The 115428-nt window shown below is 49.5% G+C and overlaps 4 protein-coding genes across 7 annotated transcripts; all 4 read left to right on the top strand.

Moving 5' to 3' along the window:
- Window positions 1-3232: 3232 nt before the first annotated feature.
- On the top strand, window positions 3233-36876 carry LOC144723309 (zinc finger protein ZFPM1-like). Its single transcript, XM_078601948.1, has 2 exons — window positions 3233-3485; window positions 31399-36876. The coding sequence occupies exons 1-2, from the start codon at window positions 3446-3448 to the stop codon at window positions 33516-33518; spliced, it is 2160 nt and encodes a 719-aa protein (XP_078458074.1). The 5' UTR covers window positions 3233-3445; the 3' UTR covers window positions 33519-36876.
- A 4489-nt stretch (window positions 36877-41365) lies between these two features.
- Window positions 41366-63645, top strand: LOC144723310 (low-density lipoprotein receptor-related protein 3-like). Its single transcript, XM_078601949.1, has 10 exons — window positions 41366-42160; window positions 50385-50465; window positions 50935-51070; window positions 53822-54027; window positions 56792-56934; window positions 58247-58688; window positions 59492-59629; window positions 60210-60528; window positions 61408-61540; window positions 63277-63645. Exons 1-10 carry the CDS (start codon window positions 42097-42099, stop codon window positions 63547-63549), a joined length of 1935 nt encoding a protein of 644 aa, XP_078458075.1. The 5' UTR covers window positions 41366-42096; the 3' UTR covers window positions 63550-63645.
- A 673-nt stretch (window positions 63646-64318) lies between these two features.
- LOC144723311 (mitochondrial calcium uniporter regulator 1-like) lies at window positions 64319-80946 on the top strand. 3 transcript variants are annotated; one of them, XR_013586144.1, is made up of 9 exons: window positions 64319-70230; window positions 72692-72795; window positions 73314-73415; window positions 73697-73738; window positions 74810-74881; window positions 75055-75108; window positions 75868-75982; window positions 77139-77245; window positions 80468-80946. XR_013586144.1 is itself a non-coding variant. In XM_078601951.1 (9 exons), the coding sequence occupies exons 1-8, from the start codon at window positions 69834-69836 to the stop codon at window positions 77192-77194; spliced, it is 942 nt and encodes a 313-aa protein (XP_078458077.1). In that variant the 5' UTR covers window positions 64319-69833; the 3' UTR covers window positions 77195-77237; window positions 80468-80946. The 3 variants fall into 3 exon arrangements, 2 of the variants coding, with proteins under 2 accessions (XP_078458077.1, XP_078458076.1); XM_078601951.1 differs by having other exon boundaries at window positions 77139-77237; XM_078601950.1 differs by having other exon boundaries at window positions 77139-80946.
- A 3775-nt stretch (window positions 80947-84721) lies between these two features.
- Window positions 84722-115078, top strand: LOC144723305 (ran-binding protein 9-like). 2 transcript variants are annotated; one of them, XM_078601940.1, is made up of 14 exons: window positions 84722-85187; window positions 88728-88839; window positions 89008-89060; window positions 93687-93854; window positions 100638-100660; window positions 102342-102526; window positions 103716-103828; window positions 104344-104452; window positions 105447-105619; window positions 106094-106223; window positions 106703-106893; window positions 108378-108547; window positions 108957-109068; window positions 110058-115078. In XM_078601940.1, the coding sequence occupies exons 1-14, from the start codon at window positions 84737-84739 to the stop codon at window positions 110186-110188; spliced, it is 2121 nt and encodes a 706-aa protein (XP_078458066.1). In that variant the 5' UTR covers window positions 84722-84736; the 3' UTR covers window positions 110189-115078. The 2 variants fall into 2 exon arrangements, with proteins under 2 accessions (XP_078458066.1, XP_078458067.1); XM_078601941.1 differs by having other exon boundaries at window positions 84811-85187; window positions 106097-106223.
- Window positions 115079-115428: the final 350 nt, after the last annotated feature.

Here is a 115428-nt window from a genome sequence, read left to right as displayed (position 1 = left end):
ACACTCGTGTCCCCACACCAACAACAATACTCAAAAATTAAATTGGCCAAAAAACCCTAAGCAGCGGCTTTAATCGTGAAAGCTACTGCTTAGGGTTTTTGGCCAATTTAATGTTTGAGTAGTGTTGTTGTTGGTAGTGTGGGGACACGAGTCGCCAGAAACACCCTCACGACTTTCATGGGGAATGCATCGAACTCAGATGCCTACTTGCTACACTGTGTGGGAGTGAGGAGGGAGCAATGGGTGGCTCAGGTAGGCTAGCTCGATGACAATTCAATCTCATCCGTATTGTGAGCATAATTTGCCTTAAAATCACATGAATCCTGTCGATTTGGTGGAAACCCAAACATTAAGCAGGTTTGGGCCTTGATATTCGTCATATCCTGGTAGTCATATTGCCCAGGAACGCCTCACTGAGTAGCGTGCCTCTTTTGCAAGAGGGTCCTGCTAAGTTTTTCGCAATAGAGTGCAATCATTGCGATGTAAATATCCAGTTTTCGCGTCATTTTGCGGATATTTTTTGGATAGTTTTTGTCAAATTAGGATCATCACAAAATTTGGACTCTTGCTATTAACGTCACGGCAAACAGATGCCCCCCCCCCATAGTTTCACGGTTATTAACTCGCAGTATTAATAAGGGCAGCTGCTGGATTCGAACTGCGCACCTCCGCAACAAGCTGCGAAAACGTTACGTTATTTATTACAGACTCGCCGTCTCGTATTCACATTATATTGCCGCTTTTGAAATATTGAGGGTTTTTTTTTTAATACCGAATTAGAAAAAAATGTCTCTTCTTGTTAGTTTTGGTTGTAGATCCCCTGTGCAAGGTCACGTCAATGCCCCAAGGTTAACTACCCGAGCTTCCCCAGGTGTGTTGCTGTGGGACTGCGAGGTTGTGGCAAGGAGTGAGTGTTATCCCCTCGTGTCCGTGAGTTTCTCTCTGGGTTCTGTTTCCTCGCACGTGAAACCACTCACGAATGGAAACGTCCCAATGCAGGTCTCTCCTGGAGAAAAAAAAGAGTGTTTAGACTCAGGCGTACCTGGATAAATATTTGTCTTTATTATTATGGATGCTGCATGACCAAATCACCCTAGAGATCTCGTCAGATATTAGAAGCTAAGCAGGCATTAGCCTGGATGGTGCTCGGATGAGTTACCACCATGCAGAAGTGGTTGCGTGGTTACGTGGGGGGCAGCAGAGGGCAATGCAGCAAAAAACAGTGTTGTACTGTAGCGTCTATGCTCCCGTGTCTATTACTCCCCGTCGTTACCAACCAGCATTGACCAAAGTGGTGAAGTATAGTCAATTAGTCATCACGACCCGGGCAGGCGTGTTTTAACAATAGGGGCTATATGATGTACACGGTATAATGGCTCCATCTTCTCGTAATCCATCAATCCCCTGGCCACTGAAGATGCCATGCTCGTAGACGCGGATGTCGTGGTAATCGATCTGTCTGTGTGTATGTCTTTGTGGGTAAGCACTTTACTCCAAACCTCACCACTTGAGTTCGATTTCAGGCCTATACGGTTAATATTTGCAGCCAGTGCTATCTGAACCGATACTGAGCCTCCCCTAGGCCGACTCAGCATTAAACGAGTACCCCTGGTGCAGTGTGCTAAAATCAGAACTGCGGAGAGACAAAGGCGGCCGGGCGTGGTGCCGGCGGCCACAATACCCCATGTTGAACCGTGTCGACCTTCATATTGAGCTCGCTAACAGCACTTGCCCCATTCAGCCAGTGCAGGTTACACAGGAAATCTTTGTCTTTTTGTGTGAGTAGCCTAAGTCTGGCTTAACGGGCCTTTTTTTTACTATAAACAAAGTCTGCGCTGTTGTGGAGCGTTGTGCGTTGAGGCAAATATAAGCCAAACTGTGTCCCGTATCTCCACATTTAAATAAAAATAGCTTCAGTCCGTCGCCCTATTGACCTTCCAGCCCAAAATTACCCAGCAGCAGCAGCACTTGTTTAAGCAAGCAAACTCTAGAACGGGTTCAATCTTCGACTTCCCATCAGCAGAGCCATGCGTGTCAAACAAATTCCGCTGGATTAACAGATGTTATCGTCAAGGTCACAACCATGTGACATATGACTAAAACACTGCGGTTTTATTTGCATCTGGAGTCACAGATTGGAGTCGTGCTTGTACATGTTTAGATTATTTGGCTGCTATAAATTTTCCGCATGATAATCCACTTCGTTGGGCTATAATGTATGATTCTAGATTTGAAGCTTTCGTGACTGCAAGGATTCATACTCTTAGTTCTTTCGGTAAAGTCACGTAGGTAAAAAATAAAATTAAAATTAATAAAAAATAAAATAAAAATCACGACGTTTCGGAGCCAACACAAGTCTCCTATAATGTGTGGCCAGGAAATTTCTGAAAAAAAGCTAATAGCTCAGTGGGCTCTACCTGGTCAAATTAAATATTTTAGCAATATTCGTATATTGTTTTGTGATTTGCTCACATTTCCTTTACTCTGAACTCCCTTCATGTTGTTGATATTGTTTGTTGTTGTAACGTTCTCACCCGCCCCTACTGGACATCTGTGAAAAAAGCTTCATAGCTCATCGGATTCCTCCACCATAAATGCATTTTCTGATTCTGATACGGTATTTTATTAATTCATTCATTAACCAACAGCATTTTGGTTAAGCGAGCGAAACCACCGCATCCGTTTCGACCCTGTGGGTTCTCATCAGCAGAGCCAGGTTTGATAATTGCTTTTTTACCCTTCCATCTGGCAACAAAACTGACACCTTTTTTTACAAGGAGTCATGTTTGCATAGACCACAATACCTGCAGTCATAATGCAAACAAAAAACATAACTCTGATAATGTGCACTGTCCTTGAAGTTGATTGTTTTTTGTTTGCATTATGACTGCAGGTATTGTGGTCTATGCAAACATGACTCCTTGTAAAAAAAAAAGGTGTCAGTTTTGTTGCCAGATGGAAGGGTCAAAAAACCAATTATCATATTTTTTACTGGCAAATGAGGTTCCAATGGCGAGAGCCAGGTTTGTTACAACAAACTCTGCTGCCCATTGTGGGTGGCGTTGTAGCGGCCAAACAGGCCGATGGGACGGACGAACGTGACACACGCACCACACACAAAGCACGTTGTTGTGTGTCGGGCTGGAGGATGGGAGGATCTAACGTGGGTTTGGGCGGTGCTACGGGATGAGAAAAGGCGGGTCCAAGCTGCGCCCATCAGCTGTGCTGAGCCACGGCGAAGCCGGAGAGGCAGACCGCAGGGAGAGACGGCGAGAGAGGGAGACGGGGGGGGGGACAGGCGAAGGCGTTCGAGCTCACCGACTCTCTCGAGCGAGGTCCCCCTCGTCTCATCACGACTGGCCTCACCACCACCCCCCCCCCCCTACTCAGCCTCGTCCCGTCGTCTCACCTCTTCACACCACCTCCTCCCCCCCCACGTCTGACAATGTCTCGTCGCAAGCAAAGTCGACCTCGTCACATCGAGCGTGAGTGTCCTGGGAGGGCGAGCCGGGGGGTGACGGTGGCTACCCGCGGGGGTAGGGGTCCAGTTGTAAGACGCGCGTTGTCCTGTTCGTGAGTTGGTGTGTGCGCGTGTTGGGGTGTTGGTGTGTGTTGGTGTGTGTGTTGGTGTGTGCGCGTGTTGGGTTGTTGTGTGTCGGTGTGTGTGTTGGATTGTCGTTGTGTGTTGGTGTGTGTGCTGGGTTGTTGTGTGTTGGTGTGGGTGCGTGTTGGGTTGTCGTTGTGTGTCGGTGTGTGTGTTGGGTTGTGTGTGTTGGTGTGTGTGTGTGTTGGGTTGTCGTGTGTTGGTGTGTGTGCTGGGTTGTTGTGTGTTGGTGTGGGTGCGTGTTGGGTTGTCGTTGTGTGTTGGTGTGTGTGTTGGGTTGTGTGTGTTGGTGTGTGTGTGTGTTGGGTTGTCGTTGTGTGTTGGTGTGTGCGTGTGTTGGGTTGTCGTTGTGTGCTGGTGTGTGTGTATTGGGTTGTCGTTGTGTGTGTTGGGTCGTGGTTGTGTGTTGGTGTGTGTGTGTTGGGTTGTCGTTGTGTGTGTGCGTGTTGGGTTGTCGTTGTGTGTGTGCGTGTTGGATTGTCGTTGTGTGTGTGCGTGTTGGGTTGTCGTTGTGTGTTGGTGTGTGCGCGTGTTGGGTTGTCGTTGTGTGTGCGCGTGTTGGGTTGTCGTTGTGTGTTGGTGTGTGTGTGTTGGGTTGTCGTTGTGTGTTGGTGTGTGTGTGTTGGGTTGTCGTTGTGTGTGCGCGTGTTGGGTTGTCGTTGTGTGTTGGTGTGTGTGTGTTGGGTTGTCGTTGTGTGTGCGCGTGTTGGGTTGTCGTTGTGTGTTGGTGTGTGCGCGTGTTGGGTTGTCGTTGTGTGTTGGTGTGTGTGTGTTGGGTTGTCGTTGTGTGTGCGCGTGTTGGGTTGTCGTTGTGTGTTGGTGTGTGTGTGTTGGGTTGTCGTTGTGTGTGCGCGTGTTGGGTTGTCGTTGTGTGTTGGTGTGTGCGCGTGTTGGGTTGTCGTTGTGTGTTGGTGTGTGTGTGTTGGGTTGTCGTTGTGTGTGCGCGTGTTGGGTTGTCGTTGTGTGTTGGTGTGTGCGCGTGTTGGGTTGTCGTTGTGTGTTGGTGTGTGTGTGTTGGGTTGTCGTTGTGTGTTGGTGTGTGTGTGTTGGGTTGTCGTTGTGTGTTGGTGTGTGCGCGTGTTGGGTTGTCGTTGTGTGTTGGTGTGTGTGTGTTGGGTTGTCGTTGTGTGTGCGCGTGTTGGGTTGTCGTTGTGTGTTGGTGTGTGTGTGTTGGGTTGTCGTTGTGTGTTGGTGTGTGTGTGTTGGGTTGTCGTTGTGTGTTGGTGTGTGTGTGTTGGGTTGTCGTTGTGTGTTGGTGTGTGTGTGTTGGGTTGTCGTTGTGTGTTGGTGTGTGTGTGTTGGTGTGTGTGTGTGTGTTGGTGTGTGTGTGTTGGTGTGTGTGTGTTGGGTTGTCGTTGTGTGTGCGCTTGTGCGTTAAATTGGGGGGAGCGGTGGTGTAGCGGTGAGCGCACTGCGCAAGGAACCCGGACGACCCGAGTTCTATTCGCGCTCACAGCCACCAACACCATCTGTGACGATTATCTTAACCGGTCCTGGGCCTCCCCTAGGTCGACTCGGCCTCAAGCGAGTCTCCGGTTGCGGTGTGTAGTAAACATCGCCACTCGGGAGACAAAGGCGGTCGGGCGTGGCTCTTGGCCGCCTCCCCCCCCTCGTGTGCCACAGTGCCGGTCGCCTTCATCGCGAGCAGCACTTGACCCAACAGTCTGTCAAAGGCTACACAGGGCGAATCCTCGAGTAAAGTCCCCTCCGAACCGGAAACTTCAATTCTATTCGCGGCCACGGACAACATCAGCGGCGATTATCTGATAGGGGGTCCTGGGTCTCTTCTAGGTCCACTCGGCCCTAAAAAATAGTGCGGTGGTGGTCATTTATTCGTGTTCATGACGATCAGCTCAGGTGACGGTTCGAACGTTTAGGCTGATCAATGAGTTGAACCCATCAGCTCACATGCCCTGACATGCTGTGTTCGTTTTGGGAGCTCAGATTTCATTCGTGTTGGTTTTGGGCCCTTCTAGGTCACGTTCATCATAAAGTGGGGTTTGTTTTTTGTTGTTTTGGGTTCGATCGCGTAAATATAAACGCGTCGTTAAACCTTCCAGAGCATTATAATGGACAGCTATCGTGTGTGCAGCAGACCACGTGTTTAACAAAGACGACAACACCACGATACGTGATTGGGATGGTAATTTATCACACAAACACAATACCCTGATAATCGTCTTACGCTGCTGTTGTAATTGGTATACATCGAATATAATTTGCACGTAAAGCCGCCCCTATCCCAATGAGAAGGATAATCGGTGAGGTCGATAAAGCGGTACCACTTTGTTGAAAGTTAAGCGATAGACATTTCCAAATCTTTGTTTTTGATACCGTTGTTATGAAGTTCCGCGTCATTTACCGAGTGGGATTATTGCCTCTTTTAAAACAACACCGTCATGCGAGGCGAATAAATCCTTAAATTGCATTACGACCAGGAATCAATCGAATCGTAAATAAATTATTATTATAAATTATAATAGTGTGCAGTTCTTCTGTTTAATCCACGGCTGGATGAAATCTTACCCCACCGCTGCATCGGTGACATGGCTTGTTTCACCATACTTCATACCTGTCAACCCATACGGTTTACTCATATTGTTGTGCAGGGAAATTGAGTTTTCAGGTCCATACGGCGTGCAGCCGTTTCAATACGGGGGGGAAAAAAATATTGTGCTTATTTGTTTGTATTTCTCCCTTGTGACGGGACTTTGTAGGATGAACGTTGCGATTAATAAGCGCACGGATTGAGTCAACCAATGGGAGGCCCAGGACCGGTTCAGACGATCGTCACCGGTGTTAGCCGTGAGCGGGAATCGAACTCGGGTCGCCAGGGGTTCGTAGCGCAGCGCTAACCACTGCACCACCGCTCCCCCCATCGGCTTTAGAGCCATTCATTTTTGGGAGCCCAAATTCGAATAATGTTGGTTTATGGCCCTTCTGCACACACACACACACGCGCGCCTCCACCACTCACTTTCGTAGCCTCGTGGGATCAACGGCGTGTGTCGCGTGCTGAGTATTTTTGGGACCCGAAACTATTCGTCTTATCTGTGATGCGATCAGCGTTCTGTGATGCAAACGCGCAGCGAACCCGACCCCATGCAGGTCTCATGCACGCGTCCTCGGAATCGCGCCTGTGGCGGTCGCTTGACCCCTGACCCCAGCCCTGACGCCCGAACTAAACCTTGATGCAGGAAGGACCAGTTGCTTGGGTTCAGTGGGCATCCCAAGCGACCCGCGCTCTCGGAGTGAACTAATACCATTACGTATTCTTAGGTTTTTTTCGGTAAAGTCACGTAGGTAAAAAAATTAAATTTAAATTAATAAAAGTAAAATAAAATATAAATCACGGTAGCTGTATCAATCAAGTAAGAGAAATTCCAAGAACACAGTATTTGCATATATACTGGTTGAGGGTGGGAGGAGCCAAGGTAGGCCCTGGATATTATTATTGTGAGGTTCGGTGCAGCTGAAGCACGCTGTTAGGAATGAGCCTTTGTTGTGTAGACTGGTTGAACTCGGAGGTTCCAAGAGTTGTTATGGTGCGTGACTTTACCGAAAAAAACCTAAGAATATGAATCCTTGCAGTCACGAAAGCTTCAAATCTAGAATTAATACCATTGCAGGCGTAGGACCCATTTGTCAAGTCCATGCGCGTGTTCTTTGACCATACTTCGCTACGTGCGGGTTGGTGCATGCAGCTGGGAGCATGGACCTGGGAGCATAGAAGTACCGTACTACATAATGTTGGTTTTTTTTCTGTCCTGCCAAACAACGTGGCCCCACGGCCTATAACATATGTTATGTATGGTGGTGACCCATGTAAGTGGCAAACGATAACCACATTAGCACAACTTCAATCCACCTGTTCAAATAAAAACAATGCGTTTTATTCCACCGTCCTATTGCACTTCCCGACTAAATAAACACTGCTGACTTGTATGTTCTTCGTGAGAGCACGCCGTCCTCACGATGGGCCCGTTAATTGATGCATGGTACCTGTATCTCATTGTGCTGTGGATTTTTCGGCAATAGAGGACACCGAGTTGATATCGAAGAGGGTGGGGGTGGGGTGTCGCATTGACTTCTGGCTTAGCAAGTAAATATCGATTAATCGCTTCTTACACTCACCGCGCATTACATGTATTCGAGAAACAAAAATATCGAATTCGTCAATAACACTGGTCTTAAAGAAAAATGTATATAACAAGTGACGTTTCGGGCAAAGGGCCTTCCTCACAGCATATAGGTGATCGGGGTAGAGGGAGTGGTCTCTATGTGCTGTGAACAAAGGTGGGCTATTTTATTATTATAATTTTTCCTTTTAAGGCCGCGTTTTTTTTAGCAATGTTTTGAGTCTCTTTGTTAATTGTGCACCACTGTCAAAGCAGCAACATCACCAAAAAAAGTGTTTAATTTTGCATAAATTTGAATTTTATATTAATATAATCACAAACGTATGCAAATTGTGAAATGCCACGTACGCAACTGTTTCATTGAGGCTCGTTAAACGAAGGGGAGAGCACATACGAGGTGGAACATTCCAGACGGAAATTGCCAACGAGAAAAAATCGACGGTTGAATCGAATCATAACCCAGAAATCAACGCTCGTTGTTGTAATAACTGCTCGCCAACCTTCCTGATACAAAATAGTCGCGAGCCTCGTTTGCATGTCTACCCCGAATATACATAACGCAGATAATTAAGCGGCGGACAATAGGTCTCCTTCACATATCTGTCTCTCCACGTAAAAAAAAAACATTTCATACACAACCTCATCGCACAACGGTCTTCTGGGAGTGCTTTATTTTAGCAGAGTAGTATTATTATTGATTCGGTACAAACAAAACTCTGGGCCGATTTCGACACAGTCTAATCATCACTGCCAGATGTTCAATCAATGCTGGTGAACTGCCAAATGTTATACGCCCGTGCCCTCTCTTTTTTAGACATGGGTCCCTAGTTCGACCCAAAATTATATCATTCATAATAACGTTAAATACCTAAACAAAATAATTAATTAGCACCTTTCTATTTGATTGCTAAACATACGGAGCTGATCGTGAGTAGCTTTCTCATATGGTGCAGTTGCCAAGTCCTCTGAGCTAAGCAGCCTTAGACATTCATTCAGTGTGCCCCCCATGCACCTAGCCTGGCACAAGGGAGTAGGACATACCCACAGACTCTGTACACGTGACATAATATGTACAAGTGAGTGATGTGACAGATAGTGGTGTCTTGTTGTTACTGTTTGTGTATGCATAGGGTATCTGTGGTATTTGCTGATTCTTGTATAGGTCTGGCCATGCTGTTTGTTTGTATACGGTGGCTTTGTGTGCTACACGTATCACGGCGGGTATATGAATTGTGCTGTGTATATGGTGCGTGTGTACATTGTGTACAGGGTTAGGTATGAATGTGCTGTGGTCAAGGTTGTTAGTACTATGTATTGCTGTGTGTGTGTCAGGGTTTGAATGTGCAGTGTTCACATGGAAGGTATCAATGTGTACACGGGGTGTTTCATTGCTCTATGTTGCTGCATGCACACTACGATATCAACTGTGGATGTGCTAGCCACATTGCACATTATGTGCGTCTGTGCGATATGGACACGAAAAGTATGCGCGTGTGTGCTATCTGGAGGTGCTATCTGGTGCAGGGGTGTGTGTGTGTTTGCTACATGCGCACTATATTAGTCCGAATGTATCGGGGTTGACGTGTGTGCATGCCACGTGTACACAGCGTATGTGCTATCGTGTACACTGATCGTCAGCATGCTTCACGTGGTGAGTTTACCACGTTAACACAAGGGGTTGAGTCAATTTGTACTGAGTATACACACACACTGTGTACACACACATTGGGTACACACACACTGTGTACACACACACACTGTGTACACACACACACACACTGGGTACACACACTGTGTACACACACACACACTGGGTGCACACACACTGTCAACACACCCCCACTGGGTACACACACACTGGGTACACACACACTGTGTAAACACACACTAGGCACACACACACTGGGTACACACACTGTGTACACACACACACACTGGGCACACACACACCGTGTACACACACACAGTGTACACACACACACACTGGGCACACACACACTGGGTACACACACTGTGTACACACACACACACTGTGTACACACACACACAGGGTATACACACAGGGTACACACACACACTGTGTACACACACACACACTGTGTACACACACACACACTGTGTACACACAGGGTACACACACACATTGTGTACACACACACTGTGTACACACACACACTGTACACACACACACACACTGTGTACACACACACATTGTGTACACACACACACTGTGTACACACACACACACTGTGTACACACACACATTGTGTACACACACACACTGTGTACACACACACACACTGTGTACACACACACTGTGTACACACACACACACTGTGTACACACACACACTGTGTACACACACACACTGGGTACACACACACTGTGTACACACACACACTGTGTACACACACACTGGGTACACACACACACTGGGTACACACACTATGTACACACACTGTGTACACACACACACACTGTGTACACACACACACACTGTGTACACACACACACTGGGTACACACACACTGGGTACACACACTATGTACACACACTGTGTACACACACACACACACTGTGTACACACACACACTGAGTACACACACACTGTGTACACACACACACAGGGAGGGAGAGAGAGAGAGGAGCGGGGGGGTGGAGATGGTGGGAGCCGGCGGGGGCGCATGCTTATCGCCTCTCATCTCCCCGGGCACGCCGCGATGGACGGAGATGGATCAGGCGCGAGATAGCGAGAGAGGAGGGGGAGGAGGAGGAGGAGGGAGATGTCGGGGCGTGCGATGGGGAGCGGCAGATAACGCGGGCGGCACGGACGCGGCCCCAGCCAGATGGAACCGATTTGCGGGCTCCTCAATTTCCTCGCTCTCTGCCTGTGCGTGCGTCTGTGTGTGACTGTGTGTGACTGTGTCTGTGTGTGACTGTCGGTGTGTGTGACTGTGTCTGTGTGTGTGACACTGTGTGTGACTGTGTGTGACTGTCAGTGTGTGTGACTGTGTCTGTGTGTGACTGCGTCTGTGTGTGACTGTGTGTGACACTGTGTGCGTGTGTGACTGTGTGACTATCGGTGTGTGACTGTGTGTGACTGTGTGTGACTGTGGGTGTGTCACTGTGTCTGTGTGTGACTGTCACTGTGTCTGTGTGTGACTGTGTGTGTGTCACTGTGTCTGTGTGTGACTGTGTGTGTGTCACTGTGTCTGTGTGTGACTGTGGGTGTCACGGTGTCTGTGTGTGTGTATGTCACTGTGTCTGTGTGTCACTGTGTCTGTGTGTGACTGTCGGTGTGTCACTGTGTCTGTGTGACTGTTGGTGTGTCACTGTGTCTGTGTGTCACTGTGTGTGTGTCACTGTGTCTGTGTGTGATTGTCTGTGTGTGACTGTGGGTGTGTCACTGTGTCTGTGTGTAACTGTGTCTGTGTGTGTCTGTCGGTGTGTCACTTTGTCTGTGTGTGACACTATACCTGTGTGTGTGACACTGTGTGTGTGTGTGTGACACTGTGTGTGTGACACTATTTGTGCGTCACTGTGTCTGTGTGTGACTGCTGTCTGTGTGTGACTGTCGGTGTGTCACTGTGTCTGTGTGTGACACTATGCCTGTGTGTGTGTGTGACACTATGCCTGTGTGTGTGACACTATGCGTGGGTGTGACACTGTGTGTGTGACACTATGCCTGTGTGTGTGTGTGACACTGTGTGTGTGTGACACTGTGTGTGTGACACTGTGTGTGTGACACTGTGTGTGTGTGTGTGTGCCACTGTGTGTGTGTGACACTATGTGTGTGTGTGACACTGTGTGTGTGACACTATGTGTGTGTGTATGACACTGTGTGTGTGTGTGACACTGTGTGTGTGTGTGTGCCTGTGTGTGTGACTGTGTGTGTGTGATACTGTGTGTGTGACACTTTGCCTGTGTGTGACACTATCCGTGCGTATGCTCGGAGAGCGGTGGCGAAGGGCTCTGCGCGTTATGTTTTTTATCTGTAACCCGTCGCCACTGGGGAGACAAAGGCGGCCGTGCGTGGTGCTGGCCACCCACCCCCTCGTGTGCTGCGCTGGCACTTTATCATTGCTCGCAAGCAGCACATGCCCCGCCAGTCTGTTGTTGGCTATAATTGGTATATTTGCCTTGTGTCTGCGTGTCTGCGTGTGTGCTTCTCTGTGTGTGACTGTTCCTGTGTCACTGTGTGTGTGTGACACTGTGTGTGTGTGTGTAACACTATGCCTGTGTGTGTGACACTATGTCTGTGTGTGTGTGAGTGTGTAGCGATGTGTTGGCGCGGGTGGTCAGCACTGTGAACCCTGCGACCTGAGTTTGATTCCCGCTCATGGCCAATAACAGTGGGCCTCCCCTAGGTTGACTCGGCATTCAGAGAGTATCGAGGGAGACAAAAGCAGCCAGGAGTGGTGTTGACTTCCCACACCCTCGTGTGCCGTGCCAGTCTTCATAGGTGCTCGCTAACAGCACTTGCTCCAAGAGTCTGTTGAGGCTATACGGGGGATCTTTGTGTGTTTCTCGGTGATGAGGAGTGGTGGCTTGGCAAACACTAAAACTAAAAATTCAACTAAACATGACATCAGATGGGTTGGCTATGTGACGAGGGGGTTATGATTCATGTCAGTGGTAAGAGCAAGTAATAGTCTTGTTGACCAGTTGATTAGGGTTAGGATCAATGTGAGGGATAGTGTCCGCGTGTGGTTCGTTAGATGTAGGATCAGTGGGAGAGCGAGTGTGTACGAGTGGCTGATTGGCTAATCCGTAAGGGATATATCAGCAGGAAGGCGTACTACTGGTGGCTGGCCAGATAGTTGGTTCGGGTTCGGATCAGAGAAGGGCTGATGCTAATGGGCAAGTTCGTGAGGGTTTTGTATCCATTAGCCCATCAACCTTAAATGGTTGATGGGCTAATGGATTAGGGTCAGTAGGGGGGTTGGGGATAGGATTTGGGTGAGGACTGTGTATGTTTAGACATTGTGCTTTGCCTTCAAATCGTTTGCCCTCCTCCCTGTTTCTGTGTGTGACCTTTACAGATGTTGACAGTGCAGTGGTTCACGCACTGCGCTATGAACCCAGTCTCCCGGGGTTCAATTCCCAATCGTAGCTGATAGCAGCAGCAAGCGGTGCGAAAACAACAAAAAACACTCCATGGCCCCACACGCGTCAACTCAGCCTTAAATGAGTACCTGATGCATTGTTTAAACAGCACAGGGGAGACAAAAGCAGCTGGGCGTGGTGCTGATAACATTATCCCATCAAGTTCCCGTACTGTCCTTAATAGGTGCTCGCTAACGTACACCAACATTTTAAAAGGTTAAATGGGGATTTTGGTAATTAATATTTGCCATTGTGCGTTTCCTTTCCCAGAATTCTGCTAACCACACTTCTTACACAACAGCGTTCTTCAACTATATTTCCCAGCAGGCCACGGTAAAATCGGCATGTGCTGGGGGCCGACTCGACGTCACGTGCTGTGTGACTGGCATCGTGTCATCATGACATTGTGAGGGTCGCTAGCCCCCGAGATCCCTCCCTCGATAATGCTAACGGCCGGGCTAGCATCATCAATCGCCCCCCCGCTGCTAGGTTCCTCACCCGTGGCGTGGGAACCATCGCCCGAGGATTCCCCTCCCCCGCGGGTCCGCGTAGCCGGCATGGCTAATTACCGAGTAGTATTCTGCCCCTCCCTACTACGATACCTCCCTGTCCTAATCGCGCGCCTGCAACCCACACGGAGCGAACGTACGCACGCCCACACACACACACACCGCTCCGCGCACTCCAACTCAACTCACGTTATGATCGCGCACCTGTATCGCACACGGGGTGGTCGCACGCACACACACGCAGCTCCCCACGCGACACACTGCTCAACAAGATCACGCGAGACCACGCTTCGCTATTAATGATTTATTATATGCTACCTGCGAATTGATGTTGAATCAGTGAGTCGACGAGGCTGGCCTATTCCACCCAAACCTGTACGTATTCCCTATTTATCGGCTTACGCTACCCTACTTCACCCCCCCACTCACTGTTTGGTGCCCGCGGTGGTTCGCTGCTCCCGGTGCTAACAGCGCACCTCGACGCGTCGCACGGACGTCCGGGTCGCTGGCTGGAGCTGCTGCGGGTCCGCTGGCCTGGAGAGAAGAGTCCGATTTCCCCTTTGCGCTCCCCATTTGTCCTGATTCCCGGACCCCTACCCCCTTCCCACGCACCGTGCGCCTTTGCTATGCTAATTAATCCTTTGTCCGCGCGGCGTGAACTCCAAACAATGGCACGCGCCCCCCTCGCCCGGGCCAGGCAGCTCCGCGGTGCCTTTGTTCCGCTAATCAATGAGCGACCTGCACGGCGCAAATTCCAATCAATCCTTTTCTCACGCAGGCCCCCATCATCGAGGTTCATGCGGCGGTGTCCATCACAAAGGCCCGTCGTGGGAAGCTGTGCATGGCTCCTCGCGCGCCTCCCCTCTCCCAATTATTTATACTAATAGCCTTATCCTTAAACTCCCCTAACAATGCTGCCTGCGCGCTCAAGCGTAATTATCCCAACCCTCCATGACTATGCGCAACAGCTCCTGCGGTCCCGCTATTCGTGCTGTCCCGTCCCTCCCCTGCTTGCCCCGTCGACCCGTGGGGGTGTGTGTGGGGGGAAAATGCACCTCAACCGCGGTGGCCGAATGCCCCATGCCGCGACCACACCATATTACGGCTGGTCGCAGCGCCGCGGCGCAACGTAGCACGGGGGAGGCCGTCCAATTCCCTGATCGCCGGAAACCGTGAGAGTTAACCCCGATAAGGGTTTCTCGGATAAAAACCGGTCGGCCAGGTGACCTCCCCTCGGAGCTCTATGGGGGGGGGGAAATGCGTGCGGGTGTGTTCGTGTGAGGTGAGGTGAGGGGGACGCGGGGTTGGCTCCGTTGCTTGGTGGTGGCGAAGTCGGGGGTTTGGGCGCCTGCCGAACGGCTTCGTGGCGGCGGCATCACATAGCCCCCCGAGGTGCCAGTCCCCGTCCCGGGTTGACTGGAGCACCTCGCTTGGGCCGCGCCCACGAGGAAACGTTGCGGGGTCCGGGGGATCCGTCCGGACCTGGTGGCTGGCCTCGGGGCGGGTGGTTCCGTCCTCTGTAGCTCCTGCGGCGGTCTCCTCCTCCACTCCAGCGGCTCTCCCCGTCCTCCGGCACCTGTGGGCTGGGGCACAAACTCAGCAGCGGAAGGGTTTAGTGGCCGTCGTCCGCGTCTTCTCCGGACTGGATCGGGGCGTCTCGGGGGCCCGGCGGGGCCCATGTAGTGTGCGAGGCCCCCCAACACGAGGGGTGCGGGTACTCCGGGATTTCGGGGCCTTCGGGTGACGGGGTCCTCTCTCGCCGGGGCCGCTTTCCACGGTTTTAAGCGGCGGACGTTGACCACCGTCTCTCGATCTCTCTCCCCGCCATAGATTAGTACCGTCCAGGGGGATATCTGCCGCACCACGGTCCAGGGTCCCCGCCAGTAGGTCGTCAGTTTCCCCACCTGCCCGGCCCCGACGCGAGGGGTGTGTAGCCACACCTTAGCACCTGTCAGGAATAAGGGGGGTTCCATGCGGGGTCGGGTGCCCTGTTCCTGCCGCCGATGCGCGGCTTCCCCTTGCGGGTATGCTCGGCCTCGGGCTTCTCGCAGGGTCTCCAACAGGTGTTCCACGGGGCGGCTTCCCTCCTCCGGCTGGGGGGAAGGGACGCCGAATAGCAGATCTGCGGGTAAACGAGACTCACGGCCGAACATCATTAAAAACGGGGTTTGCCCCGTCGACGTGTGTACGGTGGTGGCGTAGGCGAAAAGGGAATAGGGGAGGTGTTCGTCCCAATCCCGTTGATTTGCAGCCGCCATACGTTTGAGTTTCCCCGCTAGGGTCTGATTCATGCGTTCTACCATACCATTCGCCTGGGGGTGGTACGCTGTGGTTCGGTCCTTCTGGATTCCGAATTCTCGGCACAGTGCCTGGAACAGCTCGGCCTCGAACTCGCTACCCTGGTCGGTGAGGACTCGTTCTGGGATCCCGTGCTTGAGTACGTAATGTTCCACGAATGCCCGGGCCACCACCAAGGCCGTTTTATCAGGGATGGCCACTGCCACGGGGTAGCGGGTGAAATACTCTACTGCGACTAGAATATACCGGTTGCCTCGATGGGATCGTGGGAATGGCCCCTGTAGATCGATCCCGACCAGCTGATTTGTGCGGCTGACGCGGAACGGCCTTAGGGGTACCTGGTATCGTGCCGGTTTCGGCCCGCACTGCTGACAGGCGCGGCAGCCCTGTACCCAGGCCGCCACGTCTTGTGCCAATTTGGGCCAGAGATACTGGCGACGCAGGGTCTCTCGAGTGCGTCGTTCCCCATCGTGGCCCCCGAGTGGGTGGTCATGCACCAGCCGAAGCAGCTGGGGTCGCACCTGGGCAGGAACACAGATGCACCCCGGCTGGCCGGCCTCGGTTAACTCCCGTACCACTCCGTTCTGCACACACAACCGGGCATACAAACCGCTCCAGGGTCCTGGCAGGGCGCTCTTTTCCTCCCGCAGTGCCGCCTCCACTGCCGCCAGATCGGGATCTCGCTGCTGGGTCTGTCTCAGCTGCTCGTCGTTCAGGCCCGGGAAGGCGCAGCCGACGTCCTCCTGGATCCGTCCGATCGGGTCCCGAGCCGCGGGTCCCGCGCTTGCCGTGCGGTCGACGGGATCCTCGGTGCCACCTGTGAGGGCCTCTGTGGCGCACACTGCACTCTCTCTCGCTGGGGGGGGGTCAGTGGCCGCGGCCGCTCGGGGGTCCGTTGCCTGCCGGCAGCGTCCCCCCGTGAAGCACGGGCAGGCCTCCTCCGCCCTTGTCTCGGCGTCCACCGTGGGTCGCCTCGACAAGGCGTCCGCGTTTGCATGCGTCCGGCCAGCCCGATACTCGATTTGCAGGTTGTACTCCTGCAACTGCGCCAACCAGCGGGCCATCTGCCCCCGCGGCTCCTTGAATGTAAGAAGGAACTGCAGAGCATAATGGTCAGTGCGTACGCGACATTTCCTGCCGTACAAATACGGCCGGAACTGCTTACATGCGAAAATCACGGCGTACAACTCTTGGCGGGTCACGCAATAGTTCAGCTCGGCCCCACTCAAGGTCCGGCTGGCGTACGCGATGACTCGTTCCGTCCCATCCTGTACCTGTGACAACACCGCGCCCAGCCCGCTGCTGCAGGCGTCGGTGTCCAAAATAAAATCGGTGGTAAAATCGGGGAAAGCGAGGGTGGGGGCGTGGGTGAGGTGGTCTTTGAGAGTGGTGAAGGCCGTCTGGCAGGCCCCCGTCCACTGGTAGGGGTGCTTAGGGGAGGTGAGTTGGGTGAGGGGGCGTGCAATCTCGCTGAATCCCTTTACAAATCGGCGATAATAGGTGGCGAGCCCCAAAAATGATCTGATCTCCGTCAGATTCCTTGGTCGTGGCCACTCCACTACGGCGCGTACCTTCTCCGGATCGGTGTGCACACCTGCCTCGCTGACGCGATGCCCGAGGTACCCCACCTCGCGTTGTGCAATGTAACACTTACGTGGCTTGAGCTTGAGATGAGCCGCTCGCAGTCGCTGGAACACCTCTCGAAGCCTGGACCAATGCTCAGACAAAGATCTACTGAACACTATCACATCGTCCAAGTAAATCAGGCACTGTTCCCATTGCAAGCCCCGCATCACCAACTCCATCAGCCGCTGGAACGTCGCGGGCGCATTGGTGAGTCCGAACGGGAGTACTCGAAACTCGAATAGCCCCATCGGGGTGGTGAATGCGGTTTTCGGCCGATCCTCCTCCGCCATCTCCACCTGCCAGTACCCGGACGCGAGATCGAGGGTGGAAAAATATCGCGCTCCAGCGAGGCTGTCGAAGGTGTCGTCGATGCGGGGTATGGGGAAGGCATCGCCGAGCGTGACTGCATTTAGTTTACGGTAATCGACGCAGAACCGGGTTGACCCATCCTTTTTCGTCACTAGTACCACTGGGGCTGACCAGGGGCTCGCCGAGGGCTGAATTATGTTATCGCGAAGCATGTCCCCAACTGCCTCTTTGATTTGGGCGCGTTCGGGTGCGCCCACTCGGTACGCAGGGAGTTTGATGGGTCGGGCTGCACCGGTGTCAATTTGGTGCTTAACAAGATCGGTCCGACCCACGTCCGAGTCGTGTTCACTGAATACGTCGGCATACTCCCGCAGTAACTCGCGCAGCCGATCGGCCTCTCCCTTAGGTAAATCCGCCCATGGTACATGTAACGCGTCGAGCAGGGGAACGACCTCGGCTCGGGGAGTCGGGCCGACTCGCCAGGCCAGGTCCTGGTCACCCTCAGGACGCCCGGGGTCCTCAGCCCAGAGTGCGAACACCGAGTCGTTAGAGTGGCGTGCGTGCAGGGGGTGTACGGTGGCTATCGGGGTGCGCCGCCGCAGTATCGCTGGGGTACTGTGGGGGTTAAACATCCGCATAAACAATCGGTCCCCATCTGCGTTTACCAACGTGGCGGATCCCACGACCCCATACCGTTTTGCCAACTCCGGGTGAGGAGTTAGCATTACCTCTCCTGATGGTCGGAGCGCGGGGTCGGTGGGGGATGTTGCCACCGGCACCAGCATCTCGGTGAGCGGGCCGATGGTGACTGCCGTCGCCAGGATAGCGGCCACAGGTGCGAAGCGGGGGCGCGTTGGTTCTCGTCCCAGGAACGGTATCCGCTCGCCGTTGCTCTCCATGGTGGCGCATCGCTGGCGGGGTTGCACGTTGAGTCCCAGCCGTTCTAAGAGGTCGGTACCTGCGATACACTCGTGACACAACGCACTCGACACGTAGAACTCCTGGGTGCACACCTGACTGCCTATGCGGACCTCTAGGGTGGCTCTCCCCAGCAGCCCCATTCCGGCTCCGCTCGCCGTGTGCAGCGCGCGGTCCGGGGCCTGCAGGTGATGCACGTCGACCCCGATCGCGCTGCAGTGCGCTGCGCTCACGAGCGAGGCCACCGCCCCCGTGTCCAGCAGAATTCGGGTACGCACTCCGTTTACCTCCCCTTCCACCAGCGATGTGGCCCCCGTGATCCCCGCCACCAGCTCCCGTAGCCAGTCGCCAGGAGTCACCGTTTCCGTGGGCGTTGTTGTTGGAACCTGTGTGGAGATCACTCGCTCGCCATTATTCTCATTATCGTCTATTTGTATCGGGACCACGTCGATTGCACCCCTAGTTGGTCCGCTCACTAGGGGGCGTTGGAGTTTAACCCCCGCGCCTGCCTAGCTCGGGTGATTTCAGGACAGTCTCTCACTAGATGCCCTCGGCGATCACACATATAACATGCCCGGGGAGGGGGGGCAGCTCCGTAGTGGGCCCCCTGCCCGCTCCCTCTCCCTCCCCCAGTACGCAGTTGTCCCAAATCGGACTCTAATTGGGACACCCTCCCAGCTAGTCCCCCTACTGTCGAGCGTAGTTCACCCATCTCAGACTGGAGGGTCTTCATATTTTTATTTGCTTCCTCGCGTACCTGGGTTACCCTCTCACCTACGTGGGTTACCTTACCGTCCATTCGGTCTACCCGGCCAGCAATATCTCCAATGCCGGTCTGTAACCCGGCTACCCACCCCGGGGTAGTCTCGCTGGGTCTCTGGGGCTCCCTTGCCCGTCCCCTTCCTGCGATGGCGAGCTCCTCCTCCTCGTCCGAGAGTAGGCTCGCTACGGCGCACTCTCGTCCCCTCCCTCGAGGCTGCGCGCGCTCACCAGAGAGCTTCTCGCATTTACGCGCGCGCTCGACAAGTGTGTTAAAGGAGAGGCGTGCACCGTCTATATTTGGCTGCCACCACAGGGTGCGTGCCAAATATCGCTGGACCTTCCCGGCGGCGAGGCTCTCAATTACTTTCGCCTCGTGCTCCGGGTACGCGAGCTGGGTCAACATGCGTACGTCCTCGGCGTAATCTCGCAGATCCTCGCCGGGCTGGCGGCGGCGTGCCTCTAAGGCCGCCTGCGCATCCTCCTCGTCATAGGCGCCGAAGCGCCGTTCGAGTTCGCACATTAATTTTTCCCACTGAGTTTGTACGCTTGCGGGCAAAGCTTCCACAAAGTCAGCTGCCCGTCCATCTAAATGTAGCTCTAACTGCTGCAACGCCTCCTCATCTGACCACCCATTAACCTTTTTCGCCCCCCTGATGCTGCGGGCAAACGATTTCCATGTTGGAATTCCTTTGCCCGTAAATGTGCATTTGATTTTAATCTGGGTTGGGGGGCCTCTTTCCCTTGGGGGTGCGGGGGATCGTCCCGTTTCTGACACCAATATGTGAGGGTCGCTAGCCCCCGAGATCCCTCCCTCGATAATGCTAACGGCCGGGCTAGCATCATCAATCGCCCCCCCGCTGCTAGGTTCCTCACCCGTGGCGTGGGAACCATCGCCCGAGGATTCCCCTCCCCCGCGGGTCCGCGTAGCCGGCATGGCTAATTACCGAGTAGTATTCTGCCCCTCCCTACTACGATACCTCCCTGTCCTAATCGCGCGCCTGCAACCCACACGGAGCGAACGTACGCACGCCCACACACACACACACCGCTCCGCGCACTCCAACTCAACTCACGTTATGATCGCGCACCTGTATCGCACACGGGGTGGTCGCACGCACACACACGCAGCTCCCCACGCGACACACTGCTCAACAAGATCACGCGAGACCACGCTTCGCTATTAATGATTTATTATATGCTACCTGCGAATTGATGTTGAATCAGTGAGTCGACGAGGCTGGCCTATTCCACCCAAACCTGTACGTATTCCCTATTTATCGGCTTACGCTACCCTACTTCACCCCCCCACTCACTGTTTGGTGCCCGCGGTGGTTCGCTGCTCCCGGTGCTAACAGCGCACCTCGACGCGTCGCACGGACGTCCGGGTCGCTGGCTGGAGCTGCTGCGGGTCCGCTGGCCTGGAGAGAAGAGTCCGATTTCCCCTTTGCGCTCCCCATTTGTCCTGATTCCCGGACCCCTACCCCCTTCCCACGCACCGTGCGCCTTTGCTATGCTAATTAATCCTTTGTCCGCGCGGCGTGAACTCCAAACAATGGCACGCGCCCCCCTCGCCCGGGCCAGGCAGCTCCGCGGTGCCTTTGTTCCGCTAATCAATGAGCGACCTGCACGGCGCAAATTCCAATCAATCCTTTTCTCACGCAGGCCCCCATCATCGAGGTTCATGCGGCGGTGTCCATCACAAAGGCCCGTCGTGGGAAGCTGTGCATGGCTCCTCGCGCGCCTCCCCTCTCCCAATTATTTATACTAATAGCCTTATCCTTAAACTCCCCTAACAATGCTGCCTGCGCGCTCAAGCGTAATTATCCCAACCCTCCATGACTATGCGCAACAGCTCCTGCGGTCCCGCTATTCGTGCTGTCCCGTCCCTCCCCTGCTTGCCCCGTCGACCCGTGGGGGTGTGTGTGGGGGGAAAATGCACCTCAACCGCGGTGGCCGAATGCCCCATGCCGCGACCACACCATATTACGGCTGGTCGCAGCGCCGCGGCGCAACGTAGCACGGGGGAGGCCGTCCAATTCCCTGATCGCCGGAAACCGTGAGAGTTAACCCCGATAAGGGTTTCTCGGATAAAAACCGGTCGGCCAGGTGACCTCCCCTCGGAGCTCTATGGGGGGGGGGAAATGCGTGCGGGTGTGTTCGTGTGAGGTGAGGTGAGGGGGACGCGGGGTTGGCTCCGTTGCTTGGTGGTGGCGAAGTCGGGGGTTTGGGCGCCTGCCGAACGGCTTCGTGGCGGCGGCATCACAACATCTACACACGTGTGGCCACGAATGTTGTACGTACCCCTTGTCTCCAGGTCTCTCATCTCTCGCGTCTTATCTCTCTTTTCATCTCGCCAATCGTTATCTCCTGTCTGCAGCCCTCTCATCTCCGTCTCTTGTTTGTCTCTCTTTCATCTCGCTAATCTGTATTATCTTCATGTCTCGACGGGCCAAACAGCCAGAGCTGGGCAGGCCACTCACTCCAAGAGGCTTCATGGGCCAGATGTGACCAGATATTCAACATGTTTTTTTTATTATCGTGCTTGTTGAGGCAAGAACGCCGTACAGAGTCAAGCAACTGGTCCGCAGCAGGGTCCAGTAGGGGGAAATGATAGCTGTGTGTAATCGAAATTGAGTAATTAGCAGGACATTTTTCAAATGAGTCACATTTGAAAAGTGACCCCAGCACACGTTTTTTTCTCCCTACCCTTGGCGAACGATGTTACGGGAACTTTAACGTCCGCTGTGAAGCAGACGGCGCGTAGTATTCTTACGGTTAATACGCATCACCGCAGTAATAACCAAGGCGGCCGTTGGATCTGAACCGCAAACCTCTGCAACAAACAGCCGAACGCACCAAAGCCACATAAACCGTCCTACTGGGCCATAAATTTCAGCGCTGTAATCGGTTACTAGCGAGGCTACGAAGTGGAGCACGCACGACGTAGTACAGCAAGTAAGTTTTGCCGTCTATTTTCTACAAAGTATCGTATTTCAAATATGTAACGATTGTATCTACGTGCTCTGGTTTCTAGACACATGCAAAAAAAAACCCCAACACATTTCATTCAGCACCATTGTGAAAGAGTGGAGGTTTTAGGTTCAGTTGAGGATTTTTCTTTTCTAAAAGGTTACTAATGTAATAAGTCAATTTTACGTGATTGTCCAGTGGCGATCTTTTGTGCTAAATTGGTTAAGAAAATCAACATGGCAGATAAAAACATCGTAATAAAACTAAAAACAATCATATTTTACAATCGCTCTGTCAATCTTCTGTGGAATAAAACCTTGATTCCCATTCTACGTCAATTGTGGGGGTTGCTTTCCCGTACTTGACCACGCTGGTCAGTGCGAGTTGGTGAAGGGGGGCTGACGCAGACCCGGTTAAACATTCACCTTGTGCACTCACCTCTGCGTCTGGACCGAGATCATTATTTGCGTGATCCGAGCAATCATAACAAAGAGAGAGAAAGGTGCAGATCATATGAGTAATCCAGAAGTGGCACATCCCATGGATTAAAGGAAGTTATTTGTGTCAGATGTTAGGATCTGTCCATACCCACGCAGCCTGTAACAACCTGTTGTGCATGGTGGTCACCCATCCAAGCACTGTCCAGGCTCAAAGCTGCTTAGCTTTTTTCGATTTAAAGCTTTCGTGACTGCAGGGATTCATCTTCTTGGTTCTTTCGGTAAAGTCACGTAGAAGGAAAATAATAAAATAATAAAACATAATAAAATGATTCTCACGACGTTTCGGCCACAACGCAAGCAGCCGTCCTCAGGTGAAGAACAGGCTGTCTTTCCGACAGACCTGTTCTTCAGACCTGTTCTTCACCTGGGGACGGCTGCTTGCGTTGTGGCCGAAACGTCGTGAGAATTATTTTATTATGTTTTATTTGTATTATTTTATTATTTCCCTTCTACCTGCTTAGCTTCTGAGAGCTGATGACATCGGACGCATTCCTGGTGACGTGGCGCGCAGCACAGGACAGGGCAGCAATATCCATTGTTGTGCCGTACTTATATTACCCCCCCCGCATCCATGCGGTCATGTAACCAACTCACTGTGGCCAGCCAGTGCGGGTCAAATAGCCCCCCACGATGGAGCACGGCGTGGAGAGGCTCTCATCCAGCAGCGGATTGCCAACAGGGCTTTGACAATAGGACCTGCCAATCGCGTCACCTCCGCATCGGCATGGATACGGGCAGCGGGCATGCATTTAGAACACAACCAATAACAAGTATAACCCGTAAAAACAAAGTTTTTCACTATAAATCCTTTATATGCGTGGCGGCTAGAGTCCTCTCGTCCTCTGGCTTGAGATGGCTGCCACCTATGGGTCAGATGATTGCCTGCCACCATTAAGCAATTGGTAATTAAATATAATATTTTTGTCCTAAAAAGTGTAAAATTTTGGAAAAAAATTTTCACGAAAATTTATTGTCACGCACAACGAGTCTGTGTGGAAAATGTCAGCTCGATTGGATCACGGGAAGTGGGTTAAAAAACGACCGAAAGATTTGCACGGTCCTAAGCAAGCAAGCAAGTGAACTTAATATAAAGGATTTAAAAATACGGGGAATGTTATAACTCATGTGAGTCGAGACACTCCTCCTAACACGGCCACAGGTATGCCTCGGTTTACTCTGCTAGTTTGTTCTGTTAGCGCTGTTGCCTCTCCCGCTATGTAGACTAAGTGAGGATGAATTTGTCCTTAACTTACTGCCACCGACGTTCCCTCTGAATAAATCCACCTCTCTCAATCGGTTTACTAGCAGCGTCAACAGAACACGCGTGCGCGCACGCGCGCGCGCGCACGCCCTTGTATTGAATTACACTTCTATGCTCTTGAAACGCACGCTTTTGTTTTTTTCACTTGTCAATGTCATTTCATAAGAACTGTACCTTTCGTAACGATTGCAAAGATAAAGCATTTTGTCTGGCACACACGAGCTCGTACAACGACCTACGCGACGTTATTTTTTTTTATGGACGCAGATATGGTCTTGTGTAATAATGCCGCAGCCCTTTGCCCTTCATCAATCCACCGCTGGATGAAAGTGTCTCTACGCCGTGTTGATCATAGGGGCTATGTGGATGTATGTCACCGTGCTGGTCAGAAGCGCAGGTTGGTGGTACAGGAGGTGGAGCGGACCGAAGCGAAGCCTGATTCAGATATCCCCCCCCCCCCCCCACTTTGTACGTTAATTGTGTTGGGAAGGGCACTAAGGTTGCCAGGTTGATGGTGCATTGTGTGTGCTGACTACTCGGTCACTACTCCACCACAGATACTGCACAGTCATATTATCCTCATTGTCGTTATCATCATATTTACAGGGTCAGTAAAATAGGTAACACATTGTGGAGCTCTGCCTTTTCGTGGGAAGTCAACAGTGGTTGTCCTCTGGTCAGCATTGGTCCCTGTAATAGTAATGTGGAATTTCCACTATTGGCTGGAGACCCCCCCCCCCCCACTTCGCGAAAGATGATAAGCGCTGGCCGAGGCTCATTTGGTCACGGGGCACTTTTGACTCCCGAAAATTGCGTTCCGTTGATATTTTTGGACCGATCACACCCATGGCGAGCTGACTTAAAAATGCGATACATCACTGTAATCGAGCATAATCGCGCCTCCTTCATGCGTTCGTACGGCATGAAAAATCCCATATGGACATTCCTTAAGTGAAATCGCCCAGAAGGCGCCTGATTTCATCAGATCTAAGCAGAGTTGAGCCTGGATAGCGTTTGGCTGGGTGACCACCATGCACACACACACAAGTTGTGTGTAATAGGCCACTCTTCTTAGAGCTACGTGTAGGTAGCAGCAGCAACATCCATCGCTGTACTCTGCGTCGATGCTCCCTACCTGCCTTTCACCGCCCCACCATCACTCGCGTGGTGACCAGGGCCGGATTATGGTTATGAGGACTCTTAAGTCTGATAGGAGGAAATGGCCTAAGTATGTATTACATATTGTAAACTAAATTCTGAAGTCATCAAATCTATTTGTCTTTGTAAAATTAACATATTAATTCGGAAGCTTGTGTTTCCTCCGAAACGTCGTGATTTTTATTTTACTTTCATTAATTTTTATTTTTTTTTACCTACGTGACTTTACCGAAAAAACCTAAGAATATGAATCCTTGCAGTCACGAAAGCTTCAAATCTCGAATATTCATTCGACTCAAGGTAAATTAATCAAACATAAATCATTCACTGAAACTAATTTCTTTAAATATTTTCTTCTATCTCTAACAGTGGCAACGTCACGAATAATGTCATCGTCATTCAAAGACAAAAACATAGAATGGAGGGCCCTCATATTCTCCTAATGGGTTAATCCGGCCCTGGTGGTGACGTGTGGTCATGTAATCCACACGACCCGCACAGCATGGAAGAGGGCAGTGGATCGACAAAAGGGTTGCGGCACATAGACAAGGGCACGCAGAGACACTCCTGTTCCGTTGACCACTGCCTCACAAAACAAAACAACAACAAAACAGACACACAAAAAACAAGTAGTGCCAAAGTAGAAAAAAAAATCAACTCTACTTCATCTTTCTGCGCCGTCTCTCCGACAACAGAGGCTCTGGCAGCATGAAAAGGACCGTTCAAGCGGCCCCATTAATTTGCACCGATGCCAGGGCAGATAAGCGAGCCCCAGATAGAAACGATGCCACGTAAAAAAAGAAATGGGGGAGGGGCGAAGGGGCCTCCGGGGGCGGAAGAAATCCGCGGAAGCACCCGCCCGACCGAAACCTCCCCTCCAACCAAATGTCGCTGAGAATTCGGACAACCGTCCGATGGTTTTATTTCGGGGTTCGCCATGCGGTTGTTCTGCGTGATTGTCCGACGTTTCGTTCCACGGCTTGGTAGCTTCTTAATGAAATGAAGAGTGAACAAGTATAACCCGTAAAGTTTTTCACTATAAATCCTTTATATGCGTGGCGGCTAGAGTCCTCTCGTCCTCTGGCTTGAGATGGCTGCCACCTATGGGTCAGATGATTGCATGGCAGCATTAAGCAATTGGTAATTAAATATAATATTTTCGTCCTAAAAAGTGTAAAAAAAACATTTTTCACGAACATTAATTGTCACGCACAACTAGTCTGTGTGGACAATGTCAGCTCGATTGGATCACTGGAAGTGGGTTAAAAAAACGACCGAAAGATTTGCACGGTCCTAAGCAAGCAAGCAAGTGAACTTAATATAAAGGATTTAAAAAGAGCCCCCAGCGAATGGAGCACATTGGATAGCTGTGCAGCACAACCACGAACACCTCCACGGTTATTCGGCTGACTAGTCAGTGCTTGCAACTGGCCCATTATTGTTTTCATGGGCCCGAAGAGACATTGGTAAACAACTCTGGTAAATTGCCCGCAATGTCCCCGATCTTGTCAGATCTCAGAAGCAGGGTTGTGGACCCGAGTAGTGCTGAGATTGGTGACCACTACGCACAATCGAGTGTTAGAGGTTGGTGGGGCTACTTGCTGGGCACGGAATGGCAGTGGTAACATTTCATGTTGTACCGTACTATACCCCCGACGTCTGTGTTCCCTGCCTTGACCACTCTCCAATCTGCGCTGACCAACGAGGCAAAAGTTTGATCATGTAATCCTCCGCAACCTGAATTGCATGGGAGGGGGGGGGGAACTCTCATCCGGCAGTGGATTGGCGAAATAGGCTTTTAGATGAGGTGCAAAAGCTTGAGTGGCATTCATTTATTCAGAGGAAGACCGAGTCCAAACGGAGAGCTCTTCTCTTGCGTGCGTTTGAAGCTTCATTCGTGAGAAAATCAGACAATATCTCTCATGCGTACATTGTTAAAAACAAAACAATATATTTCGTGCGATTTTAATAGTAAAATTAAACTACCCCCCCCCCCCCCCTCCAAATGTGTTTCAAATATTTGAACATTATTTTATAGCAGTCTTGTAACTCGTATCAGCCCCCCACTGGGCAGGATGTACGAGAGGGTCATGTTCGCTACTTGGAGTGTTCTTTGGACTTCGTTGGATCGAAGTTGTAGTATCACGTCAGTGAAGTGATGTAACTGTGACCGCTACGAGTTCCGTAATGATGCACTCGGCCGTAACGTTCATTGTAATGTTCATCTGATCCTCCTGTTGACGAACGTTCTAACTATTGTGGGACTTTTGATTTAAAGCTTTCGTGACTGCAGGGATTCATCTTCTTGGTTCTTTCGGTAAAGTCACGTAGAAGGGAAGTAATAAAATAATAAAAATAAAACAGGATAAAATTAAAATTATTATGTTTTATTTTTATTATTTTATTACTTCCCTTCTACGTGACTTTACCGAAAGAACCAAGAAGATATTGTGGGACTCTCTGGGGACAACCCAGTCAGTCAACGTGGATTGTCCAGCAGACGTTGGACCAATGTTCGGTCCAAAGTTCGGCCATCGGTGTCAACGTCGGGGACCAAGGTTGGTCCACTGTTGGTCCAACAGTTCTAACCGCATGCCAACGTTGGCCCGACGTTGCGTGTTTACTGGGGAACACAGCTTAGGTGCGTGGCAACCGCAGATGTTTCTCGGGTTGCACTCCCCTTGAAAAGAAATTCAAGATGTTTGTTGATCCACGTGTAACTCAAGAGCCAAACCTCGTAAAGGATGAAATGCAACGAATAAACATCACCCAATAAATAACCCCCTTCCAAAATGCAAGTTGATTTTTTGTTCGTGAGGGCTTCACCTTGCCTGGAGAGGAGACAGAACAAACCACGCAGTAAAGCTTTCGTGACTTCAGGGATTCATCTTCTTGGATATTTCGGTAAAGTCACGTAGAATGGAAATAATAAAATAATAGAAAGAAAACATAATAACGTCGTGAGAATTTTTTTAAATTATGTTTTATTTTTATTATTTTATTATTTCCATTCTACGTGACTTTATCGAAAGCACCAAGAAGATAACCACGCAATGACCACCTCCTGACTGCCAGCTGCGAATGAAATATCAAAATATATTGAAGGAATACCAGAGAGTGAGCAACAGTAGATGTTTAGATAAGGTTGAAACGAGAAAGAGAGTGGGGACTTGCAACCGCGTTGATAGATTGAGAAGAAGAAAATAATAATTACGACGATCACAGTGATTATGATGGTCAAATCGAGGACATGAACACTCCTTGATGAGAAAGTCGTCTAGCAAGTCGCCCAGTAAGACGCTCGTCGTCTCTGCCGCGGATTTAAACACCCCCCCCCCCCCTCGGAGACGCAGCCAATCAGCACGCGGAATTAGCATTCGAATTCCTCTCGCGGAGCCTGCAGCCCTCTGATAATCCACGATCCAGTTTGATCCCCGGCGGTGATAACAGGCGGGGAGCGCTTCAAGCTGCAACTGCAGCCCTGTCTGCGTGGCCGTGCAGATAATGGCTGATAAATCACGAGGCATTAGTCACACTTTATGCCCCCGGCCAGCTTTTTCCTTATGCATATTTTTTTGTGGGGGGGTGGGGGTGGATTTAGGGGATTTGGAATCGGTTGAAGGGGTGGTAGTGGTGGTGATGGTGGGAGTTGGAGAAGAGCTCATTTCGAGTCACGTCCCATTTTATGTTGATATTATTATTGTTGGGGTGGTTTTTTTTCTCCCCCAAATCATTGTAAAAGATCGCGGAAGGTCCCGAATTTCCTGAAATCTATCGCCGCCCTGATAGAGAGCGCAGATACGGAGCGAGCAAGGGATGCTCGGTGTTAATGTGCCTTGTGGTGGGCGGGGTTGGCTTAACCTGCCCCGGGACCCACAAAGGAGAGTTGAACCGTAGGTTATTGTTGGCTGTGACTGAATTTATACGTATATATTTTTCTCTATATATACACACAGGTCAACTTTTTACACACACAAGGTCAATAACCAGTGGTGTGCCATCCTGCCCGGGGGTGTGGTGGCTAATCATGCCTATAATCCAGCACAGCGGAGGAAAGGGTTGATGGGTCACACACATGCTGGGAAACTCCTTTCCCAAGAGCATTGAAGTACCATACCCTAGCTTGTCAGGAGAAGGCGGTACAGCAATAATTGGGGGCTACATCCATTCCATCTGTATGGGATAGAGTGTTTTTCCCCCTAGCACATGTGGGTTTTCTCCGGGTTCTCTGGTTTTCACAAATATATGAACATTAATTGATTGCTGATAACGCCTTAATATATAGATGGACGCACAGCTTGGGCAATTGTAAACTAAACTATGAACAATTTTCTTTAAACAGGTAAGGCCCATTGAGCTACATAGCTCTTTTTCACAAGCGACCTGGCCACAAATAATAGCTCAACGAAGTGGTTCATCATGTGTAAATGTATCGCATCCAAATACTCTGAATGCATGTTTCTAAATACAGAGGGGAAAAACCCACGTGACCACGGGGAAAACATGCAAATTCCAAATATACAGTAGTCAGGGTCGGGATCGAACCAACGACCTCCTGTATACCAGGCGAGGTAGTTAACATCTGGCCACCGCGGCGGCCCAATTGTTGACGCCGACTCACCACGTGACTGCCTTCCCACGTGTCTGTGGCCCCTCGTGCCTCGGAGTTCGTCTCCGTCTTCGAGAACGAGCGAACGCTCAGCGCGTTACAAGTTGCAATTATTATCAACTGTGAGAAAGAGGAACAGATTGGTCAGATAAGAAAAAACTAATTAGAGATATCATATCATACCAACCTCGGAAAAGTGGACTTGCGCAGGACACATTGCGACAAGGGGATGATGGCGACCACGAGGATGACCACCGTGGAAACGAGGGAATAGGATGGGCTCATGCAGGCGTGAGATGGATTACAGTATCACTAGGCCATGAGTGATGCCGATGACTTGGGGAGGCCTTCATCCAATAGTGGATTGATTCATCGCTGTTGATGATTCACCATCCATTTAGGCCCTGTACACCTTTAAAAATACTTAAAAATTGTAAACGAATTTTTTATTATTTACATTGACCAATCAGAAATTATTCTTGTAATGATGCATCGGGTTAAAATAATTCTTACACTCACAATACATGCATGTGTGTTTAAGAATCAATGACTTTATTTTTGCGTTTGTCGTACTCGACGGTAATTGCATTAAATAAACCAAGTTGCCACTAGGGGCGCTAGAATTCACTGCATTGTTATATAAATATATATTCTTGTCACGGCCACCTCCTTCGGAAACTCAAATTGACCAGTGTGGTGAAGTATGGTCAAATAACGGCCATGACTGACATAGCATGGAGAAGGCCATCATCCAGCAGTGGAATGACAAAGGGCTGTACATTTTTCCTCATATATTTTCAGGGCGAAATGCTATTTACAGATGTAGCAGTTGACATAGCCTGGACCGTGAAAGATATCGGCATCACGAGAAGCCCTTTGTATATCAGTGCATATACAACGGCTGATGACGACGACGACGACCATGTTTTTATTCTGAACATGACAGATGTTTGCGAGAACGAATTCTGGTCACAGTGACGCCTGCTGCAAAGCTTTCCCAGAGATGCGAACACCCGAAACGGGAGTAAAACCTGTGCGCCTCCCGCCCGCAAGCCGTGCCCCCTCACTGCCCTGCTTGTATAATGAGCGGATTTAAATTTTCGCATTATGGCCGCGTATCTCGAATGGATCTCTTCAATCAGCGGTTCGGGGCGTGAGCGTGGGCTCTAATCTGCGCACCGCCTGCGCTCGCTGTATCTCCCAGGGCTGAGTGATGAATCTGAATGGCTCGGGATCTCATCATCTCGCTCAACGATTGATTTCCAAATGCGGTGTCCAGAGTTCAAGGTCATGACTCAACTATAAAAATCAGCACCCCCCCCCCCCAATTTTTCCTCCACTATAATCATAATACAACCTGAATTGGCTCTGTTCTGTCTGGAATGCCAGCTAGAGAAAACAACACTCAGACAGGGCTGCCAGATCGGGCTATTTTGAGCACAACTGGATTTTTTTTTTAAACTGCAACGAATTGCAATATAAAAACAACTTCATTTGCATTTGAAACTGCATTCATGTATGTATGTAGAACTTCTTTCGCGCCGCACATAGCCAATCGTGCTGAATCGGAGGTGCGTATTTGGAAGGGGTGACTCTTGGTGACTCTGCATGTGCGTGCGTGTATCCCAGATGCCCTCCTGTGCTGCACCGCGTGCGGAGGCCCCGTGGCAGGAGGGGCGAGTCCCCTCCTGTCCCCACGCCACCGCGACTGCTTCTGCCCCAACTGCCGCGAGGCGGTCGGCCCCTCGAACCCCCCTTCTCCACCCGCACGCGAGGGCTCCCCTCCGTTGCCCCCCAAGGAGGAGCCTGAGGCTCGCAATTCGCCCGCCGCCACCACCGCCTTCATCAAGCGGGAGGCAGAAGAGGAGGAGAAGGCGGAAGAGGAGGAGGAGGAGGCTCCCGAGGATGAAGCCGCTGGCACGAGCGGCGAAGCGGAACCGGAAAGCGAAGGGGCGCTCCGGATCAAGGAGGAGCCCCCAAGTCCCAGCGAAGCCGCCGCTTCCCCCGGTCCCCGCCATCAGATGCCGTCGCCCCAGAACTGCCCGGCTCCGCGGGTGGCCCTGTCCCCGGGGGCCCGGGAGCGTGGCACCGCCGAGGGGGGCGCCGTCTGCGTCGTTCCGCGCGGTTCCTGGGCGGCGGCCCCGGGCAGCCTCTGCACGGGCGCCGCGCCGGGCTCCTTGGCGGCCGCCGTCTACCCCACGGGCCCCACGCACTGCGTCGAGTGCAATATCAGCTTCAGCAAAGTGGACAACTACATCGTGCACAAGACGCTCTACTGCTCGTCCCGGCAGCAGCAGCACCAGCAGAAGCAGAAGCAGCAGCAGCAGAGGCGGCCGGAAGCAGAAGAACGACGCAGCTCCGCTTCGGCGATCGCGAGGGAAGCGGAGGGCGCCGGCGTCGCGTCTGCGGGCACAAGCGGAGACGCAGGTGTGCTGGCGGCGCCGAGCCCCGCCGCCGTGAAGATCGAGCGCGAGGGCTCGCACGGCAGCGGTCACGCGATGCCGCCGAGCGTCGCTCTGCGAGACGCCGAGCGACGCCCCGATGCCGAGTGCACCAGCTGCGCCGAGTGCCGCATCACCTTCGGCCGCCTGGAGAACTACCTCGTGCACAAGCGGCACTACTGCGCATCCCGGCACGGCCGCGCCGGCGACAGCGCCAGCGGCGGCGCCAGCGATGCCCCCGTCGCTCCGCGACTCCCGGTCCCGCGGCAGCCCGGCACGAGCGGCGCGCCGGCCGGGCAGCTGCGGCGGCGGAGTCGGCGAACGCGGTGGGCCGCGGCGAGCGCCTCACCCGGCTCGTCCACGGACGGAAGTTTGGGGAGCCCCGCTCGTTCCTCCTCTTCCTCCTCCTCGGGGAAGGCCTCCGATGGAGAGGCGGCCGAAAGTCGGGATGGCTCGCCAGCAGCCGAAGCTGCGCCGGCAGCGAAGCGCGTTTGTGTCGACCGTGCACCTCCACTGCCGCCGCCGCCGCCACCACCGCCGCCGCCGCCGCGTCTCTCTCGGCATCCCCTTGATGACGCGAGCGCCGCCGCTGTCGCCGCTGTGCCGATGGATTTGAGTGGCCACGTCCCGCTCGGCTTCATTCACCCGGGTCAGGCGGGCCTCAGCGACTACCACAAGTGCGCGTCCTGCCAGATCGCATTCAGCCGCCTCGAGAACTACCTGGCGCACAAGCGCTACTACTGCCGCGCGACGCTGCACCGCCAACCGCCCAGCTTGCCTGCGGTGCTCTCCGACCCGCAGCCCGCCCGTCCGCACGGCTACGGGGCCCTCGACGCCGCCGCCGCCGCCGCCGCCGCCACCACCGCCGCCCCCCTCCCGCGGGGTTACCCGACCCCCGGCGGAGTCCGACCACCTGACTTCTCGTTAGGGGGCGCGGGGGGCGCCTCCCCGGCATACGCGGAGAAAAATGGAGGAGCGGGGACGCCGCCGTCCCCGAGCGCCGTGACGGTGAAGATCGAAGTCGTGGAAGAGGAGGAGGAGGAGGAGGAAGAGAAGACGTCACCGGACGATCGCCGGTCTGCGAGCGACTCTCCTGCCGGAGGGGATGCCGAGGACTCGCCGGGTTGCCCCCGGTCGGTGGGGGGAGGCGCCGCCAGCCCGGAGCGCGCCGGGGGGGGGAGCCCGGGCGTGGCGACAGCGCCGCGTGCGACGGGCAAGCACTGCCGCTCGTGCGATATCCGCTTCAGCAGCCTGTCCAACTTTGTGGCGCACAAGAGGTTCTACTGCGCCTCGCACGCCGTGCAGTAGGAATTTGGGATCATAGTATCTGTCATGTATTTAATTATTGTAATAATGTACAGTCTATTGTCAATCGAGTGCTGGGTGAAGGATTCTCCCCCCGTGCCGTGTCGGTCATGAGGGTTATTTATATATGTACCTGCTCTGGTCAGTATGGGTTGGTGAATGGGGAATAACAGGACCGATTCAAATGTCGCTCGCCAGCAATCAAACTCATTGGAAGAGTAAGTAGGATAATGCGCCATACACTGGCACCACCGCCATTGTCATTTAATCATCATCGTTATCGTTATCTATCTGGATGAAGGCCTCCACATAGGCTTTGTCATCTCTTACGATCCTGCAATGCAAACACCACCTGCACACACCAGCTGATTTCATCACGTCACCTCTGTGGTGGACATCTTTCTGCGGCTACCACCAAGTCATTGGTCTCGACCGTTGGTCATCGTTCCTTCCCCCAACGTGCCCTGCCCAAGCCCATGTATTTTTATTGACTTTCAATATAATGTATTTTTTTTTATTTTATTCTCGAATCCACGTATAGCTGACTGTAAATAACTTTGGAACACTTCATCATGTGAAGTGCTCAATGGGCTAAGAACCATGCCAAGTTTGTTGTCATCTTGAAATGTACACGTCATCCCATATTTCAGTCGATGACTGATGTAGTCTAGTGTATGAATGCCAGTATTGATTACATAATCATAATCATCGAACTAGGGTGAATGAAATTAGCACGGCCGGCATGGCGCTGCTTTTTTTCCTGAGGACAGACTGGACCTCGTCATGGTAATGTGGAAATTCCAACACTGACTCGGGACTTTAAAAGGGAAATTAATTCCACACAATGCTAATAAGGCGACAATGACCTTCATGAATTATGGGAGTTTAAACAATGTATCTGCCAAGGTTTAGTAGTTAGACCTCCCTGTATTCAATAAAACAACACTCCGTACAAAACTACAATCGTCGTTATCAGCCACGGCCAATCCACTGCTAGATGAACCGTCGCTGACCTGCATGGTTCTGCATTGTAACAACAACACTACCATATAAACATCGAATACATATATTAAAATTCGAGCGAAAATAAGATGCAGGAATAAATAACTACAAAATGCTGCTTTATTGTTAAGTACAATAACATTAATGTTCTGATTAAATCATTGAACCTTACCCATTACATATGTATAGGACACTACCACTCACGATATTGCATGGAGTCTTGAGTGAGAGAAGTTTTTTCAATACAATTTATACTAATTACATGCAAAACCTATGCTTGTGTTATATTTAAGGTAATGGAGCAAACAACACCGTACAAACAACACGGAAAAAACACAAAAAACAATACAAGTAAGGTGGTAAAACCAGGGGTGTGATGATGCAAAGATTATATCGATTTTTAAGGCTCACAGCACACGCATTCATCGCGTTTGTGCCTGTAAAAATAGATGTTTGTAATTTATGAAATGATATGCAAATTATATGCTGTTACATTTAGGTTCATAGAGTGAACAAGACTGTACAAACGAGAAAAAAAGTATAACGTGGGGTTTTGTAGCCAATACAATCATCCATTATTTGTTGCTGTAGTTTTATTCCCCAAAAATTGGGGGGGGGGTGAATTTCAATAATTTTAGCGTGAAACTACCAAGTGACCGAAATCAAAAAGCAAATACGGAGATGAGATATAAAATAAAAAGTGGACAATATAATCAATCGTGAACGACATTCTTAATTTGGTGATACAGTATTTGTAATGGTGCACAAATACCAGACGGTTAACACATTTGTCAATAACACCGCCTTAGAGCCATTGCCCGAAACGTCACCTACTATTTTTTTAAAGACAGTTATATTGATAAATGTGTTGAATTCTTTAAAGACAATTGTGACCGCATATCCTCACAATTCATGGAATCGCTGGCAGACACCGTGAACTTGCTAGCCTCGGTGGGTTATATTTGACACAAAAGCCATTGAAATGTGTGTTCACGGGTTAGAGCTGACAGTATACCCTGTAGGCTTCTATGTTACCCCCGTACCTCCGGTTTGCTACGTACGGTGCGAAAGAAGTTCTACATACCGTACATACATTTGCAATAAAGCACTGCGCAATGTTTCGCAAAGGCATGAAACCTCATGCGTCCCACAGGTGGCGCTATTGTTATAACAGCGATACTTGAATCAAGTATCGGTGGTGCATACGCACAATTAACAACAACAACAAAAACTTGGCACATCGGTCGATAACACTGTCTCCAATCACCCACCGTGATGTATAGGCCGCAAACGCCACGATTGTGACGAATGCAGCGGTGCTCTCACCTTGCCTTGCAGGTCTGACGAAGTTCTCGTTATTATCAGAAAGTGTTTTTGTTTAAATTTAACAACACACATGAATTCCGGTCACGTTTTGAGCATGGCAAAAGTGCAAAGTTCACATTTTTATTTAATGTAGCAACTGCCAACCACGACCGTGACTCTGTTAGTGTCAAGGTGGGGTCCAATGCATGCCCAGTATGAATCGGTAAATCCTATTTAAAGTCACATGAGAAGGTGCTGATACAGGTTTCTTCCAAGGGATACCTGGAAAATTATGAAATGCAATGACACTCCTCTGATCTGCTCTCCTATTAACCGCCCTTGTTATTATCCGTGCCCCCTCCCCAGTGAATCGTCCATGAACCTTCCAATAAACGCATAACATCACATCACGAACCATTGTCTATCCACTACTGCTACCATCCATCTCCTGCACAAGACCGATCTCATCGTTACGATTCGTGCATCTGTTCTCTCCGTAATCCATAGGTTTGAGCGCATTAGATGAGTGAGCTGGAAGTGGAATCGAATTCGTACGATTCATCAACATCCAATGGTTTATCTTGCACCGAATTGGCCCTAACGAATCTCAATGGCATGTGACTCATCGTGCATCCTGCTATATGCACTCAAGTACGGATGAGATGTATAACCCCCCCCCCCCCCCAAAAAAACTAAAAGCTGTGTGAATAAATGCAGATAGTTGAACACATTTTCCCAAGTGGCAGAAAATTGAGCCAATTATCTGCATTTATCCACACAGCTTTTGGTTAAGAGGAGTACGATGCATGGTTAAATGTGGATAAAAGGATCTGTCCATAATGCCCTTCCCATATCAGCGTCGGGCATGAAAAAAAGTCTACTACAAAGTCAGTGGAGAGAGAACGTCTTAAGACATTGATGTCGAATTCATAAGCACAGATACACACGGCCATGCTTGGGACTTTAAACACGTAAAATGTCCCACGTATAACGCGACGTGTGCAATGCATGACATACTGTACATAAATTGTATAATAAACATAGATGAACGGGTGCTTTGGTTGTCTTTACTGAAATATGTTTTACCATTGAATTCCATTGTATCCTTATTGCAACTGGACTAAATTGTAAATCACTATTTGCGGGACTAAATCATGATTTTAAACACATTTTTTTAACGATTGAAAGCCAAAAAGAGTGCAGGTTCCTCGCGAGCAGGGACACGTGGTCGGCCGTTTTAGCGCACGTGATCACCGATTGATTCAGTCTGCCACGTGCTCCGCTTGTCGAGGACATAATGATCTCCCGTTTTTGTACGTTAATCGTTCAAATAACTTAACATGCACAGTTCCTTCGATGGCTTCAATCTGCCACGTCCTCTGCCACGTGGTGACCTCTGGCGCCGAGTACGGATCTGAGAGCTTTTTGCTGTATAGGCTGAGCGTGAATGCAAAATCTGGAGAATAATGTTAAGAAGGCCCCAGCCACCTGCCACCTATGGTGTTACAGGAATAGGGGATTAGGAATTACAACGTCTAGCTGAGCGCTTTTGGCTTCGGAGATGACTTGATTAGCTCAGTGCCAGGTTGAATAGAATAAAGTGCGTTTAGATTAAGTACGTTCCCTTATGCCATTTAAATCGGCACGATCGGAAAAGACGATCGCTCGCAATTGGCTGCAGAACGTTGTGCAAGTTCGACAAACGTTGCTCTCTCTCTCTACCCTTCAGATCAAAGCTGCATTTTCTGATTCTAGATTTGAAGCTTTCGTGACTGCAAGGATTCATATTCTTAGGTTTTTTTCGGTAAAGTCACGTAGGTAAAAAATTAAAATTTATAAAAGTAAAAAAAAATTAAAAATCACGACGTTTCGGAGGCAACGCATTTTCTGCCCAATAGTTAAGATGCGAAGAACCAGTTTCAGCCCAAATGACCCTATAATAAAGTTACACTAATAGAGTTAGCCGGAATTTATGGTAAGCAGGGCAGGCTATGGAAATAAACGATTAAACACATCATTCAAACTACTCTGACCGGAGCAATATTCGTGTGCTAATTAAAGCTGTACACAGTTAGAAAAGGGCATCATAAAGATATCTGCTAATCATGCGAAATAATTCTTAGATGCGATTATGATCAGGAGCCAATAAGACTGCCATTAAAGGGGAGAATATATAGACGTTTCAGGCAAAGGCTCTTCTTCATGGTGCATGGCTAGGCCAGAGAGAGTTGATCATAAGAGTTGGAGACTGCACTTGAGAGCATTGGGCCTGATGAGAATTATATTTTAATGTTTTCTAATTCCCAACTTTGAAATTGGCACGTGAAGTCACCTAATAGGAACAAATGAGGAACATACGAACCCTTCAACAATCAAAAAGTGTCACTAATTGGTATTAAGTTTCTATTCATTTAGTAATACTTTTTGAATATTGAAGGATGTGGGTTATTTAATGTAGTTACAATTAGATACATACGTGCATATATTGTTTTAAACTGGTCATTCCAAAACATTTACTTAACTATAATTCTCATCAGGCCCCATGGTGTTAAGTGCAGTCTCCAACTTTTAGAATTGTTATCAGAATCTGTATTTATACTGGAGGAATCCGATGATCTATAAAGCTATTTTCCACAGACGTCCAGTAGTTTCACAGTGGCCTCGCTGTTCGTGTGGTAAGAAGGGTCATTGCCCGAAACGTCACCTGTTTTATATACATGATTGTAGTAAGGCCACTGTGTTATTGACGAATGTAGTGAGGAGTTGTTTGTGTGTGGTAAGTGGGGAGCGGTGGTGGAGTGGTTAGCGCGCTGCGCAATGAACACGGCGACTCGAGTTGGATTCCCGCTATCGGCCAACACCACCGATGATGATTCTTTGAAATGGTCCTGGGCCTCCCCTAGATCGACTCAGCCTCAAACGAGTTACCTGGTGCGGTGTGTAAACATCGCCACTGGGGGGCGACGAAGGCGTCAGGGCATGGTGCTGGCCACCCGCCCCTCTCGTGTGCCACAGTGCCGGTAGCCTTCATCGGTGCTGCTGCTACTTGCAAACAGCACTTGACCCAACAGTCTGTTAAGGCTACACGCGGTGTGCATCTTTGTCTTGGTTTCTTGGTGAGGCTGCTGCTGCTTCGGTCAAGAAGGGCTCACAAGTGATACCAGCACATCTGACTCCTCTATTTAAGGAACGAAACGGGAGGATTTCTCCACAAATCTGGCTACCGCCTGATGAAGCTAGTTGTAATTCCTGGCGAAACGTCGTACTCAGATTGTAAATGCTGTGGCTTGGCTCTCCAACACACTGGTGTGCTGTCAGTGCCGGATAAAGCTCATGCGAAGCTTGTAGCATATGTTAAATAAATAATTACATCAATATTAAAACACAATTTTTTTACTTGCATATGAAAGTAATTGTATTTTTTCATTTGATATACAGCCAGATAATACGACAAATCGCTAGCCTTAAACACCCAGTCGTTCATAAAAGTTGAAGGCAGTATAGTACTATAGTAATAGAGCAAGTGCAGAATCACTGAACCGGAATTGATAGCTTGAATGCGTTTAGCGCGGGGCCCTTGAAAGTGCGGGGCCCGTAAAATGTGTAGCTACTTTTGCATCTAGGAACGAATTGGCACGTTCTGTTTACGTGACAAAACTTACTAATTGCCTGTGGCGGGTTTAACAACACCTTTATATATTTACGCGATCTAAACCTAAAAAAGACCCTGTATAATGGATGGTATTGGTCGCTAAAACCTACCACGTGTTAAGGGGCCGTCCATAATGACGTCACGCGTCACAAAAAGTCACACCCCCCCTCAAATATGACGTCACAAACCTCTGCCCCCCCCCAAACCATATTTTCATTTTGAAATTAAAACATGCTTCAAATCGCTTTAAACTATTGTCATTGTAGTGCGTATTTAATGTAGCGCTGCACTCTGATGTTGTCCTACATCGTCACGAATGTCTGAGCCCCCCCCCCCCTAGGTGCGTGACGTCATTTATGGACGGCCCCAAAACTGCTGCTTTTTTGTTATTTGAACTTAACAATATGGCCGCCTAAACCCCTCCCCCTCCTCGAAATCTCAACTTCCGGGGGTGACGTCACAGGCGTAACAGCCGTGCGGTCACATGTGGGGGGGGGGTTCTCGGCGTATCACGTGGTGCGTGGTGTGGGTGGGGGGGTTGGGGGGTGTGGGGGGGTTTGAGGGGACTGTGCGGTAGGGGTTTGGGGGGCTGTGGGGGGGGGCTGTGGGGTAGGGGGTGGGTCGGGGTTTGGGGGGCTATGGGGGTTAGGGGTGTGGGGGAGGGTGTGGGGTGGGGGTTTAGGGGGGCTGTGGGGTTGGGGGGTGGAAGGGGGTTTGGGGGGACTGTGCGGTGGGGGTTTGGGGGGCTGTAGGGGAGGGGGTGTGGGGGAGGGTGTGGGGTGGGGGTTTAGGGGGGCTGTGGGGTTGGGGGGTGGAAGGGGGTTTGGGGGGACTGTGCGGTGGGGGTTTGGGGGGCTGTAGGGGAGGGGGTGTGGGGGAGGGTCCGGGGTGGGGGTTTAGGGGGGCTGTGGGGTGGGGGCCATCCATTGAGTGCGTACAGCGTACGCATGGAGGGGGGAGGGGGGGTTAACACAAATGCGCAGCTTGCGTATGGGGGGGTGTACTGACAATGTACGCATAGGAAACGGGGGGGGGGGGTGAAGCCTCGATAATAATTTTTCGACATTGGCCTTCGTATGAGTTAGATAGTCCGGCGGTGGACTGTCTGTTTGCTTAAACACGTTAATATTATTAATCATTGATCTTTCTGCGTGGATTATATATCGGCCGTTCTATAGGATTCGGGGGGGGGGGGGTGCGTCAGGCGAACGTACGCAGGTGGGGGGGGGGTGTAGAAAGTTCGCGTGCGTACAGGGAGGGGGGGGTCAAGTTTTGACGGAATTTCGCGCACCTACTACATGGATGGCCCCTCAGGGTTTGGGGGGGCTGTTGGGTGGGGAGCTGTGGGGGGGGGGGTGTAGTGGGGGGGGTATAGTGGGAGGGGGTGTAGTGAGGGAGGGTGTAGTGAGGGGGTGTAGTGGGGGGGGGTGTAGTGGGGTGGGGGTAGTGGGGGGGTGTAGTGGGGGGGGTAGTGGGTGGGGGGGTGTAGTGGGGGGGTGTAGTGGGGGGGGGTAGTGGGGGGGGGTGTAGTGGGGGGGTAGTAGGTGGGGGGGTGTAGTGGGGGGCGGTGTAGTGGGGGGGGGTGTAGTGGGGGGGGTGTAGTGGGGGGGGTAGTGGGTGGGGGGGTGTAGTGGGGGGGGGGGGTGTAGTGGGGGGGGGTGTAGTGGGGGGGTAGTGGGTGGGGGGGGGGGTGTAGTGGGGGGGGGTGTAGTGGGGGGGGTGTAGTGGGGGGGGGTAGTGGGGGGGGTGTAGTGGGGGGGTAGTGGGTGGGGGGGGGGTGTAGTGGGGGGGGTGTAGTGGGGGGGGGTAGTGGGGGGGGTGTAGTGGGGGGGGGTAGTGGGTGGGGGGGGGTGTAGTGGGGTGGGGTAGTGAGGGGGGCGGAAGTGACAGCGCGCGGCGAGACACCCCGGGATCGCTTCCGCCTCCATCACCGCTCCCAGCAACAGCGGCGGCAACAACCTCCCCGCTCGCCACCACCCCCACCCCCCCAGCTCTCCTGTCTGTCTCTCTGTCTCTCTCTCGTGAGGCACTTCCACCGCGGGGAGCCTCACGCCAAGCCGCGCCGCTCTTGCCGACGCCTTTCGCGGCCTCCTCTCACGACGTCGTTGGTCGGTCGGGCGAGAGCCGGGCCCAGGTCGCTCCATTTTGTCGCCTCCAAGCTCCTCCTGGGACCCAGGCCCCCCGAGTCGGGTGACCCCGCTCTCTGCCCGTGTCTTGCCGCCCGTCTTAACGTCTCGCTCCTCGTCGGGAACGACGAAGACGGCAACGACGTCGACGAGGAGGAGAAGGCTGCGGAGTGCGACGAGCTACGAGACGCTAGGCCTACGTGGGAGCCTGCGGGCTTGCCTGAAGGGGCTGCCCGCACTGCACGCAGCGCGAGTGGGCGAGAGCGATCCGAGCCCGTCTCGGTCGACCGATCTCAGCCGATCTGATCCTGGCGTGGCCTGATCCGACTCCACGCTTCTATCTCAACCCGATCCCACGACGCGACACGATCTCTGATCCAACGCAGCCGAGGTTCCCTTTCGTCATTACCCTGACAGCAGCCCGATTGTTGACCTCATTTGACCTGACCTGACTTGACCTGACCTGGTCACAGACCCAGTGTGGTTCGACCTGACCATGCGAGCCCCGAGAAACACCGCGGGCTTCGTGTTCGTGGCGCTGTCTCTCCTCTGCTGGACGGGTACGTGTGTTGGTGGTGGTGGTGATTTCTGTGTGCGTGTGCTGTGGGCTGTTTTTTTTATTTGTCATCGTCGTTGGCTACGGTTTGGTTGTGTGTCTTGTGTGTCGTATCGTGACTCGCCGTGAAGATTGAAAGACATTTCTATTTAGACTTTAAATAAACCGACATCGTACGTTGCCCTTTCCTTATCGCTGTAGTTTCTAGTTGATTTGCATATGAGATAACCCATCATCACTCTCACGTCTAGTTCTGTTGTATTATTCGAAATGGCTAGTGTTGTATATCCATCAGTAGTGTATTATCCATCGATATCAAGTTTCGGTATTCGTATATGTTAAAACTGATTACTGCACGTCTAATTTATTTATATGTTTTGTATAGTCATTACTGTAATTGTACCTGGTTTATTGTCATGTGTATGTTGTATCCTCACTATTGTCTGGTTGTTTGTAAGCACGTGTCACGCGTTATTAGTATGTTTTTTAGCACGACTGATCTATTTGTATCGTTTGTATCACCCTTATCAACTATAATTGTGTATGGCTATTTTGTTATACTGTAAAAATGTTGTGCCATTACTAATGGTTGGTATGTATGTCCATATCTGAAACGATATCATAAACAGCACTCGTGCTTCGGTGTATGTTGTATGTGTTGACTGAGTGCTGATGTGTGCTAATGTGCTCGTTCATAGGAAGACAAAGGCGATGTTGGCCTCCACAACCATACTGTTATATCTGAACAAAACTATACAAACTAATTTATGTAATATAGATTTTAACCCATAGATTATCTATCGTGTACATTATAGTAAAATGTATACGTGTCTTTAACAAAATGACATTTAATGAGAATGGTAAGGAAAGGTGGCTTTAATTAAACCTATACTGGTCTACATACCGTAATAGTTCATTGGACCAGACAAGAAATGTTCATAGTCTTTGATAGTACTTTATATATGGTAAATAACAATGGTAGGAACTTTATCAAATGCATATTTATTTGTTCAGTAGTTAACTTTTATTGACCATCATATACAAAGTACTGTATATAGCAGGCTAATGTTTAGGAACCGTTTCCCCTACTTTGAAGCAGAGACGAGAAAGATTGCCTTGCTGCCTTATAGGGCTTTCGGTGATATATTACAGTGTGGTGCCAATATCTTCCCTGCCCTATGGACCATTACCGTAAACCAAACGAGAATATTTCGGGCTAACACCACTCGAATAACGAGAAGAACCAAGCTGTGATGCCTCCCGGCGCTTTTGGGCACAGAGGCGCGCAGGGGTCTATTCGCTCGTCAGGCACTTTACGTCACAAGTCTCGGGGCTGTTTTGTCGTCCCTGCTGTCATTGTGTTCATGTTCTATGCAAAGGATGTTGGAGGTCAGCCGCGTGTGTGTGGGGTTCACACCACAGCAGGCAGAAAGAACCACCCTCTCATCCCTCTCGGGTATTTGTTCTCCTGTTCTGTGCTAGCCGAGAGCTATTGTTGAATATACCCACACATGACCACACCATGAGAAAAATAGCAGCCTTACTGCGTAGCTATATGAATGTTATGGTTGGTGGGTTGCGATGCTAGGGTGGTACATTGGTGTGAGCTCACCGGGCTCTGGACTTGGCAGCCTGATTTCGATTCCCAGCCATGGCCAACTTCGGTGTGAGTGATACCTGAACCTGCCTTGGAAACTCCCTGTCCTTAACCAACCCACACAGACCAGTGTGATGAAGTGTGATCGAACGACCCCCATGACCCGTGGTGGAGGTGCCATCTTTCAGCAGTGGATTGACAAAGGCCCGTCGAGATACCAACGGGGTGGATTGAGAATATTGTCCAAAGTTTCAGTTGCTGACTAGAAATGTAACTTGGTAAATTAAAATCAGGAGTTCATTGCCGTTAGCCTCTTGCACCGACTGCTGGTAAATGCTGTGTAACACAAAACATGTCACATGAATATTGACATTTGAGAGAGTAAGCTCGTGAGGTCACGTGTCGGGAAATCTAGACGTAAGTGAGATACATTCCATCTTGCAAAACTCAATTTACGTCAGAGTCCCTAATCCACACAAGTCAAATGTTCTCTTGCTCAAACAGGTTTTGGGTGTTGCCCATTTTTGTTCACAGTTCTTCGTCACTGGTTCCTTTTTTGTGGTGTAGACCAACCTCCCCCCACATGGCTTGACGATTTTTCATCATGCTGGTTTAGCGCAGGTTGTTAAAGGCAGGTGGCATAGAAGTGGGAGTATAGAAGTACAATCCAACTATAAATTTTAGTGCACTGCACTGTGGTGAAGGTTGATCATGGGAAAAGTTGGCCCCGAGTTGGGTGTGAGGTAGCCTAATAATGGTGGTACGGTTTAACTATTGATATTAATCTCTAGGGAGCATTGGGTGTTATTCCCTCTTATTTATATTGAGCTTTATTTGGTGAGTCCAGTTTCCGTCCACTTACCAAACACTCCTAATAGGAATTGGCCAAAAATCCCAATGTAGGACCCCCCTGAAATAGTCTAAATTATCATTGGGACTTTCCTAAATAATTAAAGGGTAATGCACAGGCTTACAAACGACAGTTTAGCAAATCTACATTGCCTTCTGACTAAAGAGTAAAATCAATTATATTCATAATACAATTTGTGTCATACAATGCTTGCTGAAGTGGTGGCACAGTGTTTAGTGCATTGTATTATGAATGTGACAACCTTTGTTCACGTCCCAGCCATGGCTAACATCTGTGGCGAGTGATATCTGAACAATTCTTGAGTTCCACATTCAACTCAGATTGATCAGCATATTAAACTAGTTTTATACAATCCTCGTGATTGAAACAGCATGGGGAGGCCTTCATCCAGCAGTGGGTTGACAAATACTTATAAAACATATTTTTTTATGAATAGAATGCTTATACTTACATGTCTCATTTATGAAGCAGCAAAATGACAGGCTTTCTTCCCCTACACAGTATTGACCTTGCAGTTCCTGACAGAAGTGATTTGGTCACCATTCTTAAGTCGGTTGTCTCGGTCCATAAAGGGTTGGACTTGCCTAAGGCTGGCGTCTTGTGTATTTACACGTGAGGGCCGTGCAAGTTGTAAAACAGAGGAGAGATATCCAACCCTTAAAGTAACCTTTTAAACCAGGAAGACATCAGCACCATAAATATCACATACGTACAGTACTTAAATATAGGACTGAAAAAAATATTTGTCGCTTGGTCAACATGTGCAGGAGAGATCTCGGAGGATCTTTTAATTCTGCACCATATGTTTTAATGCCACAAGCCTTGTGTTGTCATTGGTGTTTTTATGAGTGGATTTGAATGCATAATGGATTGGCACCCATTCAGGATTCACATTATTTATAGATTGGTGTTTGTAAAACTGTACTTGCGTATGTCTGTGTTGATCAAATGTGGGGAGCGGTAGCATTGTGGTTCGCCCATCATACTACAAACAAAGCATCCGGAGTTTTAATTCATAGCCACGGTTAACATGGTGGTGCATACACATCAGCACTGGGGAGACAAAAGTGGCTGGTGTGGTTTTTAGCCACACCACCCCCTCGAGCACTGTGCTGTCCTTCATAGGTGCTCAATAACAACACCTTCCCCAACAGTCTGTGTCTCTTTCGGGTGGTGTTTTTGTGTTGATCAAAATGATCTTGTGTCAAAATGAGGGAGTCCCATTCAAAGCAGAGCCTGTGTTTCAGTGACTGCTACTCTTATTTGTTCTGAACACTTAAGTGGCGGGTGTCTTGTGTGTGGTGGTGTAGTGTGGCTGGTACAGGGCCAGTAGCATCTGGCAAGCAGACACTCTTGCAAGCCACACTTACATAAGTGCCTTTGGCTTGAAAGCCTTTTCAAATGCTACATCTCCGTAGAAGGGTTATCATCAGCAGACACCTACAATTGTGTAAATGCACCTGAACTAATGTTTTGTGTCCGTAGAGTGTTCCTTTAGCTAAAACAATGAATTAAAAGATGGTGAACTAATGTTTTGTGTCCGTAGAGTGTTCCTTTAGCTAAAACAATGAATTAAAAGATGGTGTGAAAAAAGGAGCAACAGGTCAGTGTTTGGTTTAAAAGGTCATTGTGAGGGTGCCTATGCTGATGCGTAATGCACACGTGGTCCCTCCGTCCTGGCTATAATATGTTGCTTTTATGCATTATGGATTTTATCACCAATTATATTTATAACGCCCTTCTGCTATTAGTGCTGGAGGATAACACCGTGTCAGGAAACAGCTGCAGACTATGAAACCGCACAATTACACTTGGAATCAATTCGATAAGCCTGTTTTACCCAGAATTAGATGGTTATCCTTCATGCATTGTAAGGAGTAGGCATGTCATTCTTTTTTTAAATCCCTCTTCCGTCAGTTGACACATGGCAGCTGTCTGAGACTTAATGAACCCATTCCAATCCTTTCTCTGGCCTTGGCATTTGCCTCTTGTAGGTCCTCTATGCTGACAATCCACCTCTTGTTTGGACAGTTTCTGCTTCTTCCTTCAACTACATAGCAGTGCCAGGCCACTGATAGTTGTTATTTGTTGGCCTCAGTTCTTCTAATATATCCAAACCAAATAGGTCTACATGTTTCGTATCTTCTAAACTAGTCTCCTGTTGGGCTAGCTGATTCTTCCTTAATGGACAAATCAACCTTTACTTAGCTACTTATGCTCGGTGCATGTGTAAGAACCAATTATCGATTCATGGCAATTATTATGCAACTTTTGTACCCATGTTACCTTTAGATGTAAAAACAAGTTACACAGAACAGCCAAGAAAGAACCTATTCTTGAATAAAATTGTGAACCTGAATCATGTCAGTTCATCAGATTGCATTGGGTGAATCGTCACACTGCTAATAATAAAAGTTTTTCAGCATGTCGGTCATCCCAATACACACTTATAAACTCTATCCCAAAATCTTCTTGGTTCTTTTGGTAAAGTCACGTAGAAGGGAAATAATAAAATAATAAAAATAAACCAATTAAATCATTCTCACGACGTTTCGGCCACAACGCAAGCAGCCGTCCTCAGGTGAAGAACAGGTCTGTCGGAAAGACAGCGTCTGAATAACTTTCCGACAGACCTGTTCTTCACCTGAGGACGGCTGCTTGCGTTGTGGCCGAAACGTCGTGAGAATTATATTTTATTGTTTTATTTTTTTTATTTTATTATTTCCCTTCTACGTGACTTTACCGAAAGAACCAAGAAGATGAATCCCTGCAGTCACGAAAGCTTTAAATCGAAATATATCCCAAAACACTGGGACTTAGGCTATAAAAAGTGCAGTTTATTAAGTGTATTTCAGATAAGACCCATTCAGCTCGGCAGATCTTTTTCGATGGCTACCCGGCCAAAACGGCTGCTCTGGTGCCAACCACATTACTGGGAAGGGAGGATTTGCATAGAACAAAAATAGGGACAATTTATTAACATGGATAATAAACAAACCAGAACTATATACAATTGAAACCTAGCTAGTAATCCAAAATAACATTATGCAGGGCACTTGTGAGAAACTGACATGGCGTTATTTATAATGTAATTTCAAACCAGCATTCATTACAATTGCATTTCCTATTTTATATTGACAGTCTTTCAGAAAATGGAATTCTCACTGCAGTCACAAATAATTTTACAAAGGGCATTTACAAATGTGGCTGTAATAGTCATGTTCGCAATGACCTCAATGCAAATAAAGATACGCAAGGTCGTAATATTGAGATCTGTGATCAGTCCATTCCACAATTTAGGCACTGCAATTGAGAATGCCCTTCCTTGCATTTGAGCATGAGTCCCTAGTGCGATGTGTGAAAAACATCATCACTCAGGAGACAAAGGTGGCCAGGCGTGGTGCTGGCCACCCACCCCTTCATGTGCCTTCATAGGTGTTCGCAAACAGCACTTGTCCTCATAGTCTATTAAAGGCTATAGGGGTATATTTGTCTTTGTTGTGGTTTAACATAGAATGGATGAGACAAAAACTTCCTGGTAGACTGAGTCCACAACGTGGGTGGAGGAATCCACGGGCATAATCACATGTTGCTACCCGCTTTAAAACAGGATGATTTCAGTGGTGCTGGGCTCATTCCTGTCTCGCAGACTTTATACTTTCTGAGACACAATGTTGTTTAAATTCAAGTAAAGGCTTTTGTTTCAACCTAGCTTCAATAACAACGGAAGCAGCCCCATTGCATTAAGGTATCAGGGACACACAAACATCTGTTCCCTTGTGAATACGCATGCACTGAATTAAAAGAAGTCTTTGTTTTTTGGGTCCTCAGCTGTGTGCAGCACAGAGCTGTATTGTAAACAAGCTGTAGGCGAACGCGGTTGCTGTACAACAGCAGCGATTCATTTACCAGTAAACGTTGCTCCCATCGTAATTCGACACAGCTCCACATTATGCGGTTGTGACTTGTGTGCCATGAAGGGCAGCGCTATTTTAAATGCACTCCGCACTGTCTTGAATGGGCACTTTCTTCTACTTATTGTTTTTATATGTTGGGGGGTTGATCAGCAATGTTTATACGTTTGTGCCACGATTGACGAGCCAGTGAATGGCTTCAGGAGTAGCCTGGTGAATGTCTGAAATGCTGGCAGCGAATGATAGTGGGCAGTGCCGTGCTATGCGCTCCACGGTTCAAGATTAGTGACCACAGTCCTGAGCTGTTCTTAATTTACCACTGGTGTAGGAGGGAACCACATCTGTTGTGTACTTTTGCACAACGGGAGGGCGTTTCGTTGTTAAACTGTAACCATGTGTAACACTGCTCTTAAAAATGTTTACGTTAACAACGATAAAACGGTTTACCCATGGCACATCACGAGAAGGGAAATAGAATCAAGGATACAATTTATTGAAAAATAAAAGGGAACGGGAAAGAGAAGAGCAAAGAGAATGAATGGGAAGTAAGAGGAAAATGATGGAAAAGAAATGGAAAATAGAACCACAGGGTGTGGAAAGATGAGAGTATGAAAGTAGAGGCTGCTTCAGGGCCTCATGCTGCACCGAGCAATGTCTGTTTTTATAAAAGGTCATGATTCAATGGGGGTGGCCGCACACAGGTCACGTGATTTAGGGGAGGGATTCACCTCATGTCAATGTATAGATGTGCACCGCTGTTTAAGTCTCTCGTCACAGATAGCACCAGGCCAGGGCCAGCGTAGTAGGATGGAGAGTATATTCTTGGTTCTTTCTGTAAAGTCACGTAGAAGGGAAATAATAAAATAATATTAATATAATATCAGAAAATTTAATATTTATTATTTCCCTTCTACGTGACTTTCGATAAAGTCACGTAGAAGCGATATTAATATAATATAAAGTCACGTAGAAGGGAAATAATAAAATAATATTATTATTTAATGTATATTACTTTGTCTATTACATTGATAAATGTAATATACAAGGTACAACACGTCAAAGAGGGAAAAATACAAGCATTTCAGGCCCGCCACTTCATACAAGCAAGCGACAGAGTCAAATCAGCTTACTCATGTACATGTAGACCAGACGTTTGTTCATGATGCAAGTTTGTACCCAGTCGGGATGCAACAATACAATTCGGTTATTAAAATAAAAATGTACTTTAATAATACACACATCGAGTCGTGTGTCTCAGACTTGATTACAGTATTTATGACAAATGCTCATTAAAGATAATTTTAGCCTTTGCCATGTTGAACAAGGCAGAATAGGAAAGAGATAAAAAAAAAATATAAGCACATTTGCAAATGATACACTATTAACAAGGGAAATGAGCATAGATACTTGAATTGAATCGTGCCTCGGAATCGTGACAATCGATTCGCTGGGGGTTGATTTGTTAGAGACCTCGTACATAGAGTGGCTGATGACTAAATCACCTGGAATGAGCCCCAATCTTGGCAGATCTCGGCAGCTAAGCGGGCTCGAGCCTGGTTAGTGTTTGAATCGGTAGCTTAGATCGGTGCAGCAAAATCGATCAATTAGTTGTACTTCAATTTTCTCACATCTATGCTCTGTTTCTTCACCAACCTGCACTGACCAGCATGGTGAAGTTTGCTAAAATGAACGCACATGGTCTGCACCGCAGTGGATTGACAAAGGGCACAGTGAGTGTCACTTCATTAGTGACAAGGCCTGGGGTTTCTGTTTCTCTCGGTTTCTTTGTCTGCTGTAAAGGTCACCTCATCACCATAATTCCCACGTGTGTGTTATTTTCTAACAGATCTTCATGCTTCCAGTCAGCCCAGTGAAGTTCTACTCTCCAGTGCTCTCCGGACATCGTCCCGGCAGCTAATGCCATGGGGTCAGTACACTGTTCACACAAACAACTCGGCATAATAGAAGATGCTATGTTAATATCTCAGTGGCAGAGGAGGGCTTTGCACACTGCAGTCTATAACTTAACAACCTCCGTTCAAGTCCAGCTAAATGGCTGATGTCAGTGGAGAGTAATATCTGAACGAGTCCTCCCCCCACCTCTTGCCCTTCATCTTAATCAACTCGCACTGACCGTTGTGGCAAAGTTTAGTGAAACAACCTCCAAAACTGACGAGGCATGGAGAGGCCTTATTTCAGCAGTGGTTGGCAAAAGGGTTGTCATGAGCGATCCTGATTAATTCAGTGCTGGATAATTCACCGCTGTCTCCCAAGATCCTGTATTGTAATAATGCAACGAATACCTGCACTCGAACTGATTTCATCGCTCCATCTCCTTGACCATTTGTAACGTCGTATCGTTAAATATCTGAAATGTTTGTCAATTGCTCCCCCAGCGTGTGGATCAATGATGGAGGAGATGAGCGGGCCCTCGGGCGTCATACACAGCCCTGGCTGGCCCACGGCGTACCCCGGCAGCCTCAACTGCAGCTGGTTCATCCGCGCTCAGCCGGGACACGTCATTACCATCAGGTACGGGACGTGACCGCTATTAGGAGAGGGGGGGCAGCGTCTCACCGGCGGCGCGTGCTCGTGCGTGGGAGAGACTTGGACAAGGTGGCAGTTGAGAAGCGAGGCAGTAATGATGTCGCAATGATGCGGCGTGTCCTCGAAATAACGTGGGCACATATACCGTGTCTCCCGTACCTCTGATTGGCACTGTTGGATACGTACGGTGGGAAAGACATTCTTTGGGTCTTTCGGTAAAGTCGTCATGACGATCGCTTGTGTTGTGATCGAAATGTCGTAGTTTTTGGTTTATTTTATTTTTATTAATTTTAACCTATCTACGTGACTTTACCGAAAGACCCAAAGAATATGAATTCCTGCAGTCACGAAAGCTTTAAGTCAAGGTGGGAAAGACGTTCAACATTCACACATGGGTAACCGTGTTGTTTGGGAGTGCCGCGGTGATGAGATGTTAACTCCCTCGTCTGGTATGCAGGAGGTTGTGGGTTTGATTCCAACCCTGATGCCTGTGTATTTGGAGTTTGCCTGTTGTCCCTGTGGTAGCGTGGATTTTTCTCCACATCCGCCAGTTTTTACATCCACATTTAGAAGCGTGTTTAAGAATATTTGGCTGGTATAAATTCCTACACGATAAGCCATTTCATTGAGCTATCATTTGTAGCCAGTCGCTTTTGAAAAAGCTATATAGCTCAATTGACCTTACTTGGTCAAATAAAACAGTGTTTTATAGTTTTTTTGGAGAACAGCTCATAAATAGAAAATAAATTGGAGACTAAAAAATCTCACTCCTGAAGCTCAAACATTGAACAGCAATGTTGCCTTGTTATCTGCGTCTCCACGCTGAGTGGAAACGTCATGAGTTATCCAGGTTTAGTACTTTACAGTAACCACTGGCTCGTTTAGTTGTGCTCCAAAATTGGCTTTGAATTTTATTTGGTTTAATTGGTGGGTCCTACCTTTCTTTTATTCGCATTTCATATTTTTATAATCTTAAAAGCAATATAAGTAAATTACAAGCTATAAACATGCAAAAGTTGGTCGTTTTAGTCAACTGGGTTTCAGTAAGGAAACTGGTATACCAGGGCAACTGCTATTGAAATAATAAAACATTTTAAGGACACACTGTGCTGACTATAAATAGTATATAATTAAATTGCTTACTTTCACCTGTTAATAATTAAAAGGCAGTATGTTCTGGTCTGTTTAACACCATCCTTAAGGGAAATAATATGGATCCAATCTCTGACCCTTAAGAACAGGTTCGCAGGTTTGCTTAGCGTTTCTGTGAGGTCTTGGGGTGGGGAGGGCAAGGTGGGGCTGACTGTCCTGGTGCTTGTGCTGCTGTGCCTCAATCAAATATTGGAGGAGGGAGCCCACTCCTTGTGAGTAGTTGGCTGATCTTCTTGGTTCTTTCAGTAAAGTCACGTAGAAGGGAAATAATAAAATAATACAAATAAAACAATAAAATAATTCTCACGACGTTTCGGCCACAACGCAAGCAGCCGTCCTCAGGTGAAGAACAGGACCTGTTCTTTTATTTTTATTATTTTATTATTTCCCTTCTACGTGACTTTACCGAAAGAACCAAGAAGATGAATCCCTGCAGTCACGAAAGCTTTAAATCGAAATTTAGTTGGCTGATGTGCCATCGTTTGAGGATGCTGCGGGAGAGTGGAGGCAGTCGCCCTCCCAAAAACAGCGAAGGCAGAGGAGCGACGCTCACAACAACGAGCGACGTGCCGGGCAGCTAAAGTGCAGAGTTGTCACTCACAGTGGGCAGCACAGTTGGTGCTTCTGCTCGTCATCTCAGTCGGTGAACCCATGGAACCTGGGTCTGTTCTGTGGCCTCCTGCCAGCAGGCCTTGGACACTTCACGTGGCCTCAAAGTGCACCTAGAATGGCACAAGCGCCATGGTGACGTCACCGCTACTTTGGTGAACGGCGGTTATGTTAAAATTTGTTTTGAAGCTTTGTGAAAAAAATAGATTGTAAATTGAGGTCAGGTGTGCCGCTAAATTATATTCTAGGGACATTTATGTATTGAGGCTCGATTGTATATATTTGTGTGATGGGATATAGCTGAAATTCCATAATTTCTTGTAACTATGACGATTTCTTGTGTTGCAATTGAAACGTCGTGATTTATTATTTTTCCAACTACGTGACTTTACCGAAAGAACCAACGAGTATGGATTCCTGCAGTCATGAAAGCTTCAAATCAAGATTATACTTTTTTTGTAACCGAAGCTTCAAGCTTAGGTCGGACAGCTCCCAGATTCGCCCCTAATGATGTGCTGAATACATTCCGATCGTAAATGACTCGGAACAAAAAAAAAACCCGTCAAATAAAATTTGGTTCCACACTTAATTTTGCCCAACGTCTAGCTTTGATAATTAAAATATCAGTATGAATGTCATGGGGCAAACATTAATCTCGCCGGCAGAGTGGGTGAGAAAGTGCTGCCCTGTACTATGTGGACCAGGTCATTTGAAAGGATCTCAGAGGTAACTCTGTTACCGTGGGCCGTTCACTGCTCTGTGAGTGATCCGAATGGTTGCTTTGTCTCATGATGCTGACAGCACCATCAAGATAATGTTGTGGATTTTTTTTTAAGAATCGATTCCCGTGTAAATCTTCTACTCCAAATCGCTTACAATTCATCACCGCATGATTCCAATCGCAACGGCGACTACTCGTGTGCGAGCCGTTTGGATGATGGTGTGCGCGTGTGTTGTGTTTTTTCCCGGCGGCAGCTTCACGGGCTTTGAGATGGAGGGTTCCGAGGGCTGCACCGCCGACTGGCTCATGCTGGGGCCGGGCAGTCGCGGTGCGCACGACTACCGCGCGTGCGGGAGCGCGCTGCCGCCGCCCTTCATCTCGCCACGCGACCACGTCTGGATCAAGTTCCACTCGGACGCCTCGGCCTCCGGGTCCGGATTCGAGCTCCGCTACGTCACCAGTGAGTCCTTCTCCCCCGGCGCGATCATTTGTTGTCACTCATCCATCTTATTGTTCTGCCGCTTGGCTTAGAAAGTTAACGGCAAAGCAAGGACTGCAATTCATGACTGAGCTGCAGAGGTTAACTTCGTGTGTTGGACCGAGCATTGTGGCACATGAAATTCCACACTTTGGGGGGTAGGTGACATAGATTTGTGGAAATTCCCAACCATTCTGGGCTGCAAGGCGATTAGGAATAAGTATGCCATTGGTGTGGTAAGTGGTGTGGGCCGGCCCTCATTCAGAAGTGGATTTACATAAGGGCGGTGTATGCCCATGTTCATGAGCGTTCAGCAGCAGAAACTCAACAATCCTTCGACCAAGTGCACAAAGACACAAACCAGATGGCCTGGCCTATTTTGTGCACGCCACGTAAACGTTTACAGTTGCAGTGTGTGTGTGCGTGCGTGTGTACCTAAGCATTTCTGTGAGGTCCAGGGGGAGGGGACATTCCTCAGCCTGGATAACAACATGGGACAAAGTGGGGGTGACCCTGCCGAGGCTGCGGTGCCTCAAATATTGGAAGAAGTCACCACCTATGAGTGGCTGGCTGAGGTGCCATCTGTTGAGGAAGTATTGAAGGCAATCCAGAATTTGAGACCAGGAAAAGGCACCGGGCAGAGATGATCTCCCAAGCGAAATGCTTAGGGGGAGGGTGGCGTTTGTGCACAGACTGCCCTACATGACATAACAGTCTGGACCACTGGACGGGTTCCGCAGGATTGGAAGGGATGCCCTAGTGGTCCCCCTCTTTAAGAAGGGGGACTGCACAGACTGTAACAACTACAGGGGCATCTCTCTCCTCGGTGTGCCGGGAAAGGTCCTGGCAAGGATTATTCAACATCGCCTTGCTAGGCATACTGAGGAGAGGCTTGCGGAGCCCCAATGCGGTTTTAGGAAAGGGCGGTCCTCCTGCACAGATGCCATATTTTCTGTCCGTCTGCTACAGCAGAGGTGTAGGGAATTCCAACAAGACCTACATCTCTGCTTTATTGATCTGGTCAAGGCCTATGATACCATCAGTAGGCCTGGCCTCTGGGTTGTTATTCATGCTTTCGGAGTCCCTCATCCTCTGCTCACGATCATTAAGGACCTTCATGATGGTGAGCGGGCCCGGATAAAACTACGTGGCCGGGAGTCGGAGCCATTCCCTGTACACCTTGGGGTGCGACAGGGATGTCCTCTGGCTCCCACATTTAACATCTATTTCGACCACGTAGTTCGTGAAGCCTTCAATAGCTGTACCGGAGGAATTTCCATCTGGTACAGATACAATGGGAAACTGATCGATGCCCGGATGCGGAAAGGGATGGCTCCCTATTGCTCAACCATGTTATGTATGCCGATGATCTGGTAATTGCTGCTCACGCAGAGGAGGAGTTGGAGGTGCTGCTGCTGAACCTGGAGCTTGCCACCAGGAGGTGGGGCCTTACCATCAGCCCCACCAAAACTAAGCACCTGCCTGGGTATTTTGTACAAATCGGACATTTCACCCCCACAACTCCCAATTGGTGATAGGGCAGTTGTGGAGAGAATGGAGAGTTTCCCATACCTGGGCAGTGTGCTCATGACTAGCTCCGGTTTAACAGCAGGTCTCACTCCGAATCAGTCGAGCGGCATTATCTTTTCATCGGTTGCGTAACGCTGTGTGGAAGTTACCTGGTCTGTCGCTCTGCATGAAGCTTCACGTCTTCCCGGCCACAGTCATTCCCTCCCTTCTCTACGCTTGCGAAACGTGGACCCCCGTAATGGAACATCTTCACTGATTAGAAACATTTAGGCTGGCCTGCCTACGATCCATCCTGGTTTATCCAGGCTGAATTGTGTGAGGAGCTCACAAATCCTTGAAAGATCTGGAAAAAGTCCCATCGGTGAGCTCCTCTGGCAGGCAAGGCTACATTGGCTGGGTCATGTAGCCCACATGCCCAGCCACCGCATGCCTAAACAGCTTTTGTTCGGCCGGATCGAGGGGGCTAAACGGGCGCGGCACGAGCTAGAGAAGAGATGGAGTGATGTGGTAAAGGAGGATGTGGAGCTGAGCGGACTTGCCAATGACTGGTACCAGCGGTGTCAAAATCGGCCTCTGTGGAGGAGGCCCGTGAAGGACGCTACTGGGCAGTTGGAGGCAGTCGCCCTCCAACAACAACGGAGGGCGGAGGAGTGACGCTCACAACAACGAGCGGAGCGCCGGGTGGCTAAAGCACAGCAAGTTGGCACAGTAGGGGGCACAGGTGGTGTATCAGCCAGTCGTCTCAGTCAGTTGACCCAGTTGCACCTGCGTCTGCCCCGTGACCTTCCAGCGGGCGTTCGACACTTCACGTGGCCTCAAGGTGCACATAACCTGGCACAAGCGTCATGGTGACGTCACCGCCACTTATTGGCGAATGGCGGTTGTTGTTGTGAGTACCTGTGGGGAGCAGTAGTGCAGTGGTTAGCGCGCTGCACTCCAAACCTGGCGATCTGGGTTCGATCCCCTCTCATGGCCAACACCGGTGACCATTATCTGAACTGGTCCTAGACCTCCCCTAAGTTAACCCAGCCTCACATGAGTACCTGGTGCGATGTGTAAACATTTCCACTCGGGAGAAAAAGGCGGCCGGGCATGGTGCTGGCCACCCACCCCCTCGTGTGCCGTGTCGTCCTTCATAGGTGCTCGCTAACAGCACTTGCCCAAACCATCTGCTAAGGCTATGTGGGGGATCTTTGTCTTATGTGTGTGCCTGCAGGTCTGCTGCAGGCAACTCAATGCCCGGACGACCAGTTGCGCTGCGCGAATGGGCGGTGCGTGCTGCGCACCTGGGAGTGCAACGGACAGGACGAGTGCGGTGACGGATCAGACGAGCGTGGCTGCAAGCCCAACGTTGCACAGGTGAGGTCCCCCCCCCATCACCTGTCCAGCCACAATGGCCTGGCTGAGTCCCCTGTCCCATAGTCCCAGGTTTTTTAATAAGTATAACCCGTAAAAACAAAGTTTTTCACTATAAATCCTTTATATGCGTGGCAGCAAACTTAATATAAAGGATTTAAAAATATATTCGCCTGTGGAGGACGCGGTGATCGATCCCGCGACCTTTGGCATGGGAAGCGAGGGCGCTACCAACTGTGCTACTCCGCCACGGCCTGTGGAGGGGTTACGCTCTGGGCTCTTACACTGTGACGTTCAGCCAAAGCCATGAATGAGTTCTATTTGAATATATGTAAAATAAAAAATGTTTGCCTAAAAAGTGTAAAATTTTGGGAATTTTTTTTCACGAACATTAATTGTCTCGCACAACGAGTCTGTGTGGAAAATGTCAGCTCGATTGGATCACGGGAAGTGGGTTAAAAAACGACCGAAAGATTTGCACGGTCGTAAGCAAGCACGCAAGCAAGCACGCAAGCAAGCGAACTTAATATAAAGGATTTAAAAATATATATTTTGCAGAGGGATGTACGTTCCCTCTTGACCGATGGTTAACTCTTGAGACGGCGTTGCATTTCTTGAGTGGTGTCCCCACTGTGGCCGCATTGTCAGGCTGCTCAGTGTGAACAGAGTTTCTGCTGCTGTCTGGTTTTGAGACGTCTTATGTCGGCGTTTATCTGTGTGTTTCGGCCGATTGCACTATGCGCCGTAACCCTATCAAGTTAATATTAGTACGTGCTATATTTTGTAAGTGTCAATCGTCTAAGGTACCTTTGTTAAAAAGAAGAGAGAGCGACACATAGCTTCAAAGTCTCTTCACATGTGTGATTCATTAAAATGGAACGCGCGACTCGGTAAAACAAATGGTTTTTGTACTTAGGTGCTTGTGCTACGTTGCGATTTGTCCCATGAGGTCGGTGTCCTTTGTAAATGACAAAAAGACTTGACACGTACCTTCAATTGCATCGTTGTAGCACTGGTGACATTGCTGGCAATACTTGCATACAGTTTAATATAACATTTTAGCAGACGTGTCATTGGAGTGTAGTAGTTGTGCATTGGACTACAGTGTTACAGTTTTCTTTTTCATTCATGAAGCCTCATACCCTTGTTGGACCGTATGAGAGACAACCTCAGTGCTGGATGATCCACCAACCCCTTGCTTACAAAGCGCTGGATCACAGGCATGCCCCATCGCCACCACGCCTGGCTCAACCCACCGTCGCGTCCTAACAATCCCGCCCTCTAACCGACCGACCCGTTGACCTCCCCGTCGCAGATTGGCGGACCAGAGAACGCGCCGTGTGGGTCGCACTGGCTGCGCAACTTCTACGGCTGGTTCAGCTCTCCGCGCTACCCGCACGCGTACCCCGCGGGCGCCAACTGCCGCTGGGTGATCAACACGGACGACGCTCGGCCGCTCGTGCTGCTCTTCGTCGACCTGCAGCTGGCGCCGGGTTCCACCGACACCCTCGAGGTGTTCGAGGGCCTCAACAGTGGCAACGACAGCGACGCCGGTTTTGGCAGCGAGGTGGCGGTCAAGCCGCTGGTCCAGTTGACGGGGCTGAAGCGCTACGACCTCCCCGTTAGTGTGCAGACGGCGTCGGGCCAGGTCGTGGTGCGCTTCTTCTCCGACCGGCGCTCGAGCTCGGCGCGAGGGTTCAACGCCACGTACCGCGTGGCCGGGTACTGCCCGCCATTGCAGCACCCATGCGGCGGAGGTGAGTGGGGGTGGCGGTGCCATCCGCGGTGAAATGAACGTGAACTCTGGTCGTGCAACAAACTGATGCTCTGAAAAATAGCAACGTAGTCAAGCGGTGTGCCTACCCCCAGCTTCAAACAATGGAACGAGTCAACAGCTTCTCCATTGTACTAGTTCCCCACAAACATGAAATTGGATGGATATTAAAACTTCACCATCCTGTAAAATGTTGTGTTTCCTCCATAAAACTTCATCACCCCTATCCCGAATGCCAATCAGCAGTCCCCTGTTCATGTACTTGGTTTATTCGCCTATTATCATTCCATGTGGGCCTGGCACAGATGGTATTTTACATAGCATGAATATTTTTCACGAAAGAATATCCACACATATAATACCAGCTTAGATAATGACAAGTATATCCTCATGATCAGCTATGGGTCGATCCACAGTTGAGCTCAAAAACATCAGTACACACATACTGCCATGCTTCTTGTATAGTGTTTGGTTCAGGAATATCCTGTAATATACAGGATTTTTTGGCCATTTTGCCTCTGCCCCAGTTGTAACTTTAAGCCTCCGAGCCTCACCCATGGGTACGCCTCTTCCTTTCGTTCACTACACGGTCGTAATGTGCGTATGTATGTTCAACTTCTTTCGCGTCGTACATAGTCAACCGTGCTCATTGGAGGTGCGGGGTAAGGACGACAAACTGAACACAAAAAACTCTTCAAAAGAGTTGAGTTTTAGAGGCATGACGTGATGCAGTAGACGGGTGCGATGGATTTTGACAGGTTTGACATCGTGTGTCTCTGCGAGCAGGTGGCTCGGACGGCGGCTGCTATGACGACTCTCAGCGCTGTGACGGCCACTGGGACTGCGTGGACGGTCGAGACGAGGCTGGGTGCGGTCAGTGCCCGCAGGAGCAGTTCCCCTGCGCCAAACCAAGCCTCGGCTCTGGTGAGCCTCTCCCCCACTTTAGCTCCGCTAGGGGCACAACGTGTGTGGTTAGATGTTATATCTCCCTCGCCAGGTATGCGGGAGGCATGGGTTCTATCCTGACCCTGCCGCTTCTATATTTGGAGTTTGCAACGTTTTCCCCGCGGTCGCATGGGTTTTTCTCCAGGTTCTCCGCTTTTGCCCTCCACGTTTAGAAACGTGTGTTTAATTATTTTGCTACTCCTATGAAATTCCCACGTGATGATGATATTAGCCTCTTCGATGAGCCATCTTGTGTAACCAGGTCGGCGGTATAAGTGCGTACACCGCAGCTGGTTGGCAGACCACTTGTGCTCATGTCAAGTGTGGGTGCTCCCACCTCTTCCGAGATATTTGGCTCGTGTGGAAGAGTTGGAGAAATCAAGGGTTTCTTTAGAACTCGAGTGAAAGCACTTCTGCCAGTAGACGAGTGAGCAAACAATTGCAGGGTGGCTGCACCTTTACTTTCATGAATACATCTATATATAATCTTATTTATACAAATGTTAGCTGTCGAAGCATGAACATTTTGTAAAAAAAGAAATTGTCTAACTTCTCTCAGGCGCCGGCACGAGCTGCTACGGTCGCGCCGAGCGGTGCAACTACCAGACGCAGTGCCCCGATGGCTCGGACGAGCGGCACTGCCTGTCGTGCCAGCCTGGCACGTGGCACTGCCACAACGACCGCTGCATCTTCGAGAGCTGGGTGTGCGACGGGCAGGACGATTGCGGCGACGGCTCGGATGAGAAGGAGTGCCCGCTTGTGGTGCCGCGCCGCGTCATCACGGCCGCGACCATCGGCGGCCTCGTGTGCGGCCTGCTGCTCGTCATCGCGCTTGGATGCTCCTGCAAGCTCTACACGCTGCGCTCGCGCCAGTACAGGTGCGCCCTCGTTCCTACGTAGCCATCGCGCAAACTCTGGTCACCCTCACAGCAGCAGCTTTTGGCTAGCCATCGAAAAAAGATGGTCACTGTGTCGCGTGCTTTCAGATGCACTCCTGCAGCCGTCTGGAACGTTCTTCCGATGTTAGGAAGCGACTGGAGCTATGCACTTTTAAATCATCTCGATTGAAAGATAGTTTCTTTAGAACTACTTTTTGTGTTTAGTTGGCCTTCGTCTGATTAGCATGGTTGGCTATGTACGGTTCCAAAGAAGTTCAAGATACATAAAACCTCCCAACCTCTAACCCGCCTGTCGCCAGCTTGCTCATAGCCATTCGAAGACACTTCACCGTTCTCCTTCTTTCACATGGTGAGGAGTTGATCGGCAAGGTTTACATGTTCATGTTGAGTTTGGTGAAATGGTGAACGGCTTCAGTGGTACGCCGATGAATATCTGGAATGGATGCCAGCGAATGATCGAAGTGAGCAGTAGTGCGTTATGCAGTCCATGGGTTTGAGATTGTGGGTAATTTATATTTTTACATGGCCATTGGGGTAGGAGATGTTCACATCTGCCATGCGATATTTTGATGTGGTTTAATACAGGCCATTGATTGCAGGGTAAATTGAAACTGGACTATGAGCCACTCTCACTTGCTCTCACGTCTCATTCCCACGCCTCATTCCCACGCCTCGATCATACGGAATGAACAAGATGGCACAAAACACTACAAACGAGGCAATGCAAGTGAGACAACAAAGGATGGTTTAATGATATCAACCACGATTCATGTCATTCGAATCTCGGGTGCGGTTTAATCTTCGTGACATGGCTCACGAACGAGGCTTGAGTGACTGTTCCCCCGTCACCTTGTGCAGGTGGTTCGACAGCCCGCTCACGCGACTCGATGCTGAGCTGCTGTGCCGCGAGCCGCCCCCCTCCTACAGTCAGCTGATCGCACAGGGCCTTGTGCCGCCCGTAGAGGATTTCCCCGTGCACACGCACGGTCAGGTGAGCGCCCTGCTCTGCACTTTCCTGTTACTTACTGTGTGACACAGGCAGCCTCGCCGCCCTTTGCTTTGTGGTTATTCATTGCTACTAAAGGGCAGATTTTGTTGTCCTTCCCCCGCACCTTCGATTAGTACGGTTGGCTGCGTACGGTGCGAAAGAAGTTCGACAAAAAATACATACATACCGCCCGTCTTGTAGATGGCTTATTGTGACACACGACACTTTACTGCTCCTTACCATACACTCATCACCATGGCTTAAATTCAGCTGGGTTTGTCTCGCTCGGCAACCCATAAAATACTTCTCCATCCTGTACACCACAACCAGCATGCCTCTTGCTATTGCTGTTGCTGATAGTCACATGCCTGCTTGAGTCTGCCAGCGACCTCGTTAAATGTTTCTCTGTGTGGAGGATACATCCTGTGTTGTTTTTTTCATGTGATTTGAGGCCACATGAGTCCTTCTGCGATGAAACGGCCCACCAATTCCATGTATCCATCACTCAAAGCATCTTAAGCAAAACCAATAATGTACTCGAGAGGAATAAATATCCATCTGGCATAACTATTTCTAATTTAGCGTGCTCAGTCACTTCTGTCCACTGCAAGGGCTTCTTGCAGTGACAAGTAACTGAGGTGTGCATGTTAATGTGTGGTTGTTCTCTAAAGGTATTTGAAAGTCCCATTCAGGCCTCGGTAAGGAAAAGGTTCCCCAGCCCTGGTGTATTGAGATCTGATCTTGACATCATTCAGGAATGAAGATGTTGAGAATAGATTATGAGATTGGATGCTGATATTACATTCTGGAATTGTGTTGATAATAAAGAGCCGATATTGGAGGCAGGTGTTTTATATTCTATGTTGCTATCCCAGTGTGGATCTCTAGAGTCTTAGTAATGCACGTTTGTGTTGTATTCTTTGCTGGAACAAGGTTTTGATCTGAAAATCTTGATATTGAAGGCTGGTATTATGATTTTCTCTGCTGGGCTTTTAATAATAATGAATCCACTATTGTTAGGGTTTTATCTAGCAGTGGATTGCCAAAGCGTTATGCATTATTAAAGTAATTTATCCAGAAAGCCTCACTCTGTAGAAATACTTTTTGTGGAGTTTCCTGCAATTTCTGTGTTTAGCCTTTTTTTTGCTTTTGCGTAACGTAATGCATAACAAGGAGATGACACTCGCATATCCAGACAGCTGCATCTCTGCCACCTCAAAGTACAATGGGTTTGGGAGTTTGACAAATCTGTGTTATCCACAACCCTAACTGCCAGAGCATCGGAACACATGCGCGTGCCACCATGCCCGGTGAAATCACCCAGAATGCACCCGATCTGGTGCGATCTCGAAAGCCAACCAGAGTTGAGCCTGGATAATGCTTGGATGGGTGACCATGATGCAAAATAGGTTTTCATAAGTCTTGCAGGGCTCCATTGTGGGAAGCAGAGAGCAGTGCTTCCAAGTACTTTGTGGTACTGCTATGGGTTGACGTCTATGCCCCTGCGTTGACCAAACCCACAGTGACTCTTGTAATGGAGTACAATCAATTAACCCCACAACCCTCGCAGTGTGTGGAGGCCCTCTTTCAGTCATGGATTGATAAAGGGCTGCACCTTTACCAGCATATCTCAGGAATAAGTTTCGCAGGCTGGTGATACCATAGGCTGGCATTGTAATGTTGTGTACGGGGGTAAGATGAGGTGCTGATCTGCGTGCGTGTCTGTGTGCGCTCATCAGGCCTCGGTGCTCGAGAGCCTCCGCTTGGCCATGCGCACGCAGCTCGGCCTCTCCGTGGCTGTGGGTGGCGCCCACTCGCGCCACAGCCACCGCCGCGGCCGGCTGTGGCGCCGCCTCCGCCGCCTCCTGCGCGGCTCATCCCGGAGCAGTCGCTCCGGGAGCAGCCGGCGCCACCACGGGGCGGGGAGCTCCGGCCGGGGGGGGCGACAGCGGGGAGACGGATGGGCTCGGGGAGGGCGGCCCGGGCTCGGGGATGGCGGGCGCCGGCCTTGACTCGCTGGTGTCGAACCTGACTGGCGGGGCGGGCGCAGGGGTGGGCAACGGGTCGCGCCTGCAGCTGCTGCCGTCCGACGATGACGACAGCGACGCGGAGTGCCAGGACGGCGCGGAAGTGCGCGGCGCCGACGCAGGTCCCCCCGGCCTCTCCTCGCCGCTTGGCCTGCTGCACAAGCAGCCACCGACTCACTTCGTCGAGGCCGCAAACGCCGGCACGGCCGCAGCAGCAGCAGCAGCAGCAGCAGCGCATACAGCGACCGCCGAGGATGCCAGCATGTTCGATGCTGCGCGGCGCTCCCGCTCCAGGCCGACCGCGCTCTGCGCGCAGGCCGCCAGGGCGCCGGTGGCCACCAACGGCCGAGCAGGCGTGGACGGCGGCAGGGGCGGCAGCCCCAGCGGCAGCGGCGGGGGGCTGGGCCCGCTGAGCAGCGTGGCGAGGATCCTGCGCGCGAGGATCGGGAGCCCCCTGTCGCGACGGCGCGGGCCCCCTTCGCCCGGTGGGGCGGCACCGGACGCGGGGGAGGCAGCGGCTGACGTGCCGATGCTCATCGCCATGGAGGACTGCATGGGTGGAAATGGTAGCGGCGGCGGTGACGGCGATGGAACGAGAGCGACGGAAAGTGGCACGGGGAGCACGGGAGGGGATTGGGTCGGGTGGGGGGGTGCTCGGCCGCGAGTGTCGCCCCCCACGGAGGCGAGACGCGTGGCCGGTGGTGGCGGCCGTGATGCTGGGGACACGAGCGACGACGACAGCCTCCTGTCGTGCTGAGTGGACGGCGCCAGGACCCTAAGCCACCGCCGCCCTCTCCCCACCTCCACCGCCCGCCCGGCCTTTGCACCGGCAGTGGCGGATCGCCAGATTCTGATCCACCGCCTGTGTTATCTCTCTCTCTCGTGTGTGTGATGTGTTCAACTTGTTGATTGTCTCCCCACAGACAAGTGATGTTTTCGAGGAATTACGGGCAAAAGACGAATCTGTTCTGCCATTCCTCGGCGCTGCAGAGCATGTGGTCGCAAACAAGAGGCTACCCCCATCCACTGCCTGCTCAAGCACCGTAATTAGTGGGCAAATATTGTCAAATCTTCCCTTAATCTCTCAGTCTGGAGAGCATCGAATGGCAAACGTGGGGACCGGTTTGACAATGGAATCATTTGGCAAGGTGTTCAGGCGCTAATAATTCACGCTCGCCCCATGCTCCCACGCAGCCCTACCTTTCGTAACGTTTCATACCTAGAAATAATTTCGTACAAGCAAAAAAAAGGGATGCATTGGTCCAAAGATTTTGCGAAGTTTGGCATTATTTACAAGCTTGCATAGTGCTGCAGCGAAGGGTGAGTTCTAGAACAGTGTCTTGGATGATGGGTGGTGTGGATGAGGCTGGGGAGGGAACGGTCTTCTCGGGGGGAGACTGGGGATTCACCATAGAGCCTCCGCCGCCGCCGAAGGAAGGAACAAGACCAGCCTCGGGCAATCAATGCATTTGATGAGCGGGGAGTGCAGCGGGGGGGGGGGGGGCGCCTCTGCGTCTGTTATTTTTAACGGAAGCTTGCCGAGCCGGCAATGGTGGCAGGTTTTTTTGCGGGACGTCACACGCCGCTTCCCTCGGTGCCGTAGAGTGGCATCAATTCCACGCTCGTTAGTGTTGCGCGGTGCACACGTGCCCCCTGTGAGAGGCCCCGTGGGAGAGTTCGCTCTGCGATCGGGCCACACGGCACTCAAAATTCCTCCTACCTCGACTGCCTCCTGCTATAACCACCGGGAGCCATCCCAGCCAATGTGGGTGAGAGCAACATCTGTTGGACAATTATCTAGGGCCTCTAGAATTTTGAGATTTTCATGTTGGACCCCCCCTCTACAGGCAGAGCTCACAAACCGATCTGTCACATCAGTCTCCTGACTACTGTGATCTTTGCACTTTTATAGCAACTACGCTAAGCTGTTGCCGAAATATAACAATGTAAGATATTTGAGAGTTGATGGAATGAAAAAAAGATATATTATAGTAATTATAATTATATTAAAGGGTAGGTACATTTACGGCGATTAATGGTACACATTTTTAGTGTTTAGAAAATAAAGGAATATGTGCTTGCTTTATTTGCTTTAGGATAAAAAATAGGACATGTACAGCAGTGTTTATTGGTCACAATGAATGTTGTGTGGGGAATCCTGACTTGGGAACTTTGAATCAACCTGTGCTGGGCACAGCAGTGCGGGCTAAGACTTATTTTGCCTGTGGACGTAAGCTTCAGAACCTATGCGGGGAGGGTTTGAGAGAAGAAAAAAAACTACACCAAGCATTGCCCAGTATTTTTTTAGCGTTATGATGGAGTACGGTTTCAGGCACTCACAATGCAGCATCGAGCTTTAATGAACTTGCATTATTTAGTCTACTCTGCATATGCAGAGAGATTTGATTAATTGCGTGCGATGTTTAGAGGTGCTTGTAAATTCGTTGTTGAGCACTTTTGCTTCAAGGCTGCTTGCTTCAGTGGTGTTGGGATGGTGGTTACTTGGTAGAGGCATTTTCTTTGAGCGCTTAGGTGGAGAATACAAAAAACGGGGCCAGGGCAGACTGATGATTATCTGAACCGATGTGGACTTGGCCCCGTCTCGATCAGATACCGTGAAATCCACATTGCACGATCGTTAAACGCAATGAAACCTACAGCAGCGCCCAGCGACAGGTGGGATGGGACAGCACATTGCACTGTGATGTCAAATACCACTTCTGAGTCCACCCCAGGTCTCCCTTGCACTGTCTGCTTGCTTGCTTGCTTTGTAGAAGGATGTTTTGTGTCTTCGTTTTTACATTTTGATGGCAACCTTCATGAATTTAATATTAGTCAGATAAGCATTGAATGCACTGACGAATGAACTTTGTGATCAGAGTTTGGACATCAATTGAAAAGGGCAAATGCTGGCCTGCGAGGTGGGTAGATGGGCAGACCTTGAAATTCCCTATCGGCTATACAGGACATCTGTATCCATGGGATCTGGATGTTGTAACAAACCCACATTATTAAAGGGGAACTTTTGTGGTGTTGTCATAGCAGAATAATGCTGCCAGCCTTTTAACCTGAGCTGTGTGTTTCAGTTGAAAAGACAAATAATGTTTGTTCTATGTTAAATTAGACTTAATAGGAAAATAATGTCGCATTTAAGAGCTGTTGTTGTGGGAAATGGGTGAATGTAGTGTATACTGTTAAATCGAAAAATTCCAAAGTTGTTACTGGTCTTGAGAGCAGACAACTTAAAGGGGGATACTGAAATCATTTTGCAGAGGGACGGGGTATCATTTATAAGACGCGGAAAATATGATGCTGAGTAAACACCATGGACGAGCAGTAAATGCATTACTCTGGCTCCCCATCTCCGCCCGGTTTTTGTCGCATCTTGTGTCTACCCCCTTGGACCTCTTTTTTTTTTCCTCCCAACGACGACTAAGCGGTGCCGGAGCTGCGCCAAGCCAAGCCCGGCGTGGCTCAAGGGGCCAGCAGGTTTTTTACGGAAGCTGTGAGCTGTGCCACTGACGTGACATGCAATGAGTTGGTCGAGACGCATGTAGATAACACGTATGATGATAATTATTGACTCTCTGGCCTCGGTTGGCCCTTGGTCATATTCATGTTTTGTGAGGTCAGTGTGTCATGGTCTTGTTCTGGTTCGGCTCGACACATAGCTTGTGGAAAACCACCCGTAACCATGATGAGGGCCCTGTGCTGGCTTGAATCCGATGTGCCGGTGGACAAGGTATTATATTTCATGCGTTGTGAAGCATTATGCCCACCAGCGCTACCTGGATCATGATTTAGGCCATTGCTGATTTGCAAACTCCTGCTTTGTAATCAGTGCTCAAAGAGCAGGGGTGGTGTATTTGCAATTACGATCCAGTGATGCAACACAATTTGCTAGTTTTGCAACTTAAAACGCAAACATTCGCTTACAGAATGTTTGTGAGAACTGCATCGATGCCATTTCATGCTCTGCTCGCCTAACTTTGTCAACTGGTTTCTGACATCGTCTGGCTGGTGATATTAGAGACTGGCTTTAGAGCCAAATTATCGTTAACTTTTTCGACGTGAAGGAATATGCACCCGTTTAGTACAATTAGGCCTTTTTACAACTTTAAAATACATCTATTTGGTTGAACTGTCTCAACTAAACCATATGAAACCCGGTTAAAAATGTATTTGTCAAAACGTTGCATGTTATTACCCCAAAGGGGTAGTGTCGTTTATTCATCTTTTAAACATTTTGATCAACAATTGTGCTCAATTTAAATTATTTCATGTAAAGGATTATTGTCAGACAATGCAGCTACCGCTAACCCCGTGGTCTTGAGAGGTCAGGGTTGAGAGATACATCGGATGCTGTCGAGTTATGTGTCTCGACAACACTGCCCTAGCAGAGCGACCACCCACGCAGGTTTGATATGTAGCAAGAGGCCATCGAGATTCAATGCCACGCGCAAGGCTGCACAATACAAGGCTTCCTCGGAGCCTTCTTCAGAGGAAACCCTCCCTTGAAAACGGGTTGTTGGGTCGATTTGCTGCTGTCTGCGCATTATAAAAGTGTACATAAAGAAGAGTCTTAAAATAAACGACTACAATGTGTGTTCTCTTTATGCTCTGATTGCAGAATTTTATTTTGTAACTGTAAAACAGCAGAATCTATATTTGTCTTGTGGCACCAAGATTGCCTTTTTCGTATGTCGCTTATCTCATATCTTACTCTGTCCCATCCCGTCTTCTCCCAATCTCGACTGCCCTTCTGTGCCTCCCTCGCCCTGCGTCCAGTCCCTTCTTGTTCCTACACTGGAACAAACACCCACTGCATATTAAATAATCATCTTCACCGACATGCTACTTCCGTCCCTCAACCCCCATCTCTTCTCCCTTGTCCATCCTGCTACTGCCTGCCCCGGCCCCGCAGCTACGACCAGGCCTACCCCAAACCCTATAACTACCAAAACCCTATTACTACCCAAAACCCTCAACCACTCCCCATCTGTCCTGTCACCATAACCACACCACTTTTAATAACGCCACACTTTATTTAAACCACTAGCATGTTACGTACGATTTGTATTACTCTTGTAAAACGTCTTGAATTAAAGCGCGATATAAATTTATGTAAGATAAAATTTGATTTAGAGGGTAGCGAGAGCAGGTTGGAAATTATTTTAGAAAGCTGAAATTGATTGTCAAGAGCAATACGTGCATACCAATGTGCCTAAAGTGTTCAATCGGGGTACAGTATATTTGCTTGCTATGACATGGATCGGAAACATTGACCCTGAAAAACATTGAAACGAATCTGAAATGTACGCGAAGCTTGAAAATTCATGCATTTAATTACAGAGGGTCACAATGAGGAACACATGGATCAGAACAAACGTGAAACACTTAACAGAAAACTGAACTGGGCTTGAGCAGTAAAGGTCGTTTGGAAGGTGAGGGAGCGGTGGCCGAGATGTACGTTGAACGTATTTCGCACCGTACGTAGCCAAGCGTGCTAATTAAGAGGTGCGGGGAGAAGAACGAAACAAAAAAAGTCCTAAAGAAATGAGTTTTCAATATACATTTACAAGTGCATAGCTCCAATGGCTTCCTAATATCGGACGGAAGGTCGTTACAAAAGGCCGCAGTAACGCAACTGCAAGCTCGCGATGCGGTGACCGTCTTTGCACGATGGCCGAGCCAAAAGCCGCCGCCGCTGCTACGAGGATGACGGAATGAGAGGTGGATTGACAGGTCGAGGAGCAAACTTCCACCCCGGAGATTGCGCAGCGGTGCGATCATCTCGTTTGCAGGAGCTTGCTAAATCGAATGGCCGTCATCCAGCAGTGGACAGCGATTAAACAAACGCCAGGATCACAACAACAACAACCGCCATTCGCCACTAAGTGGCGGTGACGTCACCACGACGCTTGTGCCAGGCCATGTGCACCTTGAGGCCACGTGAAGTGTCGAACGCCCGCTGGCAGGAGGTCACGGGGCAGACCCAGCAGGTGCCACGGGTCGACTGACTGAGATGACCGAGATGACTGGCTGATGCACCACCTGTGCCCCCTACTGTGTCAACGGGATCACGCAACTACAGACAGCAGCAAGCATCGCCATCCGCCTACCCACCACCACCTCATGTTCTTCTGTTTGGGTCTCCCCGCACGTGTTGCTCCCACCACGTGGCTTCCTTGTCACGTGGTGCGGACTGCGTGACCCCCCCCCCCACCGGGCTGCGTGACCCCCCGGGCAACCGTGCAGCAGGAGTCGCGATGTCGCCCGGCTGCCGCTTCTTTCGTCCTCGCGGGCTCCTCGCGGGCTCCTCGTCGTCTCTCTCCTCCTTCGCCACCTCCAGATGCTTCGCCCCCTTCACCTCGTTCTCCTCGTCCACGCCCGGTCGCTCGCTCACGGCTGTAGCCGCAGCGAGGAGGCGCCCGGGCCTAGGCCTGGACGTCTTCCGCGGGCCCCCCGCCCTCGCCTGGATTACCAGCCGGGGACCCTGCGGTGGCGGCGGCGGCGGCGCCGGCGATGTCGCCGCCCCGTCCCGTGGATTTCGCACGGCCGAGCTGCGGTTAAACTACGACCTGAGGCAGGTGGACCTGACCTCGACGGAGAGCCGCAAGTTCCACTTTGACACGCACGCCATGGTGCGTCTCTTGGAGAGCAATGGTACGCGGTGGGGTGGTGGTCAAAGTGGTGAAGGTTGTGCTGGTCCCGAAGGTGGTGTCGTGTCTGTGGTCTCTGGAGGCGAAGACGCTTTCGGAGACAAGAGCCAAGGGTTGATGGAACACGTGGAGATTTGGTGGTTGCCGGCAGTGGGCCAGTGAACCCGTCTGTGCGGACGCTCGTCTTGTGGCCAAATCACGCGGAATGCGCCTCATCTCGGGGGTTAAGCCTGGTCAGTGTTTCGTTAGATGGCCATGAACAACCAGGTTCTCGGGAGTGACGGGGTTACGTGTTTGGTAAGAAGATGGTAATGCACACCAATAATTACACTACTTCTGCGGCTTAGTTCCACACCTTTAACCACTGCGCACTGACCAGCGTGGTGAAGTATGGTCACATAATCCTCACGACCCGCACAGTGTGAGGAGACCCTCGTCCACCAGTTGGTGAATTGTGGCTTCGTTACCATCGGTATTTCTCTGCTGCTCCCCTGTCATTGTTACCATCTCACACTGATGTCATTCATACATTTCCAATATGACTAGAGCGTCTATACGATAGGTACACGTGTGTTTTAGATGCTCTTCACACAAGCTCACAGTGTACTCACTCGCCACAGTCCATTCTCAATCCACTGCTGTCCGCCTGTCTTATAATCACTTCATAACATCACCAAACATGAGCCTTCAACATGCGCCAACCCTTGTTCTTCAATGTCCTCTGACCCGCCCGTACTGGACATGTGTAAAGAAAAGAGCTTCATAGCTTATCGGATTCAATTTAGGATAAATCAAAATTCTGATTCTTTGGTTGGTCCCCACAATTCATTTCTGGTGAATTCCCAATGTGGGTCTGTCCATAGCTAGGTTGCCGCAGCCACGCTGGGATTAACCGCCTTGTGCATGCCCTTCTGGGCCGGCACCATACAGTGACATCCCAATGTCACTACACAGGCAACAGCATACAAACCCCCCGACCTGCGCAATAACAAGCATCTAACATCAACATAATAAGACCATGGGAACCTCATTTGCCAGTGAAATTATGATAATTGGTTTTTTTACCCTTATATCTGGCAACAAAACTGACACCTTTTTTACAAGGAGTCATGTTTGCATAGACCGCAATACTTGCAGTCATAATACAAACAAAAGACATAACTCTGATAATGTGCACTGTCCTTGAAGTTGATTGGTCCACACCCGAGACAGCTTTCCTTAGAGCCTAGTCTCACATGGGTTGGACCAGATGATGCCAAAAGGCGCACTTGAAGTTGATTGGTCCACACCCGAGACAGCTTTCCTTAGAGCCTAGTCTCACATGGGTTGGACCAGATGCGCCTTTTGGCGTCATCTGGTCCAACCCATCTGGTCCAACCCGTGTGAGACTAGGACCAGATGCGCCTTTTGGCGTCATCTGGTCCAACCCATGTGAGACTAGGCTCTAAGGAAAGCTGTCTCGGGTGTGGACCAATCAACTTCAAGGACGGTGCACATTATCAGAGTTATGTCTTTTGTTTGTATTATGACTGCAGGTATTGCGGTCTATGCAAACATGACTCCTTGTAAAAAAGGTGTCAGTTTTGTTGCCAGATATAAGGGTAAAAAAACCAATTATCAACATAATAAGAGTTATAACGTACTGCACAATGCACCCTTTGACAAAATAACACGTTCAGGGATCTTATTAAATACACACTCTGTTCCAAGTGTTAGCAATTTGCTGTTTTATCATGACTCGCATTAAGTAGCTGCTTTTAAAGAAAATCGACCTAGTTGAAAGAAGGAATGGGCTGAAGCCATAAAATACCGTGTGCATCTTACTCTCCGCACATCTTGACAAGAGGTTTTATTTGGTCCGTACTGGCAGCTGTAATATTGATCAGAAACATGGACATTAGCAAAAATGTAACAGAAGACCGTGCAGAGATGCATGCCCAGAATTACACTGAGAAAGGAGTGCATGGATCAAAAAGCAAATGCAAATCAGAGACATTGTATTAATTCTTGAGAAAAGTGGGCTTTGACAGGACACATCGCTCGCAGGGATGATGGCCATTGGACGAGACTAACCATGGTACAGCAGCCAAAAGTACAGAATACCTCAAAGTGGACAGCCATAGCAAAGATGGAGTGATGATATCAGTTCGTGGTGGGAGTTATTTTTATCCCGGTTGATAAGCACAGGCCCAGTGGCCAAAAACTCCAGAGCCTTGAGCCACAAATAGCACTATTGAAGGGTTCATAGACATGGTTATGTAATTCTTGAATTGAGCAAGGCTATAGGAACTTGGGAAAAGAGATGATGAGAAGGATGAGATGGTGCAAGGTGGCTTTTAGGACTGAGCCTGGCAGATAATGATGCTTACAGAACTGTGGTAATATTTCATACTGCGAAAGGCTCCGTCCCGCCATGAGCCCGTAGGCATATTCCACTGTCGCCGTCCCATTTGCTTCGCCGACAGGGTTCACCACGGGGCAGGCGGAGGTGTTGGTCGCTGCCCTCGTCAAGATCCTCAGCGCCAACATGGAGGCCGTGTACCGTGAAATGGTCACCAAATCCCAGCAGGTGAGGCCAGTGTCAGGAGGGAAGGGAGGGCCCGCATGAGATAACAGCACGGATAATGCAAATCGTATTTAAATTTGGGACGGGATTATCATAGTTTGCATAATAATTGGGGTGAACACGTAGACTTTTTTGGTTTGTTTTTAAGTCCTTGGTCATTGCAGTCACAAATGAAAAGCAGCTAATAATAGAATCGATGCACTTAAAGGCACAAGTTGACAGGGAAATCTAATATTGCAATTTTTTTCGTAAGCACCGTTAATCCACACATGGACAATTGAGAGTTAACTGTAGGTGTCTTGATAGCTGTGCCGTGTGAGCTTTCTTCGCTCTGATTCTTGTGTTCCCTTTGGGCACTCCACAGGCAAACATGCTCGACAAAATAAATTAGCCTTGCATCTCACCGAGATTATTATTTTCAATAGTTTTCGAGACTCGGTGATTTAAATATTGCTTTGAACTTTGGGTGTCACTGAGTCACCTGATTCTCTGACCCTTGACCTGGATTCTGCTCACCACAGGAGATCATGCTACAGCAGGTGATGGCGCATCTGGCCGCTGTCAAGAAGGACATGATCATTCTGGAGAAGAGTGAATTCTCGGCCCTGCGAAACGACAATGAGGTGCTTGTGCCGTCCCGCGACAAACGGAATGAGCGACTGTTTTGTGTTATAGTTGTCATTTGCTACTCTTTTATCCCGATTGTCTTTATCGGCACCGTGCCGTAAGACAAAGTATTCATTCAGATTTCTTGTTACGACAGTACATGTACCAAATTTTAAATGATAAATCCAGTACCTCGATGTCTGAAAAGGAATAATTGTCATGTTCTTGATTCATAAAGTTGTATTGTAAAAGTATTATTTTTCTGACACCAGCCCCAAAATGTTCCCTGTTTGTGCAGAAGATGAAAATAGAGCTGATTCATCTGAAGAAACATTTTGAGGTGAGGCCAGCATTTTTTACTCATTGAGTAAAAAAGAAAATACATGCAAAAAAAACAGCATTTACATCATCCATTGCCACACTGTGGTTCTGCACTCCTACGTCTTTGCTCCCCACCTTCACCAACCGGCGCTGGCCAGTGTGATGAAGTGAAATAGCTCCCACGATCCACATGATGTATGGGGGCCCCCATCCTGTTGACAAAAAGCACCGCACGTGCCAACAAAATCATTTGTTAAACGTGCACGGCAAACACCAGATTTTGGGTGCATTACGGGACAGTGTACCGTCATGAAACCTGGCAGCCCCTTCTTATATTTGACCACCTGAGATACAAATGACATTAAGAAGGGGGGGAAATACAATTTTACTTCACAATTTAAGAGACTATTCTCAAACGCCCTGTGCTGTGGTTCAGCTTAACATTACAGCTGTCCCCTCTTGCTATTCTCGCTCTCCTAGGAACCAACCAACCAATCACACGGCCTCGTGCTGCACTGCCAGTAGGTCGCTGCTGATTGGCTGGTTGGTTCCCCGAAGGTGAGGGGGTGGTGAGTGAAGGAGAGGGGGCTTCGGCTGACCTGACGTCTAACTTTCGTGATCTATGTGCTTAAGTATAAGCCCATTGAGAAAAAGTCTCATTTGCTCAATTAACGTTTTACTTTCAATTGAAATTCAAACAAATGCCTCATTGGGCAATTCATGATATGTATTTTAGAGTAAAAAAAAAACACAATGGCCAAATCACACAGAATGCACCCAATCTCTCTTGTAATTGAAGCAGGTTTGGGTACGGATAGTGCTTTATTCAATGGGTGGTGACCCCCAGTGCACAGTAGGTTGTTGTAAGCTACACAGAACAGTGCAGACAAATCCATTGTATTACTGTGCTTCTATGACCCCCCACGTCTCTGCTGCACACCTTCACTCAACCCACACTGACTGAACGGGAGACCGATGACGGACTGGCTGGACTGCAATAAAATGTACTTGTGTCCGCGAAAGCGCTGTACTTCTCTCACGTCGCCATTGTGAGGATGAAGTTATGACCGGCAACTCCCATCCCTTTCAGGATGAATTCCTCAAAGTGAAATCGGATGCCAAGCTCGACATGAACCTGGAGAAAAGCCGCGTGAAGGAAATGGTAAAGAGGGAACGACAACATTGTGCCTCTCGCTGCGTTCATTCGCGTCTCCGTGGGCCTCGTGTGTCTGCGTGCCCTGCCTGTTCGCTTTGTTGGTGTAAACTTCATTATTGAAACACCCTTGATGTTCCCTTTGGGTTATGCGTGTATTTCTCCTACACCCCTGTTGACAGTTTTCTGACCAGGAAAAGAAACTCCTGGAGATGAGGACGGAAATTGTGGAACTGGTGAGTCCCTTAAAATCATTCGCTCTGGCTGCCCCGAAGGTCACCACCGACATAATCAGCTGTTGCACAATCGATTGTCGGATAAAGATTTCACCATGCCGATTATAAATAAGCTGGAAATAAATTGTTATATTACCCATTGAACGCGCTTTTCTTCCTGTGTCGCAACTTAAAGCATAGAACCTTGCCGACCTTAATTGTGTTGATATTTTGCGTAACTGACAGCGCGTGCATTATAAGCGTTGTAGATTGTGAAGCTGCAATGGTTAGAATGCTTACGGCAGGAGAAGCCAGCTGTGCTTGTATCTGTATTGGTGCGCTTTGATTCGGAAGTCACCCAACAACCTTCCCCACACCAGTGTTAATGGAAGCATATGTTGCTTATATCAAAAACAGCTTATCTCAGGTGTGTTTATATCCACGTGTCATTTATATGCAGCTTCATTTTTCCCGATTTGATGATTATTATTGCAAAATCAGTTTCATTCAGCTTTTCAAATGTATTTCACATTTTTATTGGATTAATTTTGCACGTTGCAGTACAGTACTTCGAGTATGACAAAAAAAATCTTAAAATTTCTATATCAAGAGTTCACTCAACATATGCTGTCATATCGTGTAAAAAAAAAAAACATCTTGGCAATGTCGTACCCCCGACGAGCCCCCTGTCCTGGGTGACACTGATGGACGAGCGGACGATGAGGTGTCCCCGACGATGTGAGCCCGACGTTGACTCGGTGATGACCTCGTGCGCTGCAGCATGCGGAGGAGGACCGAGCGCTCACCAAGACCAACAACCGCATCGACACGGAGATCGCCGGCCTCAAGACCATACTGGAGTCCAACAAGCTGGACACCATCAAGTACCTCGCAGGTACCACGGCTACGCCTGGAGCCAAGCGACGCTCCGTGAGGGGCGGCGTCAGTAGCCGATAGCAGTGTGGGATTGGGCAGGACGCTGCTTCGGTACAACGGATGACGGTCCGGTGGGAGAGACTAACAGCTTTTTTGCTTTTATTGTAACAAAACGCGAGCCCGGTACAGCATGCCACGCGGCTCACACAACCGGGTGTCACAATTCACGGAGGGCAGTCCCGACACAACTGAACTATATCAAGGAGGGGAGGTAGAAGGTGGGGAAAGAGGCCTGCTGCCCCAACCAAGTGAGGGACACCACGTCGGGGAGAAGATGAAAATGTAAATGAGGAGGGGATAACTGGGGAGGGGGGAGTATAACCAACCTAATGAGGGAAACCTGGGGTAGGGTGGCAATAGGGGGAGAGGGAAGAGATGTGGGCAGAAAGAGGGAGGGGCCCGACACCAACTGTTGATTGTTGGCCAAAGTGGAGGGGAAGGGTCCAAGGTGATGTTGACTTTGAGACGGAGCGATGACATTGGCTCGTGTCCAGTTGCCGGGTGGATTGTGATTGTTGCGTTGTGGGACTGAGGATGGCAGCGACTTGGGCGGGTCTTCATTCAGCAGTGGATTGATCACGGCTGATGATGATTCTTGTTGGTGATCTAGTATTGTGTCGTGAGTTATGAAATGTATATTATGAATGTATATTTTACTTTTGGTCATTACAAAACCATGGTGGAGCTGTGGTTTAGCGCACAGCGCGATGAGCCCGGTCACCTCGGTTCGATTCCCTGACATGGCTCGCATCAGTGGAGAGAGTGATATCTGAACCGGTTCTGGACATCCACTTCATTAACTTTCTCTGACCAACATAGTGAAGTTCGGTCAAACGACCCCCATAGCTGGCATGGCTTGAGGAGGTCTTCATTGAGCAGTGGATTGACCAAGGGCCGTATATTACGTTGTATATGCAGCCCAGCCTGGACCATTACAGCGTAGGTTTACTGCGTAGCTCCCCAATGTGTTTTCGGGTTGTGCCGCGTGTTGTTCGGCACGACGTCCGACGTTTACTCCACGTGCTGAGAGCCTCCTCCAGGTACTCAAAACTGAAATTAAACGACCGCAGCAGTTGAACTCACCGCGTTGCTTTGATGTCTTCTCTTCCACGCAGCATCTGTGTTTACGTGTCTGACCATCGCCCTCGGATTCTACCGACTCTGGTCCTGATTCGCCCGAGCCGCTCGGGGCGAGGAGAAGTCCCTGGGGGCGGGTGAGCGAGTGAGTTGTTGACTCTGGAAGAAACGGGTTTTGGAACCTTGGAAGAATTGCAGCTCCTTGGACGTGCGTGACCCGAGCAGATTTCCAGTTAGCAGTGCATGTGCCGTTTGCTTGATATCCGTCGCTTTAGCACACCGCTTAGAGCAGCAGGTGGAATATCGGGGCCAAGTTGTTGTCTTCGGAGTCCGTAGAGACAACTCTCAAGCACGGTGACGTGTGCTCAGACTGGGCCTGGAGTGGTGTAAGAGAAGTCTGCCTTCTCTCGGTACATTTCCGTGAGTTTCGCCCGAGCCTCTGCTGCCCCAGCGGCGTTGTTAAGCAATGGGTGTCCTTTTCTACTTGTTTACTCAAAAGATGAGCGTCTGTACATGTATAGCCCCTTTTGTCAAGACACTGTTGGGTGATAATCTCCCCCACGCCATGCCGGTTGCGGGGGTTATTTTACCATGCTTCACCACGCTGGTCAGTGCAGGTTGGTGAAAATAAGTCCTCATTAATTTCAACATATTTTGATGGAGAGACGAGAGGAGTGTGAGAGTGTGTGTAGCCTCAAATCAACTGTAAATCAGGGCATTAGAAACTTGTGCTGCCACGTTGTCTAATCCAGACCTAAGCTTCATGCTGCCACGGTTAATTAATTTTATTTTAACGCATTGAGTACCAGTCGCATATTGACTCGGGGACCATTTTTAAGGATACTAGCCGGGATTTCTCGACATTTTTTGCATTGGCTATACCAAGACAGCGACCTGCCATTGTTAAAAGGCCCTATACTGGCATGTGAATTGCACTCATTGTTTCTGCAGTTTAAATGTATTCTGATCATTTGTCAATGGGGAGGGTGAGGAGGGATGAGGAGGTGTAGTGATGAGGACATGAGGTGGTGTGCGGATGTTGGTGCCATCTTGCCGTTGTGGTGATGGTCGCCGTGATGTGGCGATGCTACGATATCGTAATGATATAAGGTCCACAATTATCGCAATGTCATTTTTGCTAAATATCATGAAATCGTGATTATTGTTGCTTATATTTCAAAAATATGTTATTTCCTGACAAAATATGAAATAACAATTCAAATTTCACTAATTCTAGATATATAGCTATTATCCATTAAATTAGTGGTTTGTAAAAAATTTTCCAGTTTGATGGATGTCATCATTTTCAGACAGCATGTACGTTATAGATTTAAAATTTGCAATAATTAAAAGACTTATGGCGGGCTCATGTTAAGTGAACTGCAGTATAACTTTTCTTAAGTGCTCCATATTATTCATCAACATTCATCAAAGCATTAAAGATTGAATAAAAATGCTAAATACACCAAGTTATGGGAAAATTATCTCGTGATAATCATATCGTCAGAAAATATATCGCCGCAACCATAGTGGTGAGTAGGAGGCCGAGTATGTTAGTTAAGTCCCAAGGTCAGAATTGCGCGAGTGAGAATGCGCGAGCTTTATCAATCCTTGCAAACGAGACGTGGGCATCATTACACCTTCACTTGCCCGTATCAGCTGTGAGACATTTCTTGCTGAAACGACAGAAAAGTCACTGTATCAGCTTGCCTTCTGAATCTCGAATACCTACCACAGCAGCAAGTACATGAACTTTGCTGCTCATGTGCTTTTTCGTGTTGACTTGCAATCGGCGCTATCGCGCTTTTATGATATCATCTTTCATATACAGTATTCTCAGAATTCTACTGCACCACAGGCATTGATTTGACTGAAAATATCTTCTTGCAGAGTGCAATTTGTAGGTGCCGGCTCATCGCCGTGGCTGCCATCCTGCTGCCTGTCTGTGGGGAGTGGTGGTGTAGTGGTTAGCGCGCTGCGCTATGAACCTGGCCACCCGAGTTCGATTCCCGCTCATGGCCAACACCAGTGACGATTTTTTGAACCGATCTTGGGCCTCCCCTAGGTCGACTCAGCCTCAAAATGAGTACCTAGTGCAGTGTGTAGAAAACATCGCCACTTGGGAGACAAAGGCGATCGGGCGTGGTGCCGGCCACCCACACTCCCTCATGTGCTGTGTCGGCCTTCATAGGTTCTCGCTAACAGCACTTCCCCAACAGTCTGTTAAGGCTATACGGGGGAGCTTTGTCTTGTCTTTGTTGTCTGTGTTTCCTCCGCGATTGTGAGATTCAATTTGTTTGAAGGACACAACAGGAAACGACAACAATATTAAAAGATGTGCAAGAAAGTTAGACGCACACCAAGCTTGTGGCCCGGTTGTTGATACAAATGCCTACGACTTGCGTTAGCGACTCGCTGCACAAATGTTGTGCGCTATATAAACCGGACTTATTCCATTATAAAAATCTGGTTACGTATTTAACCCAACTGGCACTCACAATTTTTATTATAAAATACAAGGAAAAGTGTGTCTTATCTGGAGAATATGGTAAAAATGTGTAATTTGCATAAAATCATTTGGCTTATTGAAATGTACATAATCATTTAAGCGTTACTGTTAATGTCTGAAGAAAGGTGTATGAGGGCGGGTGTGTTTTTTATGTAATGTGTGTGTTATAATTATGATTCCCATCATGCATTACTGCCACCCTCTTGCTCCGTACGACTGCCTCTCTCTCAACTTGGACTAAGTCTGTATTGATGTGCATAGTCAGCGTGACCTCTGCACGTCTCCTAAGCCAGGCTTAAGGCATGGAATCAGGGGGTGGGGGGGGAAACTGGTAGTGGTGCAGACTGTGTCTTTGGGATCCCGTTCTAGAACCCCTTCCATTGAATGCCCTTTACTTGAAGGAGGTGTGCCCCGTATAGTGCATATCAAGTTTAAGCGGCGCTTAATACCAGAGGTGTGGACTCGAGTCATGTGACTTGGACTCGAGTCAGACTCGAGTCATGAATTTGATGACTTGCGACTCGACTTGGACTTGCATAACAATGACTTTGTCCCACCTATGAGATGTGGACTCGAGTCATGTGACTTGGACTCGAGTCAGACTCGAGTCATGAATTTGATGACTTGCGACTCGACTTGGACTTGCATAACAATGACTTTGTCCCACCTCTGCTTAATACACACACCACCATTCATGACTCGTGAAGCTGCGTCACTTGTGGACCACCAGTGGAGTGCCGATTTGAGCTACGTTCTCCACTACCCTACTAATTTCCATATGAATGTAGTCGCTAATCAGCCACACAGCTGTAACAGAAGCTGTATAATGGTGAACTTGTTCCTGTCTCTTCATTACAGTTATATCCAGTCGCAGTGGCGGAGCTATCCGGTGTTGCAAGTGGTGCAACTGGGTTACGAAGAGGTGGGCGAGGTGGGAAACTAGACGGGGGGGAGGGTTCATTTCATTCCTTGCACCAGGGCCAATGCTAACCAGACGACGCTAATGGTCCAGTAATTGTGATCGCACACCCGTGGACAATTGTAAAACCCCAACTGTGCCTTGATTTTAATGATTGGCAAGAGCATGAAACCAGACCAAAGTATTTGCGCCGCATACTTCCCAATAGGACATTCTGACTGTTGAGGCTTAATGTGCGAAAAGTTGATTGTGTGTTCTGGCTATAAATGAAATTGAATTAAATCTGGGACGATTTCAGTGCAGTTGCCATCAAGTGTCGGGTCGTGACATTTACAAGCTTGCGGTAAAACGGATGAACTGAGGATGCTGCGACATGAACTTTTGAGATGATAAAATAAATCGGATTTGATTAATCGCACATCTTTTTCACTGGTTTTATTTATTTTACTGCTGTGCCGTGTTAAGTATAGTTATTTTGAGAATTTGAATTTTTCCCCCTCTCGAGTACTCGAATCGAGGTGTGCACCTGTGACACTCACCCAGAATGCACCCCAACTTGTCAGATCGGAGAAGCTAAGCAAGGTCGAGCCTGGATAGTGCTTGGATGAGTAACAACCACACAAAAACAGATGTTATAGGCTGCTTCAGAACTACGTTGTCAGCAGCAGAGCACCATGGAGTACTTCAACCGCACTGACCATCACAGTAATATCAAATGAATGACCTGCTTGCCATGGGAGAGGCTTTCAACAATGTACATGTACACACTGAACTTGCAGCTCCTACTAATGTCCACAAAATAATAATTAGCGTTGGTGAGAATATTAATTTAACAAAATGGATGAGCCTTTATATCTGTCTCTACATGAAAAGTAAGAATTTCTTACGCAAACCCATCGGCCACAACCCGGAAGCCCTTCACTTCAGCAGCATTGATTCAGCACAAGCAAACTCTGGAGCGGTTTCAACATACAGCGTCTCATCAGCAGTGCGGCTTGCTTGAATCAATGATGGTGAACTGCCAGATGTTTATATCGGCAAGGACGCTTGACTTACGATAGAGACGGGCAGAGAAACACGTGGAAAAACGGAACTGGACAGAGACGCAGGGAGATGCACAAGTGTTAACACTGAGCCACCCTGCCACGCACGTGAGCACGTGTCGTCCTACACCGGCGGATCTTAACCTGGGGTGCACGCACAACCTGGGGTGCACGCACCCCCTGGGGGATGCGAGATGCCTCTTCCTGAGAACCAAAGGCATGCAGGCTGCAGAAAAGGTTCAGAACCACTGTTCGAGACTGTCACTGCACGGATTCGCCACGTGTGGATTCACAATTGTGTGCTGGCACTGGAGATGCACACAAGTGATTCACGATTTTTTTGCACGAACTACTCGGTACTCGGTAACGTGATTGTGTCATATGTCAAGTTTGGAGCAGTTGCGAGGGAAGAAGCAAGACAACATTTTGACTTGTGGTGGGTGGCACGTCTTCCGACATTCGACACCTCGCGTGGTCCCGAAAGCGCACCTAGCCTGGCACAAGCACCGTGGTGGAATGACCTTCCCCCCCCCACCAACACAAAAGTGGCACATTTGGCAGCCGTTGTTGTGACCTGACCCCGGCGTGCGCGCCGTGGTCGAAACCGCGTGGGCGTGAGACGCAACGGTCTGGGTAAAATTTTACTTAAAGCTTTCGTGACTGAAGGAATTAATATTCTTTGTTTATTTTTATTTTCTCCGCCTGATGACGACCGCTTGCGTTGCGATCGAAACGTCGTGAGTTTTCTTTATTTTATACCTACGCGACTTTACAAAAATAACCAAAGAGTGTGGATTCCTGCAGTCACGAAAACGTCAAATCAAGAAAAGACATCTTCACCCCCCTCGTTGGCACCCGGCAGAGGGCGGCAGGGAGACACGTCCGGGACGTGGGGGGGGTCTCCTCGTTCGTTTCAGTTTTTCAAGTTTCATTCATTAGGTATAGCCCTGTGAGCCATACGGCTCTTGAATCGGGTGCAACCGCAACAAACAAAAAACATGAACAAGAAAACATCTTAAAGTGACTATGCGCAAACATAAAAATCCAGGGAAAAACTGCAAAGTCTTCCAGAAAAAAACACCGTACACCTACGCTGTGTGCAAAAATCACAGTGGAATGCAAGTCAAACAACAACAACAACCACAAGACAACTTAGATTAAAGCCATCATTCTCACTCCGTCGTGCACGCATCGATCCATTTGCGGCCCCCTTTTTAATTCATTCCCCCGGCTCATTCGTTCGAAGCGAACGATTCGTTCGGGGTGGTTACAGGACGTTGGAAGTGGTGGTGGTGAGGAAAGACAACAAACTAAACACAACCAGCGGTTCTCAAGAGATGAGCCCTCAATGTGGATTGTTACTGGATGGAACCTCCTGGTTACACCAGCCCACAGGGGATTATTGTGTCCGTCCGTCGTGCATCCAAAAATGGGAGGGGTGGGGCTGGGTGGGGGGTGGGAGGGGTGGGGCTGGGTGGGGAGGGGCTGGGTGGGGAGGGGCTGGGTGGGGTGGGGAGGGTGGGGCTGGGTGGGGGGTGGGAGGGGTGGGTCTGGGTGGGGAGGGGCTGGGTGGGGTGGGTGGGGCTGGGTGGGGGGTGGGAGGGGTGGGTCTGGGTGGGGAGGGGCTGGGTGGGGTGGGGAGGGTGGGTCTGGGTGGGGAGGGTGGGGAGGGGCTGGGTGGGGAGGGTCGGGAGAGGGAGGGTGGGGAGGGGCTGGGTGGGGAGGGTGAGGAGGGGCTGTGTGGGGAGGGTGGGGAGGGGCTGGATGGGGAGGGGCTGGGTGGGGACGGTGGGGCTGGGTGGGAGGGGTGGGGCTGGGTGGGGAGGGGCTGGTCACCCCGTGGTGCCCTTATAAAACTTAACGTTTAACCTAATCACGCCGGCTTGTGCCCGCCCTCACAGTCGGGCATATTTGCGGAATACACCACGCCGCCGTTGACCCTGGCCATTGACCGAGCAACCCAACGTTCCTACCAGCTCCCTCCGCAGGAATGTTTTTTAAAAAGGTGCGTCGCCTCTCCACCAGTGGCTGCCTAATATCGGAATGAAGAGCCAGCCGCGGGAGGGCATCTGAAAGCGTGCGATGTTTGTTAGCGTCTTTGTTCGATGGCTGAGCCAAAGGGCGCTGCTCCGAGGATGACCTGAGTTCTTTGGGTGACGATGATGGTGGTGGTTTATGCTCCTTGACACATAGTTGTCAACCCATCACGGTTTAATCCGCATTCTTGTACAGGGAAATTTAGTTTTTAGGTCCATACGGCGTACAGCCGTTTCAATGCAACAACAAAAACATAACTTTGTGTTTCTCCCTTGTGATGGGACTTTGTAGAATGAACGTTGAGATTTATAAGGGCCTGAATTGGTGTGTAATAAAGTAGGGCCACTGCTAAGGGGTTGACGGGTCGTGTTGACGAGATGTCGTTGTTGTGTACTGGCGCGCCACGATCCAAATGTGAAAAACGACACCGAAAATGATCCGACTGAAATTGCACATAGCAGCAACCATCGCACCCCTCCACCTCATACGGGCAAGTGACTGGCAGGGTCTAATGCCCGTTTTGCAGAACCCAGGGTTGCTGAGCCACTTGGCGCCCTCACAGGGGCAGCTGATGGGGGGTTGATTTGAGACGTTCATTATCACTTTCGTACACCCACCCACCCACCCGATTGCAAAAATAAAATGTTGGCAGGACCCTCCTGAAACATTGAGGCCCTTCTTGACCAAACTTTCAACAACAACAATCAACAACAACAACAACAATAAACAACATCCCCAGCACAGAATCCTGAAGCCCAAGCAACAGCGTGGCCCAGCCCCCGCTGCATCAGCTGTGCGGTGACGTCAGCCGCAAATGATCGCGCTCTGATTGGCTGCGCGCACGTCGTCGAGCTCCACCCCCTCTCCGCCGATTCGTCGATCTCCGTGCTGCTGATTGGCCCCCTAGTCCAGGCGGGGCCGTAAACTTGTAGCCAATAGGAGGCCCTTTTCCCCGACTGTTGCTAAGCGCTCCGCCCAACTCGGTCTCAACGTCTGCGCGCCCAAGGCGGCCATCTTACTTAGGGAGGTCTGCGGAAACGGTACTTGCTGCGCCGCGTCACGGGCATGCAGTGGACTCGGGGGAACGGCGATGGTGGTGGGGGGGGGGCAAGGTTGCCCTCACGTAAGATGGCCGCCACGAAGCTCTCACGTCGGCGACCGATTGACGGACATCAGGGGGCGGGGCCCCGAGTCCCCTCCCACACGTGGAAGGGAAGGGAAGAGGAGGGAAGCAGTGACGAGAAGATGGCGGCTCCTGGCGGGCAGGTGGAGCGAGGCGCTGCGGCAACAACAGCGGCAACAACAGCGGCTGCTGCTGCTGCGAGTGGGGCGACGCACTGGCAGGGAGGCGATGTCATGGCCGAGGTGCGAGCAGCGGCGGCGGTAGCGGTGGCGGCGGCGGCGGCAGGCGGGGAAGTCGCGGTGGGTGCGGGTGAAGACGGGGGTGTCACCACCCGTTTGCGACAGCTCTACCCGGCCGTGAACGAGGACGAATCTCCGCTGCCCCGTGCCTGGAGCGCCAAGGACAAGCTCAGCTACATCGGCCTCTCGCTGGGGAATCTGCGTGTGCACTACAAAGGTGCTGACGTGCCCCCCAAACTAAGCTTGCCCCCCGCCCGCTCCCTCTACCCACGCTGACTTCCACGCCGTCGTCAATCCTGACTTGTTTTCCCGTCCGCTCCCTTTTTGTTCGTCCGTGTTTGTCTTTACCCGTGTCGCGATTTGCCCTCACAGGATGGGCATAGCCAAGGATGGTCGAGATAAGTGGGCAGGGGACAGCGTTGACCCCAGGAGAGAAGCGATCTTGACCCATGGGATGGACATCGGTACTACGGCTGACCTGTGTGTGTCGGGGTGGCAGGGTTCACGCGTGAGTTGGTATCCCCAAGGACAGGGCTTATACCCAGAAGGTGGATTTGCGGTTGGGTTGATCCAGCGGACGGACTTGCTATGATTGATCCTGGTGGACAGGGGGTAGGGCCCTTCTTGGGATATCAGTGTCGGCGTTGGCCCAAAAGGTGGACAATGGCAGGGCTGATTTAGGATGCGGGCAGGACCCATTTGCCATGGACAGTGATACGGATCGAATGATGCAGTAGAACGATCCATTAACAACTTGGGAGGGCTCCTCGCAGTGTCACCCCCACTTATATCCATTCCACTCTGGCTCTTGTCAACAACATTTGTAATATTGTCACAGCTGCAGTACGGAATTTTAATCTGGAATCCTGACCACAACAACACAGAGATGTGCCCTGGCGTTCTGCTGTGTGTTGGGGTTCACAGAGGATGGAGGCGGGGGTGGTAAGTCGCGTCGGTACTCTGTGTTCCCGCAACCTCCACTTGTGGCTGTTAACCTTGCCCCACGCCCTCCTACCACCACCACCACCACGACCATCCCACCCCGTGTTATCTCCCATTTCACCCCAGCGCCGATGTTGTCACTGGTTGAGCCATCTCCTTTGACTGGAGATATCGGTCAGACCCTAGTCATTGTTTAACAAGCCATGGTGGCGAGATGTTAACTACCTCGCCAGGTATGCAGGAGGTCGTGGGTTCGATCCCCGACATGCTGTTTATTTGGAGTTCGCGTGTCTCTCTGCGTGGTCGAATGGATTTGTCTTAGGGTCCTTAACTCTGGCTTTTCCATCCGCATGTGCCGAGAGTATTTGGCTGCTATAGATTCCCACGTGATAAGCCACTTAGGTGCGCTATCATTTCTGGCCGGGTCGCTTCTGAAACAAGAGCCATATAGTTGCAGTGGGCTTTACCAGGTAAAATAAAAAAAATATATAATATCTTAAGAACGAGGGTGTGTTCAAGTGCTTTGTTCACAATAACAATCGCAGGGGTGTTGTTGCGCAGTGGGCTAAAGCACTGCGCGTGTCTCCCACCCAACTCGATAACCTGGCCACGGTGAACGGCAGTGACGAGGGATATCTGAACTGGTCCCAGTCACGCCCCCCCCCACCTCAGCCCTTTCACCCAACCTGCTCGGACCAGCGTGGTGAAGTATGGTCAACCAACACTCATGACGGACATGAGTGTTGGGGAGGTCTTGCAGGGTCTGGTCCCTTCGTCGGATGACCAACAGATAATGGTTTCATGGGCAGAGTGTTAGGCCCAGTAATGACATTGTTAGGCCATTTGCTGGTGTTGTTATGAAGAACCTCACTCCATTGAGGGGAGGAAGAAAAACATTGTCATGTAAAGACATAATGTTGATTGGGTAACAAAAGTGGGCTTGTGCGCAAGAAAACTGCTTGGATGAAGTATGGTCCGTGGTCGAGATCATCTACAGAGTGTGAGCCAAAGAAGGGAGAACTTGCCGAATACACGTCCATCGTGGAGACGGAGCCATGAAATCAGATCGTGTGTCTTCGCTAGAATTGCTTATTGTGAGAAATGGCTATGACTTGTGGAAGCATTCATCCAGCGGTTGATTGACCATTACTTATGAATAAAGATGCAATCACAAATATCTTTATTGTTTAGGGTTTTTTTATTATGCGTCAAATATTCAGAGTACACTGTGCTGCCACCATGGCCACCATCCAAAGCATCATCAATCCTATTAGACCCAAGCTCCCCCGTTTGTGTTCTACTGTAATGTGCCAGGTTTGCTACTGTAATGTGCCAGGTTTGCTATGTTATCTGCAGCCTTGCTTCATGTGGCTAATTCGGAATCCACTGCACGACCATCGTAGCTTTCGCCCAGACCACATATTTTGCTTCTTGGTACCACCTCAAGTGGCATAACTTGAGCAGTTCCAATTTCCTTGTGGCCAATAACAGTGAATTCTGTGATAACCATTTGAAATGACTGGGGTTATGAAATAAGTTACTGTTATTAGCTGTATAAATCTGTAAAAGCAGAGCTAAAGTTGTACTACTTCATGTGCTACAGATTTCTGCTTTTGCCCATGGGCTATAGGTAACACAAGACAAATACTGGATAATCTTCCCCCAAGGTGTAGTTACGTTTAATCCCTGGGTTTGGCCTCAGTGGTTGTTGCTGTTTAGGAGAACATTTGGCATGTCCATTTGAATATCGTTATCGTTCTAGGATGTGATTCAACAACGTGAAAAATACGCACAATCTAATACAATGTTAATTCGATACCAAACATGCATTTGAGTGGTGTATGTCACTATGTAATTAAATTAAACTGACACCCTCACCTGTGTGCGCTGCAATGGCGACACATTTTGCTGCCAGCAATAAGACCCGGCATGAGGTCCTGTAATATCACATTAGGGTGAGACAAGGGTGAAAACTGCACATATGTGACATGTGAATAAATCCCGAGGGAACACCCAAGGCTGTGCTGTGCATTGCAATCTGCTGCTGGGGAATTATTTGGCCATACTATGTTGGTCATTGCAGGTTGGTGAAGTGGGGAATGTGTATGTGGAAGCACAGTACAACAATGAATGTTTCTGCACTGACCTCTGCTGCCCACCACTTTGTCCCATGTTATTCAAGGAAATTTGGAGGGACACATGCATCGAAGAAAGTTACCTGGATTAGAGAATATTCCCAGGTTAAATAAATAATTCAAGCGGCTAAGAAAATGAAGTGGGCTTGGGCAGGACACATTGCGAGAAAGGACGATTGTAGATTGCCAGGTGTGGCCACACCGAGGAGATGGAACAATGAAATAAGCTTGCGTGCAGTGTTAGGTGGATTACTACATTCTAAGTTCGTGAGTGGATTGATCATGGATGATAATCAGTTTCTGCAACATTTTCTATTGTAAGAAATTAAGCTTCCCAAATTTGGCTAATCCATACAAGATGCCAACTTCTGATCATATCACAGAGGTCACATGCCTACTTGAGTTTGAGTGCTCTGCAGACCGATCATTGTCCATGATGCACATTTTTCAACAAATTTCGTTGGCTACTCTATTTCTCTGCTGAGTTGCCACAATTGCTTGATAAATGCGTCGCCAGTGAGAATTTCTGTCAATAACTGTCTTAAAAATGTTCCCTTTTATTTTGCAGCTATTTAATCCGATCGATTTTCATTAGCGGCGTCAGTTGAGCGGGTGTTCCTTGCAGCCGCTTTTGCCAATGAAGAACTTTCATTAATGCTTCACCCTTGACTCTTTCGCAGGGCATGGCAAGACACCCAAAGACGCAGCATCGGTGCGTGCCAACTACCCCATCCCTGCTGCGTGTGGCATTTATTATTTCGAGGTGAAGATCGTGAGCAAGGGCAGAGACGGGTGAGTGCCGCTCTTGCCCCCCAACGCGGGCACGCTCTCCGCCTGTCAAAAAGCACCTGTGTGGCTCGCTTGCTGCGGGGCCCAATGTGGTGCGTCTCGTGTGTGTGTGTGTGCGTTGTTCAAGCCAGTGAACGAGGCGTGATTTGTTTTACGATCTCCCACCTCTAGGTACATGGGGATTGGGCTGTCTACACAAGAAGTGAATATGAACAGATTGCCTGGTAAGGATTAGAGCCATTTACATTTCACACAAATCTCTAAGGCTCAGTGCTCTGATAATAAATAACACAGCCATTTTATTTTGTTGAATACACTACGTCTGTAAATTCATCCCTCTATCAATGGTCATCATGTATATATGCAGAATATTTTATTTGTATGGACACTGCCTTCGTTAAAATCACCTAGAATCTCTGAAGCTAAGCAGAGCTGAGCCTTTTATGGGAGACTGCCTTACACAGCAGGCTGTTGAGGTGCAGCATGGGGCAGTACAGCAACATCCATTTTACTGGTCGAAACCCACTGGTTCCACCAGCCCACAGGGGATTATTGTGTCCGTCCGTCGTGCAGGAAGGGGCTGGGTGGGGAGGGTGGGGCTGGGTGTGGAAGGGCTGGGTGGGGAGGGTGGGGAGGGGCTGGTTGGGGAGGGTCCGGAGGGGCTGGGTGGGGGGTGGGGCTGGGTGGGGAGGGGCTGGTCACCCCGTGGTGCCCTTATAAAACTCAACGTTTAACCTACTCACGCCGGCTTGTGCCCGCCCTCACAGTCTGCCATATTTGCGGAATACACCACGCCACCGTTGACCCTGGCCATTGACCGAGCAACCCAACGTTTCTACCAGCTCCCTCCGCAGGAATGTGTTGCTGTCGAGTGTTCCCATGTGTAGTAGGCTCTCCACATTCACCAACCCACACTCACCCCCACGACCCACTAGCCGCAGAGAGGCCTTCATCCAGCAGTCGACTGACAAACACCCGTGCGTGCGCATGGACAAAATATATCTGGTGCCTCTTGCGTCTGTGCCAAAGACAAATCACAAACATATCCACCTCTCTGTGCTTGCTGTTTGCCAGTAGCCATGTGGGACACGGGGTACAAAAGCAGGTGTTTAGATTGTCTGTACACACGCAGGCAGGCACGCACGCACCACTTTTGGCACGGGCAAATCCAATCAAATTTAATTTCCCAAAAATGACTCTGTGGAAAAAACACGCCTCATCACTTGAAACTTATAAACAGTCCCCTTCGAAGCCTGTATGGGCGGCACAGTTTGTGTTGTGTAGCACCTATTATGTCTGGTATGGCCCACGAGGGAGGAGGTGGGTCCGACACCGCGCATGCCCGGATGCTCTTGGCTTTCCCGTGGTGGCGGCGCCAGTGCTTTGTTGACGTGTGTTTATCAGCCCCTCGTGTTTTAAGGGTTGTTTTCTCCATTGGGGGGATGTTTTACGCAGCCAATAACGTTTGCCTCTAGTGTACAAAGCCGTACATTTTTGCTGCGATTGTAGAGAGCGATTGCAAGGAACGTGTGGATGTGGCCCTTTTGTTAATCCACTTCTAAATGAGCGCCTTCCCACGCAGTGCGGGTCTTGGGAGTTATTCTATCATGCATCGCCACACCACTTAGCTCTGCAGCCGTATGTGATCACCTGTTTGTGCGTGGTGTTCATCCATTCAATCGCTATCAAGGCTCACTCGTGCTGAGAAACGTAGTTGTTTGGTCATGTGATTCTGGATAAATAACATGGCCCTGCCTATCACGCACTTAGACCACTATCTCTGGCAATGATAACGCAAGTACAGCAAACACAGACATAGGCAACTGAAAGCATACAAACTATTTCACACAAAAGGCCTTCAGACGCTCGTACACACGCTAGAGCTCACAGACACGTAAGAGCTCACAGATACACAGACCTAGTAATTAATTTAAGTTAGGACAGGTTCCAATAATGGTATTCATGTCTGGGAATCGAATATATGGCACCCAGTTCATAGCACAGAGCAAGAACCCACTATGCCACCTACAGAGGCAAGATCGCCAATATAGCCTTCAACAGACTTTTGGGACAAGTGCTGTTAGCAAGCATCTGTGAAGGCCAGCACAGCACACAAGGGGGTGGTAGGCAGCCAGCACCACAGCCAAACTGTCTTTGTCCTCCAAGTGGTAATGTTTACACACCGCACTAGGTACTCATTTGAGGCTGAGTCGACCTAGGTGAGGAGTTCCAGGACCTGTTCAGATAATAGTCACTGACGTTGGTGGGCCTGTGAGTGGGAATCGACATTGGGTCGCCGGGTTCGTAGCGCAGCGTGCCAACTGCTACACGCTAACCACGTGATCACAAAGACAAAGACCTCCCATATAGTATTTAATAGACTGTTGGGGAAAGTGCCGTTAGCAAGCACCTATCAAGGCCAGAACGGTACATGAGAGGGCGGGTGGCCAGCACCACTCCCGACCGCCTTTGTCTCCCTAGTGGGGATGTTTACTACACACCGCACCAGGTACTCATTTGAGGCTGAGTCGACCTAGGGGAGGCCCAGGACTGGCTCAAATAATCCCCACTGGAACACACACACCCAAGCACACCCATACACTGGCATGCTTGTACAAACACCCAAGCATGGGGCTGTAGCTGTGAGCTGCACTATCTTAGCCTTGCACAGCCAAGATAAGCATCTACAGGAACATTAATAGTTAACTGCAGTGGCACAGCAGTGGAGTCAGCTCTTACTTTTTAATGTTCCATGTGTTGACATTTCTGTGTGCAGTGTTGTAAACGCAGCACGTGTGTGCTTACACACTGTACTTGTGTACTTGTGCATGTGTACGTACGTGGTAACATTAATTATTTACATCTGAGCACCCTGTTGTTTTGAAGATTTTTCCTTTCTATCTGATCTATTCGGATAAGAGCACCTAACAGAAAAAAAACTATAATTTTCTTGTTATGGAGAATATAAGTAACTAAATAAGCAGATACTGGTCTCCTTCATAAAACCCTCTCTACATGAACAACAACAGTATTTGAATGCAACTCCAACAGCCCTGCACAGGCTGATCATCTATTATTAGGGGTGTCTGGAATGGCCAAAAGTGAGTTGTTTTGTCCAGTCGTCTGTCCATTTTCAGTATTCAATTCCAAACACTTGTCGACCGCTCCGTGTGTGTGCACGTATGCAATGGGGTGCGGGAGTGTAGCACTTAGCGCACTGCGCTACCAACCCGGTGACCCGAGTTCGATTCCCGCTCACGGCCAACACCGGTGACGGTTATCTGGATCGGTCCTGGGCCTGCCCTAGGTTGACTCTGCATCAATTGACTACCTAGTGTGATGTTTAATAACATTTCCACGAGGGAGACAAATGCGGCCGGGCGTCGTGCTGGCCACCCACCCTCATGTGCCGTTCCGGCCTTCATAGGTGCTCGCTAATAGCACTTGCTGTTAACAGTTTGTTAAGGCTATACTGGGGGATCTTTGTTTTGTATGCAATATTACATGTGAGTATAGTTAAGACTGGTGGGGCAGTGGTTAACGAACCTCATAATAAACCCAAATACCTGGGTTCGATTCCAGGCCATGGTTAACATTCGTGGTGAGTGATGTTAGAACCAGTCCTGGGGTTCACCCTTCACCAATCCTCACTGATCAGCGTGGCGAAGTATGGTCAAACAGCCCCAATGACAAACACGGCTTTCGTCCAGTAGCATATTGCAGAGGGCTGTAAGTTGCGTGTTTTTAGCTCTATTTGTTGCTTATTTTAAATCACTAAAGTAGCAACAATTAATAATGTATTACATCTGTGTGAGTTTATGAAATGCAAATGTCCTCGTGTTATCCTTATTCACTTGCACAGTGTGTGATATGTCAATAAGCAGCGACGTACATCAATGCACAGATTATTTGGTAATACTCCCTTGGTGATTGGGTGCACAATCAAAAACAACAACAAAAAACACATTCGTTAGTAACACTGCCTTAAAAAGATAAAGTATATAAATGGTGACCCTTTAAGAAATGGCTGTTGTTTACAGCACATAGGCAGAGTTATATTTATATTAAGTAATATACGTTGATGCCAGCCATGTTGATAGTCATCATGTAATGACTGCGCATTGATTCCGTTGCGCACCACAGCACGCAGTAAATCGTGCACGTGAGAATCCGTTATCTGTTCTTTATGCAAATGAGATTCCCGGGGTTTCATTCAGGCCCATGGAGAAAATGTGTGTACAGAGGTCGAACTTCTTTCGCACCGTACGTAGACAACCGTGGTAACCGAAGTTGAGAAAATTAAGCTGTACAAAATAAGACTGGACAGTTGACAACGGATACAAATGAGGCACAATCAATTGTCGAAATGAATCTTGACCCTGAATTGTGACGCGGTCGTTGAAAAATAATCTTTATTTAGACTGGAATAACCTGATGAGCTATAAAGCTCTTTTTCACAGGTGTCCAGTCATCGCTTTGGAGGGTGAATCATCGCGTACCTAAATTGCTTCTCCACATTTCTTTCACCGGTTGAGCGAACGCCGCGTGCAATAACAGGTACTGTAGGCTTCTGTGGGGGGCTAAATTGCCAGCTGAGGGTCGTGCAAAAACTGTTGGCCTGTACCATGTTCCAGTGGCTGTGCCACCTCGCCTTCACCAACCTGCGCTGACCAGCATGGTGAAGTATGGTCAAAGAACCCGTTTTACCCGCACAGCGTGGGTAAGCCCTCATCCAGCAGTGTAATTGACCTCGCGGATGTACATGTCCTTACGAGTGCTATTCCATTTGAAATGCTTTGACATTTCCGTTAATGGTGCCTCCGCTGCGCTGCTGCTGCTGCCGCCCCCAGGCTGGGACAAGTACTCGTATGGTTACCACGGCGACGACGGCCACAGCTTCTGCTCGTCGGGCGCGGGGCGTCCGTACGGCCCCACGTTCAGCACGGGTGACGTCGTGGGCTGCTGTGTGAACCTCGTGAACGGCACGGCCTTCTACACCAAGAACGGACACAGCCTCGGTGGGCACCCGCGCGGGCCGCTGTGTGTGTGTGTGTCTTTGAGTGGGCTGCTGTGTGTGTGTCTTTGAGTGGGCTGCTGTGTGTGTGTGTCTTTGAGTGGGCTGCTGTGTGTGTGTCTTTGAGTGGGCTGCTGTGTGTGTGTCTTTGAGTTGGCTGGTGTGTGTGTGTGTCTTTGAGTGGGCTGCTGTGTGTGTGTGTCTTTGAGTGGGCTGCTGTGTGTGTGTGTGTCTTTGAGTGGGCTGCTGTGTGTGTGTCTTTGAGTGGGCTGCTGTGTGTGTGTCTTTGAGTGGGCTGCTGTGTGTGTGTGTCTTTGAGTGGGCTGCTGTGTGTGTGTGTCTTTGAGTGGGCTGCTGTGTGTGTGTCTTTGAGTGGGCTGGTGTGTGTGTGTGTGTCTTTGAGTGGGCTGGTGTGTGTGTGTGTGTCTTTGAGTGGGCTGGTGTGTGTGTGTGTCTTTGAGTGGGCTGCTGTGTGTGTGTGTCTTTGAGTGGGCTGCTGTGTGTGTGTGTGTCTTTGAGTGGGCTGCTGTGTGTGTGTGTGTGTCTTTGAGTGGGCTGCTGTGTGTGTGTGTGTGTCTTTGAGTGGGCTGCTGTGTGTGTGTGTCTTTGAGTGGGCTGCTGTGTGTGTGTGTCTTTGAGTGGGCTGCTGTGTGTGTGTGTGTCTTTGAGTGGGCTGCTGTGTGTGTGTCTTTGAGTGGGCTGCTGTGTGTGTGTGTCTTTGAGTGGGCTGCTGTGTGTGTGTGTGTCTTTGAGTGGGCTGCTGTGTGTGTGTCTTTGAGTGGGATGCTGTGTGTGTGTGTCTTTGAGTGGGCTGCTGTGTGTGTGTCTTTGAGTGGGCTGCTGTGTGTGTGTGTCTTTGAGTGGGCTGCTGTGTGTGTGTGTCTTTGAGTGGGCTGCTGTGTGTGTGTCTTTGAGTGGGCTGCTGTATGTGTGTGTCTTTGAGTGGGCTGCTGTGTGTGTGTGTCTTTGAGTGGGCTGCTGTATGTGTGTGTCTTTGAGTGGGCTGCTGTGTGTGTGTGTGTCTTTGAGTGGGCCGCTGTGTGTGTGTCTTTGAGTGGGCCGCTGTGTGTGTGTGTCTTTGAGTGGGCCGCTGTGTGTGTGTGTCTTTGAGTGGGCCGCTGTGTGTGTGTGTCTTTGAGTGGGCCGCTGTGTGTGTGTGTCTTTGAGTGGGCCGCTGTGTGTGTGTGTCTTTGAGTGGGCTGCTGTGTGTGTGTGTCTTTGAGTGGGCTGCTGCTGTGTGTGTCTTTGAGTGGGTTGCTGTGTGTGTCTTTGAGTGGGCTGCTGCTGTGTGTGTCTTTGAGTGGGCTGCTGCTGTGTGTGTCTTTGAGTGGGCTGCTGTGTGTGTGTGTCTTTGAGTGGGCTGCTGTGTGTGTGTCTTTGAGTGGGCTGCTGTGTGTGTGTGTCTTTGAGTGGGATGCTGTGTGTGTGTGTCTTTGAGTGGGCTGCTGTATGTGTGTGTGTCTTTGAGTGGGCTGCTGTGTGTGTGTGTGTCTTTGAGTGGGCTGCTGTGTGTGTGTGTGTCTTTGAGTGGGCTGCTGTGTGTGTGTGTGTCTTTGAGTGGGCTGCTGTGTGTGTGTGTGTGTCTTTGAGTGGGCTGCTGTGTGTGTGTGTGTCTTTGAGTGGGCTGCTGTGTGTGTGTCTTTGAGTGGGCTGCTGTGTGTGTGTCTTTGAGTGGGCTGCTGTGTGTGTGTGTCTTTGAGTGGGATGCTGTGTGTGTGTGTCTTTGAGTGGGCTGCTGTGTGTGTGTGTCTTTGAGTGGGCTGCTGTGTGTGTGTGTCTTTGAGTGGGCTGCTGTGTGTGTGTGTATTTGAGTGGGCTGCTGTGTGTGTGTCTTTGAGTGGGCCGCTGTGTGTGTGTGTCTTTGAGTGGGCCGCTGTGTGTGTCTTTGAGTGGGCTGCTGTGTGTGTGTCTTTGAGTGGGCTGCTGTGTGTGTGTGTCTTTGAGTGGGCTGCTGTGTGTGTGTGTCTTTGAGTGGGCTGCTGTGTGTGTGTCTTTGAGTGGGCTGCTGTGTGTGTGTGTCTTTGAGTGGGCTGCTGTGTGTGTGTGTCTTTGAGTGGGCTGCTGTGTGTGTGTCTTTGAGTGGGCTGCTGTGTGTGTGTGTCTTTGAGTGGGCTGCTGTGTGTGTGTGTCTTTGAGTGGGCTGCTGTGTGTGTCTTTGAGTGGGCTGGTGTGTGTGTGTGTGTCTTTGAGTGGGCTGCTGTGTGTGTCTTTGAGTGGGCTGCTGTGTGTGTGTGTCTTTGAGTGGGCTGCTGTGTGTGTGTCTTTGAGTGGGCCGCTGTGCGTGTGTGTCTTTGAGTGGGCTGCTGTGTGTGTGTGTCTTTGAGTGGGCTGCTGTGTGTGTGTGTCTTTGAGTGGGCCGCTGTGCGTGTGTCTTTGAGTGGGCCGCTGTGTGTGTGTGTGTCTTTGAGTGGGCCGCTGTATGTGTGTGTCTTTGAGTGGGCTGCTGTATGTGTGTGTCTTTGAGTGGGCTGCTGTATGTGTGTGTCTTTGAGTGGGCTGCTGTGTGTGTGTCTTTGAGTGGGCCGCTGTGTGTGTGTCTTTGAGTGGGCTGCTGTGTGTGTGTGTGTGTCTTTGAGTGGGCTGCTGTGTGTGTGTGTGTCTTTGAGTGGGCTGCTGTGTGTGTCTTTGAGTGGGCTGCTGTGTGTGTCTTTGAGTGGGCTGCTGTGTGTGTGTCTTTGAGTGGGCTGCTGTGTGTGTGTGTCTTTGAGTGGGCTGCTGTGTGTGTGTGTCTTTGAGTGGGCTGCTGTGTGTGTGTCTTTGAGTGGGCTGCTGTGTGTGTGTGTGTGTCTTTGAGTGGGCTGCTGTGTGTGTGTGTGTGTCTTTGAGTGGGCTGCTGTGTGTGTGTGTCTTTGAGTGGGCTGCTGTGTGTGTGTGTGTCTTTGAGTGGGCTGCTGTGTGTGTGTGTGTCTTTGAGTGGGCTGCTGTGTGTGTGTCTTTGAGTGGGCTGCTGTGTGTGTGTGTGTCTTTGAGTGGGCTGCTGTGTGTGTGTGTGTGTCTTTGAGTGGGCTGCTGTGTGTGTGTCTTTGAGTGGGATGCTGTGTGTGTGTGTCTTTGAGTGGGCTGCTGTGTGTGTGTCTTTGAGTGGGCTGCTGTGTGTGTGTGTCTTTGAGTGGGCTGCTGTGTGTGTGTGTGTCTTTGAGTGGGCTGCTGTATGTGTGTGTCTTTGAGTGGGCTGCTGTGTGTGTGTGTGTGTGTCTTTGAGTGGGCCGCTGTATGTGTGTGTCTTTGAGTGGGCTGCTGTGTGTGTGTGTCTTTGAGTGGGCTGCTGTATGTGTGTGTCTTTGAGTGGGCTGCTGTGTGTGTGTGTGTCTTTGAGTGGGCCGCTGTGTGTGTGTCTTTGAGTGGGCCGCTGTGTGTGTGTCTTTGAGTGGGCCGCTGTGTGTGTGTCTTTGAGTGGGCCGCTGTGTGTGTGTGTCTTTGAGTGGGCCGCTGTGTGTGTCTTTGAGTGGGCCGCTGTGTGTGTGTGTCTTTGAGTGGGCTGCTGCTGTGTGTGTCTTTGAGTGGGCTGCTGTGTGTGTGTGTGTCTTTGAGTGGGTTGCTGTGTGTGTCTTTGAGTGGGCTGCTGCTGTGTGTGTCTTTGAGTGGGCTGCTGTGTGTGTGTGTCTTTGAGTGGGCTGCTGTGTGTGTGTCTTTGAGTGGGCTGCTGTGTGTGTGTGTCTTTGAGTGGGATGCTGTATGTGTGTGTGTCTTTGAGTGGGCTGCTGTGTGTGTGTGTCTTTGAGTGGGCTGCTGTGTGTGTGTCTTTGAGTGGGCTGCTGTGTGTGTGTGTGTCTTTGAGTGGGCTGCTGTGTGTGTGTGTGTCTTTGAGTGGGCTGCTGTGTGTGTGTCTTTGAGTGGGCTGCTGTGTGTGTGTGTCTTTGAGTGGGCTGCTGTGTGTGTGTGTCTTTGAGTGGGCTGCTGTGTGTGTGTGTCTTTGAGTGGGCTGCTGTGTGTGTGTGTCTTTGAGTGGGCCGCTGTGTGTGTGTATTTGAGTGGGCCGCTGTGTGTGTGTCTTTGAGTGGGCCGCTGTGTGTGTGTGTCTTTGAGTGGGCCGCTGTGTGTGTGTGTCTTTGAGTGGGCTGCTGTGTGTGTGTCTTTGAGTGGGCTGCTGTGTGTGTGTGTCTTTGAGTGGGCTGCTGTGTGTGTGTGTCTTTGAGTGGGATGCTGTGTGTGTGTGTCTTTGAGTGGGCTGCTGTGTGTGTGTGTCTTTGAGTGGGCTGCTGTGTGTGTGTGTCTTTGAGTGGGCTGCTGTGTGTGTGTGTCTTTGAGTGGGCTGCTGTGTGTGTGTGTCTTTGAGTGGGCCGCTGTGTGTGTGTATTTGAGTGGGCCGCTGTGTGTGTGTCTTTGAGTGGGCCGCTGTGTGTGTGTGTCTTTGAGTGGGCCGCTGTGTGTGTGTGTCTTTGAGTGGGCTGCTGTGTGTGTGTCTTTGAGTGGGCTGCTGTGTGTGTGTGTCTTTGAGTGGGCTGCTGTGTGTGTGTGTCTTTGAGTGGGCTGCTGTGTGTGTGTCTTTGAGTGGGCTGCTGTGTGTGTGTGTCTTTGAGTGGGCTGCTGTGTGTGTGTATTTGAGTGGGATGCTGTGTGTGTGTGTCTTTGAGTGGGCTGCTGTGTGTGTGTGTGTGTCTTTGAGTGGGCTGCTGTGTGTGTGTGTGTCTTTGAGTGGGCTGCTGTGTGTGTGTCTTTGAGTGGGCTGCTGTGTGTGTGTCTTTGAGTGGGCTGCTGTGTGTGTGTGTCTTTGAGTGGGCTGCTGTGTGTGTGTGTCTTTGAGTGGGCTGCTGTGTGTGTGTGTGTCTTTGAGTGGGCTGCTGTGTGTGTGTGTGTCTTTGAGTGGGCTGCTGTGTGTGTGTCTTTGAGTGGGCTGCTGTGTGTGTGTGTGTCTTTGAGTGGGCTGCTGTGTGTGTGTGTGTCTTTGAGTGGGCTGCTGTGTGTGTGTGTCTTTGAGTGGGCTGCTGTGTGTGTGTGTCTTTGAGTGGGCTGCTGTGTGTGTGTGTCTTTGAGTGGGCTGCTGTGTGTGTGTGTCTTTGAGTGGGCCGCTGTGTGTGTGTATTTGAGTGGGCCGCTGTGTGTGTGTCTTTGAGTGGGCCGCTGTGTGTGTGTGTCTTTGAGTGGGCCGCTGTGTGTGTGTGTCTTTGAGTGGGCTGCTGTGTGTGTGTCTTTGAGTGGGCTGCTGTGTGTGTGTGTCTTTGAGTGGGCTGCTGTGTGTGTGTGTCTTTGAGTGGGCTGCTGTGTGTGTGTCTTTGAGTGGGCTGCTGTGTGTGTGTGTCTTTGAGTGGGCTGCTGTGTGTGTGTATTTGAGTGGGATGCTGTGTGTGTGTGTCTTTGAGTGGGCTGCTGTGTGTGTGTGTGTGTCTTTGAGTGGGCTGCTGTGTGTGTGTGTGTCTTTGAGTGGGCTGCTGTGTGTGTGTCTTTGAGTGGGCTGCTGTGTGTGTGTCTTTGAGTGGGCTGCTGTGTGTGTGTGTCTTTGAGTGGGCTGCTGTGTGTGTGTGTGTCTTTGAGTGGGCTGCTGTGTGTGTGTGTGTCTTTGAGTGGGCTGCTGTGTGTGTGTGTGTCTTTGAGTGGGCTGCTGTGTGTGTGTCTTTGAGTGGGCTGCTGTGTGTGTGTGTGTCTTTGAGTGGGCTGCTGTGTGTGTGTGTGTCTTTGAGTGGGCTGCTGTGTGTGTGTGTGTCTTTGAGTGGGCTGCTGTGTGTGTGTGTGTCTTTGAGTGGGCTGCTGTGTGTGTGTGTGTCTTTTAGTGGGCTGCTGTGTGTGTGTGTCTTTGAGTGGGCTGCTGTGTGTGTGTGAATATTTGAACTGGTCCTGGGCCTTGCCTCTGTCAAATAAGTACCTGGTGCGATGTGTAAACATCAGCACGGAGGAGAAAAGACGGCCGGGCATTGTGTTGGCCACCCTTCTTGTGTTGTCGGTCTTCATGGTACCGATACAACACTTAAGGGCTACATGGGAGGTCTTTGTGTATTTGTAAAACTTATGTGTATGTGGGCTGTTGTGTCTGTCTGCGGATCGTTCTGTGTGGGCTGGTGTGCATTTGTGTGTACAGGCCACTGTGTATTTGTGTGTGTGGGTGGGCTTCAATGTGTGCGTGTACAGACTCCTGTACATGTTGCTGTGTATATTTGTGTTTGTGTTGCTGTATATGTGCATGTGGGTTTGTGCTCACTGCCATGGCTAAGTTTGCGTACACTGGTGTGCACTGTGCTGGTTTGTGTATATGGTGGTGTCTGTGCAGACTGGTAGCAAGTGTGCCCAGTGGTTCGTACTTTAAAAAAAACCCACCAACCTGTGTTCGATTCCCAGCCATGGATAAGATCAATGGAAAGTGGTATTTTAACCTCCCCTAGGTCGACTCAGCCCTAAATAAGTACGTGGTGAGGTGTGTGAATACCAGCACTAATGTTGTTGTGGCCACAGCACCCATGCGCACCATGATGGTGTTGATAGGTGCTCACACCTACAGCACTTGTTCCATTCGTCTCAAAGACTACTGGGGAGGTCTGTTTTTGTGTGTGCTGGCCAGTGTGTATGTACAGGGCGGTGTCTGCGTGCAATTTAACGCGCGTGTGTGTGCCCGCGCTGGCTGCGAAATGGGCCGTTCTTTGTGTATGTATCGCACTTGAATAATAGCCTCTAGAGCATATCAGCTATGTGCATATGAATGCAGAGGGTTGTACTGTATGTCGCCAAACCAGTTTGCCGCATTCACATGTGGTTAGGTGCGTTTGTGTAAGGCTGCATATTCCAGCCACATTCAAAGTAACAACCCGTCTCAACTTACCGTTACTAAATCCATTTATTTTGTTTTTACTGTTTACAGGGACAGCATTCACAGATCTCCCGGTGAGTTGAAAATTCATTAATATGCACCACGAGCGCAAGCTGGTTTTTACCTTCCAGTGAAGTACACCACCACCTGTTGTTAGCTCCTCCTCATTACCCCCCTCTTGGGGTTACCACTTTGCATGATCGGCACATTCTACGGTGTGACTGTTAAGCTCCGGCGATGGCTCACGATTCCAGGCCGCAAGGTCTCAAAAGCCAGTCCACCTTTTACTGTGTTACTCGCCGCCTTCCACCATTCGCGTGTAAATTACTCGGTGAACATTAATCGCTCCTGTGACCAAATCTCATCATACCTCGGAAAGCTAAGCTCCTGGGTAATGTTTGGATGAGTGACCACCACCAGAATAGATTTTCCCCTTTTTTCTGGCAACAAAGCAGGTGTTAAGATGTCAAAACACCAAACTGAAACCTTTTACAAGGAATCATGTCTGCATTAACCACAATACTTGTGGTCAGAATGCAAACAAAAAACATACTCTGATAATATATGCATTGTCTTAGAGGCTGCTGCAGTGCCATGTGGTGGGCAGCAGAGGGACAGCACAGCAAAATCCATTGTTGTGCTCTACTACTCCTACTTTTATGCTCCCCATCTTGACCAACCCGCACTAACCCGAGCGGTGAAATGGATTCATAATAACCTCCACGACTCCCGCACAGTGTGGGTAGGCCTAATCCAGCAGTGGCTTGACAAAATAGTGTACGTGTGTGCAATTGGGTTGTGGTAAGACCGTGTATATATGTATGTTGAACTTCTTTTGCACCGTACGTATCCAAGTGTGCAAATCAGAGAGAGAAATCAGAGGGGTGATGGACAACCAACTAAACATTAAAAGCAGTGATGAAGAAATTAGTTTTCTATCTTGATTTAAAAGTGCATAGCTCTAGTGGCTTCGTGATATCGGAAGGAAGAGCGTTCTGGCGCGTCTGAAAGTGCGCGATGCAGTGACAAGACCAGTGTTCTCATTGATGTTTGATACAATAAATACCATACTGGCTTCCTCAGTCCCAGTGCAGCTATGTCCACCGTTGTTGTATACGGATGGCTGATAAATGGTGTGCAATCATATCTTCTTTTTGGCTACCCCCGTATTTGTAATCTTTTCTCTGAGTCCCCCGATTTCCCGCACACATTAAAACATTGTAATACGTATGCACCTCCGTGTGTTGTACATTGTGCAGGATCTAAACGCCAATGTCGAGGTCTGCTCGCCACGAGAGGGCTTTGGGAGAGGGTTCCCGTAGTTTTACTCCAACTCTGTTGATAGAGCACAGTTCTTGTCGTTTCTTGTAGACCACGCTGCATTCTTAATCTCTTCATCGAGGCAAGGTATGTGATTACGAATACAATATGGTCTTCAAGGTAAGGCAAGAAGCCTTCTCCAACCTACAATTTAAATGAGTATAGAACAAGGGGTTCCGTGAGGACGCCAACTTCTCTTTTATGCAGCCATGCTAACCCGTGATGGGACGAGCGGTGGTCATGCTTGGCCTTGCCCAGGCTGGCACTCTGGTTTGTGTACGTTGTGGACTCGGCGGACGTGGTGGATGCCTTTTTTGCCAGAACCTCGGCCGAAGGCGGTTCATTGGTCAAGGTGGATATTCGACATTGCACCGTGGTACCCAATGATATGGCGACGCCCAACACTCTTTCCGTTGTTATCCCCGTGTGCTGCAGCCCAACCTTTACCCGACGGTGGGGCTGCAGACCCCGGGGGAGGTGGTGGAGGCGAACTTTGGGGGGCAGCCGTTTGCGTTCGACATCGAGAACCACATGCAAGAGTGGCGCGCTCGCATCTCCGCTGCCATCGCCCGCTTCCCGACGCCCGGCAGCCACGCAGCCTGGCAGGGAACCCTGCACACGTGAGTGCCCACCTAGCCCCCGCCAACAGCACTATCCCCACTGTGAGACCTCTCCTGACTTGACTTGACCCGAACTGACCAACCCGGGCCATGTAACGGCACAAGCCAGAGATTTTGCGAGTTGTTGGTCGCTGCTTGTTTTTGGGAGGCGAAACGGGATAGTGGTCGGCACTTCTGCCGCTGACTTATTTCGTATGACGTTATTGAAAACTGCAGGCCACACGCACACAAAGACAAATGTCCCCCGTAAAGACTTTAGGATATTGGGGCAAGTGCTGTTAGCAAGCACCTATGAAGGCCAGCACAGCACACCAGGCAGGAAGTAGGTTGCCAACACCACATCTGGCCACCCTTACCTCACTTGTGCTATTATTTTCCATTTTTAAATCCTTTATATTAAGTTCACTTGCTTGCTTGCGCGCTTACGACCGTGCAAATCTTTCGGTCGTTTTTTAACCCACTTCCCGTGATCCAATCGAGCTGACATTTTGCACACAGACTCGTCGTGCATGACAATTTATTTTCGTGAAAAAAATTTAGCAAAATTTCGCACTTTTTAGGAAAAAATGCATTTCATATTTAATTTAAAATACCAATGTGATAAAAATGAAACTCTTACTCAAGAAAAACTGAAATTTATAGTTAAAAACTTTGTTTTTACGGGTTAATTTTTATCCACTGCACTTGGTACTCATTTTAGGCTGAGTCGACCTTGGGGAGGCACATTAACACTTGAGATAATCATCACTAATGTTACCTGCAGATGAATATTGAACTCGGGTTACAAAGTCCGTCGTGCAATATACTACCAACAAGTCCACTGCTCCGCACGTGCAAAAATACACAAAGACACATTACACAATCATCATCCCACAGACACACGTATGCACATACACACATGCAAGCACACTCGGTGTCACTCACACACAGATGTACAGACACACACCAGCCCGCATGGATGCCCACCAAGGCCATGCCCATTCCTGATGTATGTTCACGCAGCAGCCACTAGGTCCTGCAATTGTCCAGTCATTTCCGTGACAAATAACTTAATGTTGTATTATAAATAACGTCTTTGTTAGCAAATAGCTTATTACGAGAGTAGTTTATTGTGTGCTGGTGGCATAACTTATGTCGCAAACACGTGTGTGTTGACAATGCCTATGCTGTCCCTGTCCCAATCTCACAGCATGGTGGCATCTTACCTGGTGCATCATGGGTACTGCGGCACAGCGGAGGCCTTTGCAGCATCCACAGGGCTGGAGCAGGAGGAGGATATGCGCTCGGTCCGGAACCGGCATCGTGAGTTCCGCAGGCTCACCGCCATCCCACTCATCATCACGCATGGTACACTTCCAATGTAATAGACCTTTGTAGAAGAGCCGCATGTGGATGGGAGGCCACTGTGTTTGGAAACATTCATGCACTGTGCATGTGTCACAGCTCTAGCCTCTGTCATCACATTCAACGAATAGAGATCTATTTTAAACGTCCCAGATTAAAGTCATTCTTTTCAGTGAGACAATAGATTAATATTGGTCTCCTTTCATAAGGCATTGCTCATTAGGCGCAATACGTTGCGATGAAGGCCGTTGCAAAGCACGCTGATCCCAGCATTGTTAAGCGACACACAAGAGTGTATTTCTCACTGGCGTGAATCATCACATCAGTTAGAACTTTTGCAATGACGGCAGTAATCGCTAGCCCCGGTCAGGGTGGGTTCCAGGCACGACGCCCACACGTTATTCTCAGTTGTAGCCCTGGCGGCGTTTGCTTGCGACGATCGCGGCTGCTGCTGCTGTGTGTCGGGGGCCCAGGCATCCAGGCGCTGGTGCTGGCCGGACGCATGGGTGAGGCCATCGAGGCCACGCAGCAGAGCTACCCCGGGCTGCTCGACCGCTACCCGGAGCTGCTCTTCCGGCTCAAGTGAGGGGGGGTGGTGGGGGGCCCCCTGTCTCGATTCCGAACGGGCACTTTAGCCGCTGCGGATACGCGCCTCCTTCACGCGCGCGTTGGGCACTTGCGTAATATTTTTGCTTTAAATGAAGCGAGCTGATTGATGTCGTTGATGTGAAGTGCGCTGTATTAATAACGATTGATTGATCAGAACTAGAGAATTTCAAGCCGGGTAAGTGAGACCGCTGCGGTGGTTGCTCTGCGTGGGCTCATAAGCTTGCAACTTTACAGGTGGTAACTGTTGTCTGTACATTGTACTGACCTCCACTGAGTTGACTTGGCCTAAAATTGAGCCAAGAATCGCTATGTGTTGACTGATCGCAGGACTGTGGGGATGATTGCGTGCTGTTGGCACCCAGGTCTTTTCCCAAACCACAAACTTGTCACATCTCTTAAGCTTAGCGAGCCCAGTCGGTTCGTGTTTGGGCCCGGTTTCGTGTTTGGACTCTGTTGGTGTATTAGCCCAGTTAGTGTTTGAGGCCAGATAGTGTTTGGGTGGGAGACTGCTTGGTAATACCAGGTGTTGCAGGCTTTGGCTGCAAGGTGGATGAATAATGATAGCACATTAGTCGACCGTTTTTATTCAACTGCGTGGAGCTATAAGTGGGATCCCATTTAAATGTGGATTTTCTCAAAACACTCTGGTTGTTTTCCAAATGAAGATAAACACCCATTCTTGGAATTTGCCAAATGTCCCAATACAGGGCCCCTCCTGAAAGCAAGTCTTGAGACTCATGACACTTTTCTGGGTAAATGGGATTGTTGTCATTATTATCAACCTCCGACAGTGTGCCAGGCTGGATCGTAACAGCTGCTCAATGTCGGCTCTTACTCCAGTTGCATGTAAGATATGCCTGTATTGCCTGCGAGGTTGATGCGTTGCGCATGTCATAGGTGTGTGTTTTGCGTGTGTCCTGTGTATTGTGCGTGTGTCCGTGTGTTGCTCCTTTCGCGCATGCCACAGAGTGCGGCAGTTTGTGGAGATGGTGAACGGCACGGACAGTGAGGTACGCTCGCTGGGCGCCCGCAGCCCCAAGTCTCAGGATGGGCTCCGGGTGCCACACGGATCCGGCCACACCGCAGCATCCTCCTCCTCCTCCAACCCCTCCTCTCCTGCCGGCACCACCAGGGGCCTAGGTTAGCTTGGAGCTATACTTCCCATCCACACTCGCATATACTGCTCGCGATACCGATATCTGCTGAACGGTAAGCTCATCTTGTCCTTAGTCAGCCTAGCCCAGTGGCAGGAAACTTTTTCCTTACTCATGGCCGAATAGGAATTTCAAATACTGTTGGTTGCCTACACATTAATACGCACACTCTTCATTGTTATCCAATGGTAACGCGTAAAATAATGTGCATGTCAACTGAGTTTAAAGGGGCCCCCTTACAGTGACAAAAGTGACCGAGCATGGTAAATTGGAAACAAAGTGTTGCCAGGCCAAAATCACTCCCCTCAAGTACCCAAATACAGCAGCTGAGATTCTTACAGTGACTGATACATTTAATATGTGGGCCGTTTTTAAGCGGTAGGCCTCATAATCCAGCCCACGGGGCTGTAGGTTCCCCCGCCCCTGGCATCGCCTAATTGCGGTCGTTCTTACTCACCAGCAGCAGCGGAGGCCGGAATGAGTTGCGCGAGTAACGGACGCACGGGAAGGACGCCACACGCCGGCCGGGACAGGAGAGCTCGTCGCACGTGCAGCCCCACACCCCACGGCAGCGGCAGCAGCAGCAGCAGGTACGAAGCGACCAGCCCTGCACCCGATGCATCTACCGTGCACAGGGTTGTGCACTGCGCACCGCACGCAGCAGCAGCAGAAGCACAGCGTCACCCGCTCGTACTACGCGACCCAGTAATAGCTGTGGGAGTGAGCTGAGCATGTGTCTGGACAGGGTAATTTTTTGAGTTGTGAGTCTGGCACCGCTGAAAACCTGATTTTGGGTTTTAGCCACCCTTGGTAAAACTGGATTAATAAACCGAGTGAGTTGGTGCTCTCAACCCTGTTACCATCGAGCATATGAAAAATAACCCTCTAAATATTTTTCACTTAATTTGGCACATTTGCTATTTGAGAATTAAACATTGTAGCGTAATTGACAAATCAAAATGTTTTACGATCACTCATAGTCATTGACTAAAATAAAAAAAACTTCTTATTTTTAAATGTTGACCACTGCTGCCATGGAACGCTGATCTCGCACGCACGCAATGCTCAGGCCCACCACATCATCACAGCCGGGCGACGGCGGGGCCGGTGGGGCCGGTGGAGCCGTGGAGGTGGCAGACACCGGCGAGACTCCCATGGAGTGTTGCACAAACGGGCTACACGGCGACTCCAGCGAGCGAGTGTCTAACGGCAGGCAGCACGCGACAAACGGGGCGCTGGAATTGCACCCGCCACAGGCCGGTGAGTCACTGAGGCTGCTGCTAGCTGCAGGGAAGACAGCGGAGGTGGCTGTGCACTTGAAGTTTTGTTTCCCATTGAACGTTATAAAGGTGATGAAGCGTGTGTGCCGACTGCTGTAAAATCAGCAGGTTTTCGTTTATACAGCGCCTTCGTATCAGTGCCTTCGTATCAGTGACGGCGTCTCTGAGCGCTTTACGTAAGTTAAATGTACATGAACGCCCGAACATGTAGAATTAAAGACATTAAGTTTAAAATATAAAAACGGACTTTGGAGACCCCGTGACAATTATACACAGCAACCATTGCCCCCTACTCTGAAAACGTGGCTGCACGCTCCTGAAAAAAGTCGCAGACCCAGTGACACTTTCCTCGGTAAGCAAGCGTCATCATATTCAAAAACATACCAATATTATGCCATTGTGCAGTGATGTCACAGCCCGAGGCTCACATGATGTTAATTGAGGCCCCGTTACTGCACCGGGGCCTTGCCTGTTTAAACGAAGGAAATCCACTTGACTTGAGTAACTTGAATCTTGACTTAAAGCTTTCGTGACTGCAGGAATTCATATTCTTTGGGTTTTTCGGTTCGGTCACGTAGATAGGTTAAAAATTAATTTAAAAAATAAACAAGAAAACACGACGTTTCGATCGCAACACAAGCTTTGTACCGAGCATTTTGCTGCCAGTACATGCCGGTGTGCTCTTTGTAAGAATGAGAGAACTTGTAAGAATGCAATGGCAATCAGATTTATGTAACGTGGGCTTCCCCACTTTTAAATATGAATGTAAAAGTTGTACGTTTTTATGCAGACCCCCCCCCCATATAATGTGTACTACATTTCTTAACACCTAATATTTAGTCATCTTATTTATAATATTCTTTTTTCTGGTGCACATGCGTTCAAACTGCGTTTTCTGCATTGTTTGGTTTATGTATTGAAATTATCTGCTTGGCTCTAATTGTTGTAACCCAGGACTCCCTGGAAACACATGACCTCATGTCTCATTGATCATGAACGAAGATCATATTTTGAGGTTAGCCTCTTTTTATGCAATAATGCAGTTTCATATTCCAAATTTAAATTGAAAACGGTGTATGCACCCTTTAGTATGATGATGATGATCCAAGCAATATGCAGGCTTAGCAATGCTTGGCGTCTGAGGTCTGCTCAGATCGGGCACATTCTGCGTGATTTGGCCATGGCATGCACCACGTGTAACCTGTGTAAAGGCTACGTTGTCAGCAGAGGGGCAGTGCAGCAAAATCCATTGTTGTACTGTGCTTTTCTCGAACGTCTATGCTCCCCGCCTTCACAGAACCGTGCTAATGAAATCATTCCCAAGACCCGTGTGACATGGGAGGTCCTCATCCAGCAGTGGATTGGCTGAAGGGCTGTGTTGATGACAACTGCGGTAGGTACATTAAATGAGCTCTCAAGCCTCCTTCACTCCTTAATTGTGCCCTGCCCTGTGCCCCGCCTCAGACGTGGAGGGGGACGATGAGCGCCCTGGCGGTCCCAGGCCGTGGGCGCTATGCGGCGGCGCTGTCGAGCACATGGTTCACTTTGGGCGGGAGCTGCAGGCCGAGTTGCAGCGCATGTGCAGCGAGATTTCGCGCGAACACACGTGGCACCTCAACGCCCGGGCCCTGCAGGTCCGTCTGGGGTCTTCGTCCTTGTTTGTGTGTTCTCTGCATGAGTGTGTGTGTGTCATTATTTAACGCTAGGAATGGTGGCTGTCTTGTTATGAACCCGATGACCCGAGTTTGATTCTTTCCCATGGCTAATATCGGTGGCAAGTGATATAAGAAATGCCCTAGGTAGACTCTGCCTCATATAAGTACTTGGTTTAGTATGTTAACATCAGCACTTGGGAGACAAAGGTGAACAGGCGGAGTGCTGGCCATACCACCCACCCCCTTAATCGGTGTGAGATAAAGGCAACGAGGAGATCTTTGTTATGATTAGTGTGTTTTATTGTGTGTGTGTGTTATAATGCATGTATGTTTGTGTAGAATTATGTTGTATAGCGTGTGACGAGTCTGTATGCTGTGTCACCATCAGGATGCTTTCAGTCTGCTGGCATATGCGGACCCGTGGAGAAGCCCCGTGGGTTACCTCCTGGGGCCGGCGCAGAGGGAACACACGTGCGCTGCCCTCAACAGCACCATCCTGGGTGAGCCCACCGCACCCACTCGCCCAGCCCCTAGTCATTCCATCATTCACTTGTACATTATCCACTCCGATTCCTTCACCCTCGTTGAGGACTTCGTCTACCAGACTGATTATTTAATCTAATCCATACTGTGCGCAACCGCAACACTGCAGGTATCAATACGTATCTTGGGGTGCTTTGGTGGCGAGGTGTTAACTCCCTCTCCTGCTTTGCCGGAGGTCGTGGATTTGATCCCGATCCCTAAAGCCTGTATATTTAGAGTTTGCATGTTCTCCCAGTGGTCGTGTGGATTATTCTCCGGGTCCTCTGGTTTTTCACTCCACATTTAGAAACATGCTTTTAGAGTATTTGGCTGCTATACATTTCCACTTGATGAGCTACTTCGTTGAGCTATCATTTGTGGCCAGGTCGCTTCTGAAAAAGAGCTAAATATCTCACGGGACCTTAGCTAGGAAAATAAAAACTTCTTCCTTAGCACTGCTTCACTATGGATTTCCCTCCCATTGTCTCTTTTACCCAAGCCCTTGTAATCATAACCTTGCTCAATGCAAGAAGTGTGTTCTCTCTTATCTATTACCACTTTGAAAAGTGACGTTTGTTGCTGGCGGCTTAATATTTTTGGCATTTGTGTCTGCTCAGCAAATGTGTAAAAAAAGGAAATATTGCTTCTATGACAGCCAATAAATCCCCTGCATCGTCAGTCATTTGATAATTTATATCTATAACGTATGGGGTTAAATCACGATAGTTAACCAATACAGTTAACTACCGCGAATAATTGATATCATATCTTAAAATTCTATTCTGACAAAGAACATAGTTGAAGATTAATGTAGCTGTTTCGGAAATGTTCCCATTCTGCTATTGTGACCTCGTAGCCAACCAGCCAACAACAGCCTCCCTGACCGGCGCTCCTGCATTACAATTGTATACTCCTCTATGTCTGAAGACCGCTACCCTCGTTGTCTCTGTGTTTGTACTTTCTTCAGAGTCCCTGAGTCTGCCGAGGCAGCCGGCGCTGTCGATGGTGGTGGGGCAGCTCTCGGAGTGCCTGCGCCTCATGCCTCGTGCCGGTCTCGGCTCGGCCGCCTTCGCACCCATCCACGAATACACGCACTGACGAACGGCGCCACGTAGCCATCCCACCCCCCTCCCCCCCACCGATCTCTTCCCCTCCCCCAAGAACGATCACTCACCGGGTCGCATTCTCATCACAGTCGACTCCATTATCTTATGTGCAGCGCTGGCAACACCGGGCAGTGTTGTACAGGCAAACAAACAACAATCAATTGCGGAGCAAGGTAGAAGGCTCCATAACGGTAAAGCATTTGAGTTGTTCAAAACTAATTTAATAACTTCATGTGTCATGAAGGTGAATAACCGGCTGCCTCTTCCCAAGAGGAGGAAGACAGCAAATGTGAGTTGCATTGCGTGTGCATGCAACCCTCAGAACCATCCACTGAGTTCGGAGCCATTTTCATTTGACCGTGCAAACACGCTGGTCATGTGCATGTCACAGGTTCGCAACGGGACAGGTTTATCCATAGAAGTGGCGCGCGTGCGCCGTGATCACACGACTGAACACACGTGTGGGTCCCCCGAACGGCTAATACACGACATTAGCTTGGGAATTCCAGGTGTGCGTGACGGGTTATGTTTGTCGGAGCAGTTCGACGCTGCGAAAAAGGCCCAGGCACGCGGACAATGCTCACTCACCCAGATCCAGCGAATTGAGAGAAGTTCAGAGGAGTTATTGACCACCGCGTTATGGTGCGAGGGCGCGTGTGCGTGCACGGTAGTCGCCCGTGAAGAAAGACGCAAGCACCCCCCATGCTCTTCCGCCCACGTGTTCCTTCAGCCGTTCCTGCATCTGCGTGCCCACTTGTTCCCTCCTTCAAAGCGTGGGGTTCTGGTCCATTAACGTTCTATTGTACGCGTGCAGCTTTAAATGTGGAAGGTTCGCTGTAAATTGTGAAGCCTCTTTTCATTAGCAAAACTAAAAAAGGGTTGAAGAATGACTTGCAAAGATGATGAAATACGGTTCCATTAAGTTCATGGCCAATAGGTGTTCGCAGGCTTATGCAATGCCATTTTTGGATGAAATATTGATTGAAGAAAGTGTGCTTTTGTCATTCTCACTCTTAAGCTCTTCGAATGGTTGCCAAGTATTAAAAACAACTTCTGGTGCATCAGCTAGACTATGTTTTTTCTTTGGCGAAGTGTTAGTAATATGCTGGTTGTGTATACAAAGTGGCCATCTTCATTATGTATTAGATATAAGAGGGTTTTTTCAAACTTACCGTCCTTGTTTTTTTTACCACAATAGGTTTTTACTTCCCGCTGTCAATTTACAAATTAAAATAAATACGGATCCGATCAGATTTTGAAGAAAACATCGTAATCGAAAAAACATGACTGGATCGCCATTTTCTGGATCTTACTGTGACACAATCAAGCGCCGTCACATCCCGATTAGCCAATCGGCTCAATGATCCTTAAGCGCATAAAAAAATGTATCATTATACTGCAGCATTTGTATAGGTTGGACACCCCCTGTTGAATTACAATGACCTATGTTGGATTCAAAAGTGGGGATTGTTTATTTTCTTGAACAGCAAAACCCTATTTACATGATGTTATTAATTATGTTTTAAAATAATAAAGAAGGATTGTTCTATACTCTTGTGAATTACATGAAAGCGCAATCCCCTTGTGTTTCAACGGGGTTGCCTTGCCCATCGACTCTGACGGCATTGTCCGTATGGTGTTACTATTAATTTTAATGATCAGGATTGTACCAGAGAAAACACGAACCGTCCCATTGGCATGGAATTAAATTCAGAATGTGACCAGACCCAGGGAAATTGGGTCCCAGCAGACCTGAACTCTGCACCCCTCGTATAAATACTGCATATGTATATATTAAAAAAAACTGGATTAACGTTTGGATGCATTTTTTAAACATGGATTTTATTACGTTGGAAGGCACTAAGGCAGGCGATTAAGTCTCGCAATCCTTGACGTCACTAATTTAGTGTATGTTGCATTGGGCAGAGCCAAAAATAGCATGGCCCTCCACGTGAATTCTTGGCCAGTGCAGTGCTGTAGTGGCTTATTGTGAAGGCGCCTAATAGTCGCTGCGTCGGGGTTTCTGCGGTGGGCTTGTTTTTATTTAAGCAGTACAGTACAACATATATTTACTCATCAGGTTACGTGGTGTTGTGGCGTGAGCAGTTGATCCGATTGAAAGGTTGAGAATTTTAATCGCATTCCTGGGTCAATTCGGGCCACCATCCCTCTGGAAAGTCGGCAGCGTCCTGCCTCTGGATAAACTGGCCCGCACCATGTGAATGTGGAACTCTCACCACTGGCTCTGCTGCCGAGCAACCACCACCCTGTTGCTTGTTTACGCAGAATGATGCTGAAGTATGTTTATATAGATACTGTATTTACACACAAGGTTACTCTTGGCAGTTATACTGATGACATCTCGTGGAATCGTCGACACGAGAGATGGAACAATGCATCACTTGATTGATTAATATTGATTCTTAAATGCACGATACATATACCAAAGCGCGTCTGTAAGAATCGACTTGAGTTTTTTTTATCTGTATACTATGTATTGGTTTCACATTACCCCCAGCAACCACTAGAGGCGCAACCATTTACCACGTAAAAAAAGAAAATTGTGGATTAAATCGCGACCATGAATTTGTCTATCAAATAATCACAGGTGGGGTGGATGGCTACTGCATCTTTCCAGAACAAGACGTAGAGACGACCTAATTCCTCCAAACCATCAAGCTATGGCCCGATGGGTGTGGTGGGGAATATGGCACATGCAGACGTATGTCCAAAAAGTTTATTTTTCTCCTGCTGTCCATGCATGGTGGGGGGGGCGGGCAGCACACACAGCACGCCATGTATTGCAGCTTTGGCCAGAACCTTGTAGGGACTGGTAAACGTGCAAATGGATTTGGCAAAAAATAGCCCCGGAAAGATCACCCGGCGGTGTTGCTCGCCGCCGATAGACTGGAATGTGCTGTTGGGTGGCTGTGGGTGGAGGCACTTCCAACGCCTTGGGTATGCCCTGCCAGTGGCTAATTATAGTCCATTTGGCCTCACTTTGCGTACATGTCAAAACTGTGGGTCGTTCATTTAGTTTACAAAAGGATATGCACCCTTTTTTTTTGCTCGGTATGTTTTCAGACCCCAGTACTCGCGTTTGCAAAACTACTATCGGGATGTATTAATAGGGACGGTGACGTGGCCGGTCGGTTTTTTTTTGTAGAGCTTCCACTGTTCGAAACCAGTGGGTTGTGTGGCTACTGCGGGTTTATTAACCATACAAATACTACGCGCCGTCTGCTTTACAGCGGACGTTTAAGACGTCGTAACGCCGTTCACCAAGTGTAGGCCATTGCGTGCTGGCGTGGCGGTCCAAATTTGAAAAGTTACCCTTAAATTAGTAAATTTAAAAGATCTCCCCTTTGTGTGAAAACGTAGCAGGATCCTCCTGACCAAGAGTTATAAGACACTGAGGTTTTTCTGTGTAAACGAGCGTTATAATAAATAATGGGCAGCTTCTTGATGGATACAAATCTATTTCTGTGCAAATTGCTCATTGCGTTGTGATAATGTCTATGGAGTTGCACTCATCACATTTAGCAGATTGTCCAAACACAAGAGGTGACTTTATAGTAACCACAACAGCACGGTTAATTGACGTCTTACTCTACCTCTCCTCCATTTCACATGTTCCATTTCTGCACCCCCGCCTTGATGATGCCCAGCTCCTAAAGCCGCTCAGATGAGAATGTTGATGCAATGAAAAGGCAGTGCTCTGTTTTAGTCATGTTGAATAGCCCAACTATACAAGTGAAGGTAGATAAAGTGCGTGGTATAAATAGGGTCAACACCCCACATTCGTTAGTACGAACTTTTCATAAAAAGTGTGTTTTTAAAAAATAAATTATATGCATTATTACAATAAGGCCTCAATGGAGGAGAAAAACACGCAATGCTCGAACCACTTAACAATTCAGCACAGACGTGAGCATGTTTTGAACTCCTCATTGAGGCGAATAAGGTTACTAGTTATCTGAATTGCTTTGGGGTTCTATCCTGTTTCGACATCGTGCGACGTTTCGCTATCAGTTTCCGAAGAGGTGACTAGCACGTGGCGCAGAATGTTGGAAAATAAATCTGGCAAAAGACGCGGCACAACACAAAAGCACATCAAAGCACACCGTACATCACAACCGCGACAACTTTAGTAATAAGGTGGCCGATTAATGCATGCACACACATCACATTTAAGGATATCTGATGTGAGCAAAGGTTTATTGGAGGATGTTTAGTTCTGTTGTAGTGAGTTTTTACCCAGATATAAAGAAACATGTACTGTTCTGAGAGCAATGATGCCCTCTGGGTGTTTTGATCCGTTCGTGGTAAACCGCGACATAATGTTTGGAAGATATACACTTGTAAATAAGTGTTGCAAATGTGGCTTTTGAGCGGATAATGTTTGTTGAAGGAAGGCTCGCATTGACAATGTCGAGACTTTTTAACGATATGATGGTTATTAAAATCTAGAAGTTTACTGCCATTAATGTGACGTTTTTTTGCGAATGGCATCTAAACCAGGGTCACACCTGTCAAGCTGGGCTTGTGTCCCGTTGTGATCCATTCCCAAGAAAGGGCATTGATCTGGCCGTTATGGCAATCTCACAATCAGCAACGCAACTCCTCGCAAGAGGCTCTGGTGCTGGATTTGGGAAAAGTGGCAGTGGGTGAGAGCCACGTGTACACTGCACTGCACCGTTGCTCCAGCGTGCACTGGTTTGACTCCATGAGTCACTTTATTCAGCAGATTGACCCAAACCCAGGATTTAAAGCCGACGAGTCGGGGTGAAGCGGTAGCTGCAGTGTGCGGGCAATCGGGCGCTGTTGGTGATTAAACTTCGTTGAATAAACGTTTTCCAGTTTTGTGTTCAGTGTAACACTATCCCGGTGTCCGTGTCATTTACAGGCGAAATGGGGGGGATGGGGGGCATCGCATGGTCTGCATGCGCGCGCGCACGCATTTGGTGTCCCTCAAATTCAAGGTCGACTTGCTCACCCTTGGGGCTCGTACAATGTCAGGACAGAGTGCCGGCACCATTGTGATCCTAGGTTCGGCTGATTAAACGAGATTTTCAAGTGGTAGAATCCCAGACACCAATAACCGCACACAACGACATTACTGAGCGACATTTGGTTTGTTACTTGGCATATTTCAGCTGAGCGCTTTAAAAAAGAAAATAGTGTTGGCTTGACACGTGACATATGCACACTTTGCACGACGTTGCCCAGGGC

This window comes from Lampetra planeri, chromosome 17, assembly GCF_965212315.1.
Source record: "Lampetra planeri chromosome 17, kcLamPlan1.2.h2, whole genome shotgun sequence".
In the NCBI taxonomy this organism is placed as follows: domain Eukaryota; kingdom Metazoa; phylum Chordata; class Hyperoartia; order Petromyzontiformes; family Petromyzontidae; genus Lampetra; species Lampetra planeri.
Note: the sequence above shows the minus strand (reverse complement) of the source record. Positions and strands in the feature narration are given on the sequence as shown.

Coding starts and splice junctions, on each gene's coding strand:
- LOC144723309 (XM_078601948.1), top strand. CDS start 3,446: ATGTCTCGTCGCAAGCAAAGTCGACCTCGTCACATCGAGC. Junction 3,486..31,398: donor TCGACCTCGTCACATCGAGC/GTGAGTGTCCTG, acceptor CGTGTATCCCAG/ATGCCCTCCTGTGCTGCACC.
- LOC144723310 (XM_078601949.1), top strand. CDS start 42,097: ATGCGAGCCCCGAGAAACACCGCGGGCTTCGTGTTCGTGGCGCTGTCT. Junction 58,689..59,491: donor GCAGCACCCATGCGGCGGAG/GTGAGTGGGGGT, acceptor CTCTGCGAGCAG/GTGGCTCGGACGGCGGCTGC. Junction 60,529..61,407: donor CTGCGCTCGCGCCAGTACAG/GTGCGCCCTCGT, acceptor CACCTTGTGCAG/GTGGTTCGACAGCCCGCTCA.
- LOC144723311 (XM_078601951.1), top strand. CDS start 69,834: ATGTCGCCCGGCTGCCGCTTCTTTCGTCCTCGCGGGCTCCTCGCGGGC. Junction 72,796..73,313: donor TGGTCACCAAATCCCAGCAG/GTGAGGCCAGTG, acceptor TGCTCACCACAG/GAGATCATGCTACAGCAGGT. Junction 75,109..75,867: donor GGACGGAAATTGTGGAACTG/GTGAGTCCCTTA, acceptor CGTGCGCTGCAG/CATGCGGAGGAGGACCGAGC.
- LOC144723305 (XM_078601940.1), top strand. CDS start 84,737: ATGGCCGCCACGAAGCTCTCACGTCGGCGACCGATTGACGGACATCAG. Junction 100,661..102,341: donor CAGCATTCACAGATCTCCCG/GTGAGTTGAAAA, acceptor CGTGTGCTGCAG/CCCAACCTTTACCCGACGGT. Junction 102,527..103,715: donor TGGCAGGGAACCCTGCACAC/GTGAGTGCCCAC, acceptor CCAATCTCACAG/CATGGTGGCATCTTACCTGG.